This window comes from Diabrotica virgifera, chromosome 1 (genome assembly GCF_917563875.1).
Source record: "Diabrotica virgifera virgifera chromosome 1, PGI_DIABVI_V3a".
Lineage (NCBI taxonomy): Eukaryota > Metazoa > Arthropoda > Insecta > Coleoptera > Chrysomelidae > Diabrotica > Diabrotica virgifera.
The window spans coordinates 266,585,230-266,729,408 of NC_065443.1; the positions used below are offsets into that span (position 1 = coordinate 266,585,230).

A 144,179-nucleotide genomic window follows, 5' to 3' on the forward strand; every position below is an offset into this window, starting at 1 on the left:
TGGACTACTCTTTAAATTCACAAAAAACTGGAGCTTATAAACAAATTAACAAATATCACTAGCAGATCAAGTCTTGAGTCTATCTAATATAAAACAAAAGTCTCCAACACAGAAATAATTCACGGAAGCAATATTGCTACCGTTAACAGCTCTTATTATAGTGTTTAGGCGAGGATATGAACAATAATTTAAGATTTGGCCATTATTCCATTTGTAATAAAAACTAATGACACAGGAGCAATAATATATCTACAAATTCGAGCTATTCCAAGGAGTTTTTTCAACAGGGCTTAGTCTTTACGCCTTCTAATATTTCAAAGTATGCATATACAGTGTCTAAAATGCTTAATATTAATTACATTAGATAATGTTTGGAGTAAACATACATATATATTCTTATTTAAGCTACAAAATAATAAATCCTAGTCAATGAACTTCGTATTTGGAACTTGGTTTACGCGCAGAAGCAAAAGAAACAACAAAACTAATTGGCAATTTAACGTCTGTACGGGTGGTAAGCCTGGACTCCGTACGTGCTGTTGCCGCGTTGAGGTCCATTAACATAGTCTCCTGCAGCTGCCGTGTGGTTTCCTAAAAGAGAAGGGTAAGATATTGGTTAGTACACGAAAGGTCATTAACGGAAACTAAACTACTACTAAAAAGTACCTATATAATCTTTAAATTAATATTATTTTAATTAATTTTCAGCATAAAGATATAGACAAGAAATGACTAAGAAAGATCAAAATCGTGTCATAGGATTGAATAAGAAACAAATTATATGTATTGTGGAACGTATACCTTTTAGAACAGTCAACAGTTTGAACTAATCGAGTACTGGAAGCACACATCTGAGAAGAAGCTTTTATTCATAAAATAGTATATTCCACATTTTTACGGAATATGTGATCAGGAAGAAAAGAAATAATGACTATATGACACAATAGCACTAATTTCTCGATATTTTCTTTTTGGTCATAACTTAGCAGGAAGTTCTCACGTTTTCACCATAGTACATTTTTTCCTATTATTTGTAGTCTTTAGAAAGAAACCTACGATTTAGATCGGAAAAAGACATTATCTAGTACTACATTTAAAGAAAATACACACGTATCCAACATTACTTATATACTTATATCTACATTACTTGCTAACCTATGTTAGTATACTTACTGGCATTAGGTCGGCTCAGTAGAATGTTGAACACATGGTTGAAGAAACAATTTGACTAGAGGAATCCAATCTATTATTTAAAAAATATACCAAAAGGTCACAAAGGATGAAAATAATACAAAATTAAAGTAAAACAGGTCTGTTGTCTTGGAAAAACATGGACTAACAACCTATACTACAATTAGTATTTACAATTCTAAGAGTTATATGCCTGAACCCATTTGTGTTAAAATAAATAAATTCGGAGTAGGTCATTACATAGTGAACAGGAGTAAGAGTATATCTCGTAAGGTGAGGGTGTAAGAAAACACTAGATGATCATTCTCGTGAAACATCTCGAAATCCTTATTGAAAGGCGATGGTGATCTTACAAGTGATATTGTTCAGTTTAATAAGTATGTAGTATCGAATCGGATCTAAACCGAATAGCTCTGAATCAGATTATTATTCACCCAAAGATTTATAGAGATTATTATAAGACGTATATAATTTGAATCTGAATAATAATTCAGATATTATTATAAGACTGAAAATAAGAGGCGAATTTTTACGAGCAGAGAAACAAACGAAGAAACTAGGAACATAAGCAAAGTAGACATCGTTAGATGAGGGAAAAGTGACGAAAATTTTGGTATGACCACATGAAAAGAAGTATAGTAGATTGGTATTGAGTAATAGGTACTTGAAGGCAAACCAATTGAATACGGGTCTAGCAATAAAAAGCTCCCACAAAAAAAGAAGATAACTGACAATTTGACCAATTGGGAAAATATTTATATAAGTTCGCTGCCAAGAGTTTACACAACCGTCAAGATCGTATAATACAAATAACATAAAAGCAGAAGAGCATCTTAAGACCTATAATATCAGACACACCATGTATTTATAGCCCAGTCGGGATAGCATTTGACCTTGCATTAGGAGCTGCCCCAAATTTTATTTTTCTTATCTTTAGGGAGGGTCAATATTAGTATAAATTTAAAATCTCGACTGAATTCCGCCGTTGCGTTAGCCGCCATCTTGATTTTAAACGAGAACCATTTTTGCTCAATATCTCCGTCATTTTCAATTTTTTGACAAAAAGTGTAGAAACTGAAACTCTTCATTTTTGTATAGGTACATATTTGTTGTAAAACTAATAATAAACGAGATAATTCAATAATTATGCTCCAACTCCCACTATTTTCCCCTCATAACTCGGAAAATATCGACCGCACGAAAAAAATTATAATAAATGAAATTATAGAAAATCGCATTTTCAACAATTTCAGTTTTTACACATTTTGTCAAAAAATTGAAAATGGCGGAGATATTGAGCAAAAACGGTTCTCGTTTAAAATCAAGATGGCGGCTAACGCAACGGTGGAATTCAGTCGAGATTTTAAATTTATACTAATATTGACCCTCCCTAAAGATTAGAAAAATAAAATTTGGGGCAGCTCCTAATGCAAGGTTAGGCCTGTTATTCGTCTAACCCGACTGGACTATTATGTCATAAAGGAAGTATAGAGGTATATCAAGTTTCTGGTCTCTACCAAGAAACTTTGTAACCTTTGATCTATTAACCTAAATTCAATATGGCATTTCTAGGTACAAGCGGCACGTATGTAGTAAGCGAAAAAAAATCAAGGACCTTCAGGATCTATCACATAGATTTTAAGGACTTTTTAAAGACAAATTCAATTGCAGATTGGACATACAGGTAATATATTTCAAGCACTATGTAGATATTTTAGTAATAACGTCTCCACTTAATAATTTACAAAATTTTCAACCTTGTTACGACAATGGCATAGAAGGCAAAATTGAAGGCTATTTTCTGTCAGTGGAAATGTATATGAGGATACTGATGATGAAGGCTTTTTTTAAGCAAGTGGAAAGAGTATTTCCCTGAGTTACTAAATCACGAGAATAAGGAAGAAGTGGAAAATGCATCCGGAGCAATTCATGTACCTTTCGAAGATGAAATTTAAAGTTCTTTAAAAAAGAATAAGGCACCTGATACTAATACACATAATAGCTGAATTATTAAAAAATTTATGAAAAGCACTATGATTAAACAATCTCTGATGAATGAAAATGGGCCCTTTCCCAAGAAAGGGAACAAGCAAAAATGCTTAAACTATAAAAGAATTAGGTTATTAAATATATAAAAACTGTTCTCTTCTCTCCTGTGTAACAAACAGAAGCTGTTTGCGTAACAGATCATTGATGACTACTAGTGCGGATTTGGGGCAAACCGAGTAATCACGCGAATAAAGCAAAATATTTCTTCAAAATACCTTAACCCACACCCTTGTACACAATACCGATAACACTAATAGCGAATACCTTGTTATCGGTATTTCGTGCAAGGGTGTGGGTTAAGGTATTCTGACGAAATATTGTGATTTATTCACTTGATTACTCCGTCTGTTCGGTAGATAGAGTATTAGTCATCACATACACATGTTGAGGCAATTGTGAATAGAGCTACGGATCTAACATCGACATAAACATCCTATTTATTGATTTCAAACAAGCCTTTGGCACTATAAACAGACAAAACTATGAAAGCCTAGTGCTTCTACGTATACCCAAAAAACTAGCCAGTTTGGTACAGTTTACTCTCACCGACACCAAAGCAGCTATAATAATACAAAATATGAAACCTGACAGCTTTGATATCCATGTCGGTGTAAGACAAGATGTCCTCTCAACGCTCCTATTTAAGAGCATAGGTGTAAAATTTGCTTGCAATGATTTTTAAATGCATTCATTTTTTTCGAATCCTGAAAACACTAATAACTATTTTAAAAAAATTAAAACACAGATTGAAAGATTACATTACCAAGGCTGAAAGTCCCTTAGAATAAACAAAAGGATTCTTTTGAACAAGATGTTTGAAAAAAATTGCACTCAATTTTCTCTTTTTTCACCCCTGTAACTTACTCAAATAAGCATTATAGAGGTTTTCAGGGACTTTCGGCCCTTGGTAATAATATAATCTTTTATTCTGCGTTTCAAAATTTCAAAAATACTAATTAGTCTTCTCAGGATTCGAAAAAAAAAATGAATGCATTTAAAAAGCATGGCAAGCAAATTTTGCGCCTACAGCAATATTTAAAGTTAACGAAGAAAGACGAAGATGACCTGAAAATTTTGAAAGAAAAATGCTCAGGTAATTCTTTCGGCCCGCTCGCGAGCAGAATGGGGGCTACACAATCCGCATAACTTCTCGATAAGTAATTAAGCACACCGATATAGTAAATTGGTTAAATCTCATAGAATTCATAGGATCCAGTAATTTTTTTTCGTAGAATTCGTTGCTTTGGCCACTTGCTCCGAATGAGCAATGAAAGAAATCAAAACCATCACCAAACGGAGGATGACCGAAAATAGACTAGGTCGCACTAAAAAACGTTGGATAGAGAGTATCAAGAATCATTATGGGAGTTCGGAATAGGAGAAGAGTCGCCAATGACAGCAGGAAATGGAATGTAATTGTTGAACATGTCAAAACCCACAAAGGGTTGTAGAGCTAGACGAAGAAGTATATGAGAATAAATACCACAATATTGTAAAAAGTAACAAATGTGGAGTCACGATTAGGCAATTGGGATACTGTTTACCAACAATCTAAACTATGTGGTACTACATACACACCAAGGGAACTCCAGATAATCTACTGTACTCCCCAATGAATGACTGACCGGCAATAACCCAATTGTTTCTCTTATGGACCAAGAGCTAGCAACGTCGAAAAAAAAAAAAGTATTTTAAGACAACTGGTTCTTTAATACATTATTCACTATGCTTCCTCGAACACCGTACCGGCCATCTGGCTACCGATACAGGTTGCGTTCATTACTGCGCAGCACACCTGTGCAGGTAAATACACTATGCGGCTAAATAAACTACTGAAATGTTTATGATTATTTATATATCTAGTATACATGATATAGCCTTGCAAACATTATTCAAGATCACGCACGTTCCCGATAAAACAGATTTTAAAGATGCCCTCTAGCCAGTAGCGGATCTACGGAGAACAAAAATGAGGAAATTTCCCCCCCTAACAAGGCCCAAAATTAAAGAAAAAAATTATTCAAACATAAAAATATATTAGCTAATATGAAACCGAAACCACAGAAAGACAAATTCAACCCAATAAACACGCTAGTTAGGAATATTAAGGGAACTTGATGCCTAGGAGTTATTAATTATGTCTTTTATGTAATCTGAGTTTAACTTTTTTATGTCCTTTGGTTGGGTTTTCATTGAAGTCCCCCAAACACAAATTTCCCCTTCCAAAGCAAATTTATAGATCCGCTACTGCCTCTGGCACGAAAACATCTTGAATTCTAGTCCGGAATTCCAAAACGGCGGACGGTGAATTTGTCTGACTCCTTCAGCAGCATTGCCCATATGTACGCATCTGGTGGCGTTAGTTCTGGTGAGTGGCAAATACCAAAATGAAAGCGCAGTATTCGAAGAGACTCCCTGGCAGTGCGACAGGTTGTCCCGTCCTGCTGAAACTATTGTCGATTTTAAGTTTGGACCGTTTTCGTGACGTTTTCCGTATGACCGAAAATACTACTCCGCCATAAAAATTTTTTCTGCCAAACTGAGAACCATTCTAAGCACCTAACATTATCACGACCTTCACATACGTTATACAGACATTCTGAAACCACTCAGTACGTTTTAGCGCATGACACATACAAATTGGAGGCATACGAATTTCAGTACTGTTTATTTTGCCGCATACCGTATTTAAAATTCGAATTTAAAGTCGAATAAAAGTCGAATTTAAAACTATTTTAAGACGAAACATTTTTTGTCATTACTTTTTAAACATTGTTATAAATATGAATTATAATTGCCAGACATTTCTGTGGCTTAAAAAATAATGACAAAAACATGTTTCGGCCCGAAATAATTTTAAATTCAAAATATAGGGTGATTGATTAGTGTGATAAAGCTCAGTAGATCCGCTATAGTAATAGATAGCAATAAAAGTTATTAACAAAAATTGTAGCCAACTTTGAGCTTCACATTACAAAATTAGTAAGAAGTTACAGGGTGTTCGATAACATAGTGGCAGACCAAACTTTGTTTTTTTTAAATGGAACATCCTATTACTTTATATTCGAAATCCTCTTAACTTCTCCATCACAAAAATATAAAGGTTTGTTATGTTATTTTACAAAGTTATAACCAATTTTCTATAAAGTTCAGCTCCCAGTATAAATAAAAATAAGCACAACAACAATGATTTATTAGTTCCATATTTTTTTTTGTTGATTGTAAATTTTTTTAAGAATTGTTGATATTGCTAATTTTGTTTATATCGAATACAGTGTGAGTCAAAAGGCAAGTACATTATTTTCTCAGAAATTTTAAATGGAACACCCTGTATTTTATATCACCATCGAAAAGTACCATAATAATAATAATAATATCGTATGGCATTTTTGCCGGGGAGATCCTTTCGGATAGTTCCAGCGCCAATTACATCTTTAACCCTGTTTCAAGTAACTAGTGTCGATGTACACTAGCCCAGGGTAACCCAAAAGTACAATTACTGTACTTTAATTTTTGTATAATATTCCCTATGTCTAAATTTGTTAGTTTTCTAGATATTTTCATTTTTCAGAGCAAGTTATTAAGAGGTTACATAGGTCTTGCGGGTAACAAAAAGTGACTTTTTAAAAAATTATATCTCGAAAACTAAAAATTATTTTTATTTATAATTGGAACATGTAATAGTATAGTACTTAAGGTACTCTCAAAAAAATTTTCCGCCAAAAATATTCATTTTTGTAGAGTTGACTGCAATTTTTCGACAACAGCCCTTTTTTTGGGGTGGGCAGCATAACAAGTCCAGTCACATCTGAAATCAAAAAAAGTTTCTTGTACTTTATACCTCTGGCTAGTGAATGAACGAAGGAATTTTTATTAGGTGAAGTTGTTTTTGTTTTATAAAAAAATCTACTTTAAAAATGGCCATTTTTGAAAAAATGAGAAAAATTGGGGTCGAAAATGTGTTTAAACTTATGTAAAATCTTCAAATTTATTTTTTTTTAATTCCTTCGTTCATTCACTAGCCAGAGGTATAAACTACAAGAAACTTTTTGATTTTTTTATTTCAGATGGGATTGGATTTAGTTATGCTGCCCACCGCAAAAAAGGGCTGTTGTCGAAAAATTGCAGTCAACTCTACAAAAATGAATATTTTTGGAATGGATATTTTTGGCTGAAATTTTTTTTTAAAGTACCTTAAGTACTACACTTTTACATGTTCCAATTATAAATAAAAATGATTTTTAGTTTTCGAGATATAATTTTTTTAAAAAGTCACTTAAGGGTTAGGGTGTTCTATTTAAAATTAATGAGAAAATAATGTACGTGCGTTTTGACCCACCCTGTATTCGATATAAAGAAAATTAGCAATATTAACCATTTTTATAAATTTTGACAATCAACAAAAAATATGGCACCAATAAACCATTGTTGTACTTATTTTTATTTATACAGGGAGCTGAACTTATTACGATTTTCATAGAACATTGGTTATAACTTTGTAAATACCCTGTATAACATAACAAACCTTTATATTTTTCTGATGGAAAAGTTAAGAATATTTCGAATATAGAATAAAATATAGGGTGTTCCATTAAAAAAAAAAAAACAAAAGTTTGGTCTGCCACTATGCTATCTGTAACATTTTAACTAATTTTGTAATGTGAAGTTCAAAGTTGGCTACAATTTTTGTTATTAACTTTTATTGCTATCTATTACTATAGCGGATCTACTAAGCTTTATCACACTAATCAATCACCATGATTTACCGTGTGCTGCGCAGTAATTAACGAAACCTTTAGCAGCCAGATGGCCGGTACGGTGTTAGAGGAAGCATAGGAAAAATATATTAAAGAATCAGCTGTCTTAAAATGCTTTCTCGAAAACGGTGCTAGCTCTTAGCCCATTAAAGTGATCCCGATTCCCGCCTGGACCGTGGATCGCACACTACCCAGAGATGCGTGGTCTTGAGATAGTTGAAGAGCTGAAGGTGACTGTTGAAGAAAAAGTGGTCAGTAACTCGCAAGCTTTCGAACCACTTCGCCCAGCTTGAATCTAAATACACAACCAAAACATTAAAGGTGTACAATGTGTTGAAGAAGAAAATATCAGAGATTGAACCGGTGAAAAATGTCGGAAACTTATTCAAAAACGTCTGATGGCCTCGAATAAATGACATAAAAAATATAATACTTATATAGTATAGAATTTTAGTGTAAATGAGTCTACGGGTGAAAGAAAGAGACAAGTAATTTTTCATGTGTTATATTTTCTCAGTTTAGAGATGTGATAGGTACATTGTTTTGTAAGTATTTTATCAACTAATAAACATCTTAAATTGAAGCTAATATTTAATATAAACTACCCCATTACAAATGCACTACTATATATAATATTTATATATTTATTACGTAATTTTCTTAAAACAGTTATTTCTGAACTAGGTTTTGTTCGTAACAATTTCTACTTCAATGACCACGACAATCGATACTATAATTTTTTTAACAGTTTGAATATTAATTAAAACTGGCTCTAAAACGATTCTCAACCCTCGAAATCAAACATATTTCTGAATTCTAACAAACAATATATAGTTAAAATTAATTTTTAGGCCAATTATTGTAAATTTTTTGTAATTTTTGACAAATCTGAAGCATTTTTTGTTTTTAAAAGGTTAAAATTTAACTGAACAGATAATAGTTTTTGGATAATAACTTTGCATTTGCCAATAAATACTATTATTTATAAAACAGTCCCTTATGATAACATACATTTGGTCTTAGTGTTAGCTCATGCCTGTCTATCTGTGATACACATACATATAAATTTTCTTAAGACTTTTCCCATCCAAATTCTTTCCTTTGCTATTGTTTTCTTTCTATTATGAGACGATACAATAAGACTTTATATTCATTTATTTGTATAGTAGGTACATGTCTGTTCTCACTTTATTGCTAGATTCATATGCGTATTCACAAAAATTTCGGTACCAAACAATGCTTCAAAATTCTTATATATTTTTTTACCCAGCTATATTCCCTGATTAACTGTTAAGTTTTTGATTGGAGGTAAAACCCAGAAATACTTGAATGACGAAGAGTTAAACATCGTCTACAGCCAGCTCTACTAAAGTTTGCTTGCATTGGTGAAATACATACAAATTCATCAAGCTCAAAAATTTATGTAGTGGTAGAGGAATATATCAAAAAGAATATGGATAAAGAAGTCAAAAGGAGGGACAAGTTATGCCGTTTAACATTTACTTAATTATTAAATAACACTTTTTCATCAATTAACTATCAGACTTAAGAATTAGAAAACAATTCAGCACACGCACACGAGTCACACTCATATATTAAATATACAGTTTTTTTATTCATTAGAGCATTGTCCAGTAAGACTTATAGGATTACTTATAGTTAAAATAATACAGAATTAATATTTTTTGAGCAACAAATATTTTACAAATAGTCTAGAAACCGAAGAACGAAGTACTCAATTTGAGAAGACGCCCAGATGCAGGCGAAACTTCAAAAATTAAAACAAACCATCATTTTTTTCCATTGTTTCACAAATAAACTCATATAAAACACTAAAAAGGTGATATAAAAACGAGGAAGATCTAAGAGGAAAGAGACAATCACAAATCGATCGAAAGAATCAGCAAATATTTTATGGTTCTGTAGTCTTTCGGATACAGTTCAACGTCTTTTATGATGACGTGCTCCATAGAGCTACGGGTATTGTTTCCCCAATATCTTAGAGGTGTTAATGTTAACTAGTTACAAAATGTCATGAATCTGACCCACTCATTTGGTGATGTCTATCTACACACGAAACGATGAAATCAGGCATTACTTCTTCTTCCTCTATTCATATCTTCCATTTCTTGCGGTCCGTTGCTAACTCTTTCATTTGTTGAAGTGTTTTTCCTTTTTCCTGTCCAACTTCTATAATTTGATCGATCCATCTCTTCCTTGGCCTCTTTCCTTCTTTTACCATATCTTTTTGATTCCATCACCTGCTTTGGTAGTCTTCCTTGGTCCATTCTGTTAATGTGTCCATACCATTTTTAATTTTCTTTTTTGGATCTTGGTTATTATAGATTCCTGTTTCAGTTTTTGTCTAATATCTTCATTTCTTATTCTGTCAAATTTCGTTTTTCCTGCTATTTTTCTCAGCTGCTTCATCTCCGCTGCGTTTATTGTACTGTCTATTTTTGCATTGTTTACCCATGTCTCACTTGCATATATTAAAGTTGGTACAGATATTGCATTGTATACCTTCAGTTTTATTTCTTTATCTATTTCTTCCTTTCCAAATATTGTTTTATTTGGTGCATAGTAGATCTTATTTGCTTTTTTCGCCCTGTATGAGATTTCTTGATCTAGCTTTCCATCCTCTATTACTCCCAGATATTCAAACGTCGAGACTGTTTCTATTATTTCGTTTTTGCACCTAAATATCGTTTGGTTTATTTCTTCCCTTTAATTGCCTTGACTTTCTTTTAGCTCTCTTCGTTACTCTATCCATTACTAATATAAACAAAACTGGGCTGAGACTGTCCCCTTGATTTATTCCCCTCCTTAGGTTTATTATTGGCGATCTATTTCCGTTTATTTGTACTGAAAACATTTAATTGCCTGCAGTGCGTTTTCACAGCAACACAGAGTAAAACGTGTCAGAAAATAAGGTAACGATGGTAATTAAGAAAGGTGAAAACAAAGCAGCAATTTAAAAATTTACTGCAGAACTACGTGCAGATCTAACTCTGTCGCGCAATTCTTCTTCTTCTTTTTGTGCAGAGAAGACTGTCTGTTTTTTTCAATGTGTCTCCAGCAAGTTGTCGTTCCATCGTTTTCGTGGTCTTTCCACTAATCGTCTTTCTATTGGGGAACTGTCTTTCGCTGTTGTCACTGTCGCATAACAAAATGGCCCCACGTTGGGCGCCATTTTGTTATGCTCTACTTTATCTCTTTATTTAGATTAATTAATTAAATTAAGAATTTGCTAATCAATCTAAATAAAGAGAAAGTAGAGCATAACAAAACTCATATATTTGTTGTCATTCGGCTTATGTAGTCGTTTCATTCTACTATTCTGTTTCTTACCCAGTTATTAACGTTCGTCACATTGCATATGGGACATGGATAAGCGGAGGAGAAAAGTAAAAATCGCTCTGTTGATTGCCTTCGAAGCGATGACGGCATCTAGAGATCTGTACTTCTAGCTGTCCCATAGTGCCTTACCATCGAATTTTCGAAGCGTTTTCATCTCTGCTGTTTCTAGCATGCTTTTTATCCTCTCTGTGCCAGGTCGTGTTTCTGCCGCGTATGTCATTATTGGTCTGATTCAGCAATTAAAATAATCGATGTTCTTAGGTATCTCTTTTCGGGCATGCGTATTTTCAATATTCATGAGGTTTTGAACCAACTCTACCAGCTAGTTAGACATACTAACACTGTAACTGTTTCGTTGCTGCTAGAATGCATATTTTAAAATTTGGCACTACGAAAATTCACATCACATTGACGTTTGTACTATACGATATTGTGGATGTGTGTTCCATGACATCATACAGAAGCATATTTGCCACAGAATGGTACAAAATAGTATATAACTTCAAATAAAACGATATGATACCAAAAAACGTTAAAAGCTCTCACTGTTGATATTCTAGGAAATAAATAACATTACATAAAATTGCCTAATTATTTAAAGTTTTGATTTGGGAAAGATATAAAGAGTTTAAATACATCCTACTGCCAATGAGACTCGAGACTGTTATAATATGTATGATACTGTTAAGGCAACAGTTTAAGGAAACAAAGATAGACGTTTCGTCTGGATCTGGGCGACCACTCGTTGAGTAAACTCGTTCTTCAGCTTATTGCCTAAAGGTCTGCGTGTTTTGAAGAAACACATACGCCTAAATGTATTAAAATTATTCTACAAAATATGAAAATATCTAAAATATCTTACGTAATCAACTATTTTCCTAGATAAAAACGACATGAGACATTGCACTATATTTAAAGGCCCTAGGTAATTATGATGTTATTGTACATTTTTTCATTTTAATTTTAACTTATTCTGTATCTGTACATCAGTCGAATTGTTCTAATTTTTAACTTTCTATTTAAATTTATAATTACACTAACAATCAATTAATCATAGCGGTAATATAAATAATTTAACATTAATTTGTATCATTTTGTATTTAAGATAATGTCTACAGCTAGTTACTTCAAATAATACACCTGGCATAAATGTATATTAATATATTCGTGTGTGCAATTGGAACACGTATTACTCATTTGGATCTAGATATAGAATCATCTACATTCATTCCAACAAAATCTCTACGAAAATACACCCCTGCAGCTCCAGCTACACCGAAACATTCCCTACCCCATGATATTTCATTGATAACGCGCAAATATATTAAAAACCTTATAGATTAAACTATTGTGTTCTTGTGACAATTATCACAAGCAAATGTGACACATTTCACAACAGCGAATGACAGTTAACAATTGGTATTTGATGCAAAACAAATATTTTACACCAAAACAATGTTTGCATTACTTATAGAGAAGAATATTATGTATTATTTTGAATAATATTACACTGTTTTTGTTTATCTTGCACGGTTTTAACACAAGAGTTGTACATGAGCGACAAAAATATACCGTCTTAAAAATCAACTGTTACCGACTTAAAAAAGTAACTGTCCCCGATGGGAGTCATGCGCATCTAGTAAAGTACCACTTTGACTCCAATTGGAGTCATGTGCAGCGAATGTGTTAAATATAGCTTAGGGTCATTAGATGACATGAAATCGACACAATAAGCACATGTTTGTTCTCCCGTGTCTTAGTTCAAAAAAGTGTTAAGATTTGACTAAATGCCATGAAACATTAAAAAATTAATTGGATACATATATGCTCAAAATCGTAATGCTAATGTAATATTATGACTCTCGAAGACAACAAACATATTTGAGACAAAGAAGCATTCTTTATCAATGAAACATCCTGTATAATGTATATATTTAGTAAAATCCACATCAAACCACTTTTCCGTGGCGTTTTTCTCTTTCCCATGTATTAAACCGTTAAATAGGTAAATTCTATTATTGGAATCAACCCTAACCATCGGATGTTACGAAATTTTATTTCAAGTTAATACGAAAGATGTCACTATCGTTAAGGTGTAGGCGCACTAGCTAACTGTGGGCTTCTGTTATGTCTCTCAGTCCCGGAGCTAACTATTCGCTGTGAGCTTCGCTGGTATCGCCAAGTAGCGGATTACTAGTTCAACTTCGGTTGGACATTTAATGAGAAAAGTATTGCGAATAGTAGCAAATAATAATTATTGTCTATCTATTATATATGATTTCAACGAAATATATATATTTTGAACAGTTTATTTGTATTTTGTGTAATTAAACTAATGCTGGAATATTAGTTTACTTCTTTCCTGCTTCCGATAGTTTCACACTTATTGTGTATAATATACACATATTATGGCGCTAGATTAACAGATTAATTATATTATAAAATGTTAAAAAAAATAAAATTTTAGTATCTAAAACGTAAGTAAATTTAAGACAAAAATATATGCCACAGCTTTGGCCAACTAATATTTTTTCCTATGTTTTTAATTTCAATGTTTTAAATTATTCACTTTCACATTTATATCAAATTTCCAACCGAAGTTCACCAACTTGTCACTACTGGCGCTCACGAACTTTTAATTATCTCCTCTACCTACAAGTTCACAGCGGTTAAGGTGCCCGTCTGCAAAACTAGAATAGGCGCCCTTCGGTAATTTTTACATTAGTACATATTATTTTTTTAAATTAGTATTTCGTACAACACCAGCAGAAAAAAAAAGCTCTTTTGATGCCCCAACCTCCCTGATGCCCGTTTATGTTTTTCTATTAAAATTGTTTCCATGAAGGGATTTTTTCGTCACATGTGAAAAAAAATCCATAAACATAAAGACATAATGAAATTCATACATCTTTCATTTATATATTCTTTCCACAGTTTTTCATTTTTTTCTTTTTATAACATCTGAAAGTTTTTATTGTTATCATCATGTTGCGCCCATAGGGCTTTTCATTCACAGTCATTTGTTTCGAGCTTCTGTCATAATGTGGTATAATCCGTGTACATTAATATTATACACAGATTATACAACTTATGACAGAAGCTCGAAACAAATGACAATCGATGAAAAGCCCTATTGATTTTCATCGGATTGAAGAATGTATCCATTTTCATCAACACAAAATTAAAATTTTACTTCCACGTTCTTATATAGTGACATCTCTCGAAAGGGTATTATTCGTATTAATATAATATAATTTAAATGTATCTTATTGCGTCGACGAAATTTGATAATATATTTAATATAGATAATATAAAAGCATCTATATATTCACTCTAATCCATCATGATATCACTAAATATCTATCTTGTACTTTCCTTCTTCATAATATCTCAAAATCAAACAAAAAAAAATTTAAAATATTGTGAACAGCTTAAAATACTTTTTTTTTTTTATTAATACGGAACATTACGATGACGTCACACTGTCATGTTTTGGTGTCATCTGCATTCTAAAGGTAAGCGCGCACTTCTCCGGACCGGCCGGCAACGAACCGCACCACGATGACCGACAATTTAACATATTTCGTGTGTTCAAATGAATCATCGCACACTTTACGGAAACGAAACACATTAATTTATATTGAAACGTGCTGAATGCTCGAAATGGATATTTTCGCGGATAGTAGTTTCGACGAAATATGAGTTTCTAAATGCTGTATTCTTCTTGCTATTCTGACCACACGGGTCACCCCCTTTATGTTATGTGGTTATTCTATTTTTTTCTTTTATATTTAGTGTCCATTAGTTTATATACTGTGCGTTACATTTTCTTGTAACGTAACTCGTCTTTCGATCTCTCACGTATTTCGTGTAATTCTTCTCAGTACTCTCATATCTGCTATTTAGAGCAGCGGTTCTCAACCTTTTTGAGTGATGTACCACCTACAATTATTTTTTTATTTTTGGTACCACCTATATTTTTAAACTGTATTATCAATACTTACTAAGTACTACTATTTTAATTTTTTCTGTTTTGTGTACCACCGCCAATAATGATATGTACCACCAGTGGTAGATGTACCACAGATTAAGAACCTCTGATTTAGAGTATTCTTTGTGTTGTGGCTGTATCATGTGTTTTTCTGATGCATATCTCATTATTGGTCTTACACTGGCTTTAAAAATGCTTGACTTCATCTGAGTGTTAATATGTCGGTTTCGCTACATAGTGTTATTAAGGCATCCTGTCAGTCTATTTGCTTTTTGTAGTTGCTTTCTCACTTCTTTGTCCAGGTGATTTTGTTTTGTGAGATAAGTTTTTACAATAGGTAAGAGTTCTTGAGATTTTCAGCAAGTCAGTGTAAAGTACCTATTGATCAAATTTTGTTATGATGATCGATTGAATCATGAAATGAAGTAGCAAATGCACTTTCCGTATTTCGCTTTTTACAATTTTCATGCATCCATTTATTACTCTTCCTTTTTGGATGTTTATCTTCCTATTCCTCGGGAGTCCTGTAACTCATCAACGACTTTACCTTATCGGCAGAGTCTAGGTCAAATATTCGAGGCTCAGTGGAGTAGGCTCTTCAGATAATGGAAACACCAATAGCAATTAGAAAATTTATTTATAACACCGACACTAGGGTAGTTACCCCGGGAGAACGTTGGGTACTGATTGTGACTTGTACGCGATTTAGTTGAAGACTCTATTTGATACTACATATTGATTCTAGTGAGTGAAGTTAAAGGCACATCTGGCGTGGTTGAAGTGATTCTTGAGAATGATTCTAAAATGTATTATTTCTTGTTGGCAACATGAATTGGGTCATAGCCCACACGCCAAAAATAACAAAGGTTTTTAATTAGTCAGCTAAAATTATGTCCATTGCCAAAATATTGTTTATAAATTGCGACAATTAAACAAATGGAATATTCCGCACATGTTTAAATATGAAAACAAATTGGTTCGTGTGATGTACGGGGTGATAAAAATATACTGATCAATATCGTATATTATTTCTGAATATTTGGTATTGGACAGTCTACGAGAAGTACACGGTAAATTAAAGGTGTAATTACAAAAAAAAAAACAATTATTTATGTCTTTGTACTCACTTTATAATGCTCAAAAAATTACGGGATCTGGATTTCAATGCATATTTTTTTTATAATTATTGTATCAAAGTTGCGCGTGAAGTTAGGTGTGCTGAGAGTTGACCAGTTGTAGGTGACCCCTATTCCTCGCACAACAAACGAACAATAACAATGGCTAGATCCATCTTCCACGAAATATGTAAATCCACTAACTGAGCTGACGTGATTTTGCCAATAAATGGGCGTTACAGCATTTAATTCGCGGCTGTAGCGGTGCATTCCGTTGCCGGCCGATTAGGTCAAATGCGCGGTTACCTTAAACCAACCGTATTGATTATGTATCCTTAAAATAGTTGATTTTAAATTCATGAAAAATCTAAATTTTTTACGTTTACTTTACTGTTTTTTTAATAATGAAAAATGTTTTCACTCAATTCACAAACTTTGTCTATGGAAACAGATTAGATACTTTGAAATAAAGATCTGATGACGTCAACAAAACGTGACAGCGTGACGACAACATTCATGCGGAGCATTATATTTTAGCGTAGACGATTCGTATTTTTCCATTATTTTTAGAATGTGTAATGTATTTATATTTTACTTATGTACAGTAACTCCCCCACCACATTAGAAAGGGATTTAATATTAAAGTCCTAACAACCACTTAAATAGACCCGTAATATAGTTATTATAACTAGTAATATTTCTAAATAGACTTTTCGCTTTATTCTCGACAAAGATATAACAGGAAGATATGTTCGAGTTGTTCCACCGGATAGATTCATATGCTGTTCAATGCAGTCTTTTGTCCAATTGGTGCATTATCTATACGAATAGTATTACATAGTTGGTTTCTTGTCATATTTTCACAAGGAAATATTATGTAGTCACAGCGTCGTGTAAATGTTACTATCTAGATATGTTAAAGGTCACAGATGACAGTAATACAATTGTAATATCTTGTCTTGTAATGTCTTTTGAATTGGTGTGCTTTTTCTGGTTTGGAATACTCAATGTTGAACTTATTTGACTTGCTTTAATATACTATAATTATAACAAACAATTTCAGATTTTGTATGAGTCTAATGTACATGTTGAATAACAGTTTGATGTTAATCAATTTTTAATGCACCATTCTTCTTCTTGATGTACTTATCCGTGACGAATGTTGGCGATCATCATGGCAATCTTTTTCTTATCTACAGTAGCGCGGAAAAGCTGCAGAAATGTTGTGTTGTATCAGGTTCTGAGGTTCCATGTTGTTCTTCTTCTTCCTGGACCTCATTTTCCAAATATTTTCCACTTCAGGACGGAAAAGCTGCACAAATGTTGTGTTATTCAGGTTCTGACGTTCTTCAACCAGGATGTTTTTCTTCTTTCTGGACTTCGTTTTCCAAATATTTTTCACTGTAGGATGGCGTATCTGGATTCATTTCGCATAACCATATACCGCTTGACCATATATTTAGGAAAATAAAGATTAACATCACATAGTTTTAGAAGACAACCATGAAGCTGCTCATAGTTCTCTAAAATAAGTTTTGTTTGTTTTTATGCTATTATCTTCTTTCCTTTTAGTTTTATTATTATAATGAATTATTATTTCTATCAGTTAACTACCCTTCACAGCAACGTATTCTTTTGATAATGGAATAAATAAAGTCGTGTTATGTCTTCAATTCTTTGTCCATCCAATCGCCATCTTGTGAATAAATTTCTTCATGTAATAATAAAATTGTTCTTTAACCGTTGTCGTCCATACGACACAGTAGCATTTTATCAGTAACAAATGTCTTATATTATTTCATTTTAAAGACTAATTTTTTGAAATCTATGTAGATGGAAAAACTAGAGCCAAATCCTCATGTAGAAATTAGGGAAGATGCGTTACATTAAAAACTACGTTTCTTAATATGAACTTCTAATTAATTTGTATTTATTTCTTACAGATTCCAGTCCCTGTCAATAAATTCGTATTAATAAAAACACGGTTGACTTCCTACGATAATATCTACAGATTGCTTAAAGTTTTGGTGTGAAAGGGCAACGCCAATATAGTCCAATAGCCAAAAACGTCAATATGTCAAGTTTTCCTAAGCTAAAGATTTCAAATATTTCGCTTAGAATACCCGGCGAATTTTTCGTTGATACTGGACTAGTTTTCGTGAAGCGATGGCATGAAATGTAAGTGTGGTAGTAACGACCGTTAGAAAATGCAGTGATTTTTTTTAAATAGATTAATATCTTTTTCTATCCTACATTGTCCTAAATTCATCTACTTTTTTTATATATATACTTTTTTGTCAGAATTGTTAGAGATAAAAAATATCCACACCTTTAGCTCACTCGTATGCAAAAAACAAGCTCGGATTGTTAAACAAACGGAATAAAAAATACCGACCACACTCCTCTTCACACAAAAATCAACAACAAAACGGGGGGACGATATTCTACTAGTTCCGAAGAAACAAAATTACATAAACTCACCTGAAGAATAACAACTAGCACTTATGTGAAATTGCTATAAATAAACGTGCTTACAGACAAGCGACAAAACAGCGAACCAAACACTGTCGCTTAAACTTGCACTTGAGTGCGAACTGCAACTGCGCAACAACAAGGCGCATCAACCGCCCATTTCGTTGGCTGCAGAGTTCTTTTGTCGCAAAGCAACAAAAATGTTGTACGACAGACAATAACGTTCGGTTTGTCGTTTTGTTGCGTATCTATACGCATAAGTTTCCCTTAAAAAGGCGCGTAAAATGCTTGGTTAGTCTAGACCTTACAGATCTACTTCTTCATTTAAATACCATTTACAGGATTTGATTATTATTACACTATATATTCCAATAAGGTGCAATTCTGACGTGAAACATTCAAACACCAACATGAAGTTAATTATTAATATTGATAATTAATATCAATTAACTTAATAGATAAATACAAACGATATTTTGTAATTGAAATTTCCAACTACTACACATGAACAGTGGTATGTTCTGATTTAGTACCTGCACTACCTATTGGAATAACCTACAGTTGTAATAATAAGTTCTGCTTCCTTGCCTTCTCTTCGTTTAAATAAATTGAAGGCAAAAGTGTTTTTATTCTCTGTAAATGTATTTCAGCTTCCGATTTGAATTTCACAGAATGTAGAATTAAAAATTCTTTTTCAGGTCAAGTTTTTTTTCTGCGACGCTTATAGATTTTAGAATTCTATAAGCATCTATTAAATATATCATAAACTTTTTTGAAAACCTGGAATTTGTATATTAATAACACGGTGTCACCAGTAATATCAGTAATTCATGACTCATCAAGTGAAGATAGTGATTCAGAGACTTTAATGTTTCCAGATCTTAATATTTTTTGAGCCTATTTTCTTGTGGCAGCTTCATGCAATTTACTATTTTCAGCGAGAATAAGCCACAATTTTCTCAATAGTTTTCAAAATACAAAACATTAATGGTTTGATATTGTTATGAAGCCATTTTCTTGTGGCACCTTATCCAATTTACTATTTTAGTTGGGAATAAGCCACAAGTTCAGTTTGAAATTAAGTTAATTTGGCGTTTCGATTTTCACTTTGGAAATCGTTATCAAAATACAAAACATTAATGTTTTGTCTTGTTTCGTAAACGTGTAAAATATATTGTATGTATATCTGCAGAATATTTGTAAATTAAAATTAGCCCATCTTTGTATTAATATTTAAGGATAAACCTCAAATAAATTCGTTTTTTGGCAATTAAAACCCAGTTTTTACAAGGATATTTTACAACATATTGGTTGTTTTACAACGAATATGTTGTGAAATTGAGCTATTTTTTTTATCTAAAAGTTTTTTTTTTGTATTGTAGCGTAGCCAAAAAAATTTTTTTTGCATACAAAATATAAAATAAATAAATTTTTCTTCAGATTTTCAGGGTTTGAAATTGTTACAAAGAAAATTAATAATTCAAATGAACACCCCAGAATTATCCCAAACATACGCATGTCATTAGTATTAAACATGATTAAAATAAGAATCGGCTATTGGTAATAAGAGCCAGACATTGTTATATTTCCTAAATACCGGTGGACAAAGGTTAGGTTAGGTCTTAAATTCACAACAGTTTTAAAGAAGTGTTGAGTGTAAGGACATTCCCTGTATTTTTTGTGTTTGCGAAAAGTAACTATATTCAACATATTTTCTATTCATTTCAATTGCAAAGGCATCTCCAAAATTATTTTCAACACCGTTTGTCCCAAAAAAGAATTTTTAAGTCGGTACAATCTGCACAAATTCAACTCGGAATTTTGAGATACCTGTAAGACTACACTACGATACATAAATATATTGTTTATTAATATTTTGTCAATTATCATTAGATTTATAATACTAGATCTAGTTAAAGACCGACTGATTATAACTCCCTAGTATTGGTCTGTGTCAACCAAAGATATACTTTGATTTTAAAAACTAGAAAATATTCTATGATACTATAGAAACATTGCTTAAAATAGATTGTCACACTCAAATAATTATAAACGTAAATAATATAAAAAAAACGTCAATTACCATTTGATTAGATAGACAGACAAAATACAGACAGACAGAATTTTTATACACTAAAAATAGAAATTTCCTTGATTTTTTAAAGTACTGTTAACCTATCTTATCAAAAAATGCTTTGCCTCATTTAAGTTATTTTCAGTATAGTTATAACGCGTTGATGAAATGCGATCCAAGCCAAGTTTTTAGTCCACTATACTTAAGAATATTGCTATCAACTTGCACTTACTACTTACTTAAATGATACATACAGGATACACAACCTTCATAAAAAATAGTGAGATCTTTAAACCCTACAGATAATAGCTTTCACTCTACAGAGAAATGTATGCAATACGACTAAATCGTACATAATATTTAGACATGGTTTTCTTATGACCCTGAACAGATGTGTTTCTGTCTTCTAGTGCCTTCTGATACGAGATCAATGATTATGCATCACCGAGCCGCAATACCCTATCTGCCACCTATTTTATTGGGAAGCCGTATGTTATAAACTGGGCGTACGTGCCAGGAGCCGATTGACTTGTTGCACTTTATGTGCCACCTTACTATGGTTTACATGATCACTTTATTTTTCATTTTTTTTTACTGGTGGGTTTGAGACATTTCTGGATGGTCTGGCTCAAACTACAGGGAATGAGTCCACCAACTCATTGAATCAGTCTCGAAAAAGAAATATGGTAAAAACTGTAAAGCAGTTCATACCATTTATCAGTATTTACGACTTCATCGCTTCATGCTGAACCTATAACAGTTTAAGCTACACTCGCGATCACAAAAATCGGGTCATTCGATGAATTTATACACGTTTGAGGTCTCGAATTTCCTAAAAGTTTTGTCCGATTTGAGTGATTTTTTTAGTATGTTATAGCCTTATTATTTAAGAATATGAACGTAACAATATTGTTGCTAGACAGCTAAATGTCATTTTATACCGGGTGTAACAATCCTACTGCGTTTTTTCCTTAAAGTTCGGAACACTCTGTGGAATATTATACTATTATAGCATAGATAAAATATTGAAATTAAAACTCAATTGTAGCCTTAGGCTTTCTTAACATTTTCTTTTTTGGTTCATTTGCTTATGTGGGATAATAAAAAAGTTAGGTACTTTAACAACTAGCCATGATCTTTATCAATACAGGGTGTTTCTAAATAAGTGCGACAAACTTTAAGGGGTAATTCGGCATGAAAAAATAATGACCGTTCACTTTATAAAGACATGCCCGTAAATGCTTCATTTCCGAGATACAGGATGTTGAATTTTTTATTGCTGTAAAACTGGTTGAGATATGCAAATGAAATTTGGTAGGTTTTAAGAGGTAGTTATTGCTCATTTTTTGACATACAATTAAGAATTTTATATTCACCAGTGGCGTGCATACGGGATGTATCTAAAATGTTTATACCCATATGCACGCCAATGGTGAATATAAAATTCCTATTTGTATGTCAAAAAATGCGCAATAACTACCTCTTAAAACATACCAAATTTCATTTACATATCTCAACCGGTTTTAGAGCAACAAATAAATCGTCAGTTTTTAAGTAAAAACTGAACATCCCGTATCTCGGAAACGAAGCATTTGCGGGCATATCTTTATAAAGCAAACGGTCATTATTTTTTCATGCAGAATTACCTCTTAAAGTTTGTCGCACTTATTTAGAAAAGCCCTTAATTGATGAAGAACATGGCTAGTTGTTAAAGTACCTAACTTTTTTATTATACAACATAAGCAAATGAATCAAAAAAGAAAATGTTAAGAAAGCCTAAGGCTACAATTGAGTTTTAATTTTAATATTTTATCTATGCTATAATATTCCCCAGAGTGTTCCCAACTTTAAGGAAAAAACACAGTAGGATTGTTACACCCGGTATAAAATGACATTTACCTGTCTAGCAACAATATTGTTACGTTGATATTTTTAAATAATAAGGCTATAACATACTAAAAAAATCACTCAAATCGGATAACAGGTTTAGGAAATTCGAGACCTCAAACGTGTATAATTCATCGAGTGACCCGATTTTTGTGATCGCGTATTATTGGGACAGCTTTTAGATAAGATAGATCTCAGAGCCACTGTTAGGTTTCAAAAAATAGTATATTACTACTGGTTTTACCATAGTTTTAATAGGGATGAGTGATCCTGGAGCTTTAAAATGTTTTGAAAGTACATAATATGTCATATCCCTGCTGAATCCACAAACTATGGAATAAGTATCGACACATCTATAGGCAGCTATAGAACTAAAGCTATATTAGAAGTTATTTTTTATGAAGTTGTCATCCTGTTTTCTAGTTGCACTTAGGAATATTTTGTACTAGAGCTTACTAAAGTTAATAGATAAGTACACAAAAGTTTTTACCGAGTGTTTCAGTAATGTTACAAAATCGCTACACTAAATCATAGTTGTTTTGGTTATATATTGTTGAAAAGTTCGATCAAAAACCCAAAAATTTGAGTTCGATAGAAATTAGAATTACGAAAAATTAACACAAAAATATCATTGATGAAAGAACGACATATTCACGACTTTGCAGAAAATCTCATGAAATTCGTGTATTGGCAATAGTGAAAGTTCCCTAAAATATCACTGCAGGTGTGACACATCCTAGGTTAGGTCCAATTTTTGAACTTGGACCACATTTTTTGTAGGACAACTAGATTTGTAAGACTTTATGGCATGTAGAGCGCAACATAATGGTCGCGCAAGTATATCTGTCCCTGGCTGGTCTCTTCCAGTTATCCACTCAACATCACTTTATTATTAGTTCTCACTTCGTCTATCCACCTCTTTCTTGGTCTTCCTACCTCTAGGTGTTGTCATTATCCATTCTTATAAGATGTATTTTTTTATAATTTACTAGGTTTTTTGTAAAAGGTATATTTTAAAATACCCTAAATAAGGGTTACAATAATACAAAACGTTTTCGGATTAAGAAATCCATCATCAGTGTTCTAAAAGCCAAAAATTGCATGCCTGAGCCACCAAAATGTGTTGGGTAAAAACCCTTTAAATGTAAATGATTGTGTTATGTTATATATTTATATAAAATTCAAATGATGTTATAGATATGCCTGGATGTTACTCAGGGCAACACAGGACTCTTCCCACGTGGTTGGAATTTCTTGAGAAAACCTCACATATTGGATGGCCAACTGACCAATGACACTTAGCCATTCTCCAAAAAAATTCCAACCACGTGGGAAGAGTCCTGTGTTGCCCTGCGTAACATCCAGGCATAGGTATCTATAACATAAATTGAATTTTATATAAATATGTAACATAACACAATCATTTACATTTAAAGGTGGCTCAGGCATGCAATTTTGGCTTTTAGAACACTGATGATGGATTTCTTATTCCGAAAACGTTTTGTATTATTGTGGCCCTTATTTAGGGTATTTTAAAATATACCTTTTACAAAAAACCTGGTATTTTTGTGATTTATGGTATACAGCCAGCTACTGGAAATTTATTTTTCTCGTGGATTTTTTATAATTTGTTATAGAAGGTTCCTTGTAATATTGATAGAGAAGGGTAGTTGACCCTTCCTCACATACCATTGTTACCGATGTATCAGATAAATACATTCGTTTACATATCGTTTGTTTACTAGATATTTCAGAAAAACTGTGATCATTCACTAAAAAACTTAGAAATTATCGTAGAAAATATTAAATTTATATCTATACTAAATTTACTATCAAGATGCAGCAAAAATAAACAAACCAAGACGCATTAAATGCTAATAGGAGCACTCCCGAATCATAATTTACAATGTATAAACTTTGGAAATCGTGATTTGGGATTTACGATGTATATACATTGTAAATTATGATTTGGAAATGCTCCTAGTAGCATTTAACGTGTTTTGGTTTGTTTATTTCTACTGCATATTGACTGTAAATTTAGTATAGGCTTTATGACTCATCCTACAGAGGCTCACGGAAAGAAAATAGATGATACTAGATATGCTTCATCTTTCAGTTCGCAAAATTGTATTTTGGGAGTTTTATTCAAGTGAAAAACATAGATAAAAAGTAAAAACTTACAGAAATCACAATGAATATGTCGTCTGTTCATAACTATTTTCGACTTAAATTCGTCATAACTGTATTAAGAGATGCAAATCAGACAGATCTATGTTTATTGGAGTCTCATATTTAAACAGTACAAGCAAAACTACAAAGGTCTCAGATTTCAGTATTATTATATTAAAAACGAAACATGAAAAAGCCTATATTACACAAAATTCTCATTATATCCTATCTACATAAAAGAAAACCTCCTTAAATTAAAGAAAAGTATACGGAGGTAACATTTACAGTGGCTAGAATTTGGAAGGCAATCAGTTTGGTGGAGAATGAAGGCAAAGAAAATGTCCCATTAGTCGTGACTGTTTTATAGGATTCTACACTTACTTTTCCTTTGCCCAGATTCGATTCATCTTTTAAAGATTACGAAATTATAGATAGATATACCCTGCTTACCGAATTCTATGTTAAGACATTCGAAAAATGAGTGTTTCTTAATTAATTTTGAACCATCAATAAAAAAATATGCTTTGGCTACGTGTCGCATTTCACCACGCCCTCTATTTCATAAATCACAACCATTCTACTTAGTATATCTTATTCTAGTTATGATTTAGTCTTTTAATTAATTACTCTAAAAATATGATAAACGGTATAAATAAATTTGTATAAAAACGATTAAAAGTTATTCTGTACAAAATAAACAATATAAAATTAAATTTTTATTTAATTCGAGAGATTATCGAAAAATTTACCAATTCTCGAAACGAACTCACTGTTGAAGGTGTTTTTCCTCTGGTCGGGTCATTTCCGGCGCACGTCGCAGATTCAGAACGGTCACCTATATGTTTAAATACAGTTAAATAACTATATCACAGACGGTAGTAATTCTACTTCCTAAGCTTACTAATCTGAAATTATGTTAAGAATTAAGAATCACTTGGGTGTTCGAAAATATAGCTATTATTATTACTCTTATCAATATAAAGAAAATTATTGTATTCCGTCTCAATTATCTAGTGCTTTAAACTATGACGACGAGATTTTAAAGTCTAAGGGATGTTATGTTCCTATAACTACACGAAATTTATTATAAACAATTCTGACGACGAACATGAAACATAAATATATCAATATCTAAATCTGTCACCAAATGTACATAGGTCCAATTCATGGAAGAGGCTAGTTTTTATCGTTTAAATTGTTTTATTCTAGAAATGCACTACATCTTGTTGCAAATTATAAAATAATCAGTCTTTTGAATTTGATATTCTGTTCTATATATACCTGAAGTTATCTCATTGTATTATAATCCGGGAATCAAGGCAAAGAAGAGTACAAAGGTCAGGTAGCTCTAACTCTATTTTAATTAATAATCGGAGAAAGTGTCATCTTTGACACAGTTACTGTGACATCTCCGTGAGGCGGTAGATTCGCACTGTATCAATTCATGAGACTACTCCATTTGTTCAATTTTTTTTCTGAGGATAACCAGCGGACACACATAGTATAGTGTAAGATTTTTCATGAGTTACCAACGTCTACCTGCTGGAGGCAAAACGTTTGCAATAAGACTTTAACTGAGATGGAAATGCTTATGGTTTGCACTGTTTTTTATGAATATACTTAACTAAGTTTAACTTACTTAACGAGTTTTAACTATAGTTATAGTACTGGTTAGTTCTGATTCACATATACACAAAATATTTCATCCGCAAAAGCCTGAATTCTAGAATCGTCTAAAACCAAACTGGACTGCCTGCATCAGTTTCTGCCTATTTTGAGATCAGTATTTTTTCTTCATAATAATGGAGACGTTGATTTTTAAATACGACCTAAACAATTTACTATTTTAATTGGGAATAAGCCACAATTTTTAGTTTTATTTGACCACTTTAGAAATCGTTACCAAAATACAAAACATTTGTCGCATTCAGGAGACAAAAAAGTGACAAAGCGGTTCCGCAACTGATGGGAATTCGTTCTCTGAATGTGGCGCTACTTGCGAAACGTGTTACGGAACGGTCGCCATGACAGTGAGCTCATTTTAATTCCGCTACCTCCATCGAACGTATGCTACTTTTGTGGAATTTGTCAATAGACTTGTTGAAAAGATGGCGTCAAGTACTAATTATCAATTTGAAAATAGCACAGACGGTAAACAATCCATGGTCTTTGACCATGATTATGAAGTAAAAAACAATTTATTGTTTTTTACTTTATGTCACGAATTTAGGGAGCGGATCGTTCACAAGACGAAACACAACTGTTACCGCTCCATCGGTAACTGCTCCCTCACTTTTTCGTCTCCTGAATAAGACCATTGCATCTTTTTGCACACCGTACACCTATTAGTTACTTTTGGACAGGCTTTAACGCATGCGAACGCCTTTTTGGGGTTGATACTCTGCTTTTTTACTTTTCCTTGCTTTAACACTAATGCTCGCTTGCTGAAACTTTTTCAGTTGTTGCATAGTCCTCTTTATCTTCAGAAGATAATTTACGGATGACTTAGGCTATGTTATGCTTCCTTATTTGTTTGTTCATTATTATTGTCTCATGAGAAGCTATGACCACTCTCGATGTAGCCCCACGTGCAGGCAGAAAGCTATAGTGAAGCCCAATTCGGCCCACACTGTTCCACCACTAGCTTGAGATTGATATACAATCTGCAACGACCTTTCATGTCTAAAAAAAATTAGAACTATACCTTCTGTATACAAAATTTGCCTCGTTTCCCGAATTATTGCCCTTTATAATAGTTGAAATTTAAAAGAGCAATAAAATTCATTAAAATTAGAGCGTACTATATTATTGGTGTTATACAGACTTACATAAATTTAGAAACGAGTCTTTGGCAAGACCGCTATGGATTTACGAATTAAACAAGAGGTAAAAACGACGCGACCAAAGGAAAAAATATTAAAACTATTAAAGCTGATCATATTTTAACTACTTGCATTTACTAAGATTATCCTATCCAACATATTCGACAAAGACTCGCTAAAACATTGCAGGACAATCAGTTTTGTATCATTTAAATGACACATTACATTTTGAAAATAAATATTAATTATTTTTAACAGTGTACTATTTTATTAATCGAAATCCTACCTATAGTTTTCTCGTGATATTGTTGATCGACTATCAACTGCTTGTTTTATGCTAACTATTAAATATTAAGTAAAATCGATGAACTATTCCCTGAATTTTATTTTAATTTATCTTTATAATGTAAATTATGACACTAAAAGCTCTTTATTCGTCTTTCCATTATTCTGGCATTTATTCACCTCCTAAATTTGTTCCTAAAAAATTTTTTTATCTATAGGAATACAACTCAAAAGATATAATAATTTGATGAATGTGTACAAACTATGAATATTTAAAATTAATAATGGAGGGTAAGATCGAAAATGGAAGTGGTCTGGGCAGAAGACAAAGTTCATGGCTCAAAAATGTGAGGTATAAGTTCAATTGGAAATCGGTGGGAGTGCGCATTTTATCAACGAAATTAGATATGTCCAAGACACTCCAGAAGCCGCTAACGATAAGATGTTTTAATATAGCATTAATCAGTGTAAATTAGTCGACGGATATTAGTACAGTGAAAATAATAAGACGAGAATTTAACGATAATGATTATAAAGAATAAATTTAAAGTTTTTTCTACTTTAATGGCAAAAAGCAAGCTCATTAGCAGAACCTAATTCAAAATTATTTTGCACATCATATTTGAAACATTATTTGATTGAAAAATCTCAAATTTCTTTAAGTGCCTCGAGGAAGGATGTAGTAATGCGTAGGAATTTTTTTCTTCTTCTTTTTGTGGAATTTATAGCTTTGGGGAGAGCCAATTAGCTTTAACCCGCGAGTAGTCGCGCCGTTAGATAGAATCTCACATTTCATCCTTTTTCGTAATACAGTAAAACCTGTCAGTAACGGCTACTAAAAATGAAAGAACTATTGGCCGATACAGAAAGGTGGCCGCTATTGCCAGTTTTTGTAGTCTACATATAATTGGTTTGGAAAATTTCTAAACTGGCCGTTAGGACAGGTGGCCGTTAATACAGGTTTTACTGTACAGTAAAATTTGTCAGTAACGGCCACTAAAAATGAAAGAACTATTGGCTGATATAGAAAGGTGGACGGTATTGCCAGTTTTTGTAGTCTACATATAATTGGTTTGGGAAATTTTTAAACTGGCCGTTAGGACAGGTGGCCGATGTTGGCAGGTGGCCGTTAACACAGGTTTTTTAATAAAATTGTTAGAAATATATATTTTCAATATAAAAAGTAGATAATAGTACAAAATAAAAATTTGTTTTAAATTCGTATTTTGAGATAGAATCTCACACGCGACTATCGACGTTACAGAAGTGAGCGCGACTACTCCCGGGTTAATTTGTTCGTTTTACAAAATAAATAAATTTGAATATATTTTTTTGTTCATATGAACGATTACAGAAAAAAATTATGTATACAATTTGCATTGAATTGTCATTATGATGCTCGTATTCAATACGAAACTCGCCGCGTCGCGGCTCGTATCGTATCCGTCATACTCACATCATAATGACCATCATTAAATGCTCCTTGCATAATTACCGTTTCACTTATTGAATCCATATCACCATCTCATGTGAGTGTTATAATAAATAGAAATAAACTATTTTTAATGGGAATAAGCCATAATTTTAACAAAAAATGATTTTATTAACGTTTCGAAGCCCAAATCGGGTTTCGTTGTCAAAATACAAAATACTACTAAAATAAACAAAAATGTTGTTGCTAAGTAAAAAAATTCTAATAATTTATTATTAAATTATTATAAGAATTTTGTTGAATTACTAAAATAAACAAAAATGTTGTTGCTAAGTAAAAAAATTCTTCTAATAATTTATTATTACATTATTAGAAGAATTTTTTTACTTAGCAACAACATTTTTGTTTATTTTAGTAGTATTTTGTATTTTGACAACGAAACCCGATTTGGGCTGCGAAACGTTAATAAAATCATTTTTTTGTTAAAATTGTGGCTTATTCCCATTAAAAATAGTTGATTATAAAAATGACACAAGGAAATAGCTTCAGAACAACAAACAGAAATGAGTAGACGAAATAGAAAATTCAAAAGTTGTATGCGAAATATTAGGAAAAAAATTATTTAATCCAGCAATTAAAAAAACGCCAAGCCAAATCAGCATTATGGATTAGAAGTTTTTTTATTTGTTTTTTTTTAACTAGGTTTATATCATGAATAAAGAGCTTTTACTGTTATTTCAATAATTTTTCAATACTATATTCTAGTTTTCTATTACGAAAATTACAGCAGTTAACATTAAGAAACCTGCTACTTGGTCAAAATGGTTAATTATGTCAATGATTCTGTTATAATAATCTTTTACTTCGGTACGAACGAAATTGTTACAGTAACAATTATCAATTAAAAGTTGAAAATGATTTTATCCGAAGATTATTTTGATTCAAAACAATATACATGTTTTTATGGTATACATAATGGTTGTCCGTTGTGATATTTGTAACTCTGATGATATTGTGTGATCCATGAAAAAAGGTATTTAGCTGAAGAGCATGAAGCTCTTTAGCTACTCAACGAATAGAACATTGGAAAATATTAAAGATCAAAAACATGTATGTGACTTTAGTAAGAAATGTACTTGTATTAAAATATTCTAAAGCAGACTTGCAGACATTTCTTTATTACCTATATGGAAAAGGTTACTTATGACCCATTTTTTGACAGTGTGAGTTGTTATGCTGCCACTGTTCAGTGAGCGTTGTCATGACGACATTGCTCAGTGGAGAGCGTTGGTTAGGTTAACCCAGTGGGGGGCCGCCATCTTGAAAATGAGCTAGAAGTAAACTTAACCATCTACTTCCTTTTAATTTAATTCCTCAAATTTAAATTCCGTTTTCAATTTAATTATCCGTTCCATCAACAGTCATTTATTATAAAAAGTCAATATACTAAGGATAGACATACATTGCGATTGGTATCAAGATCAAAGGCATTTTCAATGAATTGTAGTGTTTTAAATACTGAATAAAGATAGAAAACTGTTGCAAGTGACTTATACCTGCAACAATTCTATTAAAACATGTTACAAACAAGTTGAGGTGAACAAGTGTCATTGGAGATTGATAAGTTTTGTGGAAATAATCTTTTTTAAATTTGTCTACCATTTCAACAAAAAGTTTCTTAGCTGTTTTCGTAATACAAAAACAAATCTGCAAGAGCTAATTTTTGATTTATTTCTATTCATTATTCTCAAAAACATAATCTTTGAAAGCTTGCGGTCATAATTACTATTGTTTTTATTTTTAAAGAGTATCCTTGTTCATATTCCCAGTTTACCGATATGTCGTAATAGCAGGAATGATGTAAAATATATGAACAGGGGACGCCTACTTTGTTAATTTTAGGGGTAGGTTAAAACGTCAAAAAAATTCGTCATACTTAAAAAATGTCAAATATTTATTTACTCTATTTTCAGAATAAATACCGAAAAATCGTATCTCGAAGATAAAAATAACAAAAAACAATATGTGGAACTATTATATACAACCAATCCTAAAAAATACTTGATGTTACCATACGTTCAATTAATTAATTTAAACATGAAAAATATCATTTGTGCTTAACTCCTAGACAATTTCGTTCCTCTAAATTAGAATGTCTGCAGGTGGGAACCACTAAAGATAACTTAGATAAAAAATAAGTATCATTTATTTGAATATGTACAAACTACACAACTTAGTACACAGGATGTCTCTGCACCTAACTATCGGTGTCCCCCAAAATATTTTTTTTTGTAACGCTTTAAACACAATTCTGTCAAACCAGTGGTACAGTGAAAAATGTGGTACCGCATACAAACCATTGCCATTGCGTTTATAAATAATTATGAACTGGGCTAAATGTTGGCAAGGGATCATACAAAACCACTAAAATGGATGTCCAAAATTTGATATTACACTCTGAAAGAATCTATTTCTTTAAAGTAGTCAGTATCAAATAAATATTATAAAATATCATCATTAAAATGTTCCCGTGATTCTAATGAGAGCTGTATGACGTCCTTTTTCTTTCCCACAGAAACACAAAGACTTGAACGAAGAAAATGCAACCAGAAAGTTCCTCAAAATTTCGGGATAAGAGATTAAAATTTAGTTAAAATAATTTATTTGAAGAATGCATGTATACAAAACTTCAGAAAAGTCAGCTAAATCCATGTTTAATTACTGTATCATTAAATATAGTCGTTAATATATTTCAATTATATTAATTAAAATGTTTAAATTTTGATTTTTTTGGTGAATGGAGGCATAGTGTTAGGTATCGAGTCATCCTGTGTAACAGAGAAAACAGACTAGAAACAGTGAACTTACATAAAGATGTATTACCTCGAAACTATAATAAATTAATACGAAATCTTTTATATAACTATTGTAAATGCATCGAGAACCTAACTTTAAAAAAATACTTACTGACTAATAGTAGAATCACATTTGTCAAGTATAAAATAATCGATTAAAAAATAATTCTATATTGTTATATAACGTAATACCTTGCAGACATTCCAATCACGTAATCAAGAAAAAACACAGATTTTAGAGGTAAAAATTTCGATTTATATCCTATTTTCATTTTTAAATATATTAGATTTATTAACAACTTGAGCGGAGCTTAAAAATAGTCAACAGTTCTGTCTGTCTGGTAATATAGAACGATATGATAAATCTTCCATTTCTAAGAAAAAACAGAAACTATAGTTACCTTATCTGATGAACATTATGTTAAACTAAAATTTTCGCTTATTCAAAAAATTCGTCTAATATATCATAGCTAATTTGATTACAATGGGTATTGACAACTTGATAGGCAAAGACAACAACCAACAATACCTGCAAGAATAACATACATACTGCCAAAAATAAATATACTGGCTTGTTGTATTTCCCAAACATAGGATAATAGACGGAGAGCTAGAGCCGAAAACTCATCGTCATAAGTAATATGGAGTTTTTCCTGTGAAATGTGTCCATTGTATATTGACAATTAAGACCCCTTTCAGGCTGACATCTCAGTGGATACAGGAAGTAGAAATAAGGGATGAAAGGGGAAAGTTAGTGCAGTCATTAAAGGTTTTCACCTCCTATTTTGTTAAACCTCCATCGATTTGCATGAAAATTGGTGACTAGTTAGAGCATACCTCAAGAAACAAAACTGATTTGGTGCCACTTGCACTTTTACCCTGGTGGTGAATACCACCCCTTCCCGCGGGTGAAAACTATTTTATTAAAAATAACGCCACAAATCGATAGAGGGACAAATTTTAAGTAAAATTTGTTATATCATGTTATTAAAATAAATCAATACTTTTTGAGTTATTAAAGATCAAAGATTTGTCTATTTAAAAGCATAATATGCGTGAAGTTACGGATGATAAAAAGAACATGTTAATTAATTGTACGTTAGTAAAATATTATTTTTATATTATTTCGATATTTAATTGAATTTTTTTTTCATTATAAACTGAATATGTCCAGAAACTGGGTGTGTCCAATAATGGGTACATTTGACATATTCGATCACACTTTTGCTAAATTTATAATATCGAAATAATATAAAAATAATATTTTAGTAACATACAATTAATTAATATGTTCTTTTTATTATCCGTAACTTCACGCATGTGCCCTTAAACAGACAAATCTCTGATTTTTAATAACTCAAAAAGTATTGATTTATTTTAATAACATGATATAACAATTGTCCCTCTATCGATTTGTGGGGTAATTTTTAATAAAATCGTTTTCACCCCCGAGAAGGGGTGGTATCCACCCCCAGGGTAAAAGTGCAAGTTGGCACCAAATCACTTTTATTTCCTGAGGTATGTTCTAACTAGTCACCAATTTTCATGCAAATCGATGGAGGTTTAACAAAATAGGAGGTGAAAACCTTTAAAGACTACACTAACTTTCCCCTTTCATCCCTTATTGCTACTTCCTGTATCCACTGAGGTGTCAGCCTGAAAGGGGTCATAATAATCAATATACAATAGACACATTTCACATGCCAAACTCCATATTACTTATGACGATAATTTTTCGGCTCTAGCTCTTAGACTATAAACATAACAGCAAAGAAATCATGAATATCAGAATATATTCATGGAAACGAATACTTCAGTATATTGTAAGCTTTTATTGATCTATCTACCGTCTACATCAGATCTAGATCAATTTTTGTCTACCCAAATTGGAATTTTAAACAGCATTTATAGTTGGTTATTGCCCGTCGCCTTTCACTAATTCGATTATCAAGTTCAGAAATAAACTAATCAAATATTTATTAAAAAAAAATTAAAATAAACAGAGAACAACAAGAGTAAGTCCGTTCGTGCAGTAGCGGACATCGACTACAACAGTGATGCTAAACTAACAGATGGTGAAGATGCCGGTGAATCATTTGTCTGTCTAATCAGAGTAATTGAGTTTGGCAGGAGTGACCAGTCCGGCTGCTCTCTTCATGTTTATCAAGCCAACACGTTTCCAACTGTTATAACATATACCCATATTATTTAAGTTGTTGACATGCTTCAATGTGACTCCTGCATTAGGCTCCGCCAACCAGCCTGACTGTTCCATATCGGAAGGAAAAATTGTGGTTTTGAAAAAGATTCTAATATTTTTTGGAACTGTGCTGTTGAGCGGAACCTGTGTAGGAGTCACACTGGCTGTATAGAGATTATCAAAAGGTTGTCAAGAACTGGGCCACTCTTTAAAATCATTGAAATGTTTAGCACCTGGATTTGGGGGTTGCGATGAATATCCTCCTACTTGGGAGCCTGCGTCACTGCCATATGACCTTGGTGGGGCGCCGTAACCTGCTTCGGTCGAATATGATCCATAACCTGCATAATTGTAGTCAGATCCGGGCTTTGAATTGGTGCCTGACGATGACATGTTGGGGGGACCGCTCGGTGTACCAGGACCAGCTGGCCCCGATTGACCTCTGGAGTACATATCGCCAGCGATGTAACCTGCAAGAGAAATGTCTTTTAGTCAGTTGTATTCCGTTCAAATACAATGTATATTTCATAAATGCGCAAAAGTTCATAAGACCATTTCATTTTTGTTTAATACCTACATAATTACTTAGTTAAACAAGACTACCACAGGGAAAATGTTAAATTCTTCACATAGTACATATTCGCCTGGTGAGGACAATAGTGGCAAAACACGAAAATCAATGTTTTTAAGTTAAGACCATCAATCGACGTCTAAATATGCCCTCTTTTATGTGCAATATCGGCTAACAATTATTTAATTTCCTTATTACTAGAGAGCGCCTACAAGTCTTTATGGTATTGTGAATTTGTCAAATATTTTAATGCATTAACGACGAAAGCACACCAAACTTTATATCAATACTGGCGAATCTGTAATTACGCCGTGCCAGCATGTATTTGAAATATTAGATATTTTATTAAAGACAGTAGTACAATGTGCAATAGCGGCGAATGAGCACTTTTGTCTCTGTGGTCGTTTTTGCTTTTGTTTTTTTTTATAAAACTTCTTACAGAGAAACTCAGTTTCAATCGTTCTTAGGTACTTAGAAATAGCAAATCAAAGCGTCTATCCACTTTGGATCAGTATTGTTTAATTCCACACTATGGAGAACCAATATTTATTTCCAAAAAGAAGTCTTACAAAATAAATCAATTCCTTCTACCCACAATCATTTCTTTAGTACATAGTTTGAAATACGAAACATACGTGAGTGAAATGATGATTTTAATTTTACTATTCATAGTTCTTTTGCTTACTTTTTATCTTTTATCATGTTTACCGTTTTCATAATTATTACTTAAGATCTTATTTTGGTATTTTTCTATTGTACTTTAGTTTCATTTTGCGAATAACTGGTGTGTACAATAAAATATTTTATTTGATGCGTTTAATTTATTTTTAAAAGTAATTTTTTTAATTATTTAAAACAGAAACTAAACTGTTGTAGTATAGTAGTAGTAAAGTATAGTGGCGAAACATCAAATTAAACATCCTCGATAATGCAATAATGGCGTAACGCAGAAAAAAAAATCAAAAATAAATACAATATCCATCTTTTCTTCAAATAAAATTACTTCTACTATGTAATTGGTTTACATATCTAGAAAGCATATTATTAGAAAAATTCTGCAAAATGGTTACCTATTAGTCAGTTATTGTGACCGTGCAAGTTCGGCAAAGCGACCCCTATTTCTACGCTCTGTACTTTTATTCGCACTTTTAACAATATATTAAACAATTGTATGTAGTAAATAGTAAATAAACAATTGTATGTAGTAAATAAAATTAGTTATTACAATGCAGTACTGCAAGCAAAATACAATTAATTAAATTTACCTTTATATAATAATTGCATATTATATCAATATTGTGGAGCAATATATAATTTTTCTGCTTCAATGACAGAAGGTATGAAATATACATCAATTTGACAAGTTCAATTGACAATATGAATTATTTAAGATAGTTGCAATATTTCTCCGCGACTTGCGCACGTTCGTTTCTCGTTTCCCTTCCAAGTACTTGCACACCGCGAATACTGTTTATTAGCAGTTTCATCAAAACTTCAAATACGATTATCTCTAAATGTTCATTTTGAAGTTTCGTCACTATTGTTCTCACCAGGCGTATATGTTCAACGACTTAAATAAAGAACCCAACACACAACAAAATAAAACATTTAGTCTCAAAATGGCTGCGCATGTATATGAATTCAATCATCCAAAGAACAAAAATATATCCAATTTTGTGAAGAGATTCCTAACTAAGGTAGGAATCGAATATCTATTGAGAATTTTAACAGGCAAAAACTGCGCCCTCCCTACTCCACGGGAACCACTGTCAAGGTGAAGGAGCTCTACATGCTCGCTAATTCTATGAGGTGAGTAAGACAAAATGTGGGCTAAGCTACTATTGGGGCATTGTTTAATTATTAGCTTTCTTCTGGCATGAGTGGCATTGCTGAGTGTAACATCACTTGTGGGTCACGGATGGAACAAGGGACAAGGAACAACCAAAAATTTGGATTAGACTCAGCAGGGCACGAAAATGTTCAATGAACGATCAAGTTGCGTAACAAGGTACCTCTTGAAGTAAGAGTATTGGTCCAAAAGAGGCTCGATAGCAAGCACCAAAGATATATTGGTCATAGTATCATCATGAAGAGAGGCCTTGGACGTAGACGTATATCCTGGCTGGCCAATCGTAGGAAATGGACTGGTCTAACATCAACTAATCTATTTGGAGCTGCTGTGAATAGAATAAGATGGGTCAATGTGGTCGCCAACGTCTTTAGAAGATAGGCACTTTTAGAAGAAGTATCATCTACGAGGCATCAGGATGACAACAATACACAAAAAAGGGAAGAATATGCTTCAAGAAACACGCGCCACAAAAGTAGTAAACTATTATTAACAGGAAGGAAGCTTGTGAATACATGTTTGAAGATGTCAGGAAATGGAGACAGGTTCGGATTAATGAACAATACTTCGGATTAATGAGCAATAGTTCAGATTAATAAACACTTTTCAAAGAAGAGCTAGAACACAAGCTAAAGTCAATATAATTGTTAAGAATGAAGGAACAAGAATGAATATAAAAACTGCAATTAAAAAAAACTATACAGCGGCAAAATAGAAAAAAAAATAGCACCAAAACACAGCAACCTTTTAAAGACTAATGGCCGGTTTCATCAACAACAAATAAATTGATAATTTAAAGTTAAACTGACTAATTTTCTTTGTTATAGATATTTAAAGCTGGATTAACTTGTCAATTTATTCGAAGAGTAAATACTTATTTGATAAATAAATAAATAAAATATTATTTGACGTTAGTGAAACGTAATGTATCAGTTTATTGGTTGAATAACGTTGAAAAACGTGAAAAACGTTATTCATCGAATAAACTACTATTTGTTGTTGGTGAAACCGGCCATAAAAGTTGTTTAAACAAAAATTCGTTAGAAGATGATATTATATCAAGAACAAAAATTATAAAAATTAAAAATATAGAAAAAACAAAGTCACAAAATCACTTTACAGTTATTATGTATCACAACTGTAGTAGACAGGATATTAAAAATATAGGATAAAAAATAGTACCAGACATTACAAATGAAGAAAGGCATGCTTTACATTACAACAAATAAAATCTGAAAAATTTCTAAAGAAAATACCAAAAGAGACGATTAGAATATAAGAACAAATTACTTTACAAAACAGTCAAAATATTAGTATCCTATATTTGTATTCTGAGACTCTATCTTCCCTTTTATTAGAGTTAAAGGGTGTTGCAGGTGATGTTGCATGTTTACTACTATATCACTGTTTTATAATGTTTTCTACTTGGGTAATACTGCTATGTTTATTTAAAGAAACATTCAGTGACCTATTGTAGAATATTTTATGTTGGCCGCATTTTGACTGTGCACATTCCTATATTTTGAAAGGCACAGCTTCGATAGGGCCCATTTGGAATGTGACTATGAGGAAACTCAAATATTTTATGTTTTAAGTTTTATTCTTGTTAATTCATGTTAATATGTTAATATGTTAATACAGTTTCAATATATGCCATTGTCCATAAAAAGAACATAATAGAAAATTTTTGTTAATAATAAGCAGATTCAAACTCAGAAGCTTAATGATGATATGCGGATGATGCAGCCCTGATTGCAGAGGATGAGGATGACCTACAAAGACAACTTTATCGATTCTACCAAGCTTGTCGACGACTCAACATGAACATATCCACGCAGAAAAAAAAATGCATTACTATTGCGAAAGATCCAATTAGATGCAAGCTTGTGGTAGAACAGGGGAAATCCATAGAACAGCTTAACCAGTTCAAATATCTAGGTGTAGACTTATCAAGTTATCATGACCCAGCCAGAGACCTAAGAGGACAAATAAACAAAGCCGCAGTTATGTCCGGATGTTTGAGAGATGTGGTCTGAAATAACCCATGTATGAGAATGGACAGCAAAGTTAGAATTTATGAAACTTGCATCAGACCTCTTATGATCTATCTATGGTATTGAATTAAGAGAAGACCAAAAGCATGCTACGAATAGCTGAAATGAAAACACTAAGAGCAATAGCAGGGAAGACAAGAAGGGATAGAATACGAAACAATATCATCAGGGAACAATGTGACGTGCAAGATATAGTAAGATTGGGTAAGCAAAGACGAAGAGAATGGTTCAGTCATGTAAAAAGAATGGAGGAGCACAGACTACCAAAAATTACGCTAGAAGGAAAACCAGGTAGCAAGCGTTCACCTGGGAGACCACCAAAAAAATGGAGAGATAGCTGGCAGTCTACCTCTCAAGAAATACTTCAACGTCAGAATTAACAGATCGACAGATCTACAACAAGTATAAGAAGAAGAAGAAGAAGTATACATAGGCTCATTCACTGAAAACCTGCTAAAATAGGAGAATATGCAAACTCACTAAGCTATCTAATTAGACCAGTAAGGATCTGTTTTTAGGTGGATGTGAGAGGTGGCATTCAGATTTTTGCGGATAAAGTTAGGTGATAACTTCGTTAATAATAATTGATTTATGCTCCTTCTCAAATATGCCCGGAACATTAATAAAAAAAAATAAAATATTTAAAAATTTCAAAAAATTTCGTTTTTTTTTTCTATTTTTTTTGCTTATAACTTAACCCGCCATTACACGCGCTATGAGGGAATCCCTCACCATATTTGTTTATAAGCAATGAAATTGTGTAAACTAATACGATAACCTTAAGCACCCAGGAATGCCTTTAGCATGGTTCATGAGAGGGTATGAAAAAATTATAGAATATTTCAGGCGGTCAGTGTGCTGTGTGATAGTTGAAAGAAGAGACATCCCTCTTCAAGTGAGGGAATTCCTCACTGCGCGTGCAATCACGGTGAAATCACGTTTCTGTTATCTCAAAGAAACTTTTAGGTTTTTATTTAATATTTAGGTAGTTTTAATTAAAATATTATTGTTTGGATTAGGTTAGGAACAGTGGCACACCGAGGGGGGTTTGGGGGTTAAAATCCCACCCAGAGCATATAGAAATATATATAAAAGAAGGTAGGAAAATGTAACTTTTCTTTCACAACTAATACAAAAAACTTTCGGTGCCCAAGCAAACCCCCCTCCCACCAGAGGAAAATTCTAGGTGCGCCACTGGTTAAAAACCCATTTTTAAATTTACCTATTCTAATTGGGAAATAAGCCACAATTTAACTTGAAAAATTAATTTTATCGACGTCTCGAATTCCACCTCGGACGTCGTTATCAAAATACAAAATATTAATAGTTAATTACATAAATGCCAAAAAGAAATAGCTTCAGAACAGTTGTTAATTTTAATTTGTATTTTTAGTAAAATGAATTCGCGTAAAGAACGTTAATTTCTTCAGTGGCTTGCTGAAATTGAAAATTAAGAAAACTTGCTTTTGATCTATATTATTTTTACTTTTGTTTTGTTAAATTAGTAAAAAAAATTGGTTTACGAGTATTTCTATAATATGTGAGTACAACCCATTTTATATTTATACATGTTGACATTCATTCTTTCTCGAAATAAGTCGAATTTATGTAGGTGAGGGCGACGCTCATACGCGTGCAACCACGTCACAATAGAAGACGCGTGTAACGGCGGGTTAAAAACTATTCATTTTAGAACAAAGTCCTATAGAAATAAAACAAAGATAATTAAATTTTCTATCAGATGCGATTGGTTAAAAATATCTTAATTTATCACCCTTGCTTCAAAATAGCAATAAATATAAAATAAGGGGACAAAACAAGCCTGTTATTATTCAATGATTTTCCATCACTTAGGTTACACTTGGAACCTTCCTAATTCGCTTAGAAAATTTTTGTAATGTGCTAAAACCGTACATCAAATTTCATTAAAATTGACTTACTAGATTTTGCATAATAATTTTGCAATCTAAAGTTTTTTTAAAAAATTAAAATTTTTTAAAATCTTGCACAACAAAAACTAGAACATACAAAGATTTGTCAATTTTTTTACATATAAAGAAGTACTCCACCTATCTAATGCACTTCACAGAATTGAAATCGGATTATTTAAGCAGCCTCAGCGATGTTTTAAAGTTATAAACAATTTTTTGGCTTATAAACAAATTAGTGCTATGGCCAGGGGGGGGGGGTGCTACGGGCTCCTATATTTAGATGGACTTACCCAATTTTTTTTATGTATTTTGACCCGTAGAACACGAATTTTTTGGGTAACAGTTGATCCGGATGTCGATAAGATTGCTATAAACAAAGAACTTGAGGAATTATCGATTTTTCGCAAAATAAAACATTTTTTGTATTTCTTGGGTAAAGATAAATGCGGTGGAACTTTCAAAAAATCGAGAAATTGCAATTTTTGAACGCGAATAACGTTTGATTAAAAAATAAAATAGCAATTTTGCTGACAGCATTTGAAAGTTTAAAGTCAAATTATACCGGTTTTAATTATTTGCATTGCTAAAAATTAATTTTTTTATTATTAAACAAAGCTATTTGTTTATAAGCCAAAAAACTGTTTATAAATTTAAAACATTGCTGGGGCCCCTTAAATAATCCGATTTTAATTCTGTAAAGTGTATTAGATAGGTAGAGCACCTCTTTATATGTAAAAAATTAGCCAACTTCTAAATGGTCTACTTTTTGTTCAGAAAGATTTTAAAAAATTTGAACTTTTTTATTGGTTCCCATTGTTTTCATTCTGGTGGGATATGTTATATGCCATTAGAGTGAAAACTTAGTCTTTTGCTAGCAGTTGCCGCTAGGGCATCTATGCCATTTCGTTCGTTGCAATTCGGGACTGCACGCTGGGGTTTGTTTTGGTTGGATCGGGGAGAGCAGCATATGTGCCTCCTGATGAGAGACTAATAAGTTTCGAAACCGGTAGAGGTGCTTGCAGCACTCTCTGATTGGACTGGAATATGGTTCGGCTGTATTTTCGTTTTGCAACGAAATTGAAAATGGTTATTCATTTTTTAAAAACATTTAGATTGAAAATTTATTATGCAAAATTTATTTGGTCGATTTTAATGAAATTTGGTACACGATTGAAGTATGTTACAAAAAATTTCCTAAGCGAATTACTAAGGTTCTAAGCGCCACCAAAGTGGTTTAAAAATATTGAATAACAACAGACTTATTTTGCCCCCTTATTTTGTATTTATTGCTATATTGCAGAAAAGGTAATACCTTAAGACATTTTTTACCAGTCGTATATCATACAAAATTCAATTATCTTTATTTTATTTCTCTACGACTTTGTTCCAAAACGAATCGTTTTAAAGTTATAAGCAAAGAAAGCAGAAAAAAATCGATGTTCTTCGAAATTTTTAAATATTTTAATTTTTTTATTAATGTTCCGGGCATATTTGAGAAGGAGAATAAGTCAATTATTATTACTGAAGGTGTCACCTAACTTTATCTGCAAAAATCCGAATGCCACCTCTGACATCCAAAAATAGACATTTTTTCGCAGATCCTTACTGGTCTAAATCGAAATAATTTAATTGACATAATATTGATAAGAAGGAAACATAAACGGACTTCCATGATATATCTCCAAACATCACATGAAAAAATCTATAAAAATTCATTTATTGTGAATTTTGAGTAATATGTAACTACTAAGAAAAACGAAACACAAAAAGGAGAAAATTTTAAAATACAAAAAAGAGAAAACAGTTAAATACAAAAATTATGCGTTTATTATTTACTGTTCACTCCTTTATTTATTCACTGTTCTCAAATTTGAACATTGTTTTGTTTGTTAAACACACCAATAATAAAATTTTCACCATCACGAAAGATTTATACAAAAAATATAGGTTAGCCAGAGTATGTTAGCACCATTATCTTATAATCGGTAGTAGACAATAAAACAGCACCCTCAGATACTATTTTTTTTTCAAAAAGATTTATACAAAAAATATAGGTTAGCCAGAGTATGTTAGCACCATTATCCTATAATCGGTAGTAGACAATAAAACAGCACCCTCAGATACTATTTTTTTTTTCAAAAATATTTATACAAAAAATATAGGTTAGCCAGAGTATGTTAGCACCATTATCCTATAATCGGTAGTAGACAATAAAACAGCACCCTCAGATACTATTTTTTTTTTTTCAAAAAGATTTATCGCTGTACTTAAACTGCCGTCAAACGGTCTTGCACTATAATGCCGTTAACAGCTATGATCATTCGTATGATGCGTTTGACGGCATTTTCTTCTGATGCCTTTCTCTTTCACTTGCAGTTCAGCATATATATACACGTGGTGAGTTAATGCACGAGTTGATAATTCTCTTATCTTATTTTATTATAGTGCCCGTCTCAGTATATAGTTACAAGCGTTATATTTGTACCTAATTGTTAATTATTGTGGGAATAAGTTTGAATTTGAAAAACTTGAATGGCTTAGGTAAGTGTCATTACTGGGCGTTCGTTAGTTGTATTGGTAGTTTTATTTACGTTAAGTATTGATATGTCAATGATGTTAAAAGTTGGCAATACATTTTCCTCATTTGCCGATGCAAAAAAGCCATCTCGGAACTTGGAGAAAGTACATTTACCACGTTTTGGAAACGAGATGCACGTACTATTACAAGCAGTAAAATTAAGAGGCCGATAGAAAGCTATTTAATTTATTATCAACTTGTTTAAGCATGCAATCATGTTGGAAGGAACTTCAAGAGCGGTGGGAAAAAAATTCGGCAGACTTGAACATTCAAAGAAGATTGCTCAGTACATGTACGATTCAAGATTCAAGGCATCGTTAGATGAAAATGCGTTAGAAATAACGTCAATTCAAACTCAGCACAATCATGATACCTCAAAAGTAAGCATATAATGATTATCAATAGGTACAACGTCGGCACTGTTAACCTAATTGGAGTTTATTTGGGATTCTGCATTTGAATAAATTTAATTTATTAATTTTAACAATATTAGACAACAAATTATTAATAAATTCAAATAATACTAAATGATTTTGTCATGACTTTTGATTATATTTCATTTTTTGAAATTGGTAAAAAATTTTTTTTATAACATTTCTTCAAGTAAACGATGTTGCTTTGTCGACAATTAAAATTCTAGTGGCAGGAAAGAAACGAGGACGCCGAAAAGGAAAAGCCTGACAGCAGTAGGATTACCAAAGAAAAAGAAAAGGAACCCCAAAACATTTCCAAATAAATCCAGGGTTCCATTCCAAAGAAAAGATTAAATTTCTATAATTAATTTTTTTTCTTAGTTTACAACAGGTTTTACAATAAATAAAGACTAATTTAATTATGTATTTATCATTAGGTACGCATAATTTAAATACGTTTTAATACTTTACTTTGTTTTCTTTTTCTTTTATAAGAAAATCTTCTTATATTAATAAATTCATCATATATATAATGATAGGTACTAAGATGGCCTGCCTCCAAGCGAACGGCAGCCGAAGAAAATGCCGTCAAACGCATCATAAGAATGACGCCATAGCTGTTAACGGCATTATAGTGCACGACCGTTTGACGGCAGTTTAAGTACAGCGAAGATTTATACAAAAAATATAGGTTAGCCAGAGTATGTTAGCACCATCATCCTATAATCGATAGTAGACAATAAAACAGCACCCTCAGATACTATTTTTTTTTTCAAAAAGTATGTCTTACCTGAGGGGCCACTCGAACCGTTACTTTGAGCCACATTCCAACTATTCCAATTGGCTGTTCCACTACCCGCACTTGGACCTGTGCAATAATTATGAATCAAAGACAGAACGAAAATAAAGAATTAGTTTTAAAGCCAAAAAGCAACCAAAAGCAATTTTAGATGTTGATAGTAGATGTAAAAAGGAGAGTGATTACAATCGCAATCGGTTTCTACGCTTTAATATTAAAATTAGACAAGAGTTGGAAACGTTATATCCACATAAAAATTAAGAGAAAATTGATAATATGATAAATGAAATACGGCTGAATTTGATCCTAGAAGAAAAGATCATGCAACCTCTTCCGTCCACTGCTGGACATAGGTCTCTCCCATTTTTCGCCACTCTCCACGGTTCCAATTCCACAGTGTCAAAGGCTTTGTGAAAGTCTACGAAGATAAGTACCAGTGATCTGTTATATTCTATAGATTTTTCTATTAAGGTTTTTACTGTTTGTAGGTGATCGTTTGTTCCCAAATTTGAGCGGAAGCCAGCTTGTTCTCGGGGCTGGTAGAAATCCTTTCTAGAAACTTTTTTTAGCCCAGTAAATGAACGGGAAATACGGCGATACCGTGTAATTTTCAGGGGCAACTCCGAATTGCATGAAAATTTTGATTTAGGTTCCATTTACCCTACACTTCAAAGTTGAAATTGTGCCATTGGTTGCTTTTACTTGGGGGGTGACAGTCATCCCTTCTCGGGGGTGAAAAAACATACGTTCAAGAACAGACCGGAAATGAATAGATTGACTGATTTTAAGCAACTTTTGTTCTATAGAGTTTTTTATGTAAGTTAACACTTTTCGAGTTATTTGCGATTGAAAATGTTTATTTTTCGACAAAAAAACTACGTTTTCAGATGGTTTTTCGCAAATAACTCAAAAAGTTAATATTTGACCGAAAAAAATATCCTTAGCAAAAGTGTAGCTTATAAAAAACCGAAAAAAAAATGGTGTATCAGTAAAGTCTGTCAATCGAGTAAAAACAAAGTTGTAGCTCATGAAAAATACGTTCTTACTCGTCTAATTCCAAATCGAATATTTCAAGGTGAAATCACCGAAAAATTAAGCACTTTTCGGGAAAAACCCATTCAAAGTTTTTTAAAGTGTTTATAAAAAGCTTTATTTTAATTGTTTATAAAAGTTTCTAGCATTAAAAATAAGCGAGTTACGCTCAAAATAAAGTTGGCCCTCTTTTTTTTGGTAAAAAAATCATGAAAATCTCCCCGTGTTTAGCTCCCCAAATGAAATTAATCGCTACAGCTTTACAAACAATTTACTTACTTATCCATTTTTCATAAGATCTGTCAGTCTCACCGGTTTAAAATGCTTATTTTTGAAAGGGTTATAGTTGATATAATATATATATATATATATATATATATATATATATATATATATATATATATATATATATATATATATATATATATATATATATATATATATATAGACACTAGTCACGAGATACAAAAAGCTAAAAATCCCAGATTTTGTATGCAAAATTTGAACAGCTATATCTTAACCAATTTTTGTCTAACGGAAAAACAAAATGAAACTAGCATATTTATAATAGCAAAACCTACATTTTTTGACTCTAAGATTTTCCTTATCACTAATACTTTTTAAGTTATTTTGAAAAAAGAAAATTATTCAAAAATTTTTAGAATTTTTTTTTTACTATAAAACCAATTTTTTTCAAAAATAAGCACTTTAAACCAATCGAACTTATTCGAAACACGTCAAATTTATTTGTGAGGGGGACATTTTGTAGACCAGTTTTCAACTAAATTACATCAACCCTATAGCGGGGGCGGACACAACCCCCAAAATCTTTAATGGAAAGGGGGGTTGAGTGATACCTCATTTTGAAGGTCATTAAATTACCTTTTCAAAAATACCACACACCTTATATTTCTTTTCAGTACTTTTGGAAAAATCTTGGACTCAATACTCTAAAAAATTTTGGAGTTCTGAACTCTATAGGTACTTAATATCTTTACGGTTTTACTTGATTTTTCCAAAAATACTTCAAAAAATTCTCTTAATACTTTAACACTCCAAAAAAAATTCAATTTGGAGTTCAACACTCAAAAAAAAAAATTTTAATTCTGAACTCGATATTTAATTATTAAAATTAATTTCACAAATAAATTTGACGTGTTTTTGTATATTTTTAGATTTTCTATAGGGACCAAATTATAGGGGTGGCAACTTTTTAAATTGACACCCTATACAGGGTGTTTCATTAATAATTGTCCATACAGTAACTGGAGAAACCTTAGTACAAAATACGAAGATTTAACCTAAAACACTTAAATAAAATGTGGTTCCTTACTGAGTTACAGGGTGTTTTATCTAAAAATTTAAAAATTATTTTTGCTCAGCATTTTAAAACTATTTGACGTATCCTGTTCATAATTGGCAGGAAGTATAGGTACTATACAAACTACTAAATTATGTCAAACAAACGTTTCTATTACCAGAGGCGTACGACGGGGGAAAGTGAATGGTTGACCCTTTCCACATTCTACGCCACTGCACAGTGGGCCGAAAAATTCAAAAAGCGGCCATAAATCGATTTCGATGAAAGTATTAGTCTGGCTTTCAGAATTTGTAGGTACTCCGAGAAATAGATAAATAATGTTTTCCTAGAATTTGAAGCAGGTAGAAGGCATATTGCGGCAGCCATCGGTTCTCAAAACCAGACTTTTGTGTTAGGATCATTTCTTTGCGAACATTCATTTAGTGTACTACTAAATGTCAACTAGTGAATGTGTGTTATAAAGTGTCTGACTCAAGTGGTTAATTGTACAGAAAACTTTCTCAAGGTATGTATTTTCATGTTATATAAATACTTATGAATCAAAGTTAAATTAGTATACATATAGATATAATTACTATGTAGTCGATTTTATTGAAAATTTTATATTATACTTTAAAATTATGTTGAGATATAACATATTTTCCGATCCGATCCGGCTTTGAAAAAATATTAAAAAAATAGCTTGATCATTCCCTAATAACATACTAAAATTTGATAGGCGCCTTCAAGCGCCTTTTTGAGATATTTTGGTTTTGCTTATCGATATGCATGAACCATATCCAACGAATGTATTCTGTAACCATAACAGCACATTTTATTTTGTTATTTAAAATGTAACACCTAGTAATTTCTATTTTCTTGTTGCGTTACTTTATTTACCTTGATAGAGAATATAGTTAAGTTTGTTCGTAATGGTGGTTGTAAGTCTTATTTCATTTGCGTCTTCAAAAAATTTTTTTTATGTAATGTTTTTCTATATTTTTCACAGTGAAAATGGTCACCAGAAGGCAACTGTTTGACGTTTTGTATGAAAAGGATAAGTTACAACGTTCCAGTCGCACAGAATATCTGTTCAAGTATTTGGTGAGACACTACAAAATTGAAAATGATGCAGACGCCATGTTAAAAATGAGGATTTTCACTTCAAAGTTTTGCAACGTCGTTTATGCAAAGCTTGATCAATGTGGGAGAAAAACGGATAGATTTGTGAAAAATAATACAGCGTGGTTAAGTGTATGTGTATTTGAAGAAACTGGATTAGAAATTGATCCGAATGCTGAGCCACAACCAGGAACTTCATCTGGAGGTAGGCGTGGTCGTCCAAGCAAAGAATTTTCTGCGAGTAGTGTAAGATCAAAACGTCGAAAGACTTCAAAGCTGTCATCGACGTTCGAAACCGAGGAGCTTACTTTAGCTGCAAGGAGAAAACTAAAGACTGAAGGAAAAGACGATGCCGCAAAACTTGTCTCTGAAGCACTTTTGACTCCGACTCGAGCCGGTAAAATTAGGACAGCTTGGCAGAAAACTCAGAAGTCAAAAAAAATAATTCCACTCACCCCAGATGAAGCGCTATCAGTAATGATTGAATCAAAAGATACCAAACATTCATATCTTGTTCACAGACGAATAGCAAAAGAACATTTTGCTGATATATATTCGTCTTATCACAAGCTTCGAGAAGCAAAATTACGCTGCTATCCCCGAAAAGAAGGACAAACTGTAAGTGAGTCATGTGCAGAAATATTATTACAGGACCTCTTAGATCATACAGTTAAACGGATAGTAGAATTGCAAAAACCAGTTCTTCGTTCATTATCAACTGAACTTCTAAAGAATTTGAAACTGTTGCTGAAATGGGGATGCGATGGAAGCACCGGTCATTCACAATACAAGCAACTTTTCTCCGATAATAGTTTTGGTGATGGCGATTTATTTCTTACATCCATAGTGCCATTACAGTTATATGCGGAGCAACCTGGACAAGATAAAATTATTGTGTGGCAAAATCCCCGTCCATCGTCAACTCGATTTTGTAGACCTATACGCTTTCAGTTTAAGAAAGAAACGAAAGAGCTGACGGTACAGGAGACATCATATATAGAAAATCAAATTTCAGAACTTCAACCCACTATTGGTATGCTGGATAGTGAAGAAATTGCAGTTTCTCATGTTTGTGTGATGACGATGATAGACGGCAAAGTGTGTAATGCAATAACGGAAACAGCTTCTTCACAAACATGTTATATATGTAAAGCAACCCCCAAACAAATGAATGACATCGAAAAACTATTAAAGAGGGAAGTTGTCCAAGAAAATTTGAAATTTGGATTGTCAACTCTACATGCCTGGATCAGGTTTTTCGAATGTTTGCTGCACATTTCCTATAGATTAGAAGTTAAAGTTTGGCAAATTCGAGGAAGTAACAACAGAGCAGTTTTTGAAAACAAGAAACGTACCATACAACAAATTTTCAGAGACAGAACAGGTTTGCTTGTGGACTAAGAGTGGAGGTAGTGGAACTACTAATGACGGCAACACAGCTCGACGATTTTTTGCTGACCCCTCACTGTCTAGTGAAATTACTGGCATAGATAAAGATGTCATTATGCGATTTGGTATTATATTACGCACCTTATCTTGTGGCTATGCAATCGATGTGCGAGCTTTTGAAGAGTATTGTTTGGAAACCGCAAAACTGTATGTCGCTAAATATTCATGGTATTATATGCCTTCTAGCGTGCATAAAATATTACTCCATGGAGCCATAGTAATCAAGGAGGCTATTCTGTCTATCGGTCAATTGTCAGAAGAAGCCCAAGAATCAAGAAATAAGGATCTCAAAAGTTTTAGGGAGAAACATACACGAAAAATTTCGAGAATATCAGGAAATCAAGATTTGTTAAACAGGCTCCTTATAACTTCAGATCCAGTAATTTCATCTTTGCGGCAGTACCCACTCCGAAAAAGTTCAAACATATCTTCTGAAGTTGTATCCTTGTTGAAGGCGCCCTCGTTAGAATCAATGGAAGCAGATTCTCTTAGAGCTCTACAACTTAATATGGAAAGCCGCCAAGTTTCTTCATCCGACGAGGAAGACGACAGCGCGAGCGACGTAGATTTTTAGTGGTAAGCATACTATTGTATTTACAAGGACGGATCTAAGGGGGTCCAGGGGCCCATACCCCCCTTGGGATTCACATTTTGAACTGATTATAAAGTTAAAAATTAAATTTTAGTATTTAAGTATATCAAAGTAAGTTATAAGTATAATCTTTTAAGCACTAATATATTAGATTTTAAATAGACTTTATTTCATGCCATTTTTACCCCCTCCCTTGCTAAATTTTTCTATCGCTATGCCCCCCCTTGAGACTTTTCTGGATCCGCCCTTGTTTATTTATTTAGAAGCTAATAAACTTGTTACAGAGCGGAATTTTTATTTTTATACCTATTACCAAACATATTTTGATAAATTTCTCTAAGTTTTTTCGAATTTGTACCTAAATAATTTATAATCTTACTATACTTAGTAACAAGTAACGTATTTTACGGTAATTCATTTTATTTTGTTAATATTTTTTAACCATATAAACAATTAATTGCATAAAGATCGAAAAGACTACTCAATGTAATTATTAACCTTATGGCCCCCCTAAAGGTTACGCCTGGGTAGTTTAATTTTTTTTATTATTTTTTCCTTTAAAAGACTACAATTTTAAAGCCCTTCAGCCCATTTTCAGATTTTTGACCGCTTTTTGCATTTTCTGGCCCACTGTGCACTGGCGGAATTACTATTTTAGTTTAATTTTTGGATTCTCCAATATTTTCTATGAAAATAATATCCTCTTCATTCGTAACGATTAAGTCATTAGTTTTCGAGATCTTTGAAGTTAAAAATGAAACGACACGGTTATTTTGATTAATGTAGTGTATCGCTTCATTTTTAATTTAAAATATCTCGAAAACTAATCATTTAATCGTTACGAATGAAGAGTATATTATTTACGTAAAAAGTATTGGAAAATCAAAAAATTACACTAAAATAGCAATTTCGTCAGTGGCGTAGAATTTGGGAAGGGTCAACCAGCCACTATCCCCTGTCGTACGCCTCTGGTAGTAGCTAGAAACGTTTATTTATCTTAATTTAGTAGGGTTTACAGTACCTACACTTTCTGCCAAGTATGTAAGGATAGGCCAAATAGTTTTAAAGTACTGGCTACAAATAATTTTTAAATTTTAATCATATGAATCATATATCATAAATTAATCAAAATAACTGTGCCGTTTCATATTTAATTTCAAATATCTCGAAAACTAATGACTTTATCGTTACCAATGAAGAGTATATTATTTACGTAGAAAGTATTGGAGAATCTAAAAATGGCACTAAAATAGTAATTCCTCCAGTGGCGTATAATTTGAGAAGGGTCAACCATTCACTATCCCCTGTCGTACGCCTCTGGTAGTAGCTAGAAACGTTTGTGTATCATGATTTAGTAGGGTGTATAGTAGTCGCACTTTCTGCCAAATATGAAAGGGATATGTCGAATAGTTTTAAAATGCTGAGCTAAAATAGTTTTTAAATTTTTAGATAAAACACCCTGTAACTCAGTAAGGATCCACAACCTATTTAAGTGTTTTAGGTTAAATCTTCGTATTTTGAGCTAAGGTTTCTCCAGTTACTATATGGACAATTATTAATGAAACACCCTGTATAAACAATAGACATACAGTTAAAATAAATGGTAAAGCGGTAACGATTAAGTAATTTTTATTAGGGTGCTAAATAGAGGGAGGTTTCGCTATTTCTTTTTACTAAAAAAAGAGGCCAACTTTTTTTCCAGTGTAACTCGTTTATTTTTGATGCTAGAAATTTTTGTAAAAAACGAATATAAAGCTTTTTTTGATACTTTCAAAAAAGTTAATAAGCTTTTCTCGAAAAGTGCTTGATTTTTCGGTGATTTCGCGTTAAATTAGTCGATTTGGAATTAGACGACTAAGAACGTATTTTTCATGAGCTACAACTTTGTTTTTACTCAATTTATACACTGTAATACACCATTTTTTTCGTTTTTTTATAAGCTAAGCTAAGAATATTTTTTTCGATAAAATATTTACTTTTTGAGTTATTTGCGAAAAACAACCTGAAAACGTAGTTTTTTTGTCGAAAAATCAACATTTTCAATCGCGAATAACTCGAAAAGTATTGACTAACGAAAAAAACTTTACAGAACGAAAGTTGCTCATAATCTGTCAATTTATCCATTTCCGGCCTTATTTTAAACACGCGTTTTTCACCCCCCGAGAAGGGGTGACTGTCACCCCCCAAGTAAAAGCAACCAACGGCACAAATTCAATTTTGAAATGGAGGGTAAGCAGAACCTAAATCCAAATTTTCTTGCAATTCGGAGTTGCCCCTGAAAATTACACTGCAAAACGGTCATTTATTGGGCTATTTCTAGTCTTGTCGTAATTATTCAGGTAAACATTTTATAGATGTGATTCAATAAGCTGATTGGTCTATAGTTTTCTACGTGCGCTTTGTCTCCTTTCTCGTGTAGTAAAATTGTTACTGCATTGTTCCATGTTGCGGCATGCAACAATCTGTTAAGCGTCGTTTAAACACAACGATAAGTCACAGCAACTAGTTGTGATGACAAGTTGAAACGCTGTTTAGACGCTGCGATTCAATGCGATACCACCTTCAACCCAACTCCAACTTTGATAAGTTGTGCGATGCACCGTTTACACACAATGATAAGTTGCAACAACTCGATTGACCTTGATAAGTTGTTTGATTTATCGCCGTGTTTAAACGACCCTTTAGACAAAGGTTAAACAAAATTTTTATTTGGTTGAGAAGGGCACGTCCGCCCATCTTTATAGCTTCTATTACGACTCCATCTTTTCCTGGTGCTTTGTTGTTTTTTATCTTCTTCATCGGACTCGAAGAAGTCTCAAGGAAGAAAAGGTATTTTATTATGATTGGCGAATTCTCCCTTTAAAGAAAGCAATAAGCAACCAGGGGCGGCCCATCGGGGTAGGCAAGGTAGACGCCGCCTAACCTCTTCAAATGTACAATACAATAATAAATTATTTATTAATATAAATTACTGATTTCAAAATTGTAATTTATAAATTTTGACACAATACGTAAGTATCTAAAATAAAAAAGCTGCTTTTTAATTGTTTCTCTTCGAAGTTGTAATTATTATACGCTCCTCGTAGTAGTGCTACTCACTTCTATTATGGCACTACCCTATAGGGCTTTTCATTCACAGTCATTTGTTTCGAGCTTCTGTCATATGCTGTATAATCCGTGTATATTAATATTATACAAGGATTACAAGCTCGAAACAAATGGTAATCGATGAAAAGCCCTATAGTCGGCACTTTTCAAATCAGCCTGAAGAACAGAACGATATGCGTCTCTCATTCTTTACGCTAAGCACAGCGCTGTAACTGTGGCTTGTCTAGCTGTAGTGGACGAGAATTTCCGGGAACTTTTTGGGGTTAGGTTAGGCTACATTTTTGCGCCTTCGACAATGGTTGTCCCGAGCTGCATCTCGGGATAGCCAATTGTTTTAGGATCCTGACTACAGGATCTTTAGATAGCCAATGTTTTAGGATCCTGACTACAAATAATGAAAAAACTAAAAGTGCGAATTTTGTCATGAAATTTGGTACGTGGGGTTAGAATAATATTTCGAACAACTTTTCCAAATAACTTTTTCCGAAATCTCTAAGGCGAAGCAAAATATCGAAAATTCCCCTGTTTGTAGATTCGCAGTAGATAGCGTTTAAAATTTAAATCTGAGTTGACTATGACTATCTTAAAAAATGTGAACCATCACCATTGCCCGACTGCAAAAATTTAAACCTGTATTTATTTTAATAGCCGCACATAAGTATAGGGATGTCTTCATCTTAAATGCGACACACTGTGTATATGGGTATACGAGTTTATAATATGTAGAGTATAGACTATATATAAAGGTATATGTGTCGCCTACCCGCATACTGAGGTCACGAGCCGCCACTGTAAGCAACGTAAATAAGTTCTTTTTATTTGTTCAATATTCACGCATACATTCTGCAAAATGATCTTTTCCTTCTGCTAACCATTTTGGTCTATACTGCTTCTTCTTAGTTTGTTCTGGAATTATGTCCCGTTTATCTACTTTGTTTCTGAAGGAGTGTTTGTCTGTAATGTTTGTCTCATTTATATTTTGTTGCTGTTATGTGTTTGTTGTTTGAGTGGAGTTATGTACTCCAGTATTGTAGCCTATTTCCTGGTAGTCTTTTCAGATGTCAGAATAATTTCATATATCTTTTCCTGATGTAAACTTATATGTTCGAGTTGAAAAAATCAACTGTTTTGTTCGATTGTGGTAGTTTTCTTTTTAATTTTTTTTATGTCTTCTGCATCATACTATTTGTAATAGAGGGTGTTATTCCTAGTGCTTTTTTGGTCGTCTTTTGTAGTCAGTAATTCTGTGATGTCCCTTCTTTCCAGTAAGTTCGATAAATTCCTCAAGGTGTTTAAAATGTGGCACTTTGTTAATTTCTCTATAATATTGCTAATAAATTTAGTTGCTTTCGAAGGATTTTGTAGGTCCACTTTTTTGCGCGTTGTTTTAGTGTGTCAATTTGCACTACTGCATAGTTTGTCTTCTGTTAGTAGTGCTAAATCATCAGCAACTGCTAGAAAGATATGTAAAGGCTAGTTTTACTGGTTCCGAGTGTAATTGGCTTTGTTAACATATTTTATTTTCCCATTCTTCCATAACTTTGTCCAACACAATGTTAAACAGCAAGGGTGACAGTCCACCTCCTTGTCTAACTCCCTTATTTATGTTGGACGGTTGGCAATGGCAATATGAATTTTATCTTAAGCTTTTGTGTTGTTTATGATTGCTCTATGAGTCGTCTTGTTTTTTGATCCAGCCCTTTTTCTTCTATGCTTTGTTTTTTAGAGTTTCAAAAACTTGTCATAAAATATATTTGTAACACAATGCAAAAATCAAAGAAAAATATTTTTTTTGCAAAAAGTTGGCAAGCTCCCCATTCCTTGAACAAATAAAAAGATTAAAAAACCTACGCCTACCAAAATAATTTCGTATTATAACATCATTAGATTTTATATTTTGATGTATTTATTGATTATTATATTTCCCAACAAATTGTATCTTCTCTTAGAGACACAGCTCCGACTGATTTTTGGTGTAAAAAAATGTTCCTACCTACTGAAGGGTTAACCCTCTCTATTTCTAAGCCTTTATTTTCCTAATTAAAACTAAATAATGGCAATGGGATAAGACAGGGGGATTCCTTGAGTTCTTTATTATTCAACCTGATCATGGATGAAATAATAAAAAAAGTAAGAACTAAAAAAGGATACCAAATGGGAGAAAAACAACTTAAAATAATTTGCTATGCAGACGATGCAATACTAATCTCTTAAAGTGAAGATGATTTACAACTTATGCTGCACCAATTTAACATACCCGCCAGAAAATTTAACATGTTAATTTCCTCACAAAAAGTCAAAATGCATGGTTATAACAGCAAATCCATGCATAAGATGTAAATTGGAGCTGGAGGGTCAGATAATAGAACAAGTGATGAAGTTTAAATATCTAGGCATCACACTATCTAGCTACGGAAGGCTCGAAACAGAAGTGGAAGATCAAGTGAATAGAGCAAACAGCCGTAACTTGCCTTAATGACACAATATGGAGAAATAGAAAAATTGGAAAAGAAATGAAAGGCAAAATTAACAAAACAGTGATCAGACCAATAATAACATACGCGGCAGAAACACGAACCGACACAGAGAGGACAAAAAGATTGCTCAAAACGGCGGAGATAAAAACCCTTCGAAATATCGATGGTAAGACTCTATGGGGCAGATCTAGAAGTACAGATATATACGACGGAGATGCAAGGTGGACAACATTAATAACTGGGTAAGATCATCATCATCTTGGTGCTACAGCCCTTAGAGGGCCTCGACCTTCTCAAGCTTTCTACGCCATTCTGTTCTGTCCCTTGCTTGCATTTTCCAGTTGCCGACTCCGATCTTCTCGGCATCCTGTGTTACCCCGTCCATCCACCTCAGCTTTGGTCTACCCCGTCTTCTCATTCCCACGGGTTGCGCTGTTAGAATCTTTTTTATCATGTTCGATTCAGGGGCCCGGGCTACATGTCCTGCCCACTGCAGGCGGTTTCGCTTAATTATAGTGATAATATCTTTTCCACCAAACGTATGCTTGTAGATATTCTGCAGTTCAAAGTTATATCTACGCCTCCATATTCCGTTCTCACAGACCGCTCCGAATATCTTACGTAGCACCTTTCTTTCAAAAATCGACAGAGCGGATTCATCTGTTTTAGTTAGCGTCCATGCCTCTGATCCATATGTGAGAACGGGGACTATCAATGTTCTATACAGCCTTATACGAGTTTTTTGAGACAGACGTTTGTTAGCTAAGTACTTTGATAGACTATGATAACACCTGTTTGCAATTATTATTCGTCTTTTTATTCCCTCTGATGTGTTATTATTGGGGTTAACTGATGTCCCTAGATATATGAACTCTTTGACCGCTTCGAAGTTTTGGTCATTGATGATTAGATCTGCGTCAATATTTCCAGCTCTTGTGTTTGTGTTAGTCACCATGAATTTTGTTTTATTTCGATTTATATGTAACCCCATTTGTTCTGCTGCTGCTACTAGCTCGGTTAGGATTTCCGCAGTTCTTGCTCTGGTTCTTGTTATAATGTCCACGTCGTCTGCATATGCTAGAATTTGGACAGATCTATTGAATATTGTTCCCCTGCTATCTATATTAGCGTCTCGTACGACTTTTTCTAATGCTACATTAAAAAGTTGACACGCCAGCGGATCTCCCTGCCTTAACCCCCTATGTATTTCAAATGGGGTTGACGAGTCGTTTTGAATTTTTACTGCTGATATCATCTTCGCCATTGTCACTTTTATCATGCATATGAGTTTTTTTGGAATTCCTAACTCGTTCATAGCGTTGTAGAGACTTGGTCTTAATACACTGTCATAAGCAGCTTTAAAATCGACAAAAATATGGTACATATCTATGTTAAACAACTGGGTAAGAAACAGAAGAATAAAATAGAATGACCACATAAGCCGAATGACAACAAATAAGAGTAGTAAGGACAAAGTCAAAATATTAAAGGAATTTTTTTCCCATGTTATTAAAAATTTACTTTTAGGAATCAGGCAATACATATTGTATTTTTCAATAAAATGTTTATTGCGGCTGTAGTTTATTAGCAATTCCTCTAAATTCCAATAAAAATTATTAAAATGGAACTATAATAGCACAGATATTCATGCCGATTCCTTGAATGTATTGAACAGGAAATGCCATAAACCATATTTTAACAAACAAAAGAATAAAGTACTGTTTACAATGAATACCAGGAACAGTTTATGATTACCTAGAAGTCTAAAATTTTCTATTCAAATTGAAGGCCAAATGATAAAAATTTTGTAGGTAAAATACCATTACATTAGTCTGTAGAAGGTAACGGTAAAATTACTATTGAAATATAAATCTGGTATACCTTTAAGTACCTTTTATTATGGGTAATCCTAAAACACATTATCTCTTCATTAATACATTTCTATATTAAATTTTATACATAACTAAACCTTCATTATTCCATTAGGAATGTTAATGACCATACAAATTATGCTAATTATTATAAAAGGAAATATTTTACAATGCCATGAAACTATTACTTTTACATAGTAAATAAGATACAGATTTAAAATAAAAAGATACAGATTTATTTATTATTGAAATTATGACACTGTATGGATACAAAATACATATTTTAATTTACTTTTCCTATTTTGTGTATGTTCCAATTATATTTCTTTTTTCTTATTCACTTGCAAAATTATTAGGCCTGGAACTGCACCAAAAAAAAGTTGATTAATAGCAAGCTGAAAATTTGTTAATTAATAGCTTAACAGTATCTAGTCGGACAAACTTTGATGTACGGGAACACTGGAACAGGGGAAGTTTTAATTATGGAACAGTTTAAAAATTTGGAACGTCAGATTACGAAAACGTCCCATGTATTTTATCGGACGGAACATCCAATTGATTTGTTACCCTTTCATTAGACTCTCATTCAAAAATCAGACTGCTATTACTAACCAACGTGATTCCTGTCGTTTGACATGTTCTTGGTGTTCCACTCATTAAAATGCCCAGTTGGTGATAAACACCAGTCTGATTTTTGCATGAGAGTTTAATGAAATGGTAACAAATCAATTGGAAGTTCTGTCCGACAAAATACATGGAACGTTTTCGTAGTCTGACATTCCAAATTTTTAACCTGTTCCACAATTAAAACTTTCCCTGTTCCAGTGTTCCCATACATCAAAGTTTGTCAGACTATAATAGACACCGTTAAGCTATTAACACATTTTCAGCTTGCTATTAATAAATTTTTTTTGGTACGCGGGATTCAGGTCTATATCTCCTTTTCAATATCTATTGCCTATGCGGAGTCCCGATTTTATTTTTTGATGCGCCCATATGGGCACTATAACAAAAAAAAAAAGATGTTGGTAATGGAGTCTCTCTTCATCTTCTATGAGTCAGATCTATAAAGCCCAATAGACTCAGATGGGCAGGACATGTGATACGCAGTAATGAGAATGTCTGTAGGATGGCCTAGAAAATGGTGGAAAGATACAGTCAGAGAAGATCGGGAGAAAATGGGAGTGAGACAATCGGAAATAGGGGCACGGGACCGACAAACAATAATAAATGCGGCGCAGACTCACGAAGAGTTGTAACGCCATTGATGATGATGATATCGTCCCTGCCATTTCTAACTATCGAATGTGAAACGTGGTACTTTTCACGAGAGAAAAATAACCATTTTTAGAGACTCCTAAATCAGCACATTGACAAATGGGAAAATTTTTATATTTTTTGTATGTAAGGTTTAATCCTTGTTAGATTCAAAGGCAGCTTTACCTATTGTGCAGGGTGTGCGGTACACACAGGCGCCGGGATATTGGGTGCGCCGAGCGCCAAAGAGCGGGTCCTTTAGTTTGTTTCAGCATAAAATATGCTTTAAAACGATTAATGAAAAATTACATTGGCACTTAAGCGCAATTTATAGATTGTCGCCCGCCCGGCTGTCCGTCCAACGGACGGGCGGCAATCTTTTGATTCGTTTGATATACGTCAAATTGCTTGGGACTTTTCAGGCATTTTCAAAGGCGTTTGTACACGTGTCGAGGGGTAATTTTGCGAAATAAGCTTTGACGGAATGGATTAAATATTATATTTAAGTTAACATGTACTACTATTTACTCGTGTACTCAAACCTGTCAAATTTCCTCAACCAATTTTCAACCTTACCTCATAGATAATAAAGTTCATTTTTAATTAAATAATATTAACAGATTTGGGTAGGTTGTTCTAATGCCATGAATACCTATTGGCTCCCGACATCATTTAATTTTGCACTATTTGCATCTGAACTTTTGTTTACATCATAAGCGTACCTAATATTCTCTAATACCCTATGTACTATGGTTTGTTTTTAAACCAGGAGGAGTAAACTAAAAAGACAGATTCACACCCAAGAAAGTCACTAGAAAAATCACCAAATAACTACATCTTTTTTTGTTGATCATATCGGCCTTCTACGGTAATCCATACACATTATATTATACTAATACGTCGCTAAATACTACGTAATACTAATAAAATTTTCGAATTTCTTTCGTCCATATTGGATCCGCCATTTTGTTAAAAAAAAAAGTAATGTAAGATTTGTAATCAGCGACCTTAACCTACCAAATTTCACAAAAAATTTTCCTTTTTGATTGATATTTTCAATTTCTTTGCGTCATTTTGTTTTTCAAAAAAAAAAAAAAAAAATAATGCCATATTCGTAATCAGCGATGCCAAAAACCCTTGAGAACGAAAGTAATTCCAAAATGTATAAACAGTATACCCTTTTAAAGGTTCATTACCACGTTTTCGGCATTTGGAACCACTGTGCGCCGGATATTGGGGGGCGCCGAGCGCCAAAGAGCGGGTCCTTTAGTTTGTTTCAGCATAAAATATGCTTTAAAACGATTAATGAAAAATTACATTGGCACTTAAGCGCAATTTATAGATTGTCGCCCGCCCGGCTGTCCGTCCAACAGACGGGCGGCAATCTTTTGATTCGTTTGATATACGTCAAATTGCTTGGGACTTTTCAGGCATTTTCAAAGGCGTTTGTACACGTGTCGAGGGGTAATTTTGCGAAATAAGCTTTGACGGAATGGATTAAATATTATATTTAAGTTAACATGTACTACTATTTACTCGTGTACTCAAACCTGTCAAATTTCCTCAACCAATTTTCAACCTTACCTCATAGATAATAAAGTTCATTTTTAATTAAATAATATTAACAGATTTGGGTAGGTTGTTCTACTGCCGTGAATACCTATTGGCTCCCGACATCATTTAATTTTGCACTATTTGCATCTGAACTTTTGTTTACATCATAAGCGTACCTAATATTCTCTAATACCCTATGTACTATGGTTTGTTTTTAAACCAGGAGGAGTAAACTAAAAAGACAGATTCACACCCAAGAAAGTCACTAGAAAAATCACCAAATACCTACATCTTTTTTTGTTGATCATATCGGCCTTCTACGGTAATCCATACACATTATATTATACTAATACGTCGCTAAAGAGTTCTAAAAACAATTGTTTTTTTATATAAAAGTAGATTAAAAATCTAAAAATAAGGAATAATGCAGAAAACTCAAAAAATCGTCGATATAACTTAATTAACCTATGAAATGCCACTAGTGTCAAAATTTCATAAATGTCATTAGTCTCAAAATTTCAAATAGTGGAGTAAACTTGCTTGAGATTTAACCAATTACAAACAAGCATTATGGCGCGGTAAATTTGAATTTCTCCTTTTGGTTTAAAAACAGACTATAGTACTAGGTACGTACCTATTCGACTATTCCATTTTGACTGCGCGTCTACCAAAGGGCGCCAGGGCATCGACTGCACACGGGCGCTACATGAGCTAGAGCCGCCTCTGATTGATAACAAATTTGAACTGCTTATCATTTTTTGTTTCCAAAAAAAATCACATTCGTTACTTTGCTTTTTGTATTAATCAAAGATTTGTTTCGGTCCGATGATTCAAAGTAGCGAATGTATAATAGCGAATAACATCAAATATTAAATTTTTTGAATGTTATACGAGGTATGTCAAAAAGTTTGAATTTCACTCAAGAGTAAAGTAGCTTTATTTTTCACAATATTGAAAATTGCTATTATAAAAAGTTGTTTGGAATTAAAAACTATATTCTAGTACGCAATTACATCCCTCTAATTGGAATTTTTTTTTTTTAAATTATGGATAACTAACATTATTTTGAGTTATTTGAATTCAGATACCTCTTTTATTATTAATTTTACGAAAAAAAGTGATTCTTAATAAAAAGTTCTGCATGGTGTAAAACTAAAATACAACCATCTTATGTCAAATTTTATCAATTTTATACGAGGTATGTCAAAAAATATGAATTTCGCTCAAGAGTAAAATACGTTTATTTTTTACAATATCGAAAATTGTTATTATGAAAAGTTATTTAGAATTAAAAACTATTTTTCAGTATGTAATTACATCCTGCTAATTGAAATATTTTGAACTATAAAAGTACTTTACTTTGATCTAAATTTATCTTTTTTACATACCTCGTATAAAATTGATAAAATTTGATTTAAGATTATTGTATTTTAGGTTTTAGACCATCCAGAACTTTTTATTAAGAATCACTTTTTCCGTAAAATTAATAATAAAAAAGTTATCAGAATTGAAATAACTGAAAATATTGTTATACATAATTTTTCAAAAAAAAAAATTTTTTTTTCAATTAGAAGGATGTCATTGTATATTAGAATATAGTTTTTAATTCCAAACAACATTTCATAATAGCAATTTTCAATATTGTGAAAAATAAAGCTACTTTACCCTTGAGTGAAATTCAAACTTTTCGACATACCTCGTATAATATTCATAAAATTTGATATTTGATGGTTAAATCTTAGGTTTTGGACCATGCAGAGCTTTTTATGAAGAATAACTTTTCTTCGTAAAATTAATAATAAAAAAGTTTCCCATATGGATACAACTTACAGGGACATACTGTATAACTAAATTTTAGTTTTTTCTGTTCCAAATACTTTATTCATTTTACTATTTCCGCAGAGTAAAAAATAACCGAGATAGAAACGTTTAATATTTCAATTTTGCTGCGAGAATCATGTAACCGAAGCAATTTAACCTTTTATTTTTAAAAAAATTAGAGGTTTAAAAGACTAATTTTGACGTTTTTTAATAGCTCTTGGAATTAACTTTTAATTAATTTTTAGATGAACCTTATATCCTAAAAATTAACGGAGTTATTTACAAAAAAAAAATAATATCATTTTTTGGAATAATTTTTAAAAGATACATTTTGAAACATTTTTGGTGCATACATTTTAATGCTATCAACTTGTTCGAGGGCTTATTTGATAGATATTTTTATGAACTTTGACAAATAATGTTTAATAATTTTATGTTATAAAATGCACCATTTTCCCGGTATTTAGGCCTGAATACTTAGATTTGGGTACTCGACGAACGAAATATACATTCAATTACCTATAACTCACTTTTAGTTAACATTAAAAGGTTTTTCTAGTAAGGGGTTGATTTTTTTTTATTAGCCTCAATTTTGATAACTTTTTTGCAAAAACTTATAGTTTTTGAGTTATTTATGAAAAATCGGTTAAAAACATACATTTTTCTCATGAAAAATTAAAATCTTTGATCTTTAATAACTCAAAAAGTTTTGATTTATTTTAATAAATTAATATAACAAATTTTGCTTAAAATTTGTCCCTCTATCGAATTGTGGGGTTATTTTTAATAAAATAATTTTCACCCCGAGGAGGGGTGGCATCCACCCCCAGGGTAAAAGCGCAAGTTGGCACCATGTCACCCTTGTTCCTTGAGATATCCTCTAACCACTGACCAATTTTCATGCAAATCGATGAAGGTTCAACGAAATCGGAGGTAATAGCTCATATCCACTTTCAGTGACTGCACTAGGTGGCGCATGTAATCATATTATGGAGCCTTTCTCACAAGACGGTGGTTGAAACGTTCGGTAAAGTCGCCGTGTTTATGCCGTCCCTCGCTTACAACAACAGACGGCAGCCGTGCCGTATTTACGCACCCAGTAGCATAGGGGACTTAATGCATCCTTTCATATGATACTGTCGTTCAGTCGCACGAAGGTAGTTTCTTTGGTTGTTTGGTACATTATTTTCCTTTACACTTTGTGGCTGTTTAAAGTAGGTGCATATATTTTATATTATGATGTCTCAGATTGATAGTGAAATATTAATAACATTAATTGAAGCGAGACCTGTTCATTGGGACAAAACAATAGAAATATATAAAGATAGAAACTTGACGAGAAATGCTTGGAATGGTGTATGCCGTGCACTTAACAGTGCACGGATTAATTTGAATTAATTATCTAATTTGACGAATTGGGTGATAAAGAAAAAAACACATTTTATAAGTACAGCAAAATTAATTATATGTTACTGATCACAACAGTAATTAAAACTGCTAAGTATATTATAATAAACTTTATTTTACATAGTTGCAATAATTAACGTTGAGTATAGAGGGTGTTCCATCAATATGTGTGAATATAAAAATATATAAATCGTATCTTTTTGTGTTAATAGGATGGACCCAATGAATTCGGTTCATCTTATTTCTCTTTCTTCGACGATAAAGTAAACACAACGCTATAATTTGATTTTGCTCCATATAAAATATACCTTTTATTCTACAAAATTATATTTAGTTTTATAGGGTAAACAACTCGGTGAAAACTGGAGTAGGGCGGCGGTCACGTTTTGTGTGAAATTATCTAAAAACAACATTTAAAACGAGGGGAACAACATTTAAAAATGAATGGATGACAGAGGGGTCTTTTAATTTCTGTACACGAAAAACACAGATCATAATGTTCTGAAGCTGTTTCCTCGTGGAATTTTTATAATAAACTATTAGTCTAAATGGGAAATAAGCCACAATAACAAAAAAATAATAATTTTATTAACGTTTCGACGCCCAAATCGGATGTTGAAACGTTAATAAAATCATTTTTTTAGTTTAATTGTGGCTTATTTCCCATTTAGAATAGTTTATTACATAGATTGTATAAGCTAATTAGATGAGCTAATCCCAGATCCCACAAATAACTTAGTAGAACAACGATTATAAAAACAAATTAAGGCTTTTAATTAAAAACATAAGAAATAATAATAAGAAATGAATTAAATACGCATTACAGTACATTAGGACAAAAGTATGGACATAAAATACCCATTTGTAATGATACATCGTAATAATACATGTCCGACATCGTATCATGTACCTACCTCAGCCACAAAGTGTAAATAAAAATAATATAATAAACAACACAGCAAAATATCTTCGTGCGACTCAATTCTAATTGTGTGAAAAGGACAAGTGCGTCAAAACTATCGCACGAGAAAACCCTCGCACGTTCAAAATTCTTATAATGTGAAACAGCACTTATAGAAAACAAAAGTATCGAATATAACCATTTTCGTCAGTTTGCAGTCAACCAAATGAAAAAATGTTCATATTCAATGGTTTAAACAGCATATTTCCCGCGCTCCTAATCAAGCTATAATAACGAGAATTTGCCACAAGATGTATCACGTATAATGCGAGGGCAAGGTATATCGAATCTGAAAAACCCGATTTTTCACATTCGATAGTTGGAAATGGTAGGGACGATATAGAGGTCAGAACCAAGGTTAACACGAATGTCTTAAAACAGGCCTTTTGAGTTATGAATAAAAGCAAAACATTTATAAAATCATATGTTTTACACACAGAGAACAACAGACTATGAACCATAAATTAAGCAAAACACGAGACAGGCATATAAAAAAACATAACAGGAATATGAATATTTAATAAAATATGAAGCAAAAAATAATATGTGTGATACAAATCTAGTCCGATAAAAATTTGTCATTACTTATTACTACGCTCCAGAAATAATCAACAACCAGCACAGCATAGATACAAAACAAAATTTAAAAAACTGTACTCACCATAAGAACCATAACCTTGTTGTTGTGGTGGTCCACCGTAGTTATTGCCCCATTGTGGAGGCGGGCCTTGAGGTGCTGGAGGAGCTCCCCATCCTTGATAAGAACCAGGTCCAGATGGTGTGCCATAGCTTGCATAGCTTTGTTGCTGTGGCGAGGTGCCCCAACCTTGGTAGCTTTGCATCATATTGGGACCCATCGGCGCGCCGATGTTCATTGGAGGGCCACCCATCTGTCCATTGGGGCCTTGCATCATCCCCATTGGAGCTTGAGGAGGTCCCCACGCTGACGCTGGGTCTCCGCCCATTTTGTTACCACCAGATCCATCGCGCGGTTCAGCCTTCTTGATCTCCACCTTTATAGAAGAAAAAACAAATAGACTACACAAAAACCATTATCACAAAAACTAAAAGATAAAGTACAATTATGATAACAGTAGAAACTATGATTAGAGTAAAACAAAATATTGTTGAAGCGTTGAAAATGAGAATGTACAAAATAATATACAGAGTGGGCCAAAGAAAAGAGTCCACCTCGATGTTTGGCAGTATTTATTAGATTTTAAGAAAATAAAAAAACAGTTCAATTTTTTACCTAAGGGAGAAACACATTTTTACGGTACATACATCTGTCATTTGTCAACCCCCTCCCTTCCACTTCCCCCACCCTTATTTTTAAATAGGGACTAGGGGTCGTGTGCTAGCTCATTTGAAAAGTTATTCAATTCTCTATTCAGTAATATCAACATTAACATAATTATTTATACAGGGTGTCAAAAAAAATATTTTAATTAAATTAATTGACACAAAAAGAAGAATGTATGTAATTTATTTAATTCAAAATACATTCTACTGATGTCACAAAACAGAAAAAAATGTTTTATGATAAATAGGACATTGCTTTTCGCTTAATTTCAATGTTCAAGCTGCCACCCATCTGCCTCTTGGTAGGTTGACAATGTTTATTTATCAAATAAACATTTTTTTCTGTTTTCTGTCAGCAGTAGAATGTAGTCCGAGTTAAATAAATTACATACATTCTTCTTTTTTTGTCAATTAATTTAATTCAAAATAATTTTTGTTGGACACCCTGTGTAAATAATCATGTCAATGTTAATATTACTGAATGAAGAATTGAATAACCTTTCAAATGAGCTAGGACACGACCCCTATTCCCTATTTAAAAATAAGAGGTGGGGGAAGTGGGTTGACAAATGACAGGTACCGTCAAAATGTGTCCCGCTTAGATCAAAAATTGACCTGTTTTTTTTTTTATTTCCTTAAAATCTAATAAATACTGCCAAATATCGAGGTGGACTCTTTTCTTTGGCCCATTCTGTATGAAAAAACTTACACTTAGGGCCGGTTGTTCGAACGCTAATCAAAAATGATCATTACCAAATATTTAATTACTGTCACCAACTGTCAATGTCAACTTTGTTTGGGTTGCTGAAAACATAATTATGGATTACAATTATGAAATTAGTTAATCAATTATGTTAATAATTGTTATGTTAATTGATTAACTAATCTCATAATTATAATCAATTATGTTTTCAGCAACCTAATCAAAGTTGACACTGACAGTTGGTGATAGTAATTAAATATTTGATAGTGATCATTGTTGATTAGCGTTCGAACAACCGGCCCTTAGTAGTGTAAGTACTGTGACGTAGTGCAAAAAAACAAGATAAATAGGCAGAAATAAACCAGTCAACAAAGTAAATATTTGAAAGAATGAGATGATAGATACATCAGAATGACTTACGAGAAGGGTCACAAAAGTATGAGCTTCATTCATAAACTCACAGCAAAAATTTCAGCATGTTTTGGTTCACATGGCATTTTTTTTGTTCATCACAACTTGTTCTCAATGAATGAGACTTGTTCTCAATGAATGAGACTTGTTCTCAGTGATAGTCAGCGATACACTAAAAATTCTTAGCCAGGTGCACATGACTCCCATCGAATTAAATCCCCAAATTCCCAAAAATTCAAATTACATTTTATAAATAAATATACACTTTATTTAATTAATTTATTATTATTAAATATTCTATCAATTACAATGATATTTTGGAAAAAATTATTGCCGCTCCTGGGTAACACCTCTCGAAAAAAGTCAGCAGCGAAAGTGTTAAGTAATGTTAACAATGACGCTGATATGTTTCTCCATACCCTGATAAGAATTTTTGAAATTTTAAGTTAACTGTTTCAATCAAAATAAAGAATTGGTAATAACTGATAACACATTTTCTTACACCATTCATATCATCAAAAATAAATTTACTATCAACATCCTAGCCATAATCAAATAGGAAATCTTAAATACTTATAACAAAATATGGTTCCATATTTTATAAACATACTTTTAGAATGACCTCTTATCAATAAGTTTTTCAAAAAGACCTATCATGAAAAAATTTATTTAATACATAACACATTTGAACACATTAAAGGTGATTAAACTTTCTAATCTCAATGTATTTGTTTGCTTTGAATAAGACCAAAATCGAAGTATACTGACAAACTTAATGACAGAAATAGAGACTTGTAATGGCACATTGTATTTAGACCAGTAAGGATCTGCGAAAAAACGTCTATTTTTGGATGTGAGAGGTGGCATTCGGATTTTTGCAGATAAAGTTAGGTGACACCTTCAGTAATAATAATTGACTTATGCTCCTTCTCAAATATGCCCGGAACATTAATAAAAAAATTAAAATATTTAAAAATTTCGAATAACATCGATATTTTTCTGCTTTCTTTGCTTATAACTTTAAAACGATTCGTTTTGGAACAAAGTCGTACAGAAATAAAATAAAGATAATTGAATTTTGTATGATATATGACTGGTAAAAAATGTCTTAAGGTATTACCTTTTCTGCAATATAGCAATAAATACAAAATAAGGGGGCAAAATAAGTCTGTTGTTATTCAATATTTTTTAACCACTTTGGTGGCACTTAGAACCTTAGTAATTCACTTAGAAAATTCTTTGTAACATACCTATATCGTGTACCAAATTTCATTAAAATCGACTTAATAAATTTTGCATAATAAATTTGCAATCTAAATGTTTTTAAAAAAGTTCAAATTTTTTAAAATCTTTCTGAACAAAAAGTAGACCATTTAGAAGTTGGCTAATTTTTTTACATATAAAGAGGTGCTTTATACATACACTTTACAGAATACACTTTACAGAATTAAAATCGGATTATTTAAGGGGCCCCAGCAATGTTTTAAATTTATAAACAATTTTTTGGCTTATAAAAAAAATAGCTTTGTTTAATAATAAAAAAAATCAATTTTTAGCAATGCAAATAATTAAAACGGGTATAATTTGACTTAAACTTTCAAATGCTGTCAGCAGAATTGTTATTTTATTTTTTAATCAAACGTTATTCGCGTTCAAAAATTGCAATTTCTCGATTTTTGGAAAGTTCCACCGCGTTTATCTCGAAAACTATGCATCCTACGAAAAAATTTGTAAGAACATTTTTTGCTTAGAATTACCCAAGAAATACAAAAAAATGTTTTATTTTGCAAAAAATCGATTTTATGTAATTCCTCAAGTTCTTTGTTTATAACAATCTTATCGACATCCGGATCAACTGTTACCCAAAAAATTCGTGTTCTACGGGTCAAAATACATAAAAAAACTTGGGTAAGTCCATCTAAATAAAGGCGCCCGTAGGACCCCTCCTGGCCACAGCACTAATATGTTTATAAGCCAAAAAATTGTTTACAACTTTAAAACATTGCTGAGGCTGCTTAAATAATCCGATTTCAATTCTTTAAAGTGCATTAGATAGGTGGAGTACTCCTTTATATGTAAAAAAATTGACAAATCTTTGTATGTTCTAGTTTTTGTTGTGCAATATTTTAAAAATTTTTAATTTTTTAAAAAAAGTTTAGATTGCAAAATTATTATGCAAAATCTAGTGAGTCAATTTTAATGATATTTGGTGTACGGTTTTAGCACATTACAAAAATTTTCTAAGCGAACTAGGAAGGTTCCAAGTGTAACGTAAGTGATGGAAAGTCATTGAATAAGGACAGGTTTGTTTTGCTCCCTTATTTTATATGTATTGCTATTTTGAAGCAAGGGTGATAAATTAAGACATTTTTAACCAATCGCATCTGATATAAAATTTAATTATCTTTGTTTTATTCCTATAGGACTTTGTTCTAAAATGAATAGTTTTTAAGTTATAAGCAAAAAAAGTAGAAAAAAAAACGAAATTTTTTGAAATTTTTAAATATTTTATTTTTTTTATTAATGTTCCGGGCATATTTGAGAAGGAGCATAAATCAATTATTATTAACGAAGTTATCACCTAACTCTGCTTCTTCTAACTGAATGCCACCTCTCACATCCACCTAAAAACAAATCCTTACTGGTCTAATTGCTTTCCCTGTCAATGACTACTGTAGGAGATTAACATCCCACAGCTCATGTTTCAAACTATTATTCGCTGTGTGCAAGTACTTGGAGGGGATACGAGAAACGATCGTGCGTGAGTAGCGGAGAAATCTTGCAACTTTCTTAGCACATTTCTTAAATAATTCGTATTGTCAATTGAAATTGTCATATTGACATATTTCATGCCTACTATCATTGAAGACAATGAGATTTCGTAAATGCTGTGTTATAAATTGTAAATATATAACAACAAATTGTCAATTTAAGAGTATACAGTAGCGCGTCATCAATCTAACTTCGGGAGATAGTATCATACCTTTTTTCGTAAGGTCTGCGAAACTTTGGCAACAGTGCTTCGGAATTGTTTGACATAACTTGAATGTGACATTAACTCATAGGCGCGCTAAATGGAAGTAATATAAAACAATTTTGTTGTTAGTAAATAAATATTTATAAAAATAAACCAAAATGGGTGAAAGTTTTATGTTAACGTAGGTATTTGCACGAAATAATAATAATGAATAATCATTTCGTTGTGAAGCGAAACAAGAGCCGTCTTATTTTATTATTTCATAGAGCGCCAAAGGTACTTTAACTTGATATACTCGCATTAGAATTAGAAATATTTTTACGTAAAATATACTTATACATACAGTGCTAGTCAAAAGTCCGTACCCCCCTCGTATCATTTGAACGGTTATACCTATAATAGTAAAATTTGGAGATAGGAAATAAACGGACGTAAGCTTCTTAACTAGTCATGACAGGTGACGTAATAGTGACAGATGACTTTACAGCGCCACTGTGACAGATAATTTTAAATGGGACCTTATGGCAAGTGACACCTCGTTTGAAAGGTATTGAAAATACCTATTCAGTCATATTAATTTTGTTTAAGTTTAAGCTAATTTTGATGAATAAATGAAATAAATATAAAATTGTAGTTTCATTTAATTAATTCAAAATTCCGCCTATGATTACTTGTCAAAAAGGTTGACGTTGACGTAAAAACTACTAGAGAATTGAAAAATGTCAACTTTTTTGACAAAAAACCATAGGCGTACATTTGAATTTTTATTAATTAAATGCGAAGCTACTATATTATATTTATTTAATTTATTCACCAAAGTCAAAATCAACTTAAACCCAAAAAAATTAGTATGGCTGAATAGGTATTTTGAATACCTTTCAAACGAGGTATCATTTGCCATAAGGTCCCATTTAAAATTATCGGTCACAGTGGCTCTGTAACGTCATCTGTCACTATTACGTCACCTGTCATGACTAGTTAAGAAGCTTACGTCAGTTTATTTCCTCCCTCCAAATTTCACTATTATAGGTAAAACCGTTCAAAAGATAAGAGGGGGGGGTACGGACTTTTGACTAGCACTGTATAACTAAAACTCACAATTAACAATAATCTATTTTTTCAAATAGGTCAACAACTTAGTTCTGTTACACAAAAATATAATAAATTAACTATAAATAAACACTACTTTCCTATGAAACAACAATAACGAATTCTTAAAATGAATGAAAACTACTGAACTGAAAAGATATCGATAAAGATAACAGAACAGAATCTGACGCAGGTTTGTCAAAATGACAGTGACAATTTCTATATGTTGCCTAAGTAGTTATTATTAGTTATAATATGTTCGATTTCTTGTTAGAAATAAAAAATTTTAGTAGGTCCAAAATGACACAAAATCTAGGCATGGGATAAAAAAGTTTAGTTGAAGAAAGTGTATTTTTTGGTTCGTCTTAATGGCGTCACAGGCTCGTTTTTTAATATTGTATTGAATTACACAGTAATTTCCACATATGTACTAATCTATTCTCAAATTGGGCTCTGTGCCGCCATTCCTTATTATATTACGAAAATGTGTGTCAAATATCTCGACAAAATATTCAAAATTACAGCCGCAATCTTGGACCGCGTTTGTTGCTACCTGTTGAACGCTACTGTAGCCTCTTAAGTTCTATTCGTTTCCAACTTCTAAGTACAAAGAGGAAAAGTGGATTTCCATCACATAGACATATAATATATAGACTGCGCGCTGCTATATTAAAATGGGTGCCGATTGCGACGGAGATAAATGAGCCTATTAGGTGGGAGGTCTCTTTCTAATCGGAGAAGTTCATCCAATCAGCGACAGTAGGAAAGTGACGTGATCGATAAACCCAACTTCATTGGATAAACCCCTTCGGTTAAAAAGAGACTTCCCACCTAATAGCCTCTGTCGCAATCGTCACTTAGTTTTAGACGGCACGCACAGTCTAAGTAGTATATGTCTATATGTTTACCTTTTAATAACATAACCTCAATCTTACAGCAACCAGAACTAACATACAATTGACCATTCCAGGCCACGTGACTTTGAAAGCGTCGCTGAGGGACAAATATTGTGTTTTCAGTGCTATTTTTGCTATTTTCTCGTTTTATTATAAAAATTCTGTGGTTTTAACTACAAAAATGTCAAATATTGGATATTATAACACCTTCACAGGGGATGCAAAAACCCGGCATAATCAGAAAATCAGTATACTTGACCCACAATTCCCGTCGTTCCGTTGACAGTGCATTTAAAATGACTCGATCTTGAAATGCGGCCGGTATTCTAAAAAAACTCACTTTATCTCTTTTACCTTTACTGGAACACTTTACAATTGAACAAAACGCTGGTATTTTAATCATATTTTTTTTTTAATTAAACAATCGTTTTCTGCAATAAACGTACTTTGTTTACAAGATGTTTGCCCCTCAACCGCTGTCAAATGACGTCACTCTGGAATGGTCTATATAATTAGAAGTGTTAAAAATGTTGATGATTTATGACACTAGGTTCACACAGCATTGGCCGTGAAAGCCAATATTTGCTAATTCTTTGAAGTTTTGTCTTGGAAGAAAATTATTTCATAACTGAGTTGACATGTAACATCAAAAAAAAACATTATATTCTAGTTATTTATAAACCATCTACTGAGAACCATTACTTTATGTTAAGCATTTATACAAGACAAGAAAGAAAATTATGGGAAATGTCTTCTACTTGGGTAATACTGAATTCTGTATTGAAATAAACATCCAGTGACCTATTGTAGAATTTTTTCTATTGGCCGCATTTTGACTATGTATATTCAAAATGAAGAATAGCACAGCTTCGAAAGGGCCTTTTTAACTTTCATCATAAACCCGAGCGAGGCGCAGTTGAACCACATACATACATTTTTGTGTGATACATATTTACAAAAATATTTTTCTTTATTTAACGTCCTTTCAGGTCTTCAGTTTCCATTCTTAAATATATTTAAAATTTGGCATAACAGGGTTTTGATAGATTGTTGTTTATTGCAATAAGTTATCGTCAGTTTTGTTCGTTGAGATTCCCAATTAATTTCATAACTGCTTTGCAGACCTGTTTATCTCACAATTTCAGTACAGTTTTAGTTCTAATGTGTTTATGTTATAAAAAGACTAAGTTTTCACTCCACACCCCACCAGAATGAAAACAATGGGAACCTTCTCTGGTTACACCTCCGAGGCTTCTACAATTTGCAAGCCATACGGATGCTGAGACTAAGGAGGATGAGGGAATTCTACAATTTACAATTCACGTCCCATCTGCTCAGCGCGGTAAAGTTCCAACGAGAATGGTTCCCTTCATACTCCACACAGAGTAAATGTAAATCAAAAATGAATAACCATTTTCAATTTCATCGCAAAACGAAAACACAGCCGAACCATATTCTAGTCCAATCAGAGAGTGCTGCAAGCACCCCTACCAGTTTCGAAACTTATTAGTCTCTCATCAGGAAGCACATATGCTGCTCTCCCCGATCCAACCAAAACAAACCCCAGCATGCAGTCCCGGATTGCAACGAACGAAATGGCATAGATGGCCTAGCGGCAACTGCTTGCAAAAAGTAAGTTTTCACTCTAATGGTATATAAAACAACATAATGCTTTTCTACACCCCACCAGAATGAAAACAATGGGAACCTTCTCTGGTTACACCTCCGAGGCTTCTACAATTTGCAAGCCATACGGATGCTGAGACTAAGGAAGATGAGGGAATTCTACAATTTACAATTCACGTCCCATCTGCTCAGCGCGGTAAAGCTCCAACGAGAACTGTTTGATTGAGACCGAATGTTTGATTTACATTTACTCTGTGTGGAGTATGAAGGGAACATTCTCGTTGGAACTTTACCGCGCTGAGGTGTAACCAGAGAAGGTTCCCATTGTTTTCATTCTGGTGGGGTGTAGAATAGCATTATGTTGTTTTATATACCAGTAGAGTGAAAACTTAGTCTTTTTGCAAGCAGTTGCCGCTAGGGCATCTATGCCATTTCGTTCGTTGCAATCCGGGACTGCATGCTGGGGTTTGTTTTGGTTGGATCGGAGAGAGCAGCATATGTGCCTCCTGATGAGAGACTAATAAGTTTCGAAACCGGTAGGGGTGCTTGCAGCACTCTCTGATTGGACTAGAATATGGTTCGGCTGTGTTTTCGTTTTGCGACGAAATTGAAAATGGTTATTCATTTTTTTTATGTTATATTTGTAGCGATTGTTGAGGATGTGCTTTATAAAAATGAGTGACGTCAGAGTTTCAAAATCCAAAAAAAAGGTAACTGCCTAACTATTGGTGATATCAGAAACAGAATATTATAGACTTGGTACTAGTAGTTCAATTGATATCGAAGAGATTGATAAAGTGACAGAAATTGATGAGGTAGATGAAGTGCTGCAAGTTAGTGATGGTGAGATCAGTAATGCAATATAAAAATTATACTTTGCATATCGATAATAAACCATATCTGCACAATATGGAACTACTGATAACTTTTTAACCAGTATTGAGTAGGCTGATAAGCTTTTAGATAAAAATATCTTGTGTGGACTACTGCGTAAAAACAAACCTTATATTCCAAAACAACTACTTCCAGCAAGGTATAAAGAGACTTTTCTTTTCAAGCATGTTTGCTTTTATGAAAACTAAAACCTTAGTTTCTAACATCCCAAACAATGCAGCATTTATTCTTTTATTAACAGAAAATAACGATGACAGAGATAAGTGGAAAAGAGATTACAAACCGGACATTATATTTCATTACAATAAAACAAAGGGAGCAGTGGATATATCAGATAAATTGGCAAAAGAGTTCACAACTCAAAGAACAATAGTGGCCGAGGGCAATATTTTTTCATCTGCTGGACATTGGTGGCATCAATGCTTATAAACTTTAGATGTTGAAAAAATCCAGATTGGAAAATGAATTGTTTAGATAGATAGTGATGCAAGAGAATATTTTCGAGAACGAGAATATTTTCGGCTAGAATATTCTTAGTCCTGTCGCCAGGGGGGGTACAACGGCCTCCTTAATTCAGATGGACTTACCCAAGTTTTTTTTATATATTTTGACCCGCAGAATACGAATTTTTTGGGTAACAGTTGATCCGGATGTCGATAAGATTGTTATAGATAAAGAACTTGAGGAATTACATAACAGTGCTTTCTCGCAAAACAAAACATCTTTTTGTATTTTTTGGGTCATTCTAGGCAAAAAATGTTCTGACAAGTTTTTTCGTAGGATGCATAGTTTTCGAGATAACCGCGGTTGAACTTTAAAAAAATCGAAAAATTGCAATATTTGAACCCGAATAACTTTTGATTAAAAAATAAAGTAGCAATTCTGCTTACAGCATTTGAAAGTTTAAGTCAAATTATATCGGTTTTGATTATTTGCATTGCTAAAAATTTATTATTTTATTGTTAAAGAAAGCTATAAACACCTAGTGCGTGAGTGATGTTTTCAATGATTTCTCATTTAAAATCGAACGAGTAGGTAGAGTAGCTACAAGTGCAAGCGAGGCAATTTCTACGTAGCATGCGTTAAAACGTATGTATTAGGCAAGGGAAACACTATGTGTTTATAGCTTTTTTTAACAATAAAAAAATTAATTTTTAGCAATGCAAATAATCACAACCGATATAATTTGACTTAAACTTTCAAATGCGGTAAGCAGAATTGCTACTTTATTTTTTAATCAAAAGTTATTCGGGTTCAAAAATTGCAATTTTTCGATTTTTTAAAAGTTCAACCGCGGTTATCTCGAAAACTATGCATTCTACGAAAAAACTTGTAGGAATATTTTTTGCTTAAAATGACCCAAAAAATACAAAAAGATGTTTTGTTTTGCGAGAAATCGCTGTTATGTAATTCCTCAAGTTCTTTGTCTATAACAATCTTATCGACATCCGGATCAACTGTTACCCAAAAAATTCGTATTCTACGGGTAAAAATATATAAAAAAAACTTGGGTAAGTCCATCTGAATTAAGGAGGCCGTTGTACCCCCCTTGGCGACAGGACTATCTCGTTCTCGAGAATATTATATTGAGAGTTGCTTCAGCCTTAATCGTGCTAAGACGATACATAAAAACGAAAAATGAAAAATGTGGGTACGACGCGAAACAATGAATAATTTAAGTATAGAAATAATGCTAGACAATTATTTGTTTAAGAATTTTACAAGAGTGTCAAAAAGTCATTTCGAACTATTAATAAATATGATAGGGCCAAGAATAGAGAAGAAAGATCAAACATGAGAAACGCAATACCAATCTTAACAAGATTAGCAATTGTTATTCATATATTCTAACAGTTTTAGTTTAATGTATTTATTCAGGGTGCACTACTCTTCCATTTATCTCATAGTTCCAGAAGTATGCCAAGTTCCACAACTCTGGACGTAAATGTACTGCATTAATAAACCTTATTGTGATTTCATTTGACCACATATTCATCTTTTCTTTGTATGTTTTGACAAAACCAAATTAAATTTCAACAGAGTACAGGAAATAAAGAGCAACATGCAACATTTTCCACAGCAGTTCGACTTTATCGGCAACACATCAGGCACTGCAATAGTGTTCAAATATTAGTAAGATTTCGGCCACATGGCTCAGCCAAACAGCGATATTTTCATTAGATGGCTGTAATGTTGCCAGAAACATACCAAATATATATATTTTCGCCAAAATATTGCTTCAAAAGCTAGCCCGTCTAAATGCCCCTTTAGACGCAGACCAATCCATGACTGAGCTGACGACTCGTGAAAAATAAAATCCCACAACTTCTCATCAGTACTTTGAAATGAAGAATGTAGATGACCAGGATAAGCTAATGATAGAAATAGATTCCGAACCTGAGGCCTCATGTTTTTCTGATTAAATCACCACATCCATTACTTGCATTATTTGTTGTTAAGAAGAAACTTTCATTTTTTTATCAAATAAATTTTGTGTTCTCTGTTTATATTTTGTTTATATATAAAGAACACTGTTGTTTAGTCTCATAATTTTGTATATAATTTCATGATTTTTAATACCCTATTTCATCTTCAACAATATCCCTAAGTGTGTCATAGGGTTCATTCTCAGAAAATTCTCCATATGGAGAATATTCTCGAAAATTTTCTCTATTTTTCGTTCTCGAGAATTTTCCAACACTAAGATAGGAGAAGATTGTTTTCATTGGAGTTGGGCCACAATCAATTAGGAAAAATATAATTTTGTAAGTACCAGAATGACATGTTATTACATTCAAATGTAAAATAATTCATTAATAATTTTGCCAAAATTAATCGTAAGAAATTAATAACTTGTTCACATTATTTCTACATATATTTGGATGGATAAATGAAAATATAATGAAAGGATTTGATAAGAACTGTAACTATTTCCTATTTATTGTCAAAAAACGACCTTTTTCCTTTTTTTTTCAAATCAATGGAAAACAGTGAAACTTATGGTGTTTTTAGTACAAACATCTTCTAGAGCATGGAAAAGCTTTAAAATGGCGTATTACAAAGTTTGATACACTCATTTATTGTTAATATAATTGCGCGAAAAAAGGTCGAAATTGCAAAAAATTAATTTCGCAATAATTATTGAAAAAATTAGTGAACAGCTTTGAAATTTTTGTCAAATGAGGGATCTTTGTGCTTAATATGTGTCAAAAATTTCAAAGCGTTTCATTCAATTGTTTAAATTTTATTCAAATTGTTTATCCCAGAGAGCTTTGTTTTGCAATAACATAAGTCAGTAAAAAATGATTTTAGAACCATTCTACAGGTGTCAAATAAAAGAGCATGAGCTAAACTTTCAAATAGGTTTAAAAAGTGAATAAAAAGTGCATTTATTAGTAATAAATAATTATGCTTTTGAATAACTCAATATTACTTTTGAATAACTTTTTTCAAAAAAATTTATTTCTTACCGTGTTTTAGGTGCACAACTACCAAGTAAAATTGACGATACTTTTGCATTTAATTAATTTTGCACTTAATTATTTATTACTATCTGATAAATGCATTTTTTGTTCACTTTTTTTAAACCAATTTGAAAATTTAGCTCATGTTCTTTCATTTGACACGTGTAGAATGGTTCTAACATAATTTTTGTCTGACATTTTATTGCAAAAAAAGCTCTCTGGGATAAACAATTTGAATAAAATTTAAACAATTGAATGAATCGCTTTGAAATTTTTGTCACATATTGAGCACCAAAGAACCCTCATTTGACAAAAATTTCAAAGCTGTACACTAATTTTTTCAATAGTTATTGCGAAATTAATGTTTTTGCAATTTCGACCTATTTTTGCAATTATATTAACAAGAAATGTGTATATTAAACTTTGTAATACGCCATTTTAAAGCTTTCTCCATGCTCTCAAAGATGTTTGTACTAAAAAACCACAAGTTTCACTGCTTTCCATTGATTTGAAAAAAAAAAGGAAACAAGGCCGATTTTTGACAATAAATTGTTTATAAATAAAAATGGCCGCCAGATCCTATGCAGGAAATAGTTACAATTTGTTCTTATAGGTATTAACTGTCGAAAAAACGCTACAGTACCTACCCTGGCTGTTGAAGTGTCATGGAAAAAACCTTATTAGCCTGTTCTATTTATTTATTTAACAAAAACATACTCATCCAAATGTATTAAATCACCTTACCTGCTTTCCATTTAAATTAACAAAATGCTCTTGTACACATCTATCAACTGCTTCCTCATCCTCGAAGGACAGAAAACCAAATCCTGAAACAAGAATGGTTTTCAAACATTTAGTATTCACTCAACACTTCACTATTAAACCACTCACCTCTTGATTTTTTCTTTTCTTGATCATACATTATAACTACTTCCATAACCTTTCCAAATCTTGTGAAAAAACTTCTGAGGTCAGTCTCAGTAACATTTGATGGCAAACCTCCCAAAAATACTTTGGGATAACCCCCACCTTTCTTTGGCTTCTGCAGTGTTCTTGGGTTACATGGTTTGGGATCAATTGTCCTAAAAAAAAAATAGAAAGAAATTGTAGGAAATAGGTTAAAATGCATTTGAAAAATCATTAGAAAGAGGAATCAGAGAAAGGAGCTTTTATAGCAGAAAAGAATAAATACATATAATTTATTTGGGGATTAGTAAAACAACTGTTAACAACTGATGCAGCTCAATCAAAGAAATGTAATAAACCAAATAGACTGCATAAACAAGTAGGTATACTCGGAAAAATATCTACAGGAAGTCGATCAAAAAGTAGATTTAATCTCCCATTATTGATTTCTGAGACATTTAGTTATTGCTCAAATTATGAATACCCCCCATATGCATATGATTATGATCACCCCAGAGGCTGAATACTGCAGTATAGGGCTTTTCATTCACAGTCATTTGTTTCGAGCATCTGTCATATAATCCGTGTATATTAATATTATACACAGATGATACAACATATGACAGGAGCTCGAAACAAAAGACAATAGATGAAAAGCCCTATACCGTGTGGTGAATTGGAAAACGGGCCATAGGAAACTCAATGTAAAATTTTAAACTGTTGAATTCCTGCTTCCCTAATTATTTTACATCAAGACATCAGAAACTATTTGTAGAGGATTGAAATCTGTATTGAAAACACCTGTTAAAATTGTTCTACGAATTAAACATATTCCAAAATTTTATAAAAATGTAATATATTTTTCAGTTTGCCACACACAGTGCAATAATGTGTCACAATGAAGTTATTATTTTCACATTTTTGAACTGTCAATATCTTTATTTTATCATTTATTGTTTAAAAACAATACAGTTGATAAGATACCCTCAGTTGCGGATAAAGTATTAATAATAAAGATTTTTTATTCAGTCAATCGTGTGAGCACTGTCAGTTAAATAGTAACATGTGGCCTAACTTTTGCACACATACCTACTGTGGCAAATGTATTATATTTTTCAAAATTTTGGAAGAGAACAATTTTAACTTTTGATTTTAATACAGATTTCAATCCTCTACAAATATCCTCTCATGACTTGTGATGTAAAATAATTAGGGAAGCAGGAATTCAACAGTTTAGCATTTTACATTGAGTTTCCTATGGCCCGTTTTACGATTCACCACCTGGTATATAAAATATAATAGTTTTTTTAATGATAAATCTGTACTCTACTTGAGTATACTGAAGTATTTATTGTAGTAAAATATCCAGTGACCATGATAGAGTTCTTAATATGGGCCACACTTTTGACTGAGCATGTTCAAACTTAGAGCAGCACAGCATCGATATGGGCCATTTATGAATTGAAGATGTGAGAGCATAAGGGGGCATGTAACAAATATGAAGGTGTTGTAGATTGTTTTTGGACACTGACTCAAGTCCTCTAGAGGATTTATTTGCTGAGTTCTTATTGAATATGTGTATTCAGAACATTCAGAAGTTTTGCACATTATCAAGCACATATCGCTGCAGCCTATGAAAAGTATAACTCCGAAAAATGCGGCAAAGAGTAGAACTTTCAATGAACGCTGCGAAAAATATTATTTTCGATTATATGATTGTGAAAATTATAATCCCTAATAAAGTGTTAGCGAAAAAATTTATTTTTTGAGGAGTATCTGCAAAAAACATCATTTCTGTTTGTGGGTCCACGAAAATTATAATACTAAAAAGTTCTCAGAAATAACTGTTTTCGTCGGCAGAAACAGAAAGGGAAATAATTGTTTTCGTCGGCATCTATTATGAACTAAATCTTTTCATTATAAATATTTTGGGAGTTATAATTTTCGCGGACACGCATATAAAAAAGAATTGTATCGCCAACACTTATCAAAGAGTTATAATTTTCACTGGAAATGTATTAGGAATCACATTAATCACAGGTACCAGCGATATCAGGACCTCGGAGGTAAACTACACTATGTCATTTTGAACAACTGTGTTTAGCGGGTGTTTGCAACAACGTTTAGAGCTCTTAGGATGTTAATAAAAATCTGATATATCCCATAATTGCTTGAAAGACGTATTATATAACCAATTTGTATAACCCAAATAATAAAATAAGCGGATTAGAGGAACTGATTCAAAATAACACCATGTCGACATAGTGTAGTTTACCTCTGAGGTCCAGATGGTAACCAGTGAATTGCTCAAAATCAATTGCTTGAATTCAATTGCTCGAATAACAAAGAAAATTATATATCTAAAATATTTAATCACAATAATACAAAATATAGACTTAAGAAAGATTCTTGAAATAGGATAAATTATGCGATATTCCACGTATATAATTGTATATTAATTTATGCTGAAAAAGTATTTATTACAAACCTAAAATATCTTTGCACTTTTAAAATAATAAGAAAAATAACGGTTTTGATTTTTTTTCATTATGACAATTGGTGATTATAATAATTTCCAGGTATTAGGGAAAGATTAAAATGATTAAATACCCATTAGCATGCTTACCCATTACCAATGTTTTTTTATCCGGTATGTATAATTATTATTATTTTGCATTATTGTGAATAAATATTTCAGATATATGATTCTCTTTTTTATTCGAGCAATTTGTATTTCGAGCAATTTTCATGTCGAGCAATTGATTTCTAGCAATTGCATTCGAACAATTGACCTAGAACCGGTCCAGATATATGTCCAGTGTCCACAAGTCTCTTTACCACAGGTATGTCTTTTCTGGTGAATGAAGAAGGTATGTAACCATAAAAAACATATCTCTTCTATGTACATACTCATAAAAGTAATCAAACGGAAGTATTTCTTGTGCATAAAGGAGTTATGTTACTAAAACAATAAACATACCTCCTTCATGCATTAACATGTTCACTGCATATATTTCTTTAAGTACTTCTCCCAGAACCTGAAATAATTCTTGTAATGTAAGTCAGCACATGTCATTCATCAGTGACATCAGCACTAGAGAGGAAATCTGAATACGCTGATGAGCAACATACGCATCGAACATGTTAACAAGTATGTACATCAGATTTTAAGTATATTTATTTGTTGATAATAAACAGGACGCACCCACTATATAAATATGAATGTGCCAGAATATTGATTTGCATGATGCTCTTAGATACAAAATGGTATATGAGAGAGAATGTCTTTGTTGCATGGTGTGCAAAATATATCGCACCCTCCGTTACTGCAAGACTGCAGTAACTCAAAAATTATATGAAAATGAAGTAATCATGGAATTCGATTGTAAACATGCATATCTACCCCCTGTAAAACTTTAGTAACTTTCAAATGCTTAACCAGCTAAATATTACAACAACAACAGTTTAACTATTTTGCGTTTTTGAACATAAGTTCCGTGCAAAACTTTTGTAACTCTATTGTAACAGAGTTACAACAGTTTTCATGGAACATTGCAATGGCTTCGATAACAAGCAATGAAAGGCACAAAAAAGTAAGATATTTGTTATTTTAATATTTATATCGATCTGGTGTTTAATTTTAATATACAGCGTGTCTACATAATTCATTAACGGCCGAGACAATAAACAAAGCTTTACGAGACCAATCTATTCATGTAAATTGTATGTCCTTTGTGTGCACATCATATTTTCCATAAGATGTGTGCGATGTCGTTGACCATTTACTTATCAGATTGGATTAAAAACACATAAATTTAAGACTAATTATTTACAACCAAAAAGTATTTTTTCTCGTGAAAAGAAAAACAATTATCTTAAAACTTGTGTATTAACAATACCGACAGGTAAAAATATCTATTCTCAGAAAACTTGTCCTACAAAAACTAAATCCCAAAATTGTATGAAATCATGTTTCAATCAATGTTTCCTTCCTGTTGAGAAACAACTATAAAATTGATAAAAATAAAGAAAATGTGAAGTGGACAGATTCTGCAATGTAGAAAAGATATTCCGAACACAATTTTGAAGTACAACTATGATGACGAACTATGGAATTCTTTTAATCTAAAAAAATCATCACGGATTACACATAATATACGAGAAGTGCTACTTAAACCTGCCTACAAAGAACAACCAAAAATTTAAATGGCCAAAAAGAAAGATTTGGTATATTTATGCCATTCGAGTATGATACCAGAAGCCCACCATAGTTTTTATAAAAATAATTTGGCATAAGATGATGTATGAGAAGAGGACAACAACTAATAGTAAATGTGTCTACACTTTTTACAATTTTCTCTGTGCAAAAGTGTTGTAACTTTGAAATTCCTAATTTTTTTTTGCATTATCATTTTTTTTTATTTTTGGTTAATGTAATATAGGTTGAAAATCATGCAAAATCATAATTAAATGTTAATTTTTCTTAAAACTTGGGTCTTATTTCATCGATATTAGCACGAAAATAAACAAAATCGTCTTTATCTCGAAACTTACTTATTTTGACTTACTTGCGGTCTTGCACTGAGGGTGCGAATATGTATTGTATAAAAAATCTTAATACATTAAAAAATTACCTTCCATCCAGAGTATGTGGTCCATTCTGTAAAACAACATTTACATTGGCTGGATCTGAAAATGTGACGAAGCCAAATCCCCTCGATCTTCCAGATTCTGCATTCTTCATGACCACACAGTCAATTACTTCCCCATATCTGGAGAAGTATCTTTGTAAATTATCCTGGGTCGTCTCCCAGGATAATCCTCCCACAAAGAGTTTGCTGGAAAGAAAATGAAAATTACACAACTGAAGAACAAGAAAATCTTCACATTTTATGGTACTTGGGATATTGAAATAAATGTGTAGATTTTCCTTTCATGTTAAATAGTATTCTGCTTATAAGAGATTCAGGTGACATTTTAAAAGTTTTGTAGAAATTTAGACTCAAAAACATGTTTTTAAGGTTGTTTTGAAAGTGACATCACATATTTACAATTTCTTATTTTGAACAATATCACACAATTGGAAAAAGTTAAAATATAATTTTTCACATATTTTTATTCTACAGTTTCAATCTGCACTTTTTGACTAATAATAAAAGGTAAAAATATTTACTATCCAGGATGAGAGTCATCAATGTATGGAGCTATGCTACTTTGGTGTGGCTGTCTGCAAATAAAAAAACTATATAAATTATATATGATCGCCAACAGTTTTTGTTTTGGAAATTTTGTTAGGAAGGCGTTTCTGGAAATTTATAGTTGGACGAGTTCTGCAGGCTAAATACTTTTTTTAATTTGAGGGTTTTAGTAGTATATTCACATTTTTTCCATAATTTGATACTCATTGTTGTAAGTCATTACAACAATGATCTCCTGTATTATGAATATCAGACCTACCATGCTTCTACAACATCATGATCTGATTAAACCTATTCATCTAGAGGTCTTTTGTCTCACCCCACAGAGAGAATACAGGCAAAATACTGTGAAATATCAATTCACCTCAGCTGTCAAGTGCATGTATTCATGTACAAGACAAAAAACAAAGTAGTCATAAAAACTAACTTTCGTTACCTCAACGTAAAATTTAAAATATCTCGTTTTGGTAATGAACTTAACAGGACAAAAGTCCAAATTAGTAATAGAGTGGCAAGTGCAACAAGGCCAGTGTCATGTCAACTATTTATTAGAATGATAACTATCAATAACCAAATGTGGATTCATGAGTGCGTATTTACAAATACATACTGTTAAAAAAAATGACAAAATTGTACATTAAGTGACAAGAGCAGATGTTCAATTTAGGAGAGCAAAACACAGTACATAAGGACACAATTAGACATAATTAGAAGTAACCACATAAATGTTTGTGAAGATTTAAGCATTCTTGAACAAACTAAAACAAAAGCAGGTATTAGAATAGTAAAATGTGACTAGAATGCAACAGTTGTTAGAGGTAGTGGATGATCTAAAGGGATATGACTCATGCATATGCACACTACAAATGTATGCTTTAACACCTTGGATGTGCTACGGGACAAATAGACCTCGTATTACATTAATGGTTTGCTGTGTCGAATGTGTCGTAAAGCACAGTGGTCAATGTGGTATACCGGACATATACGTCTCGTAACGCACTCAATGTAAGTTTATAAATATCTCTAAACGCAGCCAAGGTGTTAACTGTGCAAATATTAACTTGGAATATTTTCAAGATCCATAGCTCCTTAGATAATCCACAAAATCAACAAATATCTAAAATACAGGTCAGAGAGGAGAGGAATATGAGAACTGTAAAAAACAGTAAGCCAGTAGCATTAGCTAAACACCAAAAAGCTTTGAGATGGTTCTATATACACATCCTACACAGCATAAGCTAAAACAGATTTTTGGGAATACACTAATTAGGTTAAAACTAAACCACCCAATTTATTATCTTTTTTGAGTTAGTTGTTAAACATCTTAAACATTATCTACAATTTGCAGTTTTTGTCCAAATTAGTATCACACTTATCAAATTTTGCTTGCAGAACAGTGCATAGTCTTCTTATTTTTCCTGCGTTTTTATGTATCCTTCTAATAGATGAGATGATTTAAAAGTGGTATTGTATGTATTATTTTGATCAGTTGTTCCTGAACGAATTACTCAAAAAATTATTATGAGTTATCTTAATTGACACCTTTGTTATTGATATTTGGTCATTTGGTAAAGGTTCATCACTCTATAGGTCAATTGAATGGGTCCGCCGAATAACGTAAGTGCCACACTGTTTGTTTTTGAGAAGTTGAAGAAAAAGTTTTAAAATTGTAATACTGGTGAGTTTATACATTTTAAGGGTGAGTAATACAGTTTGTAATTCGTATTTACAAACTGTATTACTAACCCTTAAATGTATATGTTTGTGCCATTGTCAAAATTTTAAAACTTTTTTTCTATTTTTTAAAACGAGTGATGTGGCACTTATAACGTTATTCGGCAGACCCATTCAATTCCATTATGTCTTAAATTACAGCATCCTGATTTTCCCTCATTACATAATTTAATTTCTGATCACCAATGTTATTAGACAAACATTTGTTACAATCCTAAGGAAAAATAAATAAATGGTTTACCATTTAACACCAAGACAATAGTTCGAGGCAGATCACACATTATTTAATAATTTATCCTAAATGATCATGGATGGTGGTATTTGATGAGATCTGTTGAACATGAACGGGCGTTATCATTATGAGAATTGTAATTTGTTTGAGTAAATGGGTTAATCTATTCAAACAATTTTATCAACAAATTGAAGATCATTGTTTACTTCGTAATGTCAAAATGTAGATCCTATTAATGCAAAGCTAATAAACGGAGAGGCAGCGCTGAAAAATCTCTCTAAATTTACTAAAGCTAAATTTTTCACAGTTGATTACTGTGATTGTGTAGAGAAACATACTGCGGTCAGTCAAGCGAAACGTAGAACAGGGATTACTGAGAGGGTATCAAAGTTGCTTTCCTACGAAAGTAATTAAATCCATTTACTAAGGCTGAAAATCAGTACACACATTCTAAATTGAATATAAATAAAAGTTATAGTCGGTCAGCTGTATGACGGGACAGAGCCGGTCGGTCAGCCCCAATGAATGTACAGAGTTGTTCACTATATTTTGACCCACTTGTAAACTGATTAATTTACAAAATTAGAAAAAAATGTAAAATACAAAAGTTATTCGATTTTTTAATTATGATTTTTTGACATATATATCGTACTAGTGACGTCATCCATCTGGGCGTGATGACGTAATCAGCTATTTTTTTTAAATGAGAATAGGGGTCGTGTGCTAGCTCATTTGAAAGGTTATTCAATTCTCTATACAGTACTATAAACATTAAGATCATTATTTATACAGGGTGTCCAAACATTTTTTTGAATTGTTAATTAAACAATTAATTTAATTAAAATTTTTTTGGACACCCTGTATAAATAATAATGTTAATGTTTATATTACTGAATAGGGAATTGAATTACCTTTCAAATGAGCTAGCACTCGACCCCTATTCCCATTTAAAAAAAATAGTCGATTACGTCATCACACCCAAATGAATGACGTCACTAGTATGATATAGATCAGCGGTTCTCAATCTTTTTGTGTCAGGTACCACCAAATACTTTTTACTATTTTTAGTACCACCTAACTAAAATACCTATCTAGCTAGGTGATCTAATTAACTTATAATTAGCAAATTAACAAAGAATGAAATGTACCACCACTGGTACATGTACCACAGATTGAGAACCGCTGATATAGATTATGTCAAAAAATCATAATTTAAAAATCGAATAACTTTTGTATTTTACATTTTTTTCTAATTCTCTAAATAAAGCAGTTTACAAGGGGGTCAAAATATAGTGAATAACCCTGTACATTCACTGGGGCGGACCGACCGACTCTGTCCCGTCATACAGCTGACTGACTATAATAACTTTTATTTATATTTAATTTAGAATGTGTGTACTGATTTTCAGCCTTAGTAAATGGATTTAATTACCTTAGTAGGAAAGCAACTTGGATACCCTCTCAGTAACCCCTGTTCTACGTTTCGCTTGACCGGCCGCAGTATGTTTCTCTACACAATCACAGTAACCAACTGTGAAAAATCTAGCTTTAGTAAATTCAAAGAGATTTTTCAGCGCTGCCTCTTGGGCTATAACACATATATGAGGCGCTCAAAACAGTGGCCTAAGCCACAAATTGAATAGCTTTAGATAATATATCAATAAAAGCAGCAACATTAAATCTATGGCTTAACTGGGGGTCTACACAACCATACAACCTACCTCTATATTTGGCTAAATGGCGCTACATAATTTCTAGCGCCATCCCATAAGCACAATGAAAATGCGGAGGCAAAGAATGGCATTTTCCCATTATTTCAGCTTGAATACTTTTTTTTTACTCGCTGAAAAAATATATATATTCAATTACCTATAACTTACTTTTAGTTAACACTAAAAGGTTATTCTAGTAGAGTTATTTACATTTTTTATTAGCTTTAAATTTGGTAATAATAACTTTTTTGTAAAAACTTATAGTTTTTGAGTTATTGATGAAAAATCGGTTAAAAACATGCATTTTCCTCAAGAAAAATTAAAATCTTTGATCTTCAATTACTCAAAAAGTTTTGATTTATTTCAATAACTTTATATAACAAATTTTGCTTAGAATTTGTCCCTCTATCGAATTATGAGGTTATTTTCAATAAAATAATTTTCACCTCCGAGAAGGGTATCCACCCCCAGGGTAAAAGCGTAAGTTGGCACCATTTCCCCTTTGTTCCTTGAAATATCCTCTAACCAGTCACCAATTTTCATGCAAATCTATGGAGGTTCAACGAAATCGGAGGTAATAGCTCATATCCACCTTCAGTGACTACACTAATTCAGTATGTTTAACTCTTGAAACTAAAGGATGCCATTCAAATGACTTTGTAATAGGATTAGGATACTGTTTTCTGCAATAATTAGATGGCAAGTTATTACTTTCTACCTGTGCCGGAAGCTAAACTGCACCACTTAAATACAAAAATGACTTCAATAAGCTTAAGATTACGATTTCTGCAATCACTTGATGTCAACTATACTATAGTGAAGTGACTGCATAATAAAACTTTACATTCCAAATAATAACACAAAAATACAAATGTTCCCTTTAAATTTTATTAATCCCTAACCAAATGCAAAAACATAGGCATTCATTTAAAAATAGTCCCTATCGCAAAATATAATGTATTCTACTTGGGTAATACTGAGTTGTATATTGATATAAACACCCAGGGACCTATTGTAGAATCTTTGATATTGGCCACATTTTGACTAAACTTATTCAAAAGGAAGAACAGCACAGCTTCGATAAGGCCTATAATAGAAGAACAATGGTTTGGGTTTAGAACATTGTTTTGAACTAGCAAAAAAATTTCCTTTTTGAAGTGATAACTCAAATTTTTTTTAGACCATCCATATATCGATGGCTTAGTGTGAAAACCTTGTATCTCATTTTTTTTTTTTCGAAAATGACATCTTGGTGGTTTTAGTTTGAAAACCTTGTATCTCACGATTTACAACTGTTAGAAAAAATCCAAATACACCAGACTATTTTCTACAGCCGAAAAAAGAAACCACGTATATCAATTGCTCTCTTGATTTAGTGTGAATACCACGTATATTTATAACCAAGAATTTGATACTTAATTTAGAGTATTTGTTTAAGAAATTCGACTTGGAGAAATGTTTTTTTGTGAACAACAAAAGGTAGTCCGGCATGTAGAAACATTTTATAAACCTTAACAAAAGATTTGTACTGTATCAACCTAGTATTTGGAGGTGTGCAATAAGCTATGAAAAATGAAAACCTCGTAAATGATAATAAACACAACTTCGTTTTAGATGAAAAACACGTATATCAAGGTATACTAGGTTATCATAGTTACTTGGGCAAAGGCTCTATATACTGCAAGGATATTTACATGTTCTTCATAGTTAATATTTGTATTTCCAATTTAATAACAACATTTAACACTTTTAGCTCTGGGCCAAGATCAGATATTTGTCTCAATGTGCTCGAATGTGTTACATATTAAAAATATGTAACGGTAATTTTTGTTTTTAGGTTATATTATGCAGAAAATCAGTTTTTTGCCTCTCCTGTAAGATTGTAATTTAATGAGATACGAGGTTTTATATTTATTCTAAACCTAGCAATTACAAGGTAGGAGGAGACATGAAAGCATGACCAAATATAATGACATCAAAGGCGCCTTGGACAACCACAAACAAAAATTAGAAAAAAATACAAGCTGGTATTCTTAGAAAATTAAAATAAAAAGAAAGAACTGAGTGAAAAACAGATGTGTAGTGACCAAATAACAGTGAAAGTTTTTGGCCAGGTCTCAACACTTCTACATACTAAATTAAAACTTTTAATCATATATTATTTAGATTTCAAAATAAAGTTAACAAACACATATACAGTGATGAGCTAGCTAATAACCAGCAGAATAACGCAAAAGATGGAAAACATTACTAAGTTGTGCGATAAAAAGAAATGAAAATAGTGGAGATGGGAGATTTAGCAATAAAAACCTAAGCATTTACATTCTTCTTCTTCTTCCTTTATTGGGTTATATCCCTCGGGATAATTCGCCCAGCTTACACCAGGGAAATACTCTTGTCTTGCTCTGGGCAATCGAATATTTCCAAATATATATGCTAAAGCCTCAATTTTTTTAAATATACAGTAGAATGTCGATAATCCGGACATCAAAAATCCGGACCGTCAATAATCCAGATTTGTATCTAGCAAAAATATCTGATTCTTTTAAAATAAATTAAGAACTTCTCTGCGAAAAACGAACCTCTACCGTAGTTAACATAAATTAATCTAAACACCGTACTAAAATTAATTACAATACAGTGTTTAAACATAAAAAAATGTTTTGATTAATTTCACCTCTAGACACTTTACTGTACAAGAGAAAACATAAAATTTTAAAACGTTTGTTGTACTTTAATGTGTACACTGGCCTTTTTTGAGGTAATTTCGATAGTCCGGATAATTTGATAATCTGGATGGGGACCGGTCCCAATTAATCCGGATTATTGACGTTCTACTGTATATTAGTAGGAACATCTTCTTATAGGGCCAGACAGTCCCTACAGGAAAGGCAATATTATACCATAAGGGTTAAAACTTCTATCGTTTAGAGGTCTAATATCTTTTTATATCTTTATCTTCTTAATTTTTTTAATTCAAAGTTGGGAATTGATTAATTTATAAGTTAAGTTTGGCTAAGTTAAGGAATTTAAGGATCAGGTTAATCCTACGTGGATTAAGGTTGGACATAAGTAGGCAAATTTCAATGGGGGTAGGGATATTTGTTTTAGCTAATTCTTTATATAGGTCAAAATTGGGTGACATATTTATAGGGCACTCAAACATCAGATGATTTAAGGACCCAACTTGGCCACAGTCACAATATGGGTTGTCTTTTACTCCTATCCTGAATAGGTGAACTGGAGTAGCACAATGACCTGTCCTCATTCTAATAATGGTGGTTATATGTCTTCTGTCTTGGTATGCAAAATTGTGGTACCAGGGGAGTTTATCTATCTGACCTACAATTTTAGAGTAAAATGAATTATTTTGATTTTTCCCCTGCCATTCTTGCTTCCACCGATTCCAGATGGAATGCTTGATGTCTGGTAGAAAGTTGGAATAGTGAAGAGTGATACCAGCAGCTACATTTAAGGTTCTACCTTTATTAGCTAGTTTATCAGCCACCATGTTCCCTTTAATATTCGAGTGTCCTGGAATCCATGCCAGACTAATATTAACATTATTTTCTTTCGCTTCAGTTCAGTGATGCCTCTCTTGGTCATGAACGATGAATGTTCTGTTTCCATAGAATAGGTTATCTGCCTATTTTCTGTATGGCACTTTTAGAGTCCGAGCAGATGATTGCTTGTTTAATCCCATTTTTCAAAATAATTTGGAGGGCATGATTAATTGCGACAATCTCAGCCATACATATTTGGGTATACTTAGGTAGTTTACTGGTATAAGAATAGTTAATCTCTGGGCTAAAGACACCAAAGCCTGCTGATCCTTCACCACCAACCGAGCCATCCGTGAAGAATTTGGTGTGACTAGATTTATTTAGAATTATTTTTTGGAGTTGAACCGAGGCAAGTTCATACATTTACATTCTATTTATTGTTTCCCATCTTTAGACATATCCGACGAGTTTGGCAACTGCCACTGTCACAGTGACAGTTTTAGTTGACATACTCCTCTGATAGGTAAAGGTGGGAAACAATAAATAGAATACATGTGTATAGGTTTTTATCACTAAATCTCCCATTTCCACTAGTTTCATTTCTTTTTATCTCACAACTTAATATGTTTTCCATCTTTTGCATTATTCTGCTGGTTATTAGCTCGCTCATCACTGTATAATGTAATATACATTTTGTAAGTTGTAAAATTTAAATACTTCTAATAAATATTGTTTTCTATGTTGCAAAGCAACCCACATTTTTATTACTCAATGTATTGTTTCTTATCATTAAACATAAATTCTATAATTAACTATTTATATGGGAAGAAACAGAACAACATAAATTCTATATTTTTGAAACAGTGAATATAGGTAGATACAGAAATCAAAAATGTGGTTTGAGCAGCCATGCAAATGAAAAGGAAGTGACATAACCTAAAACCAACCTATAATTTTTAAGGTTTGTCTAAAATGAAATATGTACTACATTTTCAATTTAAAACTATACCGTTGTGACCCCAACAACATGAAAACAGTAACATTAAATACTTTTTTTTCAAAAGAAACGGTTATTTACAATTCATAAGATTCTAGGCATTCGTTCGGGGTCGGTGAACGCTAGCAGCATTTTGATAGATGAACAAAACACTCGCATCATTTACTATAAGTAATTAAAATGTATATTAAGGCACATAACTTTCACATTATAACCAATTACATGAAGATTGGCCGTGGAACTTGTTTCACCACTTAAAAAATATGTGAAAAATATTAAAGCACACGCTGTGACCTAATAAGCAGAATACTTGAAAAACTTGGCAAAATATGTAAATACCCCTTTTCATCATCATCCATAATCTCTTGTTTTAGTCGCAACATTCGCATGCTATTTTTCCACGCCGATTTGAAAACACTTTTACTACTTTTATTTCAATCCAGCCGGTTACACTCGCCACTCACCAACTACAAGCTACCATACTACAATGGCAGCTTCAGAACTTCCGTCAATTTTACGTAAATGTGATTTTAAGCGCCACCGCTACGCATGTTAGTAAAAAAATTTATTTGGAAAATACATACCCGTACTCATACTCTTCCATTATAATTAAGACTTCTTACACTAAACTTAAAATTAATTTAAATCTAACGTTAAGAACTATCCTAATTAACAACTACGATAGGAATACAATACACACCACAAGCATGATGACATGCCAAGTGGGAGGGGAATCAGGGGAAGGAACCGCCATTTTGGTATTTTTACCATGTTGCCAAAACTTTACCTGTTCTGTCTCTTTTCAGTACACCATAAACATATCGCTTTATCTTTCTCGATAGACGTGAAGAAGTAAGAAGATGGTAAAATTCAAACATTAAGGATTTTACCGCCAGATTTTAAAACTAACAGAAATATAAACACATTATAGAATTGGTTTTTCATTTATTTTATTATTTAAAGGGAGAATTTTTAATTAAAAGAATAAAATAATGAAAAAATAAAAACTACAGGAGTATTGTAGTTTCATAAAATTTGAGAATTTTCATTTGGACCTAGCTGAATACTCCTGTCAGTAAAAGATCAAAATATAACGAGATATGTGCCGCTTTCGGCCAATAGAGGTCCTAACATGATTTAAATAAAGAATAGCACAGGACAGGTATCACCTTTATTGCGCCCTTTAACCCTTTACCTTTTAAAAACTAAAGGTTGTGGATATATGTGATTAATGTGGTTTTATAGTCCTTGAAATTTCCTATAAAATGGTTTTTGATTGCATACAGTATCTTTAAAATGAACGAAGTTAATGTAAAAAAAACAACTTTTTTTTTTCAACTTGGAGCATATAGGTACGAATTTTGGAGCAGTTGTGAAAGGGATCTCAGTATAACGACTACACACGTTTCACAAATGCTGGTAAAATCACTGCTGTAAAATTGGCATCACTCGTACCTACATTAGATCCCCCAAATTCAAATTCGGCTAGGCGATAAAGCTCTCAATCCAATTGATTGGGGATGGAATAATGCTAAATGTACAGGGTGTAACAATAAAAATACAGGTCATAAATTAAATCACCTATTCTGGGACCAAAATTAGTTCGAATGAACCTAACTTACCTTAGTACAAATATGCACATAAAAAAGTTACAGCCCTTTGAAGTTACAAAATGAAAATCGATTTTTTCCAATATATCGAAAACTATTAGAGATTTTTTATTGAAAATGGACATGTGGCATTTTTATGGGAGGAATATCTTAAAGAAAAATTATAGTGAAATTTGTGCACCCCATAAAAATGTTATGGGGGTTTTGTTCCCTTAAACCCACCCAAACTTTTGTGTACGTTCTAATTAAATTATTATTGTGATACTATTAGTTAAATTCAACATTTTTAAAACTTTTTTGGTTCTTAGTATTTTTTCGACAAGGCAGTTTTTATCGAGTTGCGGCTTCTTTTCTAATATGTTTACATAGAGATTTTATGGGGGTTTTGTTCCTTTAAACCTCCCAAATGATTGTGTACGTTCCAATTAAACTATTACTGCGATACCATTCGTTAAACACAGTGTTTTTAAAACTTTTTTGCTTCCTTGTATTTTTTCGATAAGGCACCTTTTATCGAGATGTGGCTTCTTTTTTAATATGGTTCAAAATATACCTAAAAATGTAAATCATAAATAAATTTTCCTATTATTATCAAGTCTCCATAATCGTACTTAGCTATATACAAATATGTGGTGGATTTGACAAATATGCAAAATATCTCGATAAATACTGACTTTTCGAAAAAGTACTAAGAGGCAAAGAATTTTTTAAAGCATTGTGTTTAACTAATGTTACTACAATAATAATTAAATTGGAACGTACACAAAAGTTTGGGGGGTTTAAAGGAACAAAGCCCCCATAAAATTTTTATGGGGTGTCTAAATTTCACTATAATTTTTTATTAAGATACTACTGCCATAAGAATGCCACATGTTCATTTTCAATAAAAAATCTCCAATAGTTTTCGATATATTGGAAAAAATCTATTTTCATTTTGTAACATCAAAGGGCTGTAACTTTTTTTATGTGCACATTTGTACTAAGGTTAGCTAGGTTCAATGGAACTATTTTTGGTCCCAGAATATGTGATTAAATTTATGACCTGTATTTTTGTTACACCCTGTATATTTGCAGCCCACAAAAATGCATAAATTGCCTTCTTCTTATTCAGATGTGGATTCTTCAGTGGATTTGAATCCACTAATGGATGTTATAGAGATCACATTTTCCATAACTCTTTGTTTCTTGCAATAGTGTATCAGATATTGTATGTCGATAATCATCCCTGTCCATTGTCTTATGTTTCGGAGCCATGACATTTTCTTACATCCTATCAATTATAAGTTGAAGATGTTTTACCCTCTATTATAAGTTGAAGAAACTGGTAGTTTTCGTTTCGCATGATGTGACGCAGATAAGCCGTTTTCCTTTTCTTGATGTTTTCGAAAAGTTGGCCTTCTTGGTTGATTCTTTTAAGGACATCTACATTTGTGACTCTCGCCGTCCACTTTTGTGTATTTCGAGTACAAAGAAGTTTTCTGGAAAATTTATAGATCAAAATGTTTTATAGAAACAAAAATAGTGCAACTTTTATTATCGACATGAGACATCCCCAATATAACGGTTATTTTTCGAGATACTGATACTGACCATGGGTGGTGAATGGCTAATTTTTTAGGTGAGGGAATATTGTCAAAAAAATTAAATCACGTTTTTTTGCGTTTAACTCAGTTCAACTCTGGTCCATTTTAATATTTTTTTCTAAGGTTTGTATACTATATGTTGCTCACTCTTTTGAAGACAATGGTATCTGCTTTAAGCTTATAGTCTTATTCTAGTAAAAGTTATGAATTTTTTAAAGTACAAGGTGCAGATTCGTGAATTGCAAAGTTTAATCGCAAAAGTTGAGTAGCAAAATTTGAAATTTATCTTATTAATCACGTTTATGTTAAAACATAGAGTCCAATGAAGTTTTCTGGAAAGTTTTAGTTACAAATGTTTTATAGAAAAAAAAAATGGTGCAACTTTTAATATAGACGTTATACATCCCCAAAATAACGCTTAATTTTCGAGATACTGACCATGGGCGGTCAATGGCTAATTTTGGTCTTATTTTATGTTTTCGATGGTGCTGACAATGAAAAAGTGATTTATTTTGAATTTTATGTGAGGGAACATTGTCAAAATCGCAATTTTAACCTAAAAATTAAAAAAAAATGAAGTCACGATTTTTTACGTTTAACTCGCTACAACTCTGTTTCATTTTAATATTTTTTTCTGAAATTGTTACAGCTTATATTTCTTACATTTTTAAAGACCATGAGAGCAAATATAGTCTTCCAGTCTTTTCTTCATAAAAGTTATGAATTTAAAAAAATTAAAGGTGCAGATTCCTGAATTGCAAAGTTAAATCGCAAAAATTAAGTGACAAAATTTAAAATTTATTTATTTGATTACATTTATGTTAAACCGTAGAGTTTAAAGAAGTTTTATGGGGAGTTTTAGATCTAGATTTGTTATAGAAAAAATATGGTGCAACTTTTAATTTTAAGAAAAACGTGGTTTAATTTTTATTTATTTTTTGGGCAAAATTGCGATGTTGACAATGTTCTTCCACCTAAAATTCAAAATAAACTTGATTTTCGTTTTCAGCACCATCAAAAACATAAAGTAAGAACAGAATTAGCCATTCACCACCAATGATCAGTATCTCGAAAAATTAGCGTTATTTTGGGGATTTATAACGTCGATGTTAAAAGTTGCATCATTTGTTTTCTATAAAACATTTTGATCCAAAACTTTCCAAAAAAACTTCTTTGTACTCATGTTTTAAAAAAAGTTCAATTTAAAATCTATATTTCAAATTTTGTCAGTCAAATTTTGTGATTAAACTTTGCAATTCACGAATCTGCACCTTGTACTTTAAAAGATTCATAACTTTTACTATAGAATAAGAGTAAAAGCTTAAAGCAGAATCCATTGTCTTAAAAAAAGTAAGCGATATATAGTGTACAAACTTTAGAAAAAAATAGTAAAACGGACAAGAGTTGTAGCGAGCTCAACGCAAGAAATCGTGATTTCATTAATTTTTTATTTTTATGATACAATAATTGCAATTTTGACAATATTCCCCCGCCTAAAATTTAAAATAAATTTCATTTTCCTTTTCATCACGGTCAGAAACATAATCTAAGACCAAAATTAGCCATTCACCACCCATGGTCAGTATCTCGAAAAATAAGCGTTATATTGGGGATTTCTAATGTCGACATTAACCCTCGTAAGGCGGTGCTTAGATTCTTACGTAAACGACGGTGTGGGGTGCATTTGCACCCCATCCGTATATCCATTGTTTTTCATCTATGTTAACGCCGGGGAAATTGATTTGAAAGATAAATAGGACTTGCTTATTGTACTATGAAACATAATTTTACAATCAAAGTACTCATTTCTTCTTAAAAAAATTATTATCGATGCAAGACAAACACATAAAATTTTTCACAGAGTGAGCAACACAAAGTTTTTACACACAATACAGTTATGTCGGGACTTTCTGTCTTTTTTCTGTGACATAAATAACACCGACCTTGTCCGTAGCTCTGTTAGCTCCAGGTGGAACATCAGAAACTTCCAATTCAGGATATGAACTTTTCATCATTTGCACCCTACAGTCATTTTTCCAAAAAAAAAGGACTTAAACGCAAAGAGTTTTAAATGCTGTAATGGGTGGAGTGCGTTTAGAATTGAATTTAATGCGAATAAAAAAATGGACAAAAATAAAAAAAAATTATTAAAAAAGATAGGTGAGAAAAACGAAGTCTGGGGTGCAGGTGCACCCCGTACCGCCTTACGAAGGTTAAAAGTTGCACTACTTTTTTTCTATAAAACATTTTGATCTAAGCTTTTCCAGAAAACTTTCTTGTACTCTCTATTTTAACATAGATGTGATTAAAGAGCTGAAATTTTAATTTCGTCACTCAACTTTTGCGATTACACTTTGAAATGCACAAATCCGCACCTTTTCCTTTGAACAATTCATAACCTGTATTAGAATAATAGTAAAAGTTTGAAATAAGTACCGTTGTCTTCAGAAATGTTAGAGCTATACACTGTAAAGAAATATATTAGAAAAAAATATTAAAATGAAACAGAGTTGTAGCGACGTAAGCGCAAAAAAAACGTGATTATATTTTTTTTATTTTTGGAGCAAAATTGCGATTTTGACAATGTTCCCCCACATGAAATTTAAAATAAACCACATTTTCGTTTTCATCACCTTCAAAAACATACAGTGTGTCTAAAATTGGCCATTCACCTCTCTGTTGTCATTATCTCGAGAAATAAACGTTTTTTTGGGAGTGTTCCGCTCGTCTATAAATAAATGATATGATTAAGAAATAATAGAAAAAATCATTTTAAAACAGGGGTGGATTTCACGCCTAAAATGCAAAAATCCTCTAACCACTCACCAATTTTCAGAAAAATCGATGGAGGTTGAACGAAATCGGAGCTGGAGGTAATAGCTCAAATCTTTCAGTGACTGCACTACTAAGGTTTTTTGTGAAATTGTGTTTTCACAATTTAGTCCGTTCTTTAACGGTAAAATATTGCAAAACCTCTAAATTTTAAAGAACCGCTTGGATTGACATGAAATTTGACATACACATAGCTAACAAGTCAAAGAAAAAAAGTGATATTGTCCCGATATGTGCTTTTGCCCTGGGGTTGGTTTCCACCCCCTCTTGGGGGTGAAAAAATATTCGTTAAGAAAGTCAGGAAATGGATATACTGGCTAATTTTAAGTAACTTTTGTTCTACAGAGTTTTTTCACTAAGTCAATACTTTTCGAGTTATTTGGCAGTGAATATGTCATTTTTTCAACAAAATAACCACGCTTTTAGACGGTTTTTCGCAAATAACTCAAATAGTAAGAATTTTGTCGAAAAAACGTTCTTAGCAAAAATATAGCCTGTAAAAAATTTAAAAAAATGGTGTATATATCACGTCCCGATACCTAGTAGGAGCAGAGTTATAGCTAATGAAAAATAGGTTCATATTTGTCAAATTCCAAATTTAATATTTTAACGTGAAATTACCAAAAATGAAGCACATTTCGGGGAAAACTCATTACAACTTATTTAAAGTGTTTAAAAAAGCTTCATTTTTGTTTTATAAAAAAAATTTCTAGCATCAAAATTAAACAAGTTACGCTCAAAATAAAGTTAGTCCCTTTTGGCTTTGGTAAAAAAATCGAGAAAATAACCCCCTAATTAGTATCTTAAATGAACTTAATCGTTACGACTTCACAAGTTTCTTGACTTTGTATATATTGTTTATATGATCTGTAAGTTTCATCTGTTCAAAGTCCTTATTATTGAAAGGGCTGTAGTTAAAATGGGTTGAACGAGTCACTGATCACGAATGTATGCAAATTTAGAAACACCAAATCGTAATCAATTTTTGTCTAACAGAAAAACAAAAAATACATGATATTCAGAAAAGCAAATCTGATTTTTTTTTGTTTTTCGAGATTTTTGGTATCTCTAACAATTTTTAAGTTATTTTGAAAAAAAGCATATTTTTCAAAATTTAAATTTTTAAAAATTTTACTTTGAAAATAAATTTTTTCAAAAATAAGCACTTTGAATCGATGAAACTTACAGATCATATAAACACAACATAAGTAAAATAATTTATGGAGCGGTAACGATTAATTTCATTTAAGTTGCTAATTAGGGGGTGGTCTTCCCGATTTTTTTTGCAAAAACAAAAAGGACCAACTTTATTTGGAGCGTAACTTGCTTAAATTTAATGCTAGAAACTTTTTGTAAAAACAGAAATAAAGATTTTTTTAAACACTTTAAAAAGGTTATAATGGGTTTTCCTTCTCCAAAAAGTGCTTAATTTTTTGGATATTTCACGTCGAAATATTCTATTTGAAATTTGGTGAATATGAATCTATTTTTCATTGGCTGTAACTCTGGTTCTACGAGATCCAGAGACCTAACGCGTACACCATTTTTTTTTACTTTTTTATAGGCTATATTCTTACTAAAACGTTTTTTCGACAAAGTACTTACTTTTTGAGTTATTTGCGAAAAAACGGCCAAAAATGTGGTTATTTTGTTGAAAAATGAACATATTCACTCGCAAATAACTCGAAGTGTTGACTTGGCGAAAAAGCTCTATAGGACAAAAGTTACTTAAAATTAGTCTGTTTACCCATTTCCGGACTTATTTTGGACATATCGTCGGCGTACTGCCAAAACCAACCAACTCTATTTTTAAAAGTTTTGAGAAACCCACCTTTAAACTTTAATTTGAAATGAAAAATCGTCTGAATTTAAATAATGATTTAATAATTGAAAAGTATGACAAACATATTTTTCAGTTATTAAATAATTTTTTTAAATTCCGTCGATTTTCAATTTCAAATTAAAGTTTAAAAGGTAGATTTCCCAAAACTTTTAAAATGGAGTTGGTTGGTTTTGGCAGTAAGCCGACGATATATTTTTTCACCCCTAAGAGGGGGTGAAAGTCACCCCCAGGACAAAAGCACACATCGGCACAATATCACTTTTTTTCTTTGACATGTAAGCTATACGTATGCCAAAATTTCATGTCAATCCAAGCGGTTCTTTAAAATTTAGAGCAAAAACCGTGAAAGAATGGACTAATTGTGTTTTGAAATAAATTTTAAAGCGACCTTCGTACGTTTTCTAGAGATTAATTGCGTATATTATGGTATTATAAATTAGGTATATTAGACCGACGAATATAAATTAGTGGGCCAAGAAAAAAGTCCTTTGGTATGCAAACGACTTCATCACCGACCAAGAGGGAATAACCCACAGAGACTATTTTTTATGTTTAAAAAGGAAAAAACTGACTTTTAGATATGGTAATTTCTCTTTAAAAATCAAGTAGCATACATCAAATGAACCGCCGAGATGCAAATTTCAAGTGAGTGGAAACGAACTGAATACACCCTTGGGGTATTACTGTTAAATATAAAGCTAGTTTGCAAATGTACTTCTTTGGATATTCTATACATACACTTATATACATCTAAGCTAAATTCGAGCACGAGGTGGAAGTATCTAGTAAATTTCACGCTAGTTTTGGATTAGGTAGGGGAGAGTCGGCTAATGATGCGCGTCGGGTAATTGTGCGCGTCAATGTTTCTAATCTCCTATTTAATAAAATTGCAAAAACTATAATGTCGGGCCATCTAGTAGCAACTGCCATATCTAACCGACACAAACGAACGTCGGGAGATAATTTATATACTGGTTCCGGTTGGCAGTTATTGTTTACATGTTTTCGCGTTGTATGAGATTGTTTGTGTGACTGAGAAAATAAGCGATAACTTTTTTCTTGACAGAAATATAGTTTAAATAGTACCTATTTCTTTTATTTATTTACCATTTTAAACACTGATATAGTTAGTTTTGCTCGATTCTTTTTTGTTTTAATTAAATTTTGGGTTATGTGGTGAACTGTAACGTCATCTAATGGTGCGCATTGCGCACCATTAGCCGGCAAGGTATATAAAGGCATTTTTTACGTTTTGTGACTGCGTCATAAAATGTAAACAAGCGTTAAACAACCGTCGAAGTAGAGAAAGGGGCAAAGAGAAAACCACAAAATTGAAAAAAGGTACAAAAAGAAAATTTTTTGGACACAACAGCTCCGAAGTTATTTCAGAAAGTGAACTGTGCCATGATGATGACTTGGAGGATCTCGTGTCACATCAAAATGACTTCTGTGTATTGTGGTGATGGTAGCAAAGAAGACGAGGTATGGTGCAAGTGTTCGATATATTGTCAGTGGTCTCATGCCATGTATATACGACAGGATAGTCCAGAATGATATATTATTTGTGACTTCTGCAATACTTAGATTTTTTTTAAATATCTGTAACTTGGTTTCTTATCTTTTTCCGTGTATTTGTTTGTTCCTTTAGTATTTATGTTCAATAAGCTACATTTTCGAAGGTTATTTGTAAGTTCTATTATTGCGCACAGTTATCCGACATATGCGCACCATTAGCCGAATAGGTCGGGTATTTGTGCGCATTACACCAAATGGAAATTTCGCCTCACACTCTTCTACTGTTCAACCATTCATTAAATGCGGTCTCTACCAATATACCTAGGCCTTTGAAGTATATCTTCAAAAAATTTGGAAACGGAAATGTTTCAAGTTTGTGAAATATCCTGAATTTGCCTTAGGTGCGCATCAATAGCCGACTCTCCCCTATCGCTAGACACTTGAGAAATGCTCCTCTCTACTGTTATGTACAGAATAAGAAGTACGAAAGTAAATTGATCTAATCCTAAATGTATGAAACAAGCAATTTCTAAATTAATTAAAAAAATCATAAACTTTTTTCTTCTTCTATTTCAGCTTTAGAATAGAATAGAAATATGCTTTATTGTCGCTGAAAATTTTTACAATTTTATGGACAAGGCTTACATACAGTCAAAAGAAAAATAATATCAATAATAAATAACAACTACACAATTTACTTAAATTAGATAAATCGTCAATATACAGTATAATATAAGATATAAAAGCAAAGACACAAACAATTTATTGCAAAATTTATATCAATTGCAAATTGAACAGATTTACAACAAATTAATAAAATACAACATTAGGAACTGACAAGTTTAAGCTACTGCGTATGAAAACCAATTTTCTTAGTTATTCATTAAGAAATTCTTCTATTGAATGAATAATAATATGGTCTTTTAGATAGATAGGCTTTTGCCATTTTACGGACCTTTGGGAAAGATGTTGCAGATTTAAGTTGTAAAGGGAGATAGTTGTAAAGTTTTTTTGCGGAATATAATATAGATTTCTCTAATAACTCAGTGGATGGGATCGGTAAATATATATCAAAGATTGAATTTCTGGTAGAGTAAAGATGATTGGGCCTTGCTGGAAAGAAATGAAGGTGTTTACGAATTAAACAAACCGTTTCTAGAATATATAAAAATGGAAGTGTTAAAATTCCGTGATGTCTGAAGTAACTTCTACAATGTGTATATCTTCTTAGGAAAAACAGATATCTTATTGCTCTTTTTTGCAATTAAAAATAACATCGAATTGAGCAGCTGTACTAGAACCCCAAAAAGGAAGACCATATCAAAGATGAAACTCGAACAACGAAAAATATGTTATTTTAGAAGATGCTAAATTGAGTTCCCTTGAGACAGATCTTATTGCATAGCAAGCTGAGGCGAGTTTCTTACTTAACAAATCGATATGAAGGGACCATTTGAGGTTGCTGTCTAAAAATACCAAGAGATTTTACAGAATCAACGGTACTCTGGCTGTTATTAAGAGGCAAAGGTTGAAGAGCTCCTTTATAGGATAATGCTACTATTTTATCTACGTTAAAAGAGAGTAAATTAGAGTCAGGCCAGGTCTTTATTGTCAGTAGATCCGAAGTTATAGTTTCATGAAGAGATGCAATAGTTGAGTTGCTCCAAGTGATACTGGTATCATCAGCAAAAAGAAAAATTTTCCCATCGGTTTTTAAATTAGTGATGTCATTTATAACGATAAGGAACAGAAAAGGACCCAATACTGAACCTTGTGGTACTCCACATACAATGTTTTTGAGACTAGAATCAGTATCATTTGCTCTAACTAGTTCTTTTCTATTATTCAGGTAGGATTGGAACCAATTCAAAGAAATACCTCGAATTCCATAGAAATTTAGTTTTTTAATCAAGACGTCGTGATTTACACAATCAAAAGCTTGGGCATAGTCACAGAAAACAGTGGTAGTATAAAGATTATTGTTTAGTGCTTGGTAAACCTCATGTAGTACAGAAAACATGGCATCAGTGGTACATTTATTAGTTAAATAGCCGAACTGATTTTGTGATAAAATGTTGTTATCAACGATAAAGGATATAACTCGAGTTTTAATGAGTCTCTCAATAATTTTGGAGAGTACCGGTAGTAAGGCAATAGGTCTATAGTAGCAGGCATTAGATTTTTCATCACCCTTATGAAGAGGAATAATAATGACTGTCTTTAGGCACTCTGGAAATTTACCTTTTTCGAAGGAATCATTAATTAGTGAGACGAGGATTTCCAACATATTTTCTGTGAGATTAGAGAACATTTTTATAGATAGTCCATCAGGGCTACATGATGATATGCTTTTGATACTATTGATTGTTTGGATCAGTTCAGAGTTATCGACTGGTCTTAAAAATAATGAATTCGAGACTTTTCTTGAATTAGGGAGATGGGAAATGGGATCTTGTTGCGGCAAAATAGTTGATGTTATATTTTTTCCCATTATGAGTTCGCGTTTTCGTCCTTCACAACACTCCCTTCTCTTAGCCACCTTCTGTGAGGTCTCTATCTAGCATACTACTTCCTATGTAAGTTTTTCATCTCATTCAGCAGGTACTCCTCTTCGTCTTATTCGCAGTGGGTCCCTGTCCAATATTCTTTCAGTCAGAACCTGTGCTCTGACATTCTTTGCACAGGCTCGTACCATTGCATGGCTCTGTTTCCAACTTTTTTGTAATTGGAGATTCTGCTTCCATCTGTTTCATATTTTCTCTATTCTTATTCTATCCGATCTGGTGGTAAGTAGACATCATCTCATAAAGTTCAATCCAACTGTTTTTATTTAATTTCGTATTCTTGTTGTCATACTTCCACACTTCTGTTCCATGACCATATGAAGTAATATTCAGCAATATGCTCTGAAGGATCCTTTTCTTTTTTCTCTGGTTGGAATGTTGTTCAATATCACTCAATTTGAGTGATTTCGTTGATTGTTTACTTCGTGCTATTTTCATTTCTAAAAATCTTTCATCCAGTACATCTAAGTACCATCTCGTCTTATATTACCATCTAAATATTTAAAAGACTTACAACTCTTAATATGTAGTTTCTTATAAACTTAAGTTCAAATCTGCAACTTCGGATCCAATAACATAAGTATTCGGTCTTATACATAATTACCTTGAGCTTCCATAGCTCCCACTCTTTGTGTCTTTGTGTTCTTCTTCTTCTTCAGGTGTCATCTCCGCTACGGAGGTTGGCAATCATCATAGCTATTTTAATTTTTGAGGCAGTAGCTCTAAATAGTTGTTTTGAGCTGCATCCAAACCATTCTCTCAGGTTCTTCAGCCATGAAATTCGTCTTCTTCCGATGCTTCTTCTGCCATCTATCTTTCCTTGCATTATGAGTCGCAGGATGCCATACTTCTCGCCCCGTATCACATGTCCGAGATACTGTAGTTTTCTCTCTTTAATTGTAACTTCAACTTCCTTCTCTTTACCTATTCTTCTTAGTACTTCGTTGCTCGTAACTCTATCTACCCAGGAAACCCTCATAATTGTTCTATAGGTTCACATTTCAAAGGCGTTAAGTCGTCTCATTGTCTCTACATTTAACGTCCATAATTCCACTTCATAGTATAGTACACTGTATACGTAACATTTTGTTGGGCGTACTTTAAGAGCTAATGTTAAATCTTTGCTACATAGGACCTTTTTCATTTTCATAAAATTAGAACGTGCTTTTTCGATTCTGACTTTGATTTCTGCAGTGTAGTCATTATTTTTTGTTATAAGTGTTCCTAGGTAAGTGTACTTTTTTACTCTTTCGATCTGTTGGCCCTCTACTATCAAGATTTCCTTATTATTATGGTTGTTTTTACTAATTTTCATAAACTTCGTCTTTTTGATATTGAGAGAGAGCCCGTACTCCCTACTACATCTTACTATTATACCCATGAGTCTTTGCAGGTCTTTTAAACTATCTTGTATTATTTCTGTATTATCTGCATATCTAATGTTGTTAACCAAGACTCCATTTACTCTTATGCCAGCTGTTTCATCTTCCAGAGTTTCCCGCATTACCTCTTCAGAATAAGCGTTAAATAATAGAGGTGATAGTATGCAGCCTTGCCGGACTCCTCTCTTTATTTCCATTTCTTTAGATGTTTCTTTTTCAATTCTTACTATTGCTCGCTGATTGTAATAGAGGTGTGTTATTAGTCTTAAATCTCTTTCATCTAGGTTTTTAGTTTTCAGAATTTCCAGTCGATCATGTCTTACTTTATCAAACGCTTTATTGTAGTCTTTGTGTTATATTCACCCATTTCTCTCTAATGTGCATTCTTCTCATTGTTCCCCACAGTTGTTTCCTGGGCACGCTATCGTATGCTTTCTCCAAGTCGATAGGAGTCATTATGTGTTTTAATATTTTTCTCTTTTTTCTGTTCTATCACTTGTTTTATGATGAATATAATCTATAATAGGTAATAGGTATTCGCCATAGGTAATGGTCCATGTGATGTTCTATCTTTTTTTATAACTGGGAAAAAGATTAATTTCTATTGTAGGAATTACACTGATTTCTCTGTAGTAGTTACTTATTCACTTTTGTTACCTTTTTTGAAAATGAAGGTCATGTATAATAGATTCCACTCATCTGCAATCTCCTTTCCAGCAAACAACATTCATATAAAGTATAAACAGGGAACATATAATGGGTTATATAACAGGTTCATATAATGTACAAACAGCAGGGCTATAAAACTACTTAGCCACACCATGAAAATATGGGAGAGAGTAATTGATAGACGGATACGTGAAGAAACCAAAATATCCGATAATCAATTTGGCTTTATGCAGGGCAGATCAAACACAGATGCAATTTTCATTGTAAGGCAACTGATGGAAAAATACAGGAATAAAGAGACCATCGCTCATATGGTATTCATTGATCTTGAGAAAGCATATGATAGAGTTCCTCGAGAGATTCTGTGGTGGGCAATCAATAATAAAGGAGTCCCTGGCGAATATGTAAAGATTGTGAGAGATATGTATGAGGGAGTAACGACTAGTGTTAGGTCAGGTGTGGGGGAGACTGATAAATTTCAGGTGAAAGTAGGATTGCACCAAGGCTCGGTGCTTAGTCCTTATTTATTCTCAATAGTTTTGGACCAGATAACAGCGAAACTACAGGGTAGCATTCCATGGTGCCTAAAGTATGCTGATGATGTAGTGTTAATAGGAAATAGTGAAAAAGAGTGAGACTTAGAACAAAAACTGGAACAGTGGAGACAAGCTCTGGAGGAAACAGGTTTAAAACTTACTAGGACAAAAACGGAGTATTTGGAATGTTCATTTAAAGATGGAGTTACTACAAATAAAATGGTATTTTGGATGGTGAAATGATTGTGAAAAGCAATAGTTTTAAGTACCTAGGATCGTTATTACAGAGTAATGGAGAAATAGATGGAGATACATGCAGTAGAATTAGGGCTGGATAGATGAAGTGGAAAGAAGCGAGTGGTGTGTTGTGTGACAGAATAATTCCAATGAAGCTGAAGGGAAAATTTTATAAAACAGCCAAAAGACCGGCTATGATGTACGGAACTGAATGTTGGGCAGTGAAAAAGAAACAGGAACAACGAATGCATGTGGCGAAAATGAGAATGCTTAGATGGATGAGTGGAATGACAAAGAAGGATAAAATTAGAAATGAGTATATTAGGGGAAGTCTAGGTGTGGCACCAATTGATGCCAAAATGAGAGAGCATAGGTTAAGATGGTTTGGTCATGTTCAACGTCGAGACGTTAATCACCCAATACGAAGAATAGCTGAAGTGCAGATTCCTGGAAGGATTAGGAGAGGAAGACCAAAGAAGACCTGGGGGGAGACGATAAGGCAGGACATGTTGGTAAAGGGGATTAACATTGACATGACCCAAGATAGAATTGTGTGGAGAAATGCAATTAGGGAAGCCAACCCCGCATAGGGATAAGGCAAAGAGAATGATGATGATGAACAATCATATAAAGTATACGATCCTTGAGCCTCCATATTTCTGCAAATCCATTTTTATATTCCTAGCTTTGTACTTTGTTAGTTTTGACTTTTTTTATGCTTTATCTTCTTCTGTAATTTCGGCCTCCTTTGTCATTTTTGTCGCAGGGTTTATACACCTGTCCATTCTCCTGCAATAATTTGGTGTAATGATTTGTCATTGTCCACTCATTTGATGTAATTATCTGTATGATATTTTTAATTCATTTATTACTTCTGATGTTTTTTTAATTTTATCCATGTTTCAGTTGTAGTACGTTCTTTAAAGGTAAAATATTGCAAAACCTCTAAATTTTAAAGAACCGCTTGGATTGACATGAAATTTGGCATACTTACACAATACACACATATCTAACAAGACAAAGAAAAAAAGTGATATTGTGCCGATGTGTGCTTTATGAGTTTATAAAAATCTATGTTTGAAATAAGTCAAGAAGTGGGTAAAATGACTAATTATAAGCAACTTTTGTTCTATAAGTTTTTTCACCAAGTTAATACTTTTCCAGTTATTTGCGAGTGAATATGTTAATTTTTCTACAAAATAACCACGTTTTCAGACGGTTTTTCGCAAATAACTCAAAAAGTAAGTATTTGGTCGAAAAAAATTCTCATCAAAAATATAGCACGTAAAAAAGTGAAAAACATGGTGTATATTAGGTCACTCACTATACCTAGTAGAATCAGAATTATAGCTAATGAAATATAGGTTCATATTCGTCAAATTCCAAATCGAATATTTTAACGTGCCGCTTCACAAGTTTTTTAGTCGCATATATATTGATCATATGATCTGTATGATACATCGGTTCAAAGTCCTTATTTTTGAAAGAGCTGTAGGTAAAAGGGCTTGAATGAGTCACTTATCACGAGTGTATGCAAATTTAGAAATATCGAATCTTAACTAATTTTTGTCTTACAATACAAAAAAATAGAAAATATTGAGAAAAGTAAAGTCGACTTTTTTTATTGTTTAAGATTTTTGGTATCTCTAACAATTTTTAAGTTATTTTGAAAAAACGCATTTTTTTCAAAATTAAATTTTTTTTTTTTATTTAAATTTATGTGTCTCGGCTGCAATGGCCATTGACACAAACAGTATTGGTTATACAATAGTTAATTACAATGAGGACTTAAAGTTAATTATTATAACAGTTAATTTCTAAATCTTAAATAACTTTAGGTAAAAATTATGACAGAAATATTGGGAGTACAATTATTAGATACTATAGAGACTTACAACTAATTATTACAATAATTATTAATTATGGATTATAGTGATTAATTATTAATCACTAAATTTTGAATATTAGGTAGAGATTATAAAGACAAAAGATCATATTGTGTTAAATAATCGAATGTCTTTCAAGAAACTAATTAGGTTATGAAGTTGATCGGACGAGTTTAAAATATCTTTAATATTTGGCTTAAGTTTATGTCGAGTTCTTTGAGTCACATACTGAGGACACTCAATAAGGATGTGTTTCACGCTCAAAACACTACAGCAAATTTGACAATTAGGCTTCGGTTCAGATTTCATTAAGTATTCGTGTGTGTATCGGGTATGTCCAATTCTCAACCTTCGAATGACTGCTTTTTCTTTTCTAGTCATAGTTGGGAGTTCAAATATATTGACAGTCTGCCGGATCTCGTGTAATGTGTTTTTGATTGTGTTCCAGTGGATTTGCCAAGATATATGTTGTTGCTGCTTAAACATCTGCTTCAAGTCACTAAAGATTTGAACATGTACTTTTGAGTGCTGACCATTTAGGGTAGAGGCTACTTTGGCGACGTGATCTGCTTTTTCATTACCGGGGATGCCGATATGGGATGGTACCCAGATGATAGTAACAACTACGCTTTGAGAGGCAAGTGTACTATATATGTTATGGATTTCATGAACTAAAGGATGTTGAACATATAAACTTTTTATGGAGAAGCGTGATGATAAGGAATCTGTGCATATTGCTTGGTTTTTACTATCGATTTCTAAGGATTTAAAAGCTTCTAATATCGCGTATAATTCACCAGTATATACGCTACATACATCTGGTAATAAAAATGATTTTATTGTCTTATCATCTGTGGTAACAGCACATCCAGTTCCTATTTCACTTTTGGAAGCATCTGTGTATAAAATTTTTTGGAATTGGTTCTTTTCTATGATTTCTTCAAAGTATTGTCTTATTAAAATGCTCGGAGTTTCGTGTTTGTTATAGGCCAACAAAGAAGTATTTAAATGTAGGATTGATCTGCTCCAAGGAGGGGTAGTTGGAATTGGATATGGAAGTGTTTTGGTAAGATCGATGGCATTTCTTAAGGTTGATTTCTGGATTTCAATAATTGATTGGATCGTTCTCGGTAAATCCGAGAGGGGCTTTGAATTTATTAGACGATAGACGGGGTTAGATGGATTTGCAGATACTGTAGCAAAGTAAGATTGTAGGAGATACTCTCGTCGAATCCAGAGGGGTGGCTCATTAGCCTCGCAATAAAGGCTCTCTACAGGACCAGATTTGAAGGCGCCTAAACAGAGACGAATGGAAGTATTATGCACAGAGTTGAGTAACTTTAAGTCAGACTTTGACGCAGACATGTAAATGAAACTACCGTAGTACAGTTTAGAGCGAATTAAGGCTCTATAGATATTAAGTAAAATGCTTTCGTCTGCACCCCAAGTATACTGTGACAGTGCCTTGATTATATTAAGCCTCTTCATTGCATTTCCTTTTAGTTTGTTAATATGCTCTTTCCAAGTTAGTCTACTATCAAAAGTTAAACCAAGTATTTTGTAGTGTGTTACAGTTTGCAATGGAATTTCGTTGAGATATACAATAGGATTTTGGTTACAAGGTCTTCTGCTAAATCGAATTAATTTTGATTTGGAAGGTGATAGTATTAATCCTGTGTTTTTAGCCCATTCGTTAAGTTGATTTACGGCGGTTTGCAATACTTTACATGTGGCGGTTGTATTTTTTCCTTGACAATATAGAATAAGATCATCCGCATACATTACATATTTGACTGGTAGGCAAACACTCGAACATATGTCATTTATTGCGAGAATAAACAAGGTTGTACTGAGTACGGAACCTTGTGGGACTCCATTATTTTGCGGGTATGTTGCAGATATTTCACCGTTTACTTTTACCTTGAAAGTCCTTTTTTTTTTAAAGTTTTGTATGAAGAAATAAATATTGCCTGTAATATTGTATTGAAGAAGCTTTTGAAGAATGGCTGGTCGTGAAATGCTATCGAAGGCTCCTTCTATATCAAAAGCACTAGCGATAACATCTTGTTTATTCGAAAAGGCGGTAGCTATTTGTGTTTGCAGTAACACTAAATTATCAAGTGTAGAACGGTGGCGTCTGAAACCAGATTGGGCTTCGTTAATTATAGCATATTTTTCTAGAAGCCAGGTTAATCTTGAGTTTATCATTTTCTCGAGAAGTTTGCATGACGAGCAGGTTAGTGAAATTGGCCTATATGATTTTGGCAGATTGGAAGGTTGATCAGGTTTTTTTATTGGTATGATGATTGATTCGCGCCATATGCGAGGAAATTTCTTAGTAAGCCATATTCTATTGTACAGATTTAGAAGTTTTGCAAGGCTGGAATTAGATAAATTTTTTAAAAATATGTATGGAATATTATCTGGCCCGGCAGTGGAGTTTTTACAAGACGCTAGAGCTACTGTTAATTCTTCTAGTGTAAAAGGAAGGTTGATAGCGGCTATATCATGTCTACTAATTTGAGGAGTGTGAGAAGTTAACGGATTTTGCTCATTTAAACTTTGGTTATGCTCGAGTTCATATCTAAATTTCAGTGCGAAACTTTCAGCCATAATATGCGAAATTGTTTGGTTATCTGTAATTACTTTTCCTTCCCGTGTAATTGCTGGGATTTTTGGTGAAGATTTCTGTCCTTTCATTTGTCTTATTTTTGTCCACACTTGTGTTGGAGAAGTATCACTGGTAAGAGTGGAAACAAAATTTTGCCAGGAATCTTTTTTACTTTTTTTAACAACATATTTAGCTTTAGCTTTTAGTCTTTTGAAGCAAATCAGGCTTTCTTGACTTCTCTTTCTTCGATATCTGTTAAGAGCAGATTTACATTCTTGCACTATTTGTTCGCATTCTGGATTCCACCATGGTACAGCCTTTTTAGAGGGGCATATTGTTATTTTCTGAACATGAGTTTCTGCAGCCATGATAATGCAATTATTAAAAAGAGTTATTGTCTCGTCTATATCTTCAGACCCTTGTACTAAGGATAGTAAGTTTTCGGCACTACTTTTGAAATGATTCCAGTCTGGTTTAGCAATATTCCACTTAGTGACGGGGCAATATTTTTTATGACTATTTGTTATGACTATCGGGAAATGATTACTATCGTATAGGCTGTCTAACGTATACCATGAGAGTGAATCAGCTAACTTGGGATCACATATACTTAAGTCAATAGAGGAGTAACTTCCTGATGCGATATTAAAATATGTGTTAGCTCCACTGTTCATCAAACAAGCATTATTGCAACTCAATACGGTTTCTATGATTTTTCCTCTTCCGAAAGTTTTCTTGGAGCCCCACATAGTATTATGGGCGTTAAAGTCTCCGACTAGTATAAATGGGCTAGGTAGTTGGCGGACTAAATCATCTAACTCGGTTTCAGAGAGGTTATAGTTAGGTGGAATATAAATACTGCATATAGTTATTTTATCTGGACACCAGATGGTTACTGCTATAGCCTCCAAATTAGTGGTTAGGATATGATGTAAAGAAAATAAATCGTTAGACACGAAAATAGAGGTTCCTCCACTTGCTCTAGTAAATGTTGTTCGAAGAAAATGGTAACCTTCAAAGTTTTTAAGCTCTCGTTTATGAGAGTGTTTAAAATTAGTTTCTTGAAAGCAAATGATATCGGCTTCTGTATTGTTGATTAACTGTTGTATGCGTTCTAAGCGAGGGTAAAACCCATCGCAATTCCACTGAACTAGCGTGAAAGTAATGGCTTTAGGTAGTTAAGGAAGAGTCTGAGAGATAATCGTTATCATTATTGGTTGATTGAGATGCTGTACTTTCCGTTTCTGTGTTGTCTATATTTAACTGTTTTTTAATTTTCTTAGAGACTCTTGTGAATCTATTTTTCGCTGTTCTGTCTTCAAGAGAGGGGTATATTTTTGTCATATCGTCAAGGAGTGCCTGGACATTTTGAGTGAACTCCTGTGCTTCGTGCAATGGGTTATCACTGCCGAATGTATTTTCTAGGAAGGCCAGAAAATTTTCAACAGGAAGGGAAAATGAGTCTGGATTTTCTTGAAAAAGATTTTGGATAGTGTGAATTGTGGAATTAGTTAATTTAGACTTATCGGGAGAGTCTTTCTTAGATCTCTTGGCTTTATGCTTAGTGGGAATAATTACATCTGGTGAGGGCATTTCATTGATTTTAGTGGGTGTATTTTTAGAAGTTTGTGTTTCTAAAGAGCTTGTATCACTGATGTCAGAACGACTTCGTTTCTGACTGGTGGATGGGGGAATAAAATCATTATTTGAGGTTATGGAAGTAATGGGAACATCGACTGTATTTATTTGTTGACTAAGATCTATATTATTTGTTGGGTTTGATAGTGTGTCATTATTTGATATTTGGGAAGTGGGGATGGGTTCAGTAGGAAACGATTGTTCATTTAGGGAGGGATTTCTAGGAGGATTTTGACAATTATTTGCTGTGTGATTTTGTTTAGAAAACATACCATTTTATCCGTAGAGAGGAATATTCTGTGAGAGTTGTTGTCAAAAGGGATTATTATTGAAGTTTGGAGCTCAAAGTTTTCTGTGGATGGAGTGACATATACTTGTCTTCTGAAACTCATAATATGGGTAAATACATCACCGGGGATTCCAGCTTTTAAATATGACACTGGTGACGCGAGTTGTAGACCAAGATCCTTGAGATGTTTCTCTATGATGTCGTGTGGAATTGATGGACAAGCGTTGGAGATTATAAGCCTTTTAGCTGGGGTTACTAATCTCCGTACTGGTAGTTCAACTGTATTTATTTTAATTGTAGGATGTTCAGTAATAATTTGATCAACAAGTTCAGAATTTGTTAGGTAGATACAGATTCTATTATTGGAAATTCTTGAGGCGAAGCAGATGTTTTTCGGATTAACAATATTACCTATGGCCTTGACATAGTCTAGTAGTACTAAATTTGGTTCTGCATGAATTAAAATAGCTTCGGTCTTCTTCGGATACCTAGGACGTGCTTTAGTCATTGCAGCGGTTGCATATGAATATGAACTAGTAAGATTACTTGAAGAATTGGGTATAGACATGGTGTTGCTAACAGTGGGGGAACATTGATTTAAATTGTTACTCATGTAGTCAAAAGTAACTCGAATTTGTTTATATTAACGCTTTGGTTGTCTGGAAATAAGTGACAACTTGGAATACATCACTGCAATACTGGTTGCCTAACCGTTTGGGGCCAGAGAGCAACCGTGGAAAACTATTGACAGTTTCACACTGAAAGTGTTTAAGTTGGAAGATTATTACGTAAAGAAGGTCTTACTGACTGAAGCTACAGCTTGTTCTTGATAATCAACACTTAACACAATTGTTATTAGTCACTGTTTGAGCGAAAAATAGTTTTAATAACTAGTATTTACAGTAATAATTACAAATTACGGCACCAATTTACAGATCGATACAAACACGTTCTGACGTTAGTTTGACCAAAAAATTTTTTAAATTGTACTTTAAAACCAAATTTTTTCAAAAATAAGCACTTTGAATCGATGAAACTTACAGATCATATAAACACAACATAAGTAAAGTAACTTGTGAAGCGGTAACGATTAATTTCATTTAAGTGCTAATTGGGGGGTGATCGTCCTGATGTTTTTTTGCCAAAACAAAAGGGACCAACTTTATTTTGAGCGTAACTTGCTTACATTTCATGCTCGATTTTTTTTTTATAAAAACAGAAATAAAGCTTTTTTTAAACACTTTAAAAAAGTTGTAATTTGTTTTCCACAAGAATGCTTCATTATTTGGATATTTCACATTGAATTATTCTATTTGGAATTTTTCGAATATGAACCTATTTTTCATTAGCTACAACTCTGCTTTTGCTAGGTATAGAGACCTAATATATACACCGTTTTTTCACTTTTTTGTTGGCTATAGTTTTGCTAAGAATATTTTTTTCGACAAAATGTTTAAGTTTTGATTTATTTGCGAATAACTCGAAAAGTATTGATTTATTGAAAAAACTCTATAGAACAAAAGTTGCTTAAAATTAGTCAGTTTATCCATTTCGGGACATATCTTGGACATATATTTTTTCACCCCCGAGATGGGGTGAAACTAACCCCCAGGGCAAAGCACACATCGGCACCATATCACTTTTTTTTCTTTGACATGCGTTCTTATATAGCTATGCGTATGCTAAATTTCATATCAATCCAAGCGGTTCTTTAAGATTTACAGCAAAAACCGTGAAAGAATGATGTATATTATTGATGATTACATTATATCCTATCGTGTTGCCTATGTCTTTGCACATTATCTCCCAGTTTTTGTTCTTCTCGAGCTTTATTTGCTTGAGTTTTGTCTGAGGATAATATATTCTTCTCGTGTTCGTGAGGTTCAGTCGTTTAGTCATTTATGAAACTTAATCTTTTTTCCTTTTAATCATTTCTTCTAATTCGTTATTGTATTTCTACAAATACCTATTTATGCTTCTGCTGTTCAATACCTGGTATCTATGTATTTCGTTTGCCACTTTTTTCATTTTTTCCTTTAAGTATTGATAAATTTCTGTTGGGCTTCATTTTTCATCTGTATCATATCAGCCTATTATATTATAGTATTCGAATATTAAATTGTTATAAAATAAAGCGAGAGAATATTCAGTTTAAAAAATGAGAAAAAATTGTGTTTGAAAATAGTGATCGCACTATAGATCACATTGATAGGTAGATATCAAAGTTATTATTTTTAAAAATGATACTACACTAGAAAAAAACTTGACATGTCATTTACATTTTTAATACCTTGAAAACTTAATCCTCCTCTTCTATCTTTTCTCCTTAGTAAGGATGTAGTGACGTCATATAATTTGTTTGACTTTTTCTGTCCAATTATCCCTCTATTTTCTTCGGAGAATGAGTAACCGGTCATGTTCTTTATTTGGCATGACTATCGTACTGGGGATCTTCCTCTGGATTTTATTCCCGCTTCGTTGCCTTCAACTATCATCCGTTCCATGCTTTCTCTTTCTAGTTATATGACCAAACCTAACGCATGACCGCTTTAAATATTACCATTTTCCCCAATAACAGTGTATATATTTCGAAAACTAGTAACTTTAGGCGCATAAAACCTTATACTTACTCTTCATATTTTTTAAAAACATATACAGGAAAGAACACATTAGGCAGTTAGTATTGACATGTAATAAGAATCTTAATCTAATGAGAACATTGTCAAACAGATATTGGGGCTCTGATCGCTCCACCCTGCTAACTATTTACATTACAGAATGTTAATAAGATCATAACTAGATTACGGATCAATTGCCTACGCCTCTAACAGCTAGAGTCTGTACACAATACAGCTCTTAGACTATCTCTTGGTGCATTCCGAACATCATCTGTAGAGAGTTTATATAGTGAAAGTGGAGAGCCTTCCTTATATCATCGACGAATTTCCTTAACTCTGTCACATGCAACGTCAATAGCTTCAAACGTAAACAAACCTCTTTTCAATAACACATTCACTAATAAACATATAAATCTCTTTACCAATAGTACTAAACACAAACCTTACTACGAGCAAGTACGGTGTTACCTGAGATGTCTCGATGTCGAATTCCCAGATATTCTTCCAATCAATGTTAAAAACCCCACATTGGTTAATTAATACTCCCAATATAAATACTGCACTAACCGAATTTGACAAACATACTAATAGTCATGCAGAGATCCGCAGCACCATCTAGATTTAGTTCGCAAAGAGAATTATGAGTATTGTTACAAAATCTTTACAGACGCATCAAAGTGTGAGAGAGGAGTAGGTGCTGCCTTCGTTACCCCAAGCAATACATATCAATTTTGTGTCCCATCCTACTTCTCGATTTTCTCCGCTGACCTCTATGCAGTGCTCAAAGCTATCATACATATCAATTCTAATGACATTTCTAATTCAGTTATCTTAAGTGACTCACTAAACGCCCTTCAAACCCTTAAACAGATCTATCCCAAAGGTCATACTGAGAAACACATTAAATTTGAACTAATGCAGGCTCAAGAAAACGCTAGACGAATCAGATTTATATGGATACCATCCCACATTGGCATTGCAGGCAACGAAAAAGCTGACCAGTGCGCGAGTGAAATTGCCGTATGTGCCGATATAGAAAAAGATGAGTGTCGAAATACCGCGAGTGATATAAAAGCTTACTTTAAGAATCGTGTTTTGATCAAGTGGAAAAACGAATGGCAATCGCCTCAAACGTCACTGAGACTAATTAAAAATGTCATTACAGCCTGGGAACCGTCAACTAGTAGCAAAAGAGAACAGTTAGTGATTACTCGATGTAGATTTGTTCACACGAGACTTACTCACTCATATTTATTGTCTAAAAGCGATCCACTTGTATGTGAAATATGTAATCTACAAATTACTCTTAATAGTCTGGGCTGATTATCGGAGAATAGGCCATTTTTGGGAAAAGTTATTTACCAGCAATTTTATTGCTGAAATCGAATCTTATGATTGTATATATTAATAATATAGGTATGCAAAGTCCGCAGATAGTGTGTTACTTTTTTTATAAACAAAATGGCGCCCGAAAATCGTGTTTTCTTCAATTTTTGCTTTATAACTCCAAAGATTTTAACTTTACACCAAAAACACTCAAATAAAAATTCACCACAATTAAATTCTGCTTAAAGACGTGTTTTTTCCGATTTACTTCGACGAAAACTTTCCCCGGAAAAAGCGGGTATTTCCAACAATATCTTTAATTTTCAACTAAACTTTTAGGTAAGTAATTGTCAATCAATAATTAAATAACTTGGTAATATAAAAGCACTTTTTGTATAGATTATAATTCCAGAAGCCGATGGAAATTCAATAAACAGTTTAGCAACAATTGAATTGTTGATTAAAAATTTACGGTCGCTATAATAACGACAATAATTATGATGCATAAGAATAATTATGATTTTTTCATAAAAAGACACTATACCTATCTAATGTACTTTACAGAATTGAAATTGGACTATTTAAGCGGCCTCAGGAATATTTTAAAATTATAAACAATTTTTTGGCTTATAAACAAATAGAATATCTCGGGAAATATTAAACTAAATTAAATTGCAAAAACGCTATTCGAAAAAAAAAACGGCAGGACGCTTCTTTTAAAAGAAAAAACGTTTAATTTCGACGAGTGGTTCCTGAGATACAACCGGTGAAATTTGACCAGAATTTACGGCAAAGATATAAACAATAGGATCATAATTTTCAAACTATCACCTTTTTATTTTTGTCCTCTTTCTCGACAGCAATTTTCATATCCTTAAAATACTCATAACATATATTATTATAATAAAAACTATCGATAATACGTGTGAAAATTGCCAAAAGTAGCAAAATTCCAATCAAAAATTAGGTTGGAGAAAATGTAACCCTCAAAGTTCAAAATCGGTATACGTAAAAAAATGCATTTTCTCGGCTTCCCATGGAGCAATTTCCTTCATTCTTTTCTTGTTCCCAAGTAACTCGAGGAGAGCCATCGAACTAATGCATTACTAAATGTCAGACTTGCTTTTGTTTTGTTATAATAAATTAATTTATTTATTATAACACAAAATTTTAATTTGTTTAAATAAAAATTGTTTAAATAATTATACAGCTTTCAAATGAGAATATTTATGTTTTTAACTTTAATAGGTACACTTATAGTAAGTTTATCTAAAAAAAGCCTACAACTGGAAAAAATATGTAGTTTCCTGTTCTTATAAATAAATTAATCTATTATAACAAAACAAAAGCAAGTTTGACATTTAATAATGAGTTAGTTCGATGGCTCTACTCGAGTTATTAGGGAACAAAAAAAGAATGAAGGAAATTGCTCCATGGGAAGCCGAGAAATGTATTTTTTTAACATATACTGATTTTGAACTTTGAGGGTTACATTTTCTCCAACCTAATTTTTGATTGGAATTTTGCTATTTTTGGCAATTTTCACACGTATTATCGATAGTTTTTATTATAATAATATATGTTATAAGTACTTTAAAGATATGAAAATTTTTGTGGAGGACAAAAATAAAAAGGTGATGGTTTGAAAATTATGATCCTACTGTTTATATCTTCGCCGTAAATTCCGGTCAACTTTCACCGGTTGTATCTCAGGAACCACTCGTCGTAATTAAACGTTTTTTCTTTTAAAAGAAGCGTCCTGTCGCTGTTTTTCGTATACCGTTTTCACAATTTAATTTAGTGTAATATTTCCCGAGATATTCTATTTGTTTATAAGCCAAAAAATTGTTTATAATTTTAAAATATTTCTGAGGCCGCTTAAATAGTCCAATTTCAATTCTGTAAAGTACATTAGATAGGTATAGTGTCTTTTTATGAAAAAATCATAGTTATTCTTATGCATCATAATTATTGTCGTTATTATAGCGACCGTAAATTTTTAATTAACAATTCAATTGTTATTTCTGTTCATTCAATTTTCATCGGCTTCTGGAATTATAATCTATACGAAAAGGGCTTTTACATTACTAAGTTATTTAATTATTGATTAACAATTACTTATCTAAAATTTTAGTTGAAAATTAAAGATTTTGTTGGAAAAACCCGCTTTTTCCGGGGAAAGTTTTCGTCGAAGTGAATCGGGAAAAACACGTCTCTATATAGAATTTAATTGAGGTGAATTTTTATTTGGGTGTTTTTGGTGTAACGTTAAAATCTTTGGAGTTATAGAGCAAAAATTGAAAAAAACACGATTTTCGGGCGCCATTTTGTTTATAAAAAAGTAGCACACTATCTGCGGACTTTGCATACCTGTATTATTAATACATACAATAATAAGATTCGATTTCAGCAATAAAATTGCTGGTAAATAACTTTTCCTTGTATTTTGCTAATTAGCCCAGAGTATAATTATTTGTTAACTGTATGCCCCCGTTTTGCCAATTATCGCGTCATGTTCAACTTACCTATCTGTATAAGTAATTTATTGGGCACTAATTGTTCAACGGACAATATTATAAAATTTCTAAAATCCACAGGAATATTTTATAGACTTTAGCATTGTATTCTGTAGCCGCCGCTAATCACCATCAAGGTGGATGCGGCTGTACTTTCTAAATAAATAAAAAAAAACCTATACAAAAATGGTTTAATATAGCTACAAGATGTTCTAATTAAAAAAATACACAACTTTGTATTATTCCCTTTTTTACTGACCCTGTATAATGGAAAATCATTTTAAATTATAGATGTCTTCAATATATATGATTTGTTAGAAATATTTTTTTTTGTATAAGATACAATGGAAATATGTATAATTGTATAATATATGAAATATTATTTCATAGTTTACCCTAACCAAAGAAAGCCAGATGTTTGGCGTATCCTGTATAGAACCTTCTAGATTTATCTACTTTATTAATATAATTACAATTCGCAAAGTAACATCTACGATATCTAAAAATCTTGACATATGGAACGTCGGCCTTTTTTTGCCTAGGTAATCCATCAATTCTGATAAAATATGTTCAAAAATGAATATTAATCATCCTCGTCTGCCTGCTTTCAGCGATGTCTGCTACTACTAATACGTCAATTCGAGACGAGGATCCGGATCAGACCCATCCCTTCTGTTTTATATATGATTAGGCCAATAAATGAACGTGAAATACGGCGATACACTGAAAATTTGTCTTCTTCTTCTTCTTCCTACGGTGACTTATCCGGGCACGCGCCAACTCGCAACTTTTAATAACAAACATTTTCAAATCAAAATGTACACCGGCCAATTCGTAACTTTTCTACTACCTGACCCTGCCAACTTGAAACTGTCTACAGGTGAATTCGAAACCATTGATTAAATCATTTGCAATTTTTGTCGGATATTTTTCATTACAAAATAGGTCTTTTGGATGAAAGTTGAAAGTTTTACAATACTTTGGGCTAATTAGCAAAATACAATGAAAAGTTATTTATCAGCAATTTTACTGCTGGAATCGAATCTTATGTATATATTAATAATATGGGTATGCAAAGTCCGCAGATAGTGCGCTACTTTTTTTATAAACAAAATGGCGCCCGAACATCGTGTTTTTTTTTTCAATTTTTGGTCTATAACTCCAAAGATTTTAACTTTACACAAAAAACACCCAAATAAAAATTCACCGTAATTAAATTCTGCATAGAGACGTGTTTTTCCCGATTTCCTTCGACGAAAATTTTACCCGGAAAATGCGGGTTTTTCCAACAAATCTTTAATTTTCAACTAAAATTTTAGATAAGTAATTGTTTATCAATAATTAAATAACTTGGTAATATAAAAGCTCTGTTCGTATAGATTATAATTCCAGAAGCCGATGGAAATTAATGAACAGTTTAGCAACAATTGAATTGTTAATTAAAAATTTACGGTCGCTATAATAACCACAATAATTAAGATACAAAAGAATAACTATGATTTTTGTATAAAACGACACTGCACCTATCTAATGTACTTTACAAAATTGAAGTTGGATTATTACAGCGGCCTCAGAAATACTTTGAAATTATAAACAATTTTTTGGCTAAAAAACAAATAGAATATCTCGGGAAATATTAAATTAAATTAAATTATGAAGAGGGTTTTACAAAAAAAAAGCGGCAAGACGCTTCTTTTAAAATAAAAAACGTTTAATTATCTTGAGTAGTTCCTGAGATACAACCGGTCAAAGTTGACCGGCATTTACGGCAAAGATATAAATAATAGGATCATAATTTTTGAACCGTCACCTTTTCAATTCTGTCCTCTTTCTCCACACCAATTTCCATATCTTTAAAATACTCATAACATATAAACTCCTGGACAAAATAAACGCACCACTTTAATTAATCTAAATATTTACAATATGAACACAAAATAAAACTAACTTACATTGAAATAATAATAAACACCTACAAATAAGTCCAACATGACTTTATCATGACCTTAATTTGCCTTATTGTCTCTTTAAAAATTTGTTTTTGCCGGAAATGCGTAAATAAGCTAGCATAACTCCAAATTGCAAAAAGAAAAAAATCAGTAAAATAATACAATAAAATGCATCTGGGTCAACACTAATACCGTGTAGGCCTTCCTCTACTTCTTATGACTGCATTTATGTGTCGAGGCATGCTTGAAATCAAATGTTCAACAAAATCTTGCGGAATATTCTCCCATTCTTCAATAACGGCCTCAATGAGTTGGTTGTGATTGGCAATAGGCTACGACTTCGAATCTTTTTTTTTTGAGAGTCTCATAGATGTTCTATAGGATTCATGTCCGGACTGTTAGGTGGTCACTGTAATAATGGAATATCAACATCATTTAGGTAGCCAATAACCTGTCGAGCCACATGAGGACGAGCGTTGTGTTGCATGAATAAAAAATTAGGTCCAAGAAACGGAGCAAAAGGCATTACATGTTCGACAATAATGTTGTCTAAGTAATAATGGGCATTCATAGACCTCGTACGTATGAGAACCAACTCCGTACGAGCTTTAAAACAAATTCCCCCGCAAAATATTTTAGAGCCACCACCAAAAGGTACTTTAGGAGAGATATTGCAGCTGGCAAACCTTTCTCCTCGCCTTCGCCAGACACGCTCACGACCATCTGGAGCTTTTAGGCTTACTCTAGTCTCATCGGAGAAAAGAACTCGTTTTCAATCATCAATGGTCCAATTTTGATGCAATCTTGCAAAATTCAATCTCTGAACCCTGTGTTTTCTGGTAAGCAAGGGTGTTTTGGCCGGTTTCCTGTTGCTCAATTCTGCTTCATGTAAACTTCTTCTAACTGTTCGAGACGATATCGCGACATTTCGAACATCTGCTAGTTAATTTTTTAGCAAATTGGTATTGACTCTCCTATCTCTGAGAGCACGTTGTCTCAAAAAACGATCATTAATTTGATTAGTGCAACGTTTTCGCCCTTGCCCTGGTCTTCGATGGTACGACCCTGTTTCATTATATCGCCTCACCTTGCGACTGATGCTGGAATGATGTCTTCCTGCAACAAACCTGCAACGTATCGCATTGAATATCCTTGATCTAGGAGAATCGATGCTCGCACTGCCTCCTCCATTGACCAATTTCTTTGGCAGTTCATTTTTTTATTTGATTTTTATGCAAATGAACTTCCAAACATGCATGTGATGAAAAATATCACAATAAAAAGCTTGTTTCTCACAAGCACTTTGCTTTAATCGGCACTTTTTAGGTAAAGTTTAACTCACTTTTAGTCTAAAACCAAGTTTAATACAAATTATTGTTTAAACAAGACTATTATTAGGGTACATCATAACAACTGTCACTGTCAAACAAGGTCCATAGGCAACTTGTCGTACAGTAAATTATCAATAAATAAAGATTATTGAGAAAAATATGAGTGGTGCGTTAATTTTGTCCAGGAGTTTATTTTTATAATAAAAACTATCGATATTACGAGTGAAAATTGCCAAAAATAGCAAAACTCCAATCAAAAATTAGGTTAGAGAAAATGTAATCTCAAAGTTCAAAATCGGTATACGTTAAAAAAATGCATTTTCTCGGCTTCCCATGGAGCAATTTTCTTCATTCTTTTTTTGTTCCCAAGTAACTCGAGTAGAGCCATCGAACTAATGCATTATTAAATGTCAAACTTGCTTCTGTTTTGTTATAATAGATTAATTTATTAAAAAAATAAAATAAAAATTTTATTTTTAATTCAGTTGCAATGCGAAGGCAAAATAATCTTACTTTTCAATTAGAATACGGAGCGCAGTTCAGTCCCTTGAATCGCGATTTTCGGCTCTTATTGGAGCCTCATTGGAAAGAACGTAGGGCTTGTTCTCCATATCTATCGATTAATTTATTTATAAGAAAAGAAAACTGCATATTTTTTCCAGTTGAAGACTTTTTTTAGATAAACTTACTACAAGTGTACCTTTTAACGTTAAAAATACAAATATTCTCATTTGAAAGCTGTATAATTATTTAAACAATCTTTATTTAAACAAATTAAAAATTTTTGTTGTAATAAATATATTAATTTATTATAACAAAACAAAAGCAACTTTGACATTTAATAATGCGTTAGTTACATGGCTCTACTCGAGTTACTTGGGAACAAAAAATTGAGAGAATTGAATTCATCGAGAATGAAGAAAATTGTTCCATGGGAAGCCGAGAAAATGCATTTTTTTAACGTCTACCTATTTTGAACTTTGAGATTACATTTTCTCCAACCTAATTTTTGATTGGAATTTTGCTATTTTTGTCAATTTTCACTCGTAATATAACTCCAAAGATTTTAACTTTACACCAAAAACACCTAAATAAAAATTCACCGCAATTAAATTCTGCATAGAGACTTGTTTTCCCCGATTCACTTCGACGAAAACTTTCCCCGGAAAAAGCGGAGTTTGCCAACAAAATCTTTAATTTTCAACAAAAATTTTAGAGAAGTAATTGTTAATCAATAATTAAATAACTTGGTAATGCAAAAGCCCTTTTCGTATAGATTATAATTTCAGAAGCCGATGGAAATTGAATGAACAGTTTAGCAACAATTGAATTGTTAATTAAAAATTTACGGTCGCTATAATAACGACAATAATAATGATGCATAAGAAGAGCTATAATTTTTTCATAAAAAGACACTACAAATATCTAATGTACTTTACAGAATTTAAATTTTTTGGCTTATAAACAAATAGAATATCTCGGTAAGTATTAAACTAAATTAAATCGTGAAAACGGTATTCGAAAAACAGCGGCAGGACGATTGTTTTAAAAGAAAAAACGTTTAATTGTGACGAGTGGTTCCTGAGATACAACCGGTCAAAGTTGACCGGAATTTACGGCAATGATATATACAATAGGATCATAATTTTCAAACCATCACCTTTTTGTTTTTGTCCTCTTTGTCCACACCAATTTTCATATCTTTAAAATACTCATAATATATATTATTATAATAAAAACTATCAATAATACGTGTGGAAATTGCCAAAATAGCAAAATTCCAATCAAAAATTATGTTGGAAAAAGTGTAACCCTCAAAGTTCAAAATCGGTATACGTTAAAAAAATGCATTTTCTCGGCTTTCCATGGAGAAATTTCCTTCATTCTTTTTTTGTTTCCTAATAACTCGAGGAGAGCCATCGAACTAACGCATTATTAAATGTCAAACTTGCTTTTGTTTTGTTATAACAGATTAATTTATTTATAAGAACAGAAAACGACATATTTTTTCCAGTTGTAGGCTTTTTTTAGATAAACTTACTACAAGTGTACCTTTTAAAGTTAAAAACATAAATATTTTCATTTGAAAGTTGTATAATTATTTAAACAATTTTTATTTAAATAAGTTAAAATTTTGTGTTATAATAAATAAATTAATTTATTATAACAAAACAAAAGCAAGTTTGACATTTAATGATGCATTAGTTCGATGGCTCTACTCGAGTTACCTGGGAACAAAAAAAGAATGAAGGATTGCTCAATGGAAAGCCGAGAAAATGCATTTTTTTAACGTATACCGATTTTGAACTTTGAGGGTTACATCTTCTCCAACCTAATTTTTGATTGGAATTTTGCTTTTTTTTGGCAATTTTCACACGTTTTTTCGATAGTTTTTATTATAATAATATATGTTATGAGTACTTTAAGGATATGAAAATTGGTGTGGAGAAAGAGGATAAAAATAAAAAGGTGATGGTTTAAAAATTATGATCCTATTGTTTATATCTTTGCCGTAAATTCCGGTCAAATTTGACCGGTTGTATCTCAGGAACTACTCATCATAATTAAACGTTTTTTATTTTAAAAGAAGAGTTTTGCCGCTGTCTTTCAAATACCGCTTTTACGATTTAATTTGGTTTAATATTTCCCGAAAAATTCTATTTGTTTACAAGCCAAAAAATTGTTTATAATTTTAAAATATTGCTGAGGCCGTCTAAATTGTCCAATTTCAATTATGTAAAGTACATTAGATAGGTATAGTGTCTTTTTATGAAAAAATTATAGCCATTCTTGTGCATCGTAATAATTGTTGTTATTATAGCGACCGTAAATTTTTAATTAACAATTCAATTGTTGCTAAACAGTTCATTCAGTTTCTATCGGCTTCTGGAATTATAATCTATATGAAAAGGGCTTTTGCATTACCAAGTTATTTAATTATTGATTAACAATTACTTATCTAAAACTTTAGTTGAAAATTAAAGATTTTGTTGGAAAAACCCGCTTTTTCCGGGGAAAGTTTTCGTCAAAGTAAATCGGAAAAAACACGTCCTATGCAGAATTTAATTGCGTTGAATTTTTATTTGAGTGTTTTTGGTGTAAAGTTAAAATCTTTGGGGTTATAGAGCAAAAATTGAAAAAAACACGATTTTCGGGCGCCATTTTATTTATAAAAAAAGTAGCACACTATCTGCGGACTTTGCATACCTATATTATTAATATATACAATCATAAGAATCGATTCGAGCAATAAAATTGCTGGTAAATAACTTTTCCCAAAAATGGCCTATTCTCCGATAATCAGCCCAGACTATAATATCACCATTAAAATTCAGTAGGATTTATTCGTTTTTGCACATATATATTTTTATATATGGTGTAATTTAACAAAATGAACCGATATTGGCCACTAACGAAATTTTCGTAAAAAGTGGATTTATTCGGTTTTGCTTGAAACCTCCTCAATAATGAAGTAGAAGGTAAGAGGAATTTAAATCCAAGTTTCAAGCGATTCCGTCATGACTAGGAAAATTACATTCCGAAACTGTCATTTACCGGGCTACATCCCTTCTGTTCTATACATGATGTCACGGCGCTCAGGATGTAGCACGTTTTTTCATATTATTTGTAAAATATGGCGACATGTATACGCAAAACCGAGTTGTTGGGGCTCGTTTTGTTTCGCTATCAAGATGGAAAATAATTCCTTGTACACCGCATAGGATAGACAATAGGGCAACATCCCTAAACTATATAGGGAGATGTAACAAAAAGGTCATTCTTATATAAAGTCGTCTGTGATCTCGTTTCGTCTGGTCTTAAATGTTGTAGTAAACGAAGACTCGTCTCCAATATTGAATAAAAGTACAGTATGCGGCAAAATAAACAGTACTGAAATGAATATTAAAATGTTTATGATTATTTATGTATCAATAATATATGATATAGCCTTGCAAACATCATTTACGACGACGCACGTTCCCAGTGGCGGATCTACGGGGAGGGAAAATGAGGAAATGTCCACCCTAACAAGGTCCAAAATTAAAGAAAAAAAAGTGTTCAAACATAAAAATATATTAGCTCACATGAAACCGAAACCACAGAAAGACAAATTCAACCCAATAAACACGATAGTTAGGAAAATTAAGGGAACTTAATGCCTATAAGTTATTATTTATGTCTTTTATGTAATCTGATTTTATCTTTTTTATGTCTTTGGTTGGTTTTTTATTGGAAGTTCCCCCCTAAAGCAAATTTCCCCATTCCAAAGAAAATTTCTAGATCCGCCACTGCCTCTGGCATGAAAAAAATCTTTAATTTTAGTCCTCAATCCGAAATGGCAGCGGTGACCCCTTCAGCATTCCCCATATGTACGCATATGATGGCGTTAGTTCTGGTGAGTGGCAGTTCCAAAAATGATCTCACAGTATTCGAAGAGACTCTCTGGCAGTGTGACAGGTTATTTTCGTGACCTTTTCCGTATGGCCGAAAATAGTACTCCATTATAAATTTTTTTTCTGTAAAACTGAAAGCCATCTTGAGGTATCTAACATTAACATGATATTGACAAACGTTATAACAACGTTCAGAAATCACTCAATACGTATTGGCACATGACACATACAAATTTGAGGCATACGAATTTCAGTACTGTTTATTTTGCCGCCTACCGTATATCAGACAAACTCAGAATAATAGGAAAAATATTTGAATACGAAAAAGTACAGAACACAGCATCTATGAGATATAAAATAATTTAATGCAGATCGAAATATGTAAGTACGGGAGTCAGTTTATTTCAGATCTTGACTAACTGAAAATTCTTTCGCAGTTTGACCTTACCAAGCAACTTCATTCCCGAGAAATCAAATGTAGGATAGAGAAAGTCAGATCTGCATTTCAAAAGATGGCTACGCCATTCAAATGCCATGATTTATCAATACCTGTAAAAATCAGATTGTTACGATTATGTCAGATAAGTTTCCTATACTGTTGTACAGAGTTGAATCATGGACTCTAGTCCTGAAGGTATCTTATACCGACCACGTTACTAATCATTGCGTTTTTTAAGAACACAAAAAAGAGCTATCAACCACAATAAAAATAGCCAAATCGAATGCCTTATTTACATCATGAGGAACAGCCAGATATATGGACGGCTGTAACTAATTTTACAGGGAAAAGTAGAAGGCAAACAGAGACCTGGCTGAATACTCTACATACATTGTTCAACACAACAAACACAAATATTTTCAGAGCAGCAGTGTGCAAAGGACAGATTGCCATGATGGTCGCCAATATTTGAAACGGATAAGCATTACAAGAAGGAGAAGAAACAACTTCACATGTTGTGTTACTTAGGGTCATTTTGATCCTTGGATCGGCCTCTATTCCCCTATGCAGCCGAGCCAGCTGAGGAAGTTGCCTTTGAGGAGCTCAGATTTACAGACCATGCTGATTGTGACAGACATGGGAGCCCGGTGTACTTAGGGTCATTTTGATCCTTGGATCGGCCTCTATTCCTCTATGCAGCCGAGCCAGCTGAGGAGCTCAGATTTGCAGACTATGCTGATTGTGACAGACATGGGAGCCCGGTGCAGCCTGGGCCCCAGAAATGCCGAAGACCAGGTTCTTATGAACCTGGTTCGTACACCGAGAAAAAAAATTCTTGACATAAAGAAACTTTATTTATATTTGAGAAAGATCGATTTGGCATATTGCCTAAGAAATATATCTTTGTATGTAATATAATATATTATAATTTTATAAAATATTTCAAAAAAATTTTACTATAGCCAAAGAAATATATATTATCTTAAACATGATTGAACTATCACTTTCTGGCAAACTTCAAACCCATTTATCAGAAAGAAATTACACTTGATGTTAATTGATTATATTTTCTTCACATTACAAAACTATTCTTTCTGAGCAATAATATTTCTTAGTAAGGAATATTATTACCTTATCTTACTATTAATAATTAATGTATTTAATGTTAAGAAATATATTTCGCAGATATAATTGTATATTTATAATTAAGTAATTATTTCTTGAAAATAAAGTGATATTACATACGGCGAAATAAATCATTGTGTTAATATATAAGGTAAAATCATTATTTATTAATAAAAAAAAGATATAAAACGATATTATTACATACAAATATTTTCTCCACTCTTAAACCACTGGCTTCTACACAACAATAAAAGGATGGAGAGGCAAATCCAACTTCTTCAATTTTTCCTTTTTTGTTAATAATTAGCACTTTGTATATCAGCAATTCACTAAAACAAAATCGTTATGTAGAAAGAGTAAACTTTTTTTAATAATTTTTTTTTATAAAGATATAGATATGTATTTTGACAAATTTAGGAAATAAAAAAAATTACACGACACCTCATAAGAACTGTTAATACTAATAATAATTAATCATGTTTAGTTCAAACATGGCATTATTTAACCTACACATCTTTGTTTATTTTTTTCTTTTTGTTAATGAAATATTAATTATTTATCTGTATAATATTAAGTCACCCAATAAACATTATTTAGCTAAAACAAGAGGGAAAATACAACCAATGTAAAACATTGAAGCAGACATAATATGTAACTTTCTTTATTTTTATACTCTAAAAGAGACAGCATACCTAATCATTAAGAAATTTTATTACGGGAAAGTATTATTAGTTTACATCTTAAGTCATTTAATACATATTAACTAATTCACGGTTTTCAGCAATAAAATTTCTTAATCATTAAAATATCTCTTTTAGGCTAACTGATTTCTTTATCACAAAGAAATGAACAGAAAACATTCTCAGCGTTGCACCCACCATGTTTGATGTAGCGTTGTATTGTATATTTTTATAGAAGACGATACATTTAAGAAACCTATTATAGTTGATACATAAGTATATACACATTTTTAAAAAGGCACTTACATGTATAAAGTTCTACCATTTCTGGAAGGCCCCGCAGTTGGTTAATAGCTCCTTTCTTAATATTGATCTGAAGCTATATATTATATCATTCTGTCCCAGCTTTAAATTGTGGCTTATTTCCCAGTTAGAATAATAAGCTCGTTTCTTTCAGAGTTGTCCATCATTATACCTAAAAAGCATATTATACTGTTAGGTATGTTTCTTTTATAACCATTCGGATACGCAACAATATTATTATTACATCTTAAATTACTCAATTTACTTTTATTTAATATCTATATTATGTACGTACCTTCAAAATATCCGTTAATTTTTAAAGGCCACTAACAAATTCAAAATCCATCTTTATGAACATGAACTAATATCACGCCATCTTGACAAACACTGACGATTAAATCATAAAATAGTTAATCTGCGCAATTCTTTTGTGGAAGAAAATCTCTTTGCAAGTTAATGATAATACATTAACATGAAACATTTCGGCTTAATGATAAGATAAAGTTTTTATTTTATAATCACAGTTACTACAGAGGGTATTTCTGAAGAATTATTTCTTGTGGTTTAAAATATTTATTTGATTGCAAGAAAATTTTTTGATCACAAATATAAATATGATTAACTTAACATTATATTTCTTATACTGCAAAATATTTGTAGTTTTCTATTTAAGAAACAAAAGCTTTAGGATAAGAAAATTAAATGTAGCCATTAATGCATTTCTTAGTATTGAAGAAATTATCTGTAAGAAATTATTGGATTGTGTTTAAAAAACTCGTTTCTTTATATTATGTGAACCGGTATGTTTAAGTTAATATGATATGTTACACTGGCGAAGCGTCCATGTAACCACTGTCACCATTGGTAACAGTTAAAAATCTTGCAAATAAATATTTTATGACGATAAATAATTCTAGTTAACAATATTTTTACCAATAGAAATATATTATTATATTATGTGGTAATAGTACCTAACTCAGCAAATAGCCAATTACTCGTAGACACGAAAATATTGGCGAGTTTATGTGACTGAGTTGCACTTTATTATACTCCGTTACCAGACTCATTTCTGGTTACAATGGTTATATAACCACGCTGGCGCTCGGGACCGGCTAGTGACTGAAAATTTTGAAGAAGCGACGGCATAAGCGCGCTGTGTATCAGTAGCGCTGTTATCAGATTTAAAATTGGTGACAGTACCTATAAAAAGTGTGCGTGCAGTTAACCATGGATGAGTGTCGCTTCTTAATCGATCAACTACTTGAAAAGTAATTCTCCTTGTATAATTTTGAAAAAAAAAAATGAGATTAAAAATGAAAGACCTATTTTAAACAATTTAAAAAAGGAATCAACAAAAGTAGTTCGATATTTTAAATTTAGTTGGTACAGTGAAAATCCTTGGTTATACACATAGTTTCAAAAGTTATGCATCACCCCTCGTATTCACGATGTTTACGCTTTTATAAATCCGTATCTTTATCACATATTTAATGGGTCTTTTTTATAAAAAATATACCATTTTTGGTTTTTTACTTTATTTGATTATCCATTTAATTGACTTGGTTTTACCAAGGTTTGAAAAATTTATTTTGGTGAAATTTTTGAAAACGCGATTAAAAATGAAACGTACTTTAATTTCTGAGTTGGACCGTATAAGAATTATCGATTTAGTTAAATAAGGCTATTCACAGCGGTTCGTGGAGGAAAGAGTGGGTGTTTCTCAGAGTGATGTCTCACGGATATGAAATAGGTTTCTGGAGACAAACTAGATACGGAATAGAGCTCGGTCTGGTAGACCCCGAGTTACCAATGATCGACAGCATAGATATATCAGAATTTCCATCCGTAGAAATTCTTCTATGTCTGTACCAGCCCTCCAAAGAGAATTCAGGCATGCTATAGGAGTCAGAGTATCGTTGTCTACAATAAGAAGAAGAATTTTAGACTCAGGTTTGAGGAGTAGTCGACCAATAAGAGTTCCTCAGCTACAACCTAGACATGTTTTGGACCGCCTCCAGTGGGCTCAAGAACACATAGAGCCCCCCAACTGTTTTGGAATTTTGTGCTTTTTTCAGACGAGACTAGAATCTGTTTAAATAGTGATAACCGGCGAATTTGTGTGTGGCGAGAGACAACAAGAGCTGCACAACTAGCCATACACGAACTCGCTGGTTATCACTATTTAAACAGATTCTGGTCTCGTTTGAAAAAAGCACAAAATTCCAAAGGAGTTGGGGAGCTCTATGTGTTCTTGAGCCCACTGGAGCCGGTCCAAAACATGTCTAGGTTGTAGCTGAGGAACTCTTATTAGTCGACGACTCCTTAAACCGGAGTCTAAAATTCTTCTTCTAATTGTAGCCAACGATACTCTGACTCCTGTAGCATGCCTGAATTCTCTTTGAAGGGCTGGTACAGACATAGAAGAATTTCTACGGATGAAAATTCTGATATATCTATTCTGTCGATCATTGGTAATTCGGGGTCTACCAGATCGAGCTCTATTCTGTATCGAGTTTGTCTCCAGAAACCTATTTCATATCCGTAAGACATCACTCTGAGAAACACCCACTCTTTCCTCCACGAACCGCTGTGAATGGCCTTCTTCAACTAAATCGATAATTCTTGTACGGTCCAATTCAGAAATTAAAGTACATTATTCCGTAAAATTTTTAATCACGTTTTCAAAAATTTCATCAGAATAAATTTTTCAAATGTTTACACCTTGGCAAAACCAGGTCAATTAAATGGGTAATCAAATAAAATAAAAAACCAAAAATGGTATATTTTTTATAAAAAAAGGTGATAAAGATACGGATTTATAAAAGCGTAAACATCGTGAATACGAGGGGTGATGCATAACTTTTGAAACTATGAGTATTATGGTTGCAAGAAAAATTTACTGTATTGTTGGCCATGTCTTCTGGTTTCTACAGAAAAATGGGTGGACCAGGTTCACGATTTAAATAGTGTTAGATTTTTAAAAAGGAGCCATGAAATTTCTCCGTTACCTACATGTAAGATGTATACCCAATTTGATTCAGTTTGGCAAAACAAAAATCAAAAGTTCTCTTAACCAAGCTTTTAAAGCAAATATTGCTAAACATAATGAGTTTGTTAAAAAATAGATAGGTATATCCTTAGCACCCTTATAATAGATACTGTATGTTTTTGGGCCAAACAAGAACTAGCGTTTCGTGGTCATTTTGAGTGCGACGACTCTGACAATCCAGGCAATTACAGGGAATTGTTAACATTAATTGCCAAAAAAGATCAAAAATTTTGTCAACATCTAGAAACATCTGTTTTTTCGAGAGTTTCAAGTGTTTTTTTTTTTCATTTTATTAAGTGCAAATTTACAATCTACTCCAATTACAACACAGAGTATTTAGCAAATAGTAGCAAAGTCTTGAATTCTGGCATGCTTTGGGCGCCATCCATCGATGGTTCTCCAATACACCTAATCAGTTAGGTCTTCTGGCCATGTCCTTTTCAGTCTTCTTTCCACAAGTGGCGGCTGGTAGAGTTGTTGAATAATTTGACTTTCATTGGCGGAATTTCTTTCTTGGGCTTTGTTTGCCTGTAGTTTAATAACATCTTCGATGAATGGTATCCCAAGGTCATTATGGATAGTTATATTGAAAACGTAGCATGGTACATTCGCTATCATGCGCAGCGTCTTTGATTGAAAAGTTTGCAGTATTTTAGTGTTGCTCGGTTTGCTGCAGCCCCATAACTCTATACCATAACTCCATATCGGCTTTAGTATAATTTTGTATAATAATACTTTGTTTTCTAATGATAACTGGGATCTTTTACCTAGCAGCCAATACATTTGTCTGATTTTTAAATTTAGTTGAGCTTTCTTGGTTTTGATATGGTTCTTCCATGTCAGCTTTCGGTCCAAATGGAGTCCCAGGTACTTGACATCTGGTTTTAAGGGGATAGGAATGTTGTTAATATGAACCTGTGGACAGTCGATCCTTCTTGTTGTGAACGTAATTTGTGAAGACTTTTCACCGTTTACTTTAATCTTCCATTTTGTTAACCATATTTGAAGTGAATTTAAATAGTTTTGCAGTTTGTTAGAAGCTCTATCTGGGTTATCGTCTGATGCAAGGACTCCTGTATCGTCGGCAAATGTGGCCATAGTAATGTCATCATCAGCAGGTATATCAGCAGTGTAAAGGAGATAAAGGAAGGGACCGAGGACACTACCTTGAGGTACTCCGGATTTTATAGGATGATATCTGGAAAGTGAGGTATTTACTTTGATTTGGAAAAATCGCTCGCTCAGATATGATTTTAATATCAGATATATTTCATTAGGCATATTCTTTTTCACTTTATACAACAGGCCTTTATGCCACACCTTATCAAATGCCTTTTTCACATCAAGGAATACTGCCGCACACATTTTCTTTCCCTCTAAAGTTTCTTTTATATAATTTACAATCCTATGGCACTGCTGTATTGTTGAGTAGTTCTGTCGAAAGCCAAATTGATGATCAGGTATTATGTTATTTATGTTTATTCTTTCGAGAATTCGGACTAAAAGAAGTCTTTCGAAAATTTTTGACATTATTGGTAGAAGGCTTATAGGACGATAGGAGGAGGGTTCTGTAGGCGGTTTGCCCGGTTTCGCAATCATAATTATTTGTGCGTATTTCCATTGAATAGGAAAGTGACACAGTCTTATCATGCTGTTATATACAATAGTTAGCAGGACTATCGCTTTTCTAGGCAAATGCTTTAGTACATCACCATTAATTAAGTCATAGCCTGGAGCCTTATGAGGGTTTATTTTATTTATCGCCTTCCAGATCTCTGTTGGTGTACATGGTTTCAGTGGTAGTGATAATTGACAAGGAGCGTCGAGAAATGTGTATACTTCTTCATCTTCAGCATTGACTTCTATATGTAGACTAAATACCTGGGCGAGGTGTTGTGCTAATGTGTTTGATTTTTCTTCATCAGTTTTTGCCCAGCTTAGATCCGATTTTCGAATTGGTGGAATAGATGTTATTGGTCTCTTGAATTTTTTAGTCGCTTGCCATAATGAATGGTCATTAGGTGTTAGGTTGGAGATGTAATATTTAAAAGTCTCATTACGGGCCTGGATTAAAGCTGTACGCAGATGATGTGTTAACCGATTTAATTGTGTTTTATCCCGGGGATTCCTTGGCCGCTGCCATTTGGCTCTAGCTCTTCTTTTTTCATTTAAACATTTAAAATTTCTTTAATTTGTAAAGGAATGTTATGATCATGGGTGGTAATTTTTTTATCATCTGGAGTTGACTTCCATGCAGCATCTTGTATTACTTCCGTTAAATGTTGCACTGCTTTTTCTATTTCATGGGGTTCTTTAATTCGATGTTTTAAGTTTATATTTGTGTTAATAATAGCTTGAAATTGTTCCCAGTTGGTTCTTTTATTGCAGAGTTTTGCCACAGGTTCCTTCCAAATTACAGTTGTACTCAGTGTTATGATTATTGCGGTGTGATCTGAACTTAAATCAAGACTGGGTTCTATTTTGTAATGTATATTTGAGATACCTTTGATAACGGCAAAGTCTAGCAGGTCAGGAATCCTGTTTTGATCGGTCGGCCAATACGTTGGCTGACCTGTCGAAAGGAAGTTTAAATTATTTCTCTGCGAGCACGCCAAGAAATTTCTACCCTTTGGTGTTATAAGCCTCGATTCTTATACGGTGTGTTTGGCGTTCCAGTCTCCAGCTGCTATAAATCGGGGTCCTAGTTCTTGAAAAAAAGTCTCGTATTATTCAATTGATATGGAGTGTCTAGGAGGACAGTAAATTGCTGCAATGGCAAGTGGCCATGTAAATGTTTCTATTTTTAGTATGGTTCCTTGTATTTTAGGTGTGGCGTAATTTTGTAGGAAATAGTGTTTAATAGAAGATTTAATAATAATTGCTGTTCCTGCGTGAGCAGTTCCATCAGGATGATGAGTAAGGTACGTTGTGTATAAAGGGATTTTTACTACTGTTCTTTCGGTTGAGTGTGATTCTGAGATGAGAAGAACATCTAATTTATTTACTTTTAAAAATGCTGTGATTTCCTGTACATGGTTTGGTAGGCCGTTGGCGTTCCAGGCGGCTATTCTAATTGATGGAGCCATTAATTCGTTATTTTACTAATGACTGTTGTTAGCATGTTCAGGATCATGCTATTTTGGTTCAGAAGTTTATTAAATAGATTTTTGAATTCATTTAAGAAGCTTGTCATCATGTGTGTTAAATCTTCACCATTATTTGGTCTGTTGATGTTTCCTGAGGTTACTTGAGCATAATTGATTCCATTTTGCGCATATTGTTGAGTCATTTGGTGCAGTGCTGGATTGGAATTTATGTATCCTTGTGTGATTCTAGGTCCAGTTGTGTCGTTATTCCTGTTCTTTGCTTTTAATAAGTCTCGATAAACAGTGCAGCTTTTATAGTTCGCTGGGTGGTTGCCCTTGCAAAGAGTACATGTTGCAGGTGTGTCTTTCGGCTTTGTGCAACTTTTGGTGTCGTGTGATCCTCCACATTTAACACATTTATAAGGTTTATAACAGTAATGGGTTCGAGTTTGGCAAGCGAGGCGAGAGGTCGTGTGGCAGGTGTATTGGCGATAAGGTAATTTCGAATTCGAAACCTATCACAATAAAAACACCGGTTTTTTAAAAGACCTATCGTTATCGATAATCGTTAAACTTAAAAAGCGTTCTTGTGCGAAATAAAAATAAACTTCTAAGTGTATAATAATAATATTTATATTAGTGCTGAGGTTAACATTTAATTTAAAATGGCCAGTGGCGGAACAGGAACAATCCGAAAGGAAACCTATAGAAAGAATGAAGAACTATCTGATAGTGGCGACGAAGAATCTAAGAAGAAAAAATATAAAGAAGATAAATTATATTTTGAAAAGAGTAACCTGACGAGACGAACACCGAATAAAAGCAACGACACAAATGAAGAGATGATAAAAATAATGCGGGAAGTTATGTGGAAAAATGATGAAATGATGGCAGAAATAAGAACCATACGGAAAGACCAAAAAGAAACGATGGAATATATTAAGGAGCTGAAAGAAAAAAACGAAAAATTGGAAGAAGGTTTAAAAATGGCAAACAATAGAATAGAACAATTGGAAAAAGATAGACGGAGAAATAATATAGTATTAAAAGGCCTAACACTAGATGCTACCGACGGAAAGCCTGTAAAGGAGTCAGTAGAACACTTCATAGGAAGAAATCTGAAATTAGAGGTCAGACTGAGAGGAGCGGTGAAGATCGGCGACCAAATCTTTGTAGCAGAAATGGAAAACCTAACGGATAAGATGAGTGTACTAAAAAACAAAGGAAAACTGAAAAATCTACAGGGACAAAAGGTGTATATAGAATCAGATTTAACAAGAAAGGAAAGGGAAATACAAGCAAAAATTAGGAAAATGGCAAAAGAAGAAAAAGACAAAGGTAATACTACGAAGATAGGATATATGAAACTGGAGATTAATGGAAAGGAGTGGAAATGGGACCATAATAAAGAGAAACTTATACTAACTCACAGAAATATCGGGGAAGGGACTTCAAAAAACTAAAAGAAAATAATGAGACCGGACCCACAACAATGACAACCAAGGCAATGAATGGGAAAAGCGATAGGGAAAAAGATGATGCAAAGGTAAACAAGGATGAAAATAGGAAAAAGGGGAAAGCTAGATTGCAGAAAAAAGGAGAGATAAAAATGGGAACATGGAATGTGAGAAGCATCAATGGAAAAGAGGAAGAACTGGTAGAAGATATGATAAGACAAAAAATAGAAATACTAGGAATAACAGAAACGAAGATGAAAGGAAAAGGTCTTAAGAAAATACACAAAGGATATTGGTTACTTTGGGTAGGAGCGGATACAAAAGAGAGAGCAAAAGAAGGAGTCGGGATAATAATTGCACCGAATAGACTACAACACGTTATAGAAGAAACATATGTTAACCAGAGAATATTATCGGTGAAAATTAAACTGATGGACGAAGAAATATGGACAATAATAATAGCCTACGGAGTAAATGAAGATGCAAGAAAGGAAGAGAAAGATAAATTTTTCGAGGAGCTCCAAATGCAAATTGATAATGGGGAAGAAAACATAATTGTAATGGGAGATCTAAATGGTAGAGTCGGAAACAACAACAGCGGAATAGAGGAGTGCATGGGAAAAGAAGGAGAAGAAATGCTAAACAGAAATGGTGAAAGAATAATAGAAATATGTATGGAGAATAAACTAGTTATAACAAATACAAAATTTAAACATAAAGAAGTACACAAATACACGAGAGTACAAGACAGCAGAAACGAAAAATCAATCATAGATTACTTTTTGGTAAGCAGCAACAAATGGAAAAGAGTACAGGATACGAAAGTGAAAAGAGGCTCGGAGATTGGCAGTGACCACCATCTAGTAATAATGAGAATGAGAACAACAGAGGAAAAAGAAGAAAAGAGAAGAAAGGTAGTAAATGAAAAAATAAAAAGTTACAAATTAAAAGAGGAAATATATAAGAAGAAATTCCAAGAAAAATTAGATAATACTTTGAAAGGTAGGGCAAAAAATACAAATATAGAAAAAAAATGGGAATATCTAAAAACCAGCATAATCAAAGCAGCTGAGGAAACTTGCGGGAAAGCAAAAATAGCAAACACTAACATGAGGAGAACAGAATGGTGGACGGAAGAAATACGAGAGAAAATAAAGAACAAAAAAGACAAATGGAAAAGATACCTAAGTACAAAACACCCGGAAGATTACGAAGCATATAAAGAAAAAAGGAAAGAGGTTAAAATAGCGGTGAAAGCAGGAAAGGAAAGGTCATGGGAGATATTTGGACAAAAAATGACAAAAAATTATAGGGAAAACCAAAAACTCTTCTACGGCGCATTAAAACAACTCAGACAAAAGAAAGAGCACACGATGCCGAATATAAAAGACAAGAATGGAAACGTACTAACAGAAGAAAAACAAATAATGGAAAGATGGAGAGAACATTTCAAAGAGCTAACTCATGTAGACAAGGACAACATAGGGGAGATACAAGAAAGGAATGAAGAACAACAAGTGGAATCCATAACAAGAGAGGAATTAGAGAAAGCAATAGAAAGAGTAAAACTGGGCAAAGCACCAGGCAAGGATCATATCACCCCGGAAATGATAAAATTCATGGGGACAGAGGGAATGGATAGCATGAAAGAACTAATGAATGATATCATAAATAGAGCAGAATTACCAAAGGACTGGAAGAAAGACATTATATTACCAATACACAAAAAGGGAGACAAGAGAAACTGTAATAATTACCGAGGTATCACCATATCAAGTATCCCTGGGAAGGTATTAGCAAGAATACTAGAGACAAGAATAAAAACACAAATAGAAACAACTATGGAAGACACACAGTGTGGATTCAGGAAGGACAGAAGCACGCAAGACCTAATATTCACATTAAGACAAGTAAGTGAGAAGGTAATCAAGAAAAATAGAGAGATACATATGTGCTTCATTGACCTGGAAAAGGCGTTTGACAGAATCCGAAGAAAGGACGTTTGGAAGACACTAACAGAAAGGGGAGTCGACAGACACATAATAGAAGTAATAAAGGATATGTACAAAAATAATACAAATACAGTAAGAACCAATAACGAGGAATCCAGAGAATTTTCTACAAGTCAAGGCGTCAAACAGGGATGCGTGCTGAGTCCACTGCTATTCTCAGTGGTACTGGATGAAGCGATAAAGAAAGCCAAGAGAAGAATGAGAAAACTAACATTAGGATACTGGCAAATGAAACAGACTCAACTATCGGAGCTACTATTTGCAGACGACATGGTATTGATAGCAGAAAACAGAGAAGACTTACAGAACAATCTTGAAATCCTAGAAGAAGAACTATCAAACATAAATATGAAAATTAATACAGAGAAAACAAAAACAATGATAATTTCAAATACGAGGAAGACACACGCAATAGAATTAGACGGGAAACAACTAGAGCAAGTGGAATATTTTAAATACCTAGGAGTAATAATCGAATCAAATGGTAAACAAGACATGGAAATAAACGAGAGAATGGGACGAACAGGAAGCTTATTTAACACTATGAAAACAACATTTTTTGGGAAAAAAGGGATACCGGAAAAAGTAAAAACGGCAGTCGTTAAATCAGTAGTTAGACCAACAATCATGTATAGCAGCGAGACATGGACGTTGACGGGGAGACAAAAATCCAGAGTCAATGCTATGGAAATGAGGTTCCTGAGGAAAATAGCAAACAGAAAAAGGACAGACAAAATACGAAACGAAACAATTAGACAAAACCTAAAACTAGAACCAATCAATGAAAAAATAGTAGAAGGACAACTTAGATGGTTCGGGCACGTGTGTAGAATGTCGAACGAGAGGCTAACAAAACGAGTGTTCGAAACGAGAGTGCAGGGGAAAAACAAAAGAGGGAGACCAAGAGTTATGTGGGTAGATGAAATCAGGAAAGAAGTCGAGAAGAAGGGATTGACATTGGAAAGTGCAAGAAACCTAGCGCAAGATCGGAAAGCATGGAGACTACAATGCCAAACTCAACTCCACCAGCCTTACACCTAAAGGTAGAAAGGCTTAGGACTAAGTAAGTAAGTATAACAGTATGACTTAGAGAGTGTCCGTATGCCTGACATCGAGTGCATTGCACAATGGTGTTCTTGTGTTTCGGAGCTTCTACTCTAATTCTGGTATTGTATATAAATTCCACATTAAAAACTTTATTATTGTTGTTTTTTGGTTCCAAATCGACGAAAAATAATGGTAGGGGCTCTTTTGTTACTCTGTGCCGGATGTTTAAAACATTTCTGACTGTGTGGCCTTGCCTTAATAATTCAGATTTTATTTGCTCTAAGGGTATAGAATGGTGTAAACCTCTTAAGACGACTCTATATGCTCTTTCTTGTTTGAGTTGGTAGCTATGGTGTACTATTTTTTCTTCTCTCATGTAATTTATTATTTTCCTATAAGAATCAGGTGTTTTAGCATTTATTTTAACAACATTTTCAGGAAGAGTGGTAGTATAAGATGTTTAATCTTCAGTAACTTGCGCTATAGAGTCAGTCATTGCTTTGTAGTCTATTACTCCGTAAACATAAATAGGGGGCGGCTTGGGATCTTTCGTTTGGGTATTTGGGTTGTCATCGTTTCTTTTACTGGTATGGATTTGGTCTGTATCTGCGTTTTCTTCTGAGAGAGTTTGAAACCTATTAGATGTGCTTACTGAAGCACCTTGCTCAGTAGTTTCTGCTATTTTTCTACGTTTTCTTTTTGATCTCGACTCTTTTAGTTATTGCCACGGACAAACATTTGCATCACTTTCCATGTTTTCATCGTCACTTGATGAGGACGGTAGGGAATAATCTATTCCTTCTTCGAAAGTTTTTGAGTGTATCTCTGGCTGTGGAGGAACTGAGCTTTGGCTCATTTGAGGTAAGGATAAATTTTGGAAATTAGATGGATGAGTGTACATATTTGGGAGAGGTGGGAATTGATTTTGATAGTAGTGCATCATGTCTGCTGATACAGAGTTGTGTTGTTGCATATATTGATGATTTGGTTGCATTGGTATCATTGTATTTGAGGGTTGATTCATTTGTGCATTATATATATTGTTGACTGGACCGGATCCGTTCCCATTTCCAGCCAAAAACATTTTTATAAATGGATGATTAATATTTCTTGTCTAGTGCAATTGAGTCGCACCCAAGAATAATAAAATAAAAACATTTGAAAATAAATAGCTGATAAAAAGTCTATATAGTCTTTTTGTAATTCTAATTCTAATTAATAGTCTATTTGGACACTTTGAATTTGGCAAACACTTACCCAGCTAGTGGATAGTGTAATGTTCTTGCTGGACCACTTTCACTATTTTTAAACGATGCTAATTCACTATTTTTGAGGTATTAGTACTTAACAAACAATGGCTGATGTTTACCATGTAGTGGGTCAACTGCACCGCTCAAGTGATATACAAAATGATATTATTGAAGCTACACTCACCGGCACAAAATTCCGCCACTCAAAATTTTTGATTAAGTTTGACAATTTATAACTTTATTATTTGTACTCCGATTTTCAAGATTCTTACACCAGTTTGTAGGTACATGTATTCATATTGTTTGGTATTATTCCGGTAATAAAAAATTTTGCTTGCATGTCATTGTACAGGGGTGAAAGGAAGCATTGTATTTTCTCCTAATTTTAAAAAATTCTGTGGAAAAATGGAATAGCTGATTTTGTTTCATAGTCCTGTCATATTTTTCCGGAGGCATCACCAATATTTTGTTTTTTGAATTAACCGAATATCTTTTTTCTTGCAAGAGCTGTACCATTTTTTGTAAATAAAAACACTGATTGACTCATACAATTGAGGTTGGATTGATAAGATTAGAATGGCCCGCATGCAGCCCAGATCTCAATCACATTGAGCATTTATGGGATGAATAAAAAAAGCTATTTGCCGTCATCCTAGGCCTCCAAAAAATGTGGTACAGTTATGGCCCTGGTAGAGGAAGATCGGGCTATTCCCCAGGCAAGGAAAACACATCTTTATTAGATGCTAAACAGATTGCGAGCAGTCTTTCCTGCAAGAGGTGGACATAAACGCTATTGAATTGTTTTGTTTTGTTGTTAAGTTTGTTTTGTTTTGTTAGTTTTAGTGCGTTTGGTATTTTTAATTAAATAAACTTTCAAAGCAGTGTTTTTAATTACAGCTCTTACAAGAAAAGATATATTCAGATAATTAAAAAAATAAGACCTTAGTGATACCTCCAGGATAATACAAAAGGAGTATGAAACAAAATCAGCCCTCCAATTTTTCCACAGAATTTTTTAAAGTTAGGAGAAAAAACAACGCTTACATTCACCCCCGTATAATGCCATCTAAGCAAAAATTTTTTGTTACCGGAATAATAGCAATTGACATAAATACATGTACCTACAAACTCGTGCAAGAATCTTTAAAATCGAAGTACAAATAATAAAGTTATAGATTGTCAAACTTAATCAAAAATTTTGGGTGGCGGAATTTTGTACCGGTGAATGTATATATACATTTAGCCATATCTTCATTTTTTTAAATAAGATTTTTTGCATCTGGTTTTGGTAACACTTCAGAAAAAGTCACGCGTCGCCATTGATATGTTAACTTTTAAGAAAGATGGCTCAAAGACATCAGTGTTTTAGGAGAAAAGAAATTGTTCTCTCGGTGTAAGATAGGGGTGATACAATGGACCCGCCTTAGAAAGTTTAAGTGTCTCAAAGGCTCACAAGTGGGCCCTGCCCCGATGTACTATACCATACTATACCATGGGGTCATTTTTATCGTCCTGATTTGCTTTTTCGGGATTCCTTATTGCTTCATCGCCAAATATAATTTTGTTCTGTCTATATTGTCCTAAGCTTGCCCAAAGTATACAAATAAAGCATATAGTGACAATTTACCCTCATAACAAGTTGCCTATTTCTTTTAGAACAAATATTTGACTAATTGCTGATCTACATATTTGTTACTCCAAAATTCGGCTTGATATATTTGGAGTGGATGGTTTTCGCTTTAGATTTAAATTAGGTTATAACTCGAAAACTATCAACTTCTGAGAAAAAGAAAAAGAAACCTACGTTGTTTAAAATGACCGAAAAAACCTAAGAAATATTTTCCGGAGTAAAAGGTGGTCCTTTGAATTTGTTAAAAAAATTGTTTAAACAATTTCTTCCTAAAAATTTTGCCCGGCACACTTCCGATTTGTGAAAAAAAAGACGTTTTTGAA

The 144,179-nt window shown here is 32.7% G+C and overlaps 2 protein-coding genes and 2 non-coding genes across 11 annotated transcripts in view; 1 reads left to right on the forward strand and 3 right to left on the reverse strand.

Annotated features, from left to right (window-relative positions):
* Positions 1 to 232: 232 nt before the first annotated feature.
* LOC126884266 (heterogeneous nuclear ribonucleoprotein 27C-like) lies at positions 233 to 93,183 on the reverse strand. 8 transcript variants are annotated; one of them, XM_050650208.1, is made up of 9 exons: positions 93,034 to 93,183; positions 84,247 to 84,300; positions 83,708 to 83,911; positions 79,059 to 79,249; positions 78,912 to 78,994; positions 65,467 to 65,818; positions 44,846 to 44,923; positions 34,893 to 35,129; positions 233 to 591 (listed from the first exon to the last, which is right to left on the reverse strand). In XM_050650208.1, the coding sequence occupies exons 1-9, from the start codon at positions 93,051 to 93,053 to the stop codon at positions 497 to 499; spliced, it is 1,314 nt and encodes a 437-aa protein (XP_050506165.1). In that variant the 5' UTR covers positions 93,054 to 93,183; the 3' UTR covers positions 233 to 496. The 8 variants fall into 8 exon arrangements, with proteins under 8 accessions (XP_050506165.1, XP_050506161.1, XP_050506186.1 ...); XM_050650204.1 differs by lacking the exon at positions 93,034 to 93,183 and adding an exon at positions 92,789 to 92,966; XM_050650219.1 differs by lacking the exons at positions 233 to 591; positions 93,034 to 93,183 and adding exons at positions 31,538 to 34,642; positions 92,789 to 92,962.
* On the reverse strand, positions 72,929 to 73,067 carry LOC126879308 (small nucleolar RNA SNORA16B/SNORA16A family). The gene has a single exon (XR_007696047.1). It is a non-coding gene; the product is annotated as a small nucleolar RNA SNORA16B/SNORA16A family (small nucleolar RNA).
* LOC126879309 (small nucleolar RNA SNORA16B/SNORA16A family) lies at positions 88,903 to 89,041 on the reverse strand. Its single transcript, XR_007696048.1, has one exon. It is a non-coding gene; the product is annotated as a small nucleolar RNA SNORA16B/SNORA16A family (small nucleolar RNA).
* Positions 93,184 to 136,897: 43,714 nt separating the features above from the next.
* LOC126893384 (uncharacterized) overlaps positions 136,898 to 144,179 on the forward strand; it is a 20,752-nt gene continuing 13,470 nt past the window's right edge. The window contains exon 1 of the mRNA XM_050663505.1: positions 136,898 to 136,956. Within this exon, the coding sequence (XP_050519462.1) occupies positions 136,898 to 136,956 (59 nt within the window). The remainder of the gene's footprint in view (positions 136,957 to 144,179) is intronic.

Excerpts from the sequence above, each read along its gene's own strand:
- LOC126884266 (XM_050650204.1), bottom strand. The coding sequence starts at position 92,838 with ATGCGAATGTTGCGACTAAAACAAGAGATTATGGATGATGATGAAAAG. Across the intron at positions 78,995-79,058 it reads AGAAAAGAAAAAATCAAGAG|GATTTGGTTTTCTGTCCTTC; the intron begins GTGAGTGGTTTA and ends TTCTTGTTTCAG. Across the intron at positions 44,924-65,466 it reads ACAAGGTTATGGTTCTTATG|GTCCAAGTGCGGGTAGTGGA; the intron begins GTGAGTACAGTT and ends ATTATTGCACAG.